Source organism: Balaenoptera musculus, chromosome 9 (genome assembly GCF_009873245.2).
Source record: "Balaenoptera musculus isolate JJ_BM4_2016_0621 chromosome 9, mBalMus1.pri.v3, whole genome shotgun sequence".
Classification (NCBI taxonomy): domain Eukaryota; kingdom Metazoa; phylum Chordata; class Mammalia; order Artiodactyla; family Balaenopteridae; genus Balaenoptera; species Balaenoptera musculus.
In genome coordinates, this window is record NC_045793.1 from 34,741,198 (window position 1) to 34,885,376 (window position 144,179).

General features: G+C 36.3%; 1 long non-coding RNA gene and 1 other non-coding gene across 2 annotated transcripts; both read left to right on the forward strand.

Moving 5' to 3' along the window:
* The first annotated feature begins 15,653 nt into the window (after positions 1-15,653).
* LOC118900963 lies at positions 15,654-103,828 on the forward strand. The gene is made up of 3 exons (XR_005021259.1): positions 15,654-15,815; positions 34,595-34,728; positions 103,262-103,828. It is a non-coding gene; the product is annotated as an uncharacterized LOC118900963 (long non-coding RNA).
* Positions 103,829-125,009: 21,181 nt separating this feature from the next.
* Positions 125,010-125,112, forward strand: LOC118901426. The gene has a single exon (XR_005021394.1). It is a non-coding gene; the product is annotated as a U6 spliceosomal RNA (small nuclear RNA).
* Positions 125,113-144,179: the final 19,067 nt, after the last annotated feature.

Consider the following 144,179-nt stretch of genomic DNA (forward strand, 5'->3'; position numbering starts at 1 on the left):
ACATTGCTACTTTCACCAATATTCCTCAAGTTAAGTGAGTAGAATGGGCTATTCAGAGAAAACTTAAAAAGGCATTAAAAAAAAATGTACCACTTTAGAATCTGGATTTTAAAGCACACTCATTTATTATAAAATAATATATTCATTTACATAAATTAGAAAACATTAAAGTATTAATAAATGTGAATAAATGTAAAAGTATGAAAATATATATATGCCATGCAAACAACAACCATAATAGAGCTGGAGTGGCTACACCACCAGACAAAATAGACTCTAAGACAAAACAAAAAAAAAATGTTACTAGAGATAAAGAAAGGTATTTTATAATAATAAAAATCTCAATCCATCAGGAAGTTCTAACAATTATACACATATATGTACCTTACAACAACATTCCAAAATTCATGAAGCAAAGATGGACAGAACTGAGAGGAAAAATAGACAATTCAATAATAATAGTTGGAGACTTCAATATTCCACTTTTAATTACAGATTAGAGCAAATAAGTAGAAGACCAAGAATATAGAAGACATGAAGAACATTATCAACCAAACAGACCTAACTGACTTCTACTGAACATTCTACTCACACACAGTAAAATATACACTCGTCTCAAGCACACATGGGACATTCTCCAGAATGGACAATATGTTAGGTCATACACAAGCGTTAATACATTTAAAAGGATTAAAATAATAAAAAGCATGTTCTCAGAACATAATGGAATTAAATTAGAAATCAGTAACACATGGAAAGTTGAGAATTTCACAAATATGTGGAAATTAAACAACATGTTCCTAAGCCATTGGTGGATCAAAGAAGAAATCAAAAGGAAAATTAGACAACACTTTGAGATGAATGAAACTAAAACACATCACATAAGAATTTATGGGCTGCAGCTAAAGCCATGCTTAGATGGAAATTTAAAACTGGAAAAATCTATATTTATTTATTTTTAATTTAATTTAATTTTTTTTCACATCATTATTGGAGTATAAATGCTTTACAATGTTGTGTTAGTTTCTGCTGTACAACAAAGTGAATCAGTTATATGTATACATATATCCCCATATCCCCTCCCCCTTGAGCCTCCCTCCCACCCTCCCTATCCCATCCCTCTAGGTCGTCACAAAGCATCGAGTTGATCTCCTTGTGCTATGCGACTGCTTCCCACTAGCCATCCATTTTACATTTGGTAGTGTATATATGTCAATGCTACTCTCTCACTGCATTCCAGCTTCCCCTTCCCGCCCTGTGCCCTCAAGTCCGTTATCTACGTATTTAATCCTACCCTGCCACTAGGTTCTTCAGTACTGCTTCTTTTTAATATAGATTTATTTATTTATTTATTTATTTTATTTATTTGGCTGCATTGGGTCTTCGTTGCTGCCCGTGGGCTTTCTCTAGTTGTGGCAAGCAGCGGCTACTCTTCGTTGCAGTCTGTGGGCTTCTCATTGCGGTGTCTTCTCATGCCGGAGCACAGGCTCTAGGCACGCGGGTTTCAGTAGTTGTTGCACGTGAGCTCAGTAGTTGTGTTGCACAGGCTTAGTTACTCTGTGGCATGTGGGATCTTCCTGGACCAGGGCTAAAACCCGTGTCCCCTGCATTGGCAGGTGGACTCTTAACCACTGTGCCACCAGGGAAGTCCCAGTACCGCTTTTTAAAATTTCATATATATGCGTTAACATACGGTATTTGTTTTTCTCTTTCTGACTTACTTCACTCTGTATGACAGATTCTAGGTCCATCCATCTCACTACAAATAACTCATTTTCGTTCCTTTTTATGGCTGAGTAATATTCCATTGTATATATGTGCCACATCTTCTTTATCCATTCATCTGTTGATGGACATTTAGGTTGCTTCCATGTCCTGGCTATTGTAAATAGTGCTGCAATGAACATTGTGGTACATGTATCTTTTTGAATTATGGTTTTCTCAGGGTATATGCCCAGTAGTGGGATTGCTGGGTCATATGGTAGTTCTATTTTTAGTTTTTTAAAGAATCTCCATGCTGTTCTCCATAGTGGCTGTATCAATTTACATTCCCACCAACAGTGCAAGAGGGTTCCTTTTCTCCACACCCTCTCCAGCATTTTTGTTTGTAGATTTTTTTGATGATGGCCATTCTGAGTGTTGTGAGGTGATACCTCATTGTAGTTTTTTGTTGTTGTTGTTGTTATTGATTGATTGATTGATTGATTGCTGTGTTGGGTCTTCGCCTCTGTGCGAGGGCTTTCTCCAGTTGTGGCAAGCGGGGGCCACTCCTCATCGCGGTGCGTGGGCCTCCCACCATCACGGCCTCTCTTGTTGTGGAGCACAGGCTCCAGATGCACAGGCTCAGTAATTGTGGCTCACGGTCCTAGTTGCTCCGCGGCATGTGGGATCTTCCCAGACCAGGGCTCGAAGCCATGTCTCCTGCATTGGCAGGCAGACTCTCAACCACTGCGCCACCAGGGAAGCCCCTCATTGTAGTTTTGATTTACATTTCTCTAATGATTAATGATGTTGAGCATCTTTTCATGTATTTGTTGGCCATCTGTATGTCTTCTTTGGAGAAATGTCTATTTAGGTCTTGCGCCCAGTTTTGGATAGGGTTTTTTGTTTTAGTGATATTGAGCTGCATGAGCTGCTTGTATATTTTGGAGATTAATCCTTTGTCAGTTGCTTCATTTGCAAATATTTTCTCCCACTCTGAGGGGTGTCTTTTCATCTTGTTTATGGTTTCCTTTGCTGTGCAAAAGCTTTTAAGCTTCATTAGGTCCCATTTGTTTATTTTTATTTTTATTTCCATTTCTCTAGGAGGTGGGTCCAAAAGGATCTTGCTGTGATTTATGTCATAGAATGTGCTGCCTATGTTTCTTCTAAGAGATTTATAGTGTCTGGCCTTACATTTAGGTCTTTAATCTATTTTGAGTTTATTTTTGTGTATCATGTTAAGGTGTGTTCTAATTTCATTCTTTTACATGTATCTATCCATTTTTCCCAGCACCACTTATTGAAGAGGCTGTCTTTTCTCCATTGTATATTCTTGCCTCCTTTGTCAAAGATAAGGTGACCATATGTATATGGGTTTATCTCTGGGCTTTCTATCCTGTTCCATTGATCTATGTTTCTGTTTTTGTGCCAGTACCATACTGTCTTGATTACTATAGCTTTGTAATATAGTCTGAAGTCTGGGAGCTTCATTCCTCCAGCTCCGTTTTTATTTCTTAAGATTGCTTGGGCTATTCGGGGTCTTTTGTGTTTCCATACATATTGTAAAATTTCTTGTTCTAGTTCTGTAAAAAATGCCATTGGTAATTTCATAGGGATTGCACTGAACCTGTAGATTGCTTTGGGTAGTATAGTCATTTTCACAATATTGATTCTTCCAATCCAGGAGCATGGTATATCTCTCCATCTGTTTACATTATCTTTGATTTCTTTCATCAATGTTTTATAGTTTTCTGAGTACAGGTCTTTTGCCTCCTTAGGTAGGTTTATTCCTAGGTATTTTATTCTTTTTGTTGTGATGGTAGATGGGATTGTTTCCTTAACTTCTCTTTCCAGTCTTTCATTGTTAGTGTATAGGAATGCAAGAGATTTCTGTGCATTAATCTTGTATCCTGCAAACTTACCAAATTCATTGATTAGTTCTCATAGTTTTCTAGTGGCATCTTCAGGATTTTCTATGTATAGCATCATGTCATTGGCAAACAGTGACCGTTTTACTTCTTCTTTTCCAATTTGTATTCCTTTTATTTCTTTTTCTTCTCTGATTACTGTGTCTAGGACTTCCAATACTATGATGAATAATAGTGGCTAGAGTGGATATCCTTGTTTTGTTCCTGATCTTAGAGGAAATGGTTTCAGTTTTTCACCATTGAGAATGATGTTTGCTGTGGGTTTGTCGTACATGGCTTTTATTATGTCGAGGTAGGTTCCCTTTATGCCCACTTTCTGGAGAGTTTTTACATAAATGGGTGTTGAATTTTGTCAAAAGCTTTTTCTGCATCTATTGAGATGATCATATGGTTTTTATTCTTTAATTTGTTAATATGGTGTATCACATTGATTGTTTTGCATATATTGAAGAATCCTTGCATACCTGTGATAAATCCCACTTGATCATGGTGTATGATCCTTTTAATGTGTTGTTGGATTTTGTTTGCTTATATTTTGTTTAGGATTTTTGCATCTATGTTCTTCAGTGATATTGGTCTATAATTTTCTTTTTTTGTGATATCTTTGTCTGGATTTGGTATCAGGGTGATGGTGACCTAGTAGAATGAGTTTGGGAGTGTTCCTCCCTACACAATTTTTTGGAAGAGTTTGAGAAGGATAGGTTTTAGGTCTTCTCTAAATGTTTGATAGAATTCGCCTGTGAAGTCATCTGGTCCTGGACTTTTGTTTGTTGGAAGATTTTTAATTACAGTTTCAATTTCATTACCTGTGATTGGTCTGGTTATATTTTCTAATTCTTCCTGGTTCAATCTTGGAAAGTTGTACTGTTCCAAGAATTTGCCCATTTCTTCCAGGTTGTCCATTTTATTTTCATAAAGTTGTTTGTAGTAGTCTCTTATGATCTTTTGTATTTCTGCAGTGTCAGTTGTAATCTCTCCTTTTTCATTTCTAATTTTATTGATTTGAGTCCTCTCCCTTTTTTTCCTGATGAGTCTGGCTAAAGGTTTATCAATTTCATTTATCTTCTCAAAGAACCAACATTTAGTTTTATTGATCTTTGCTATTGTTTTCTTCATTCCTATTTCATTTACCTCTGCTCTGATCTTTATGACTTCTTTCCTTCTACTAACTTTGGTTTTCTTTGTTCTTTTTTTCTAGTTGCTTTAGGTGTAAGGTTAGATTGTTTGAGATTTTTCTTGTTTCTTGAGGTGAGCTTGAATTGCTATGAACTTCCCTCTTAGAACTGCTTTTGCTGTGTCCCATAGGTTTTGGATCACTGTGCTTTCATTGTCATTTGTTTCTAGGTATTTTTTAATTTCTTCTTTGATTTCTTCAGTGATCTGTTGGTTATTTAGCAGCACACTGTTTAGCCTCCATATATTTGTGTTTTTTACTGTTTTTTTCCTGTAATTGATTTCTAATCTCATAATGTTGTGGCTGGAAAAGATGCTTGATACGATTTCAATTTTTTTGAATTTTCCAAGGCTTGATTTGTGACCCAAGATGTGATCTATTCTGGAGACCGTTCCATATGCACTTGAGAAGAACATGTATTCTTCCACTTTCAGGTGGAATGCCCTAAAAATATCAATCAAGTCTATATGGTCTATTGTGTCATTTAAAGCTTGTGTTTCCTTATTTATTTTCTGTCTGGATGATCTGTCTATTGGCGTAAGTGGGGTGTTAAAGTCTCCCACCATTATTGTGTTGCTATTGATTTCTCCTTTTATGGCTGTTAGCATTTGCCTTATGTATTGAGGTGCTCCTATGTTGGATCATAAATATTTATAATTGTTATGTTTTTTTCTTGGATTCATCCTTTGATCATTATGTAGTGTCCTTCCTTATCTCTTGTAACAGTCTTTATTTTAAAGTCTATTTTATCTGATATGAGTATTGCTACTCCAGCTTTCTTGTGATTTCCATTTGCCTGGAATATATTTTTTCATCCCCTCACTTTCAGTCTGTATGTGTCCCTATGTCTGAAGTGGGTCTCTTGTAGACAGCATATATAAGGGTCTTGTTTTTGTATCCATTCAGCCAGTCTGTGTCTTTTGGTTGGAGCATTTAATCCATTTACATTCAAGGTGATTTTTGACATGTTATGTTCCTATTACAATTTTCTTAATTGATTTGGGTTTATTTTTGTGTGTCTTTTTCTTCTCTTCTGTTTCCCGCTTAGAGAAGTTCCTTTAGCATTTGTTGTGAAGCCAGTTTGGTGGTGCTGGATTCTTGTAGTTTTTGCTTGTCAGTAAAGCTTTTGATTTCTCTGTCAAATCTGAAAGATCCTTGCCAGGGAGAGTAATATTGATTGTAGATTTTTCCCTTTCATCACTTTAAATATGTCCTGCCACTCCCTTCTGGCTTGCAGAGTTTCTGCTGAAAGATCAGCTGTTAACATTATGGGGATTCCCTTGTATGTTATTTGGTTTTTTTCTCTTGCTGCTTTTAATGTTTTTTTCCTTGTATTTAAGTATTGATAGTTTGATTAATATGTGTCTCAGCATGTTTGTCTTTGGGTTTATCCTGTATGGGACTCTCTGTGCTTCCTAGACTTGATAGACTATTTCCTTTCCCATGTTAGGGAAGTTTTTGACCATCATCTCTTCAAATATTTTCTCAGACCCTTTCTTTTTCTCTTCTTCTTCTGGGACCCCTATAATTTGAATGTTGGTGCATTTAATATTGTCCCAGAGGTCTCTGAGACTGTCCTCAGTTCTTCTCATTCTTTTTTCTTTAATCTGCTCCTGGCAGTTATTTACACCATTCTATCTTCCAGCTCACTTATCCATTCTTCTGCCTCAGTTATTCTACTATTGATTCCTTCTAGAGTGTTTTTAATTTCAGTTATTGTGTTGTTCATCACTGTTTGTTTGCTCTTTACTTCTTCTAGATCCTTGTTAAACATTTCTTGTATTTTCTCCATTCTGTTTCCCAGATTTTAGATCCTCTTTACCCTCATTACTCTGAGTTCTTTTTCAGGTAGATTGCCTATTTCATCTTCATTTATTTGGTCTTGTAGGTTTTTACCTTGCTCCTTCATCTGTGACATATTTTTTTTGTCATTTCTTTTTTTTTTTTTTTTTTTGGTGAGTGGGGCTGTATTCCTGTCTTACTGGTTGTTTGGCCTAAGGCATCCAGCACTGGAGTTTACAGGCAGTTGGGTAGAGCCAGGTCTTGGTGCTGAGATGAGGACCTCTGGGAGTCTTCACTCTGATTAATATTCCCTGGGGTCTGAGGTTCTCTGTTAGTCCAGTGGTTTGGGCTCGGTGGTCCCACCACAGGAGCTTGGACCCGACCTTCAGCCTGGGAACCAAGATCCTGCAAGCTGCATGGCGTGGCAAAAAAAAAAAAAAAAGAAGAAAAAACAGAGCAGTACAATAACAATGTATGAAGAATAAAATAAAATTAGAAATATAAAAAGTACATTAGGAAAAATAAAAATATATTTGAAACAACTGCAACAAGGTAAAACAAAACCACAACAGAAGAAAGAAAAAAATAAAAGGGGGAACAAGGCAAAAGGAAAAGAACAATAACAAAGTATAAAGAATATAATAAAATGAGAAAAATAAAACATTTATTAGAAAAAATAAAAATATAAATGAATCAACAACAACAAGGTAAAACAGAACCCCAACCTAAGAGAAAAAAAAGCAAAAAGGCTTGGCTATGGGTGGCGGAGATTAGGTGGGGGTGGAACTTAGGCAGGGGCGGGGTTTAGGGTGGGGTGGGACCTAGGTGGGGTGGGTGGGGTGACTTTTGAGCTTGGAGTAGGGCATAGGCTCAGGACCCATGCAGCCAGAAAAGGCCTTGAAGGCGGGGCCTAGGTGGGCGACATTCAGTTGTGGCACAGGGCCTCTGCTTAGGACCTGTGCATAAGGGGAGAGGCAGCACATTCAAAGGGGGGGCCTCTGGAGTATGGAGTTCCAGAGTTTGGAGATGAGGCCCTGGGTGAGGGTGTGTGGGTGGGGTTTAGGCCCAGCACCGTTGGAAGTTGTCTCAGAGGGGTCTTCAAGTGTAGAGGTAAGGCCTTGGGTCGGTGTGTAGGGGCGGGGCTTGGGCTCTGCAGGGCAAGAGGGAGGCTCCGAGGGCAGAGGATTAGGCCTGGGAGCCCAATAGTCTCCCAAGTGCCTAAGTGGACAGGGAAAGCACTGGCCGCATTCCCGTCAGTTCCTCCGTGCACCCCCCCAAGGTCTCCCCCAGGGTCTCCCTTTCACTGCTGGACCCCTAACTGTGGATGGGTCCCACTGGGTGTAGGGACTCCTCCCCTCCCCCAGCTGCCCCCCTGGAATGCCAGTCCCATAGGTCCAGCCTTTACTTTTGCTCCCCCTTCCCTCCCTCCTACTCCCTCAGGACCTGTGCGGCTGGAGGGGGCCTTGGTGGGCAGAGGATCAGACCAGGGATCTCAGCAGGCTCCTGGGGGCCCAGGTGGGCAGGGGAAACCTGACCACACTCCCTTTTGATCCTCTGCCTTCCCTATGGTTCCCCAATTTCCCCCTTTGGTTGTGGGATCCCTTCCCCTCCCCCAGCCGCCCCCCAGGGGCACCAGCCCTGTCCCGCCTCCACTTCTCCTCCCCCTTCACTCCCCCCATGCCCCACGTCCTACCTGGTTGCTGGGGGTTCCACCCGTCCCCTTAGGTGTCTGTGGTCCCCCACCGGTGCCTGGTAGGTGCCCTAGTTGTGCGGAGACGTGAATTCCATGTCCTCCCAGTCCACCATCTTGACTCCACCCCCAAAAATCTATATTTAAAAAGAAAGATCCCAAATAAAAGATTTTACCCTCTACTTTAAAAATCCAGAAAGATAACAAACTGAACTCAAGTAAAAAGGAGGAAGGAAATAATAAATGTTAGAGCAGAAATAAATGAATTATAGAATAGAAAAACAATAGAGAAAATCAATGATACCAGGAGTTGGTTCTTTAAAAATATTAACAAAATTGACAAATCATCAGCTAGGCTGACCAAAAAAAAAAGAAATAAAAATAGAAAGAAAACTCAAATTAATAAAATCAGAAGTGAAAGAGGTATGAGCCATCACTACTAACATTACAGAAATAAAAAATTTTATTAAGGGAATACAATAAACAAGTGTAGTCCTAAAAATTAGGCAAATTAGATAAAATTGACAAATTTCTAAAAAGACACACACTGCCAAAACTGACTCAGGAAGATACAGAAAAATCTGAATTACTTAAAACAAGTAACTGGGATTGGATTAGTAATTTTTAAAGTTCTCACAAAGAAAAGCCAGGTCCAGAAGGCTTTCCTTTAGATTTCTACCAAATATTTAAAAAATACTAATCATTCACAAACTTCTAAAATAAGGAAATAGAAGAGACTACCCAAATCATTCTATGAAAACCATATTATTCTCATACCAAAACAATGCAAAGACATCACAAGAAAATGCAACTATTGACCAATATATCTTATGAATATAGATATAACAAATCTCAACAACACACTAGCAAATTGAATCCAACAATATGTGAAAAAGATTGTATACCATGATTATGTGGAATTTACCCAAGGAATGCATAGTTGGTTTAATATCTGGATATCAATTTATGTAATGCACTATATTGATAGAACAAAAGGGAAAAGCACAAGATCATCTCAATAAATGCAGAATAAAGCATTTCACAAAATCCAACACTCTTTCGTGATAAAAACACTCAACACAAAAATAGAAGGGACCTTCCTCAACGTGTTAAAGGCCATCTACAAAAAACCCACAGTTAATGGGAAAACTTAATACCATCTACTTTTGCCACTTCTATTCAACATTGTACTGATCACTCTAACCAGGACAATTGGGCAAGAAAAATAATTTAAAAAGAGCATGAAGATTGGAAAGGAAGAAGTCACACTATTTCTATTTGCAGATGATGACATGACCTCGTATATAAAAAATTCTAAAAATATCAACACAAATTTTTTTTAGTAATGGTAAGCTGAACAAGTTTGTGCAATGTAAGATCAATATATAAAATCAATTGTATTTATAGAAACTAGCAATGAACAATCCAAAAGTGAAATTAAGAAAACTATTTCATTTATAATAGTATCAGAGAATACAATACTTAGGAATAAATTTAACAAAATAATGTAACACACTAAAACATGCAAAATATCGTTGAAAGAAATTAAAACTCTAAATAATAGAAATATATCCCATGTTCATGGAACCAAAGATTTAAAATGGTTAAGCTGGCAAATAACTTCCCAAATAGATCTACAAATTCAACATAATCCCCATCAAAATTTTAGGTGGCTTTTCTTAGCCACCTAAGATTAATTTCTTGAGAAGCTAATCTTAAAATTCATATTGAAATGCAAGGGACCTAGGAAAACCAAAAGAATCTTGAAAAAGAAGAGTAAAATTAGAGGACTGACATTTCCCAATTTCACAACTTACTGCAAATCTACAATAATCAAGACAACACGGAACCTGCCCAAAGACTAACATATAGATCAATGGAATAGAATTGAGAGTCCAGAAATTGACATCTATAATAGTCAATTGATATTTGATAAGGACAGCAAGACACTAAAATGGAGAGAGTATAGTATTTTCAATAAATAGTGCTGGTACAACTGGATATCCACCTGCAAAAGAATGAAGTTGAACCTCTTCTTCACAGCATACACCAAACTTTTTAAGCTGGATCATAGACCTAAGTGTAAAATCTAAAAGGATAAAACTCTTGGGAGAAAACATAGGAGTAAATCTTTGTGGGCTTAGGTTGACAATGGTTTCTCAGATATGATATATAAAGCAAAAAAAAAAAAAAAAGAAAATTGGATCTCATCAAATTTTTAAAACTTCTCTGCTACCAATGATACCATCAAGAGAATGAGAAGAAAACACACAGGATGAGAGAATATACTTGAAAAGAGACTTGTATCCAGAATGTATAAAAAACTGTTACAACTAAATAATTAAAAAAAGACAACCCAATTTAAAAATGGGCAAAGGACCTGAACAGTCATTTTTCCGAAGAAGACAATAGAAGATGACCAATAATCCCATGAAAATATGCTTAACAATCATTAGTTCATTAAGGAAATGCAAATCAAAACCACAATGAGATACACTTCACACCCACTAGGATGACTAAAAAAATAAAAAGAAAGAAAGAACACAAGCAATGGCAAGGATATGGAGAAATTGGAACCCTCACATATCTCACATATTGCTGATGGGACTTATCGCTGACGGGAATGTATAATGGTGCAGCCGCTTTGGAAAAACATTTGGCGGTACTTAAAAATGTTAAACATAGAGTTATTATATGACCCAGTAATTTTGCTCCTAGAAATAAACTGAAGAAAAATGAAAACATATCTCTATACAAAAGGTTATACATGAATGTTCATAGAAGCATTATTCATAATAGCAAAAAGGTAGAAAACCCCAAATGTCCATCAATGGATGAAGGAACAAATGAAATGTGGTATAGTCATCCAAAGGAACATTATTCAGTAATAGAAGGGAATGAGGTACTGATACATGCTACAACATGGATCGGTCTTGAGAATGTTATGCTAAGTGAAAGAAGCCAGATACAAAAGGCCACATATTGTTTGATTTAATTTATATGAAATGTCCAAAATAGTCAGTTACAGATATAGAGACAGAAAGTAATTTATTGGTTTCCTATTGCTGTGGGAGGGTTAGAGAGAATAGGGAATAATTGCTAGTGGGTATAGGATTCTTTTTGAGGTGACAAAATGTTCTTAAATTAGATACTGGTGATGGTTGCACAATTCTGTGAATATACTAACAATCACTGAATTGTACACTTTAAGTGGGTAAATTTTATGGTATGTGAATTACAGGTCAATAAATCTATTAAAAACAATATATGAGGAGAATTTTCTGATATTATTAATAATATAGGAGCATTCCATATTTCATTTAATTAATTGTACATTTTTGTTGTCTTTATTTCTCAGTTTTGTAAGTAACACTTAAATGAATAATAATCATACAAATATCTAGTAATTTATTGTTTCATTTCATGATGTAAATTTACTGGATGAAGGTATAAAAACATTTTGTATGCTTTTGATTAATTCTGCCAAGTTGTACTCCAGAAAGCTTTTGCTATTTTCACCAAGAGTGTTTGAGAACACCTGATCCTAATAGAAGCAATCTGTGTCTGGGTGTTATAGTCTGTGTATTAATCTCTAATTTCTTCAATACATGTAAAACACTATTTTTAAGATCATGTAAGAACGTTATTTTTAAAATTTTAATAAATGCAGCAATATACATGTTAGAAATATCAGACAGGAACTTCTATCACTGCCTGCACAAGAGGCATAAGATTTAAGGGCTTAGAATGGCCTCATTCCTGTAAACTTTCATGCCTTCCATCACTATATAAGAGATATAATACATATTGTTTTTTAATATACATATGAAATCACACTAAAATATTATTCTGAATTTTGCTGTTTTCAACTTCAGAATATATATCAAAGATTTTTTTATCAGCACAGATAGTTCAAATTCATTTTTTAAATGGCTATATTATACTCCTTTGTATGGCTAAATTAAAATTTATTTAAACAATTCCCTACAAATGTGTTTTATATTAATTATTTCCCTTGAACTTTACTTTTATTTACCTCATATTTTTTATTCCCTTATAATTTTGCCATTACTAATAATAAGTAATGATCAACTTTATATACACATGTATTGGTGTAATTATACAAGTATATTCATTAAGAAAATTTCTAGGCATAGAATCTCTGAGATAAATATAATACATAATTTTAAAATAAATATTTTTCTAGTTAATCTTCAAAAATGTTGCACCAATTCTCAGTCCCACTCAGTGTGTGCTAATGCTTATTTCTCCACCCACTTAACAGTTGCTTTTGTAAAACACTTATATTTTATCTATATGTTGATGCTTTATATTCATAAATATTGTCCCTATAATGCACTTTATAGCCTTTATTAGACTTCATTTTAAAATCTTGTATAGTTTTACTTGATTTTTCTTGACAAAATGTTAGAGTCATACACAAAGAAAATTGATATTTTAATTTATATAAGCTTAGTTAATTAATTAATTTGAGGAAGATTATACTTTTTATAATTGTGTGTCTTTCTACCCAGGAATATAATTTATTTTCCTGTTTATTCCAATCTTTAAAAGTTTCTGTCACATTTCATATATCTTTCCAATTTATTTTAGTGTTGAGTATAGTAATTAATGATTGCTTTTTAAATAGATTAAATAAAAAATATTTTTAACATTGCTTTTAAATAGATCACTTTAGAATAAAATAGGATTAGGTCTTTGTTTTTCCAGTTTCAGATTTGTGACTTGCACATTCCTTTTCCTCTATTGTATCACCTGCTTTTTTGATTACAATAAACACATTTTATTGTGAGTTTGTGTATTACTTTTAGAGCCAACTTGTGGATGACAATTCTACTGTTGCATTTATGAATTTATAAATTTTGCTTTTGTACTTTTTAACCCAATTCTTTTGTTTTTCTTTACTTTGATTTTATTTTGTCTAACCTCTGGAAAAAGTGTTCAGTTTACTTATTTTATTTTTCTTGCTAAATAATTAAAGCTTTTAAAGTGATGAATTTATCTCTATACATAGTGTTGGTTACATATGTTTTAGTTTACAATGTTTTCATTTCCTTTTTTTCCTGAATATTATATAATAGAAGTTTTAAGTTTTTTCTTTGTACAATGAGTTATTTAGAAGTTTTTCCCCCTTTTCATGTCAAAGTACTTAGTTTTTAATTTATGGCAATGTGGTCTAATAAAGGGTGTTTTTTGGAACATATTAAACCAAACTTTATATCCTAATATATTATCCACTTAACTCTACGGACACATAAACATCACATTTATTAAAATTAAACTATGATTTTTACATTATTTACCTTTACTTTCAAGTAAGGCTTTTTACAACTTTAATTTCTATTTTGTAATCAGGGTTTTGATGCTCACTACCCCAACCTTTTATATTATACCTACCATAGTCTTCATTTATTTACTTTGGCTCATCTTGTTGACTGCCGTTGATCATTGAATAACTGCTTTCAAGATTCAGGAGAGGTCTGTAGGTGGCATACCTCTGAGTTATTATGAGCTCCATTTAATGACTATACACAATTTGGTTAGGTTTACAGTTCTTAGTTCATAAAAATGTTTCCATCAAAATTTTGTACACATTATTTCTTTATGTGTTGTTACTGAATGTTACAGAGCAAAAGATTATTTTATTGTCTTCTTGTGTAAACCAGAATTTATTCCTTTTGGGGTATTTGGAAGATGGTTTTTGTTTGAGCTTGGATGTTTGCGTAATGTTTATTCATCTTTAATGAATCTTTAATAAATTCAAACATGTCATCAGGAAATTTTACCTGAAACTCTGGAGGAGACCTTGTGTTCTATACAGCCAGGTCTATAGTATTCTGAATTAAATTTGCTTTTTTGTTGTTTGCCCTCTCTTATCCCATTTGTAGTAATCTTATCCCTCTCTTTAATTATGATTTCTCTTTATGTAAAACTTAATATCTACATATTTAATATCTCCTGACATTTGTGTCTACTACATTGTTTTATTGTTTTCATGTCTTAATCTTTTCTGTTCTCAGGAGGGTTTCTTAAGTCTGTCTGTCACATCCCTATTCAGTTTTCTACAGTGTTTCTTCTAATCTTTACTTCATTTGATGAAAATTTAAATTTTATTTTTTTACCTTGCAATCCTAATTTCCTCTACAGGTCTTTTTTTCAGCCTGTTCTTACGTCTCCTTGCTTCTCATCTCAACCTCTGTGGTCAAGCTTTTTGCATGTTTAGGCTCTGTCTTGGAAAACAGAATTCACTCTACCTAGCTTAAGTCAAAATGGATGTATTATAGGGTATCTGGCTTACAGAATTGCCTGCATATCTGAAGAAACAAATCTCAGGTTGAGATTTCAGGAGTGACTCTGTAACCACACTGAAGAACCTGGTCACCATGGTAGATGAAACTTCCTGTTTGATCAGAGAGCCATTTTCCAACGTGGAACATGGCTGCTGCTGCTCCAGAACTGCGCTGCCACTAAAACAAACCAGAAACCACTGTGATCAGTCACTAAGGCACCACCATGAGGAAACTGTCCTGATACCAGCTCCAAACCAATGCTATCCATGTTGCAGTCTGTACACCAAAACAGACGCCATACATCCTGCTTTGACAGCCGCAAATCTTGTGACCAGGCCCTGGGACTCTGCTAACGGTGCGGCAGAAAATAAAGCACATGCCTCTGACCATACTTGTCAGTAAAAATAGAAAAATATTCTGTTTCACTTCTACCTTCCAAATCTCTTTAGAGTACATCTGAGTGGTGGAATCTTATTCATATCCAGCAACTTAGCTGTTGTGACTCTGTGAGAAAAAAAAAAAATGTGATTTTTAGTTTTCTAGTATCTGCAGTATCAGAAAAAACCTTGAGAGGCGTTTAGGTGGATGTTGAATACTGAGCCACCATATCTACCTCAATTTACTGCTTTGGATACTCAAATTTCATCAAGTCCCTCTTTCCAATCTTAACCTTTCAGATGACGGCAAGAGAAAAGCAAAATACATCCTGCACTACTGTAGCTTTCAATGTACAAATGAAAATGCTTTCACCTTCTCTCTACAAAAGAAGGCCTAAAATCCCATTAGTCACCGCATCCACAAACTGGTGATATTCATTTCCCACCTTGATATTCTTTAACTTATGGACAAAATTGCAAAGTAAACTAACACTAGTATGCCCTATATAAAATGATACGAGAAAATGATGAGGAAAATAAAATTGTTCAGGGAAAATGCTATAGATACAAGGGCATAAAGAAGATAATATGAGTAGTTGTTTTAGTCTTTGTTTCTAAAATTGATCACCATGTCTTAATTATTATTTATAACTTTCCTCTTTCCAAAACCCTTTCCCAGGTCTCTTTCTCCTTGGGCAACATAACGAGCTGGGATTTTTAACTGGTGGAGCGACCCAAACCTTCACACCTAAGGTGTACAAGCCTTTACTGATCCTACATGCTGTTCCGTTAAGTTTTAAAATTGGACTTGGCAGAACCAGAATGAGTGCTAGAGGATTTCCTGAGTTGAAGGTATGCTTCTCCCTGCCCCACATGGTAACAGCAACCCCATTTCCCCTTAGTAATCAGAATTAATCACCCCAGAAAACACAACAGTCCCCTTTCTATTGGCCCAGTGGCATGCGTAGCTCCATATTAAAAGGTGGCAATCTCAACTTTCAATTCAAAAAACCATTGATGTGTTCCTGGTGGAAGGATTCATCTCTTGGGTACCAAGTCCGCTAAACCATCAGAAGCAAAGCCACAGAAATGAGGAACAAAAATATTGTTAGTAGGTCATTAAATGTACCAGAGCAGAAGTGCCATTAGTAGCAATACTTCTACCCCTTAGTGCCCAGACAAGTGTGTTCCAACCATAAGAGAAAAAGGAATGCACATCACTTGCTGGCTGAAAGCATATGTCATCCTGTAGGGAAACATTCTATTCTAACAAGTTATATTGACTTGTTTTCAATGGTCTGTTCTATCTTTACAAAGCACCCATTGTTTCTGAGCACATGCTAAGAATAGTGAATCCCTTGGGAGTCAGCCCACTTTCTCTCCTATTTCTTCTATATAATGAATGTCATGGCCAGTCAGGAGTTGTGTTTTGTGGTAAAACCATGATTTAAAAAGTAAACTATTCAGTAAATCCAAAAATACTGCTTTACAAAGTAGACAGTAAAGCCAAATCCATATCCAAAATCAGCCAGTACACTCACTAGTCAGTACACCCACTTCCTCTTCCATATTGGAGGAATCCAATATAATCAACCTGTTCCAGTTCCTGGCTGCACCACCCTGGCAATGGTTTTGTAGGTTGCTGAGTGCCAATGGCCAGCAACAGAGACTCCTGTTTTCCCTTAATGATGATTATGATTTAAGTAACTTTTCGCCACTATGTGTCCTCCTTCTAAGGCTAACAAGATCATTGTCACCTTCAAATGTAACTACTTCAGGGAGCTAATCACATATTGTAATTTTCTGAGTGTTTCGTGTACCAGTGACTGCATCCATCACAGTACAGTGTGGAAAATGGAATAGCATTCCAGGTAGTTAAAGCCAAAGGGATTTATTATAGGATCTTAAGTTGTTCATAGAACTGTCGGACAGCCTGAAGAAAATGGACACACCTGCCTCTCAACAGCCACAAAGATATCATCCAGACACTAGGGTGTCTATTAATGCTGTTGCCAAAACCCAGATATCTCCATTATGGACTTGCCTGTAGTAGAATTGAGGCAACTGCCACATTTTTGCCTTTAAATCTTACCCAGAGCCATTAAACTTTTGAAGCCTAAATCATAACCAGAATTTAAGCTGCAAAAGAGTCTGGGAGTTGTTTTCAGCTTTCTAGGCACAGTAGAGGGGTTTAGAAAGCCGTCATCCTATTTACAGCCCCCTCCTGCATAAAGTTCCTCCTCCTTTCCTTTGGTTGGATTGGTTTACTGATTTATTGACTGATCAATCGATTCATTCATTCATTCATTCCTCAGCACTTGACATTTCATTAATTTTATTAAAATTTATTTTACAAAAATTTCTTTGATGGCAAGGCCTCTGTTTCAGTTTAATATCACCAGAGCATGTCACATCCATAGTAGGAGATCAACTAATACTTGGTTTCATTGAATTTTTGATAGTTCAAAGCAGACTCTGTCAAACATTTACTTCTACTTTCTCTAGATAAAAAAAAATAAAAGTAGACACTTCATAGGGATGATTTCTTTCATATTGCAGAATCTCTTGGCAATCTTCACTTGGGTTTTTCTCATTCACTTATTCTTGAAAGAAGAGGGATAAATCCAGCTGGAAGTCTGCCCATAAACACAGCCTCTCTTTTTGGGTCCCCTGTATTATTTTCTTGGTTTTTCCCAGATTTCTGCTTTTAGCTGTTCAGATGAAGGGCTGGTAAATGCAAATTTACATTAGCAGTGTAGAACCTTGCTTCCTGAGAGAAGCAAAGAACAATTCAAATACAGAACTTTCCAGCAAAGGAAGTAGCTCTTGTGTAGTTTCTTCTCTATTTGGTGAAGCTAGTGCACCAGGATAAAGTTCTTTGGTGTTTCTGCCCAACCTCCTGGCCAAGTGTATCATGAAGCTGCTCCCGTGCCTCCTCCTGGCCGGGCTGCCTCCTTGTCATGCAAGATCCATGCCTCGGGTTGACAGATAAAATACAGAATGCTCAGTTAAATTTTAATGTAAGATAAACAACAAGTATGTACCAAAGTACATGGGAAAATGCAATTGCAGTAAAAATTTTTTCATTGTTCATCTGAAATACAAATGTTCCTGGGCATCCAGTATTTTTTTGTTTGCCACATGTGGCAAACCTAGCCATACTATATCCAGTGAAATTCTCTGTGCATCATTGAGAAGCCAATATAGCTGGTGGCATTCTTGACTTTCTAGGAGACCATATAAAATCATATCTGAGGGCATCATCTCGAGTCAGATTGCCAGAGTGTACATCTTGGTTCTTTCACTTATTATTTTACTTTGGATAAGATACTTGAGCTTTCTATGCTTTAGTTTACTTTCTTATGAAATTAGTCTAATAAGTGTACCTACTTCCAGGGTCATTAAGAGTACTAATTGTGATAATTCATATTAAGCATTTAGAAAAGTATCTGGCAAATAATAAACTCTCTATAATTATTAAGTATTGTTATTATCTCTGCTAGGAAAACAAGGACATGCCAGGCCTCCCTCAAACAACTGAATGGAAATGCTTTTCCTCTAAAACAGTAAAAAGGATCCCAAATTTAAACTCCCCATCTGTCCCATAGATTCTCCTTGCCTCCAATGTTCATGCTTCCAATTTAAAAAGGTGACAGGGGTCTGCCAGCCCATCCACTGATTGCTTCCTAAGAGTCTGAACCATTTTCTCCAGAGAGGAATTTTGAACCAGACTTCGGTGCCTTGTCATTTCATCTGCACTAAATCTAGCAGAAATACGCTGCTATTTCTGACAATGGAAATGATAACCCTTCTCTGGTCCTTTAACTGATGCAGATTAGTGTCTATTTTTATATTCCTTTGGTCATTTCAGGAGATATGTAACAGGATGGAAATTAAACCCATGGACTCAAGTTGTCAGCTATCTCAGTATTCCAAAGCATAAGCAGAACCTTCATTTTGTTTTAATCACTTGACTGTATTGATACTTAACAACTAGTATGATTCTTAAAATTCAGAGAGGCAAAGATGGAGAAAAGATCTTTCAACATAAGCTTCACTGACTGGCTCACTCCTGTGTTGTTTATAAATTTTGGCTCAAACCTCCTCACCAGTTCTCTATATGTTAATATATGAAATTCCCTCTTTCTGCAGTTAATGTAATACAGATCTATTCCTTATGCAATGATTCTAGCATAGGCTTCTTTCCAGTCCTCTGGAGTTATTTATATGCAATTTTCAAACAGAGATGATCTTTCCTATATGCACTAATAATATTTACATTTTTAAATGGAACACAGACTTAAAGTTGAGGTAAAAGGTTATGAGGTCAAAGAAACATAGAGATTAGATCTTTAACCAAGGCAGATAGTTACATATTGAAAATAGCAATATCATATTTTTGCAAATTTCTTGCTCTCATTGGAGACATAGATGCCTAATTGAAGGAGGATTTCTTTTTTAAAAGAACAACTATGTTTATTAATACCTGTTAAGTAGCCCAGATGAAGGTCAGTGGCTATTAGAATAAAAATATATCTGAACAATTCCAAACAATGAAGTCTAAAACACTGAGTGAAAAGAGATGGAAATAATGGAATAATATTTCAAACAATCAGTGCTAGTAAAGCAAATGTAAAATCATAACTAATGGAACTGGTTTTTCAAGGGGTGAAGTTGCTATTTACAGGAAATCTAAATATTGAAAGATTATTTTAATAGTGCTGTATACAGCTCTTGATGAATTAAAAATTTTTTAAAAATCATGGGATGAATACAGAACCAAAGCAAGGTATGAAAGTAAAAAGCAGACTAACTGAAAAATGTTCTCACTTTTCCCTGGTTCTCTGGACTCATCCCTCCAGAGAATGAGTTTCATGAAAGAGCAGTCTATAGACCTCCCATTAGCTTGCAGGGGTCTTTCTGCCTTTTTACATTAGAATAAGGTTCTTGGTGGAATGGCTGACACTTTGTGCTCTCAACTGTATGAAGTTAGATCTTTTGTAGAGATGATGAATAGCTCCTTCAGTGTCTAACAGAAAGTTTCCTATAGTTTATCTCAAGTGGTGGAGGTTTATACTATCGATGTGGAGCATTTTGACACATAATGTTCCTTTCTTTTACACATTGACTCTCGTTGCAGAGTCTCATGCCTTGTAATCGGAAAATAAAATATTATTTATAATTTACCCTCAGAAAATGTGACAGCTACCACATTCAACCTATAAATTTAAGGAATGTTGGTCTACCAATATATGTGCTAGATCTGAGGCCAGCAAACTGTTTCTTTAAATGGCCAGACAATAAATATTTTAGGGTTTTGGGGCCTTATGGTCTCTGTTGCAACTACTCATTTCTGCCCTTTTAAGGAGAATGCAGCCATAGAAAAGCTGAAGACAACATATAAACAAATGGCATGGCTGTGTTCCTATAAAACTACATTTACAAAAACAGGTAACAAGCCTGTGGACCTTAGTTTGCCATTCTCAGTACTAGTTAACTCCATTTTTATGTAATGAAGTAATAGCTTGCTCTTTCATCTTTTGCTTTAAAACGTTAAGGGTGCATTATTTTGTTTCTTACATCTCTAAAGTAAGCATACGATACATAACTCCGATACTTTTTTATGCATGTGTGTTGCTTATATGTATAAACTACAAATTATATTTAAACTTTTATAGATTATTTTTTTCAGGATCAAAAGAAATATTTCATAAAACATGCTTTCTAGCATCATAACTATTTCAAGGAACTCACCTCTGTATCTTTTATTTTTATTGAATTTACATGAATAAACAACACAAAGGGAAAGGCAAAAATTCTTTTCTTAACCTTAAAAGGAATGGCCCAGGATAAATATAGTAGCGCATCTCAAACAAGCCCTAATATGAAAAAGAAAACAAAAGTTATGAGTTAGAACTACTTTGATCAGATATCATCCAATAAAACCTAACAACATACCAGTTAAAGCATTCAGAGACTGGTAGAAGAGTAATAAAGAATATATAACTTTTCAAAATGAGGTTAGTCCAATCCCATGCATCTGACATATGAATAAACTCCGTTTGAAACCCTCAGTAGAAGTGCTGTATGTTAAAGAACAAAAGAGGCAGCTTCAGGCTGTTTTTCTTAATTTTTCTAATTCATTGTTTTAATGGAATAGAAGAATTTGGTGGGACTGAAAGAACAAAAAAAAAAAAAAAGAAGCCCTCTCTGATGAGCTCTGCATTTGCAAATAGTACCTGCCACCTGACTAAAGTACAGTAGTTTGCATGATGGTGATATTGTCAGTGATGCATTTTAAATCAGTGTAGCTCTAAAAGACGGCAGGATCTTTTCTTCATTTCACATTACTGTATTTACCATTTTTCCTGGCCTTTTCCTAGGTAATAAATAATAAAGGAACTTATCTTAGAAAAAAGTGACCATGAAGGAAGAATTTCTGAACCACAGTTTTATTAATAATAATAATTATTATATTATTAATTCTAACAAACTTTGACAAGAAATTGTAGTTCTCCTGTGAAGATTAAGAATCATCCTGCTCCCATGGAATCAGTGTTTTTTCTGATGAGCCAGAAACCACAGTGGGGATTTCGATACTCAATTTTAGCCCCAGGTTAAGTCAGAGAGTGCAGTGTCTCAAAATTAGAATAAAATAAAAGAACTCATTAAAGACATATTATAACCAGGAGCATTAAGTCTTAGTTAGATAAGACTTTGAAAGAAAGTGATAATAAATAACTCTTCCACTGTATTAAGAAATACATTATGATTTCTGCCTTAGATACCATCATGTAAGTAAACCTGGTGACTATCTATGTGGAGAAATTAGTAATCATTCTATTTATTTATTTATTGTTACCAAAAGTGGGAAGTTTCTTTCCTTATTAGAAATTCTGTCTTTTATATTCCTGGTAACTGCAACAGCATGTGCCATGTAGATATTAGAGACTCATGCTTGTTGAGATATTAGTTGATACATGTAGAAAATTTATTTAGCTGCAAAAATAACAGGAAGCCAACTGCTTAACAATAAGAAACAATTGAAAAGAATACTAAAAATGTATTACCTCTCTGTATCACGGAAGGTTCTTAGTTGTAGGTGATAAAAATCAACTCTAGATGATTTAAGAGAAAAAACATCTCGAAGCCAAACCTTGCAAACCTTGTCCCATGAAAACACCATTGTCATTGCCGGTGGGCATAGACAGTCCAGTTTTCACCACTGGCACCACCAAAGCTGAACCTGGGATACTGAGGCCAGCAATGCTGCCCAGCTGCCCCTGGAAAGTGAACAAACATATCCACTGCTGGCTCCACTACCCTCACTCAAAGTGCTTTCTTCATGGTCCATGCTCTTTCATGTCACTGGCTCCTGGTAAGATCTAGTGCAGAGTCTAGCTTGCAGTCTGACCTGCAAGGGAAAATGGGAAAGTGAGTATGTAGCAACTTTAGTTGTCTAATGTAGGGCTGGCTCTACCTAATAAGAAGGAGGACGTCCTAGCATAGAAAAAGATTAAAATTTTTGATAGTCAAAAAGAAAGACAATTGTCTACTGCTCCCATAGAATCAGAAGTCCAGTGGATGAGGAATTCTAGGTTGATAATTTTTTAACTCCGTGCTGTCAGTAAGAACCTAGATTCTTCCCATCTCTTCCCTCTGCAGTCCTCAGTAAGTTGGCCTTTAGTCTTTGCTTTTTTTTTTCTTTTTTCCTTAATTGTCTTTCTTCATCTACCTATAAGTTTCCTAAGGCAGCTGCAGAATTTCTAAATCAGTCTATATTCCAGGCCCAGGGAATATAGCCAGGGAGAAAACTGTCTGGGCTTAAAGGCATAAAGTTTTCTAGATTGGTAGCCTGTAGCATCAAGAGAGACATTTGATATATTTGAAAGATTTTCACTTAAAAGTGCTAGCCCTGGGAGTGAGTGAGCAAGACATAAAGTCTCCAAGGATAAAATTGTTCTTCTTTTATTACTGCTTGAACCCCGGGGGAACAATAACAAGAAGCCTGCAGAAGCCCCTAGGACTACTTATTGATATGAAGAAATTCTTGAAAAGGGTTCCGACCAAAAGGAAGATGGAGAAAAGGATCAATAATTTCATTATCTATTATTGCTACCTCTACAATTATCCTATAGGGCTCCAACATGTACCCCACAGAAACTATCCAAACCCACTACTAACATAGCAATATTATAAGTTTAACCTTTTGAGTCTTAAAAAATATTCTATTAAAGCATCAAGAAACTGTCTCAGTTAAAACTCTTTCAGTTGTAAGTGAAAGAAAACTTAATTCAACTGGCTTAAGCAAAAGGAGAACTTATTGGATCACACTATGGAAATGTCTATGGGAGATGTTTACCACAGCTTGAGGCAGGGGCTTAAATGATACCACCAGGGCTGTGTGTATCTATTTCTACTGCTGTCTTGCCTCCAGTCTCAGAAGAGCACCTCTCTGATGGTTACACATGGCATAGCAGCTCCAGATTTTATGTCCTCACAAGTTCAAGGCCAGTAAAAGAAAAAAATCAAACTGCTTTGTTTCCAGATATTCCAACAATATCTCATTGGCTGTGATTAGTTCATATACCCATCCCTGAACCTCCCACTGACCTGACCTGGGTAATGTATCTACCCTGACATGTCACAAAGTCATCCTTGGAGACTGGAGTGTGGTCAACCCAACTAAAGAAGCCCAGAAACTAAGAGAGGTTGAGAGGATATTCTCTCAGACGGAATTAGGCCGAGGTTAAAAAAAAAACCAAAAAGCAGGTGAATGAATGCTGGGAATAAAAATAAACAGATGTCCCCTAACACTTTATCTAAAATTATCTGAACTCTAAAACTCAAAGATTAGAAAGAAGGTAGATATCTAGGGAAGAAAACAGACAAGAAGGAAGAAGTGGATGGCGGATGGAGATGGTTAAGAGCATCAAAGACAAAGAACCTAACTTACAAATTAAATGCTCATAGTAAGCATTAAAAGGAGAGAAGCCTGTGGACTTTTCTGCAGGATTCTAAACCTACAGAAATAAGAAATTGTTTTAAAGCTAGGTGTGAAGCTATTTTTCTTTAAATCTGAAGGTTGAAATAGTTTCTGAAATTTGGGGCGTGTATTATTTACATTTGTTAACATTCAGTATTCTTTATATATTAAGAGCTTACTATGTGCTAGTTCCTATCCTAAATATCTGCGTGCATCTAGTAATGATTAGGAGGACAGGCCCTGAGATGAAACTATTTTTATTTTAGTAATCACTTGACAGTTTACTAGCTTATGACTTTGTGCAGATAACTTTAAACTCTCTATGGTTATTTCCTTATCTATAAAATGGAGACAGAAAGGATATGTCATTCGTAGGGTTGTTGAGAGGATTAAATAATTTAAAGTGTTTAGAACTTTACTCAACACATAGTAACTGCTGAATAAATAATTATAAGCATTAAGGGTTGTTATTATCAAGTACTAATTTCTTTAAGTCTCAAAACCTATGAGATGGGTACTATTATTATGCACAAGGAAACTAGAGGAAAAGAGATTAAATAATCTTTCAAGCTGCATAGGCAGCAAATTAAGTTGAGTTGACTTGAGTTGGGATCAGAATCCAGGTCTCTCTACTATATAACCTGCATTGTAAACCACAAATTAAATGGCTTTTAGGATATATCTTCTGCCAGAATTCAGGACTCCCTGCACACAGAGAGGAGACAGAGGGGAAAACACAGCTGGGCTCTCTACCTTTTACTTTCAGTATATTTCATGATTCATGGTCTTCAGAAGCAGTATAGGCCACTGTACATTAAGTAATATAGATTGTACTCTGGGGAATAATTAGTCTTATGTAGGCAAGAAACAATCCACATTCTCATTTTGAATTCATATTTGGCCATAGCCTGAAAATAATAGTAACTCCAAGTTCCACTCGAAAATGTAATAGATCAATCAACCAGGTAGCCTGCATACCATTAAAGACTTAATTTGCTGGGACCAGAAGTCCACCTTTTTCAGTTAAAATAAGACTAATGCTTAGCATATCAATATTTAAGCTGAATCTATTTTTATTAATTAGGATTTGAAGGTTGTCAGAAACCCACTGCAAATCGTCAATTACCTAGTACCTAGGATGTCCCTTATAAGAGTATCACATTATACAGACATAAAAAATTCAGAAATAAGGTGGAATGTGCAGGAAAATCTTCATTTAAAATTGAAAGAATGAAAATTAACCCTTATTCTTTAAGAGGACTTATATTTAACTTTATGCCTTTCTAGGTTTTAAAACTATTAAATACTGTACATTTCAGTTCTTTTTTGTTCTACCTAATCCAATTGAATCTACTTTAAATAGCCATAATTGGTGATTTTCTAGATCAAAGTCTTCCTCAGATCAATGAGCAGAGCTTGTCTATATTGATTACTAGCCATGCCTATGAAAATATCATTTGTTACCTCGGGAATGATAGTGGAATGAAGAGGCTAACACCAAATTGGAAGGAGATCAATGAGTTTCATGTAGATAAAAATAAGCATGTTACCTGAGAAGAGAACATCAATTTTTTATGGACCCTGGACCAAACAGCAAAGGAAAAAAGTGTCTAGTAGGTCAGTCCTCTGAATGCTCAGAATGTCTTCTTATTCATAGTGGAGCTTCTGACCTAACAGAATTTCATCAAAGAGAAAAGGAAAAGGAATGAAAAGGGTTGAGAATTCTTAATTTCTATTGATTGCTATACAAACATCTCTACATTTTGTTTCTTAAAGTCTAAGCCTCACATTCTCTACATATTTATGAAAAACAATCAAAATATTTGATTTTCCTGTAGAACTTAGTTTCATATAATTGTTCCATATCCTGAAAACTATGGCTTCTGCTGCATTAAAATAATATGGTCAAATAAGAGAATTATTAATTTGAAAAAAAAACTGGAACTAAGGAATCATCTGAACAAAATAGTAGCTTAAAAACAAAACTAAGATATTTGACAAAATTTTATTTTTCCTTGAATATGCTTATTGTCATCAGTAGGTTAAATTACCTCCAAATATATACTGTTAATACATCCCTACTATCCTAAATTCCTTGAATATGCTTATTGTCATCAGTAGGTTAAATTACCTCCAAATATATACTGTTAATACATCCCTACTATCCTAAATGCCCAGAAAGTTTTGGCCAAGTCAGAGTTGATGTGAGGGGCATAGCCAAGGTCTACTGTAGGAGTTACAATTACCTACAATAATCAGAAGTAGCAGATTTGGTTGAGAGCCAGGCAACCAGAGGTGGAAACTGCAATTTTAGTTTGTATGGCTAGGCTGAGGCTACTCACAAAAGGAAAATAACAAGCAGAACTTATGTAAGAGAGAGAAAATAGAAAATCAGGGATAGAACAAAGAGAACAGGGATGTCGGTCTGACTGAGAAGGATACCTAAGGGAAAAAAAGGGAATAAAGGTAAAGGATCAATCTTAGAGCAAAGGCCAAGACAGTTCCCAATGGGCTAACTAAGCTAACAGAGGCTTTTTGCCTAATGTCATCTTTAGCAAGATGATTGAGGAATTCCTTTAGCAGCCACTTAACTATCCTCTCAGATCTGTCCATTCTGATCGTACAGAGGTCTGTGATGTGTATTCTTCAGTCCAAAAGTTTTATGCCCCTATATCTAGAGGTCATTCCACTTCCTCTACAAACAAGGAACTTTCCCGGGGGCTAAATTCTCAAACTCTGTAATTGTCCATGGGGGTATAGCTCCAGAAAGTGGGAAGTTTATAGCATGTAAGAATCCACCACAGTAATCCCAAAATTGGAGTTACTGGCTTCCAGCATAGAATAAGATTGACTGGGATGCATATATGCAGTGTTTAATTTCTAGGATAGATTGTATTCCATGACTGATTAGTGTGGAAATCTATGGGATGTAAGTATTTAGGCAGAGACCACTCATATTTTTTGCTGTCATGGCCCCCAGTCTTCTTAAAAGCTTCTGTTCAAAGAGAAGTTGCCTAAGGCTCTTAAGACCAGGCATTGGGGAAAGCCAACAGACACAAAGGATTGGAACAGTTCAAACCACACGTCAAAATTAATGCAGAAAAATTCAACTCCAATGTAGGCTTGATGTTGAAGAGTCTTAACATAAGATTAGTTGATGGGGCATGGCAATGTGATTTCTAAGCAGTGGCGAGATGTCTCAACATTGGGTGAGTGAACCAATCACAGAAGATTATGTGAAGCATTTCAAAAATGTGATCAAGACCCAGAAATTAAAGAAACTAGTAATGGCCTGAGGGCCAGCTGAAGAACCTACAGCCCTAGCAGGCAACTGGAATAGAGTCAAAACCAGAGACCAGGTGAAAATGACCAGCCACCATTGGTCCTGAACCGGAAGGGAGTATATAGCCCACAGTTCCACTTAGATGTTCTGGACACATGTTCAGATCCCTCTCACTAGTAGGAAGGAGCTATGAGGTTCAGAGTGGGTACCTGGGAGAGAAAGGGCAAAGTTGGAGCTTTCAGGTAGCAAGTCTTTGTTGCTGAAAGCTAAGGCAGAGCCGTGTCAGGTGGGAGTGGAAGCTGGTGACTTGGAGGTTTCATAGCACTTATCAGAGACCCTGATGAACTATTTACTTTGCAGACCAGGAGCAGGACCAAAGCCTCTCAGCCAAGTAATCAATGAAAGACTAGAGGTACACCGCGATACTTACAGACTGCTCAGCAGTGCATGTGTTGGATGGGTTTGTCCAGGATTTATACTTTCTTTGTTCGTGTCTGTGTTTCTTAAAATACCTTCAGTGAACACTTACTATTATAATAAGAAGATCTGACTTCAAATTGTACATGTTTTGAAACAATCTTTATTACACTAACTGGATAAAGAATGAATACGTCAGTTAACTGATTATTTCCTCACCGTGGAAAGAGCACACTTCCTGCCTTTTCTTCACTTTCTCCAAACATATAGACCATTTTGACTAGAAAAACATTCTGGAGTAGACTCTTATAAACAGTTTGTGCATGATGACAGACCTAACTGATCAACTGCTAGTTTAAATTTATTCACTGAAGTAACAATATGAATAAGATAAGTGTATAAATGTTATTGTTCACCATGGTGCTAAAGTAATATTCACAGCAGGAAGAATTATTAGAAAATTATTTGTGTAGAATTTAATTTATATTTTGGGTGAAAGGAGAAAAAACAATAAGTAGCTGTGTAACTTTCTGTAACTTAATTGCAGATATCTGTATATAATAATATGTGTGCAGTGCTATTAAATTATAACATTAAGAAAAAACAAAACACTTGTAGAAATTCAAACAGATTACCTTTAGCAGCAAGAGTTATAACAGATGATGAAACTCATGATGTAAATACTATTCTGATTAATTATGTTTCCAAATTTTTCATGCTATTAGCCAGTTTGAATCTTTAGTCACTTAGATGTTGCTTTGGTAAGCCTTAAGAAATTATATCAGTGATAAAACATGCTGTCACCTATGTGAAAACTCTAAAATTATTCTGAGTGATTAAGTAAGATTTGAAGCCTGAACAGTGCTGGTTATCTACTCCTGATACTTTAGTCACTTTCTGACTTTCTGACTCATATTTTCAAAGTGCTATTTCTCCCTGTGTGTAAACTATTGACCAAAAGCCTATTGGCCAATGCTCATTGCACCCCCTGATCATCTCATCATTGTCTTATAACTTCAAGCTATTTCTTAACTGTTAAATATTCAGAGAAGTGGGTGTTTTTTTTCCCGGTTACTTCACTCCAATTTCATCTCCACAATTCAGTTATATTTAATTTAATTTTTCTCTTACAGTTTTATTGAGATATAATTGACATACAGCACTGTATAAGTTTAAGTACAGCATAATGATTTAACTTACACACATTATGAAATTATTGCCAAACTAAGTTTACTGAACATCCATCATCTCATATAGATACAAAATTAAAGAAATAGAAACATTTTTTTTTCTCTGTGGTGAGAGCTCAGGAGAGTTAATAACTTTCATATACAAAATAGAGCAATTTTAATTTTATTTATCATGTTGTACATTACATCTCTGGTAATTATTAATCTTATAACTGGGAGTATGTACTTTGACAGCTTTCATCCAATTCCCCTCCCTCCACCTCCCTACCTCTGGGAACCACAAATCTCATCTCTTTTTCTATGAATTTGTCTGTTTGTTTGTTTCTTTTTGAAGTATAATTGATCTACAACACCATGTTAGTTCCTGTTCCATAACACAGTGATTTGATATTTCTATACATTTCAAAACGATCACCACTATAAGTCTAGTTACTATATGTCACCATACAAAGATATTACATAGTTATTGACTATATTTTCTGCACTGTACATTTCATATCCGTGACTCATCTATTTTACAACTGGAAGTTTGTACCTCTTAATCTTCCTCACCTATTTCTTTCCTTCCCCCCTACTCCCTGGCAACCACCTGTTTGTTCTCTGTACCTATAACTCTGTTTCTGTTTTGTTGTGTTTGTTCATTTGTTTGTTTGTTTTTTAGATTACACATGTAAGTAAAATCATACAGCATTTGTCTTTGTCTGACTTATTTCACTTAGCATAATACCCTCTACGTCCATCCATGTTGTCAAAAAGGCAAGAGTCCATCCTTTTTATGGCTGAGTAATATTCCATTGTATATATATACCACTTCTTTATCCATTCACCTATTGATGGGCACTTAATGTAGCTGCAACCATTTAATCCTTTTAAAAGAATTTAACTAGACCATGGAGAGGGGAAAGGCACTAAAATTGTTGATGGGAATATTTATTGGAAAAAATCTTAATTGGGAAGGCATTAGGGCAATTTCTATCAAATGTTCAAATGTTTTTACCTTCCAACACAGGATTTCTACCTCCAAAAATTTATGCTACAGGTATACACACTTACCTGCAAAATAACATATGTAAAAGATTGTTGTCAATTATTTTTAGTTGTAGTATCATCTGTAACAGCAAGATATTGGAAACAACCTATAAAGTGAAATTATTTCCAAAATACAATGCTGAGTAAAAGAGTGAAGTATAGACTAACATGCACAGACTGTGATAATTAGTATTTACAAGGACAGAAAATAATATATATACATACTGGTTCATATACACATAAAATATCTCTGGAATAATACACAAACATTGATAACATTGGCTGCTTTCAGGACAGGGAATTGGATGGGGCAGATGGGATGAGTGGGAGACTTTTCACCATATACCTTCAAATACCTTTTGAGTATTAAATACAAGAATGTGTTGCCTATTTGATAAATAGATATATATTTAAACAAAATTTGAAGTAACTCATCTTGGCAGTAATTAGGTAGCTAAAATAATACTTGGATAATTGAATGATTTGGAGGAAGAATGCACTGTGCATGCCTGAATATAAGAAGAGATTCCCATCTCCCCCGTTTTCTTTTTAAAGGAGAAAATTAGTTGATTTACATGTAAGCACTTATAAAATATCTCACACTGTAGGTGCTTTCCCAGTTACCTTATTTTGAACATCAACATTCTCTTTGCCAAGTCGCTTCATTTTTTTAAAGATCAATGCTATCGTTGCATGACCTTAGAGGTTAACTGATGGGATTTTTATAAACAAAGAAACAGAAATTTAACAAAGTTTTATTTCTCAATAGGTATTGGATCTGGTTTAAAAATGATGTACTTTAAGGTTTGGAGATCAAAACAACAGTGAAAAATATGTCTGAATGTTAAGCTCAGGGGTTCTTTATCTTTTGCAATATACTTTCCAGGGACAATTCACACAAGAATGAAAAAAGTGCTGTACAATCATAGGTGAATCTAAAAATAATATTCTCTGGAAAAAATTTGTTTAAAAACTTTAAAACTTTCCTAGTGATGACTAAGAGACTGAGGTCAAAGATATAGTGAAGGATTTTTAAAAACAATCATGGAATTAGAGTGGAATAAAGCAATATTAATAATTACTTTATTATTTTACATAATATAAGTTTTTAATATGCATAAATAAGGTAATTATTTTAATTTTATAAGTAGACATTTGACTACCTCACTTGCATCCCTAAGTATTTGTATGTTCAAATTGACTGAAAACAATCTTTAATTGGATCGTCTCTTGGAAAAGTGGGGAATTGCCTTATTTCATGATCACCTTATATTTGGTAATGTAAGATATCTTGAACTTTCCCAAATAAATTTATTTACAACAGTTTCCAAATCTGAAAGTGAGATTCCTTTTGCTTTGTGCTTTTCTAACCATATACCTTTTAATGTACTGTTTCAGATTCAGACAACTTTTATTCCATAGCACTATAAAGTAACTTGTAACTACATAGATGGCATAAAAACAGGTAAAATTGCCTTTGAATCACATTATGTAAGACGCATGACAAACCAAGGAGTAGATAAAATCCAAAAATAAAATCATTTTAATAAAAGGTTAGGTCTCTTTGAGATTTTATTTCCTGCAGTGTCAGGAAGACTACAGAATAAAAGCCTTTCTGTTTCATTAGTAAAAACCACTGTATTATCACGGAGTTTGCAAATTATCCACAGCTACTTCAAATAAATACTTCTTCACAGTGCAGCACTCTTAAAATATTTTGGGTAGTCTGAACAAGTCAAATGAACTCATGCACCCATGGGAAAAAAATGCATGAAAGTTGAAAACACAAACACTACTGTGGCTTATGGAATTTGTAGTTTAATGTAAACAGGGTGGCTGAAATGCTAATCTTTTATTTATTTAAAACAACGAGGAAGGTCATGAAAATAATTCACCATACTGATTCTGGCATGTAAGGGAAAAGTGAAAACGCTGTCAGCAAAGAAAGGAATGTTAATACAAAATTAGTTTGCTGGATTCAGCTCATGTTGTTTACTGTAGTTTTGACGGTGAGATCGCTCTTTTTCATGAAGGCTAAAAAGTGGTTTGTACGCTTTGTTTTATGAGTGATGCCTATATAGAGGGTAAGGATTTAATATAATTTTTAAGCCTAAAATTGGTACTCATGGTGAACTAAAACCATAAATTTTAATGAATACGTTTTTAAAGGACACATTTTCCTGTATATTGTAAGATCGTCGTTTACATGTAAATAAAAATTAAATTAAGCCATTCATTAATTTGATTAGGAATTTTCAACAAAATTTCCCTATTATTTTGGTGGAATTCCTGTACTTAAGGCTTTTTAATGAAGGTCACATGAGCAAATCTTGTTTTGTCAGGTGGATGGTCTACGATATACAGAGCCTTGATAGAAACCAGCTGCAATGACCTGACATTGGTTCAGGCTGAAAACTCAGACAGTGCAAACAAATACTATATCTTAGCTCAAAATACTCGCCACATCTGCCAACAATTAGTTCTATATCAAACCTAGAAGGGGGCAACGAAAAACAGGATCAGATTTCAGAGAAAGCAAATAAACAAAGGGCCCTGCATCATTAGTCATCAAATGGTTGCAGAGGTACTCAATTTCTAGACTAAAGCTCAGGCTGTCAATCCTATGGATCAGCAGATAGTGTTAGTTAAGAGAGTTGCAGGGACGTTGCAAGTTGATAGACTAATCAGGCCATTGACTTATGGGTGCCACCCAACAACTGTTTATTATTCTAGATAGCAGAGACCATCCAGAGAGGTTAGAGCACTAACCTTCAGCAATGGAAGACTTAAAAAGCATTCAGATGTCATCTACTGACATTTCTGGTCAAGATTTATGACACAGTTCTAGGTGGCAATAGATAAGAAAAAAGACCGATTTTTCCTGCTGTCCTACTTTCTCCCAGAAATTCACTTTTCTAACTCTCCTTTTAGCCTTCCTTCAACTTTTCTAAGACAATGGGTCTATTCAGGATGATTTTAAAATTTTGACTCTAAAATGTGACTTACTGGATGGGTTATTCCTGGTATCATGATTCATTTTGGTGGCTTTTTTTGTTCACTTTCCAACCCAAGAATTGTCAGTTTCCCCTATCTCATACATGGCTTCTTGGTCTCCCAGTCTGCTGAGGTGGTCTTAATAGTTATAAAGTGATTGGAGTAGGAACCATAGAAACACTCTATGCCCCTGTCAAGTTGGCTGTCACTGTTGGCTCTCCATGACTTAGCACATTGATGGGCAGATACTACTCCAGATACTGAATTTTAGGCTTGCCTTCCAACCAGAGTCAGTAACTTTCTCCCCTTCTCCCCTCATGGTAGATACCCATCTTAGAGAGCTGAACTGCTGGATGGAATAGACCTACCCAGGGTAATGGGCTTTTCCCACAGAGTTTCTCCCATCACTCTGTTCCTTCCAGTAAACTTTTCTCTTCCTTTTTCCCTGCCTTATAGTTCATCACTTTTTCTGGAGTGTTAATCAACAAATTCACTGTTAAGTCTTATCTCTCTTATTTCTTTTTTTGTTTAGCTATGTATCAGAGATATCGGAAAATGAAGGACAAGATAGAGGAGATAGATATATAGATATGTATCTCTATATATCTCTATATATGTATGGAGAGAAAGAGAGTCATATGTTGGATTACATTATCTGCAGAATGTAGGTAATTGAATTGGGTGGGGAAAAAGGTTTATTAAACAAATAATTCTTTTAGATCCAATCAACGTTTATTCAAGAACATTATTTTAAATATTCATTAGTAATAAAGCAGAAAAGTTTGGCTATAGAGTCTCTTCAATATAAAAAGAAGATGGACTTTTCTACTCCTATATTCCACTTGAAAGAATAATTTAATTAAAAGGTAAAGCCAGCAGGAACTTTATAATCTGCATGCAATGCAGGATATTATATAATGACCTTCATTTAAAACCCAAATCATTAAAACTAGTAAGTCTAACTGGTGACAAGGGAGATTTCAACATCTGGCCCAACAGCTTAAAAATATGAATAAAAATCATAGCTTAAATGAATCAGTCCATTGAGAACTTATCGCAAAGTAAAATGAGAGAAGAAAGTTACCTAGGCAATGAATCCTTCTGCTGCACTATTTTATCTTTTGACATGTGCTTGTTTTTTCTTCTCTCTTTTTTTCCCCAGAATTTTCTCCTCTGCATGAAATAAACCCAAATCTATTTCCTAGGAAAAAATTATTTTAGACAATTTGGATGCACCAGAGAAAATAATCTTTAGAGGTGGCTAAATAACTTCTTATCCACCCCAACCTCATTTGTCACATAATCTCCAGGGAAGTGAGCATTTGAAATAAAGTGGGGGAGCTGCAGCCCCATAGAAGAGCAGAGAGAATTGACTGATAACAATTTCTGGACATTTTTCAGCAGTAAAACACTAGCTAGAAGCTATGAGTTTCTTTTGTGTAACGTATCTTTGTTTCGGCATTGACTTCATATGATGTGACTCTTTAACACATATAGGATTAGATCAACATTTAAATGAAAGCAAAAATATCTTTTAGTTGTTGAAATTGTTTCTAAGCTTTGGAGCAAAGCAGCATAACTAAGTGAAATTTTTATTACAATTATATAGGTGATACTTCACATTCACCAAATTCTGTTTCCATACTTTTTCTTTCAGACTTTTTGTATCTGTTCTTTGTCTGTTTACTTTCTCATGTGAGTTATTACCCCAATTTCCCTTTGTCTCCTCCAGTCCTGAGTTCCCAGGTGGCAAACGATACCAACTTTTCTTCCTCATGATGATTTCCAGAAGTGAAAAAACGAAATCCAGAACACACTGTCTTCTTAGGAAACATGATGCCAGAGTTACTAGAAGAAAGATGAAAAGTAAGTCAAAGTGATTATTTGATGTCGTGTAAAAAAAAAAATTGTCTTGAGTTTATTACAACCTTTAACAATTGACTATGGCCTCACTCAGAAGCTGAATGTGCACTAAAACAATAGAACAAAGAATAAAATATATCCTCAACCTCTGAATGTATTTATTTATAAGCAACAACCAGTTTGATTAGTTATTTTAGCATAAACTTACTAGCCGCTCTTGTTAACCAATAATTTAGTCATATAATTAGTCAAACTAATTGCTCAAACAGAATTGACTAAACAAATCAATTTATAGATATACTGGATATGTGGCATTAATGTAGTAAAGGCTAGTAAGTAACCTTAGAAAGGAAAACGAGACAATAGGGTAGAGGGAATTGTCTTTATCAAATCATTGTTCTATCTTTTCACTATTGAAAATAGGTTTAATTGTAATAGAAAAAATACTTACTGAGTTAGGAGTCTAAAGACTGAGTTGTAGTCCTTGGTCATCCTCCTTGTTTGGTCATGTTAGAAAAAGGATGTGTGTACTTTCTGGTCCTCATTTTTTTGTTGTTGTAAAAACATTATGCTAGCTAGATCATCTTATTCTCACTATCTATGGTTGGATGTGATGCTAGGTCTGGAATACGTGTCCCAAAGGACAATACAAATATGAAGCTAGACAGGTCTTTAAGTCACTAAATTTCAATGAATATGTATTACTAATTAATGGTATTGTTATTAACATTTCATAATGCAGCTAAAAAGGGAATAAGCTTGTAACTAAGTGAAATATGAAATGATTACCAAAGACATTTGATACTACATAGTACACTAATGGAATTTCTCTTGTTAAAACTAATCCTCATAAATTGTTTTTAATAATTGCCTGGATTTTCAATGACCCTGTTTTACAACAAAATAATTAAAGTTTAAATTAGCTTTATAACAATAACCTTAGGAGACACATAGCACAACAATCTATGTGTCTTTGCTTTACTCGGCATTAATTTTAAAATTTTGTTATTTTAACATTTAGTTTCATAGTATATTAAAGCATGTACAGATGAAACTTGGTATGTTACTTAAGAAACAGTGTGAAATCCCGTGATCCGGGGACAACTTCCCCAGGAGAACACACAGCGCGCCTCAGGCTGCTGTAAAGTCACGACGCCTCTGACGCCACAGGCTCGCCCCGCCTCCTCCGTACCGTTCCCTCCCCCGGCCTGAGTGAGCCAGAGCCCCCGAAGCAGCTGCTCCTTTAACCCCGTCCTGTCTGGGCGGGGAACGGACGTCCTCAGGCGACGTACATGCAGAGGCGGGTCCAAATCCAAAGCTGAACGCTGGGAGCTGTACGAACAAAGAAGAGAAAGGGAAATCTCCCCCAGCAGCCTCAGAAGCAGCGGATTAAAGCTCCACAAACAACTTGATGTGCCTGCATCTGTTGAATACCTGAATAGACAACGAATCATCCCAAATTCAAAAGGTGGACTTTAGGAGCAGGATATATTAATTTCCCCTTTTCCTTTTTTTGTGAGTGTATATGTGTATGCTTCTGGGTGAGATTTTGTCTGTATAGCTTTGCTTTCACCATCAGTCCTAGGGTTAGGTCCGTCCATTTTTTTTTTTTTTTTACTTAAAAAAATTTTTTTTCCTAATATATGCTTTCTTAATAATTTTTTCCGTATTTTCTATTTTTAGAAATTAAAAAAATTTTTAATAAGTTTTTTCATATTTTTTATTTTAAAAAATTAAAAATTTTTTTCTTAATAAATTTTTTTCTTAAAAATTTTTTATTTTTTACTATAAAAAATTAATAAATCTATTTTTAAAAATTAAAAAAAATTTTTTTCTGAACACATTTACTCTTAATAATTTTTTTTCTTATTTTTTATTATAATAGCTTTATTTTATTTTATTTTATCCTCTTTTTTTCTTTCTATTTTTTTTTTTCCCTTATATTCTGAGCTGTGTGGATGAAAGGCTCTTGGTGCTCCAGCCAGGCATCAGGGCTGTGCCTCTGAGGTGGGAGAGCCAACTTCAGGACACTGGTCCACAAGAGACCTACCAGCTCCACGTAATACCAAACGGCAAAAATCTCTCAGAGATCTCCATCTCAACATCAAGACCCAGCTTCACTCAACGACCAGCAAGCTACAGGGCTGGACACCCTATGCCAAACAACTAGCAAGACAGGAACACAGCCCCATCCATTAGCAGGGAGGCTGCCTAAAATCATAAGGCCACAGACACCCAAAAACACACCACCAGACGTGGACGTGCCCACCAGAAAGACAAGATTCAACCTCATCCACCAGAACACAGGCAATAGTTCCCTCCACCAGGAAGCCTACACAACCCACTGAACCAACTTTACCCACTGGGGACAGATACCAAAAACAACGGGAACTACGAACCTGCAGCCTGTGAAAAGGAGACCCCAAACACAGTAAGATAAGCAAAATGAGACGACAGAAAAACACACAGCAGATGAAGGAGCAGGGTCAAAACACACCAGACCTAACAAATGAAGAGGAAATAGGTAGTCTACCTGAAAAAGAATTCAGAATAATGATAGTAAGGATGATCCAAAATCTTGGAAATAGAATAGACAAAATGCAAGAAACATTTAACAAGGACGTAGAAGAACTAAAGAGGAACCAAGCAACGATGAAAAACACAATAAATGAAATTAAAAATACTCTAGATGGGATCAATAGCAGAATAACTGAGGCAGAAGAAAGGATAAGTGACCTGGAAGATAAAATGGTGGAAATAACTACTGCAGAGCAGGATAAAGAAAAAAGAATGAAAAGAACTGAGGACAGCCTCAGAGACCTCTGGGACAACATTAAACGCACCAACATTCGAATTATAGGGGTCCCAGAAGAAGAAGAGAAAAAGAAAGGGACTGAGAAAATATTTGAAGAGATTATAGTTGAAAACTTCCCTAATATGGGAAAGGAAATAGTTAATCAAGTCCAGGAAGCACAGAGAGTCCCATACAGGATAAACCCAAGGAGAAACACGCCAAGACACATGTTAATCAAACTGTCAAAAATTAAATATAAAGAAAACATATTAAAAGCAGCAAGGGAAAAACAACAAATAACACACAAGGGAATCCCCATAAGGTTAACAGCTGATCTTTCAGCAGAAACTCTGCAAGCCAGAAGGGAGTGGCAGGATATACTTAAAGTGATGAAGGAGAAAAACCTACAACCAAGATTACTCTACCCAGCAAGGATCTCATTCAGATGTGATGGAGAAATTAAAACCTTTACAGACAAGCAAAAGCTGAGAGAGTTCAGCACCACCAAACCAGCTTTACAACAAATACTAAAGGAACTTCTCTAGGCAAGAAACACAAGAGAAGGAAAACACCTACAATAACAAACCCAAAACATTTAAGAAAATGGGAATAGGAACATACATATCGATAATTACCTTGAATGTAAATGGATTAAATGCTCCCACCAAAAGACACAGACTGGCTGAATGGATACAAAAACAAGACCCATATATATGCTGTCTACAAGAGACCCACTTCAGACCTAGAGACACATACAGACTGAAAGTGAGGGGATGGAAAAAGATATTCCATGCAAATGGAAATCAAAAGAAAGCTGGAGTAGCAATTCTCATATCAGACAAAATAGACTTTAAAATAAAGACTATTACAAGAGACAAAGAAGGACACTATATAATGATCAGGGGATCGATCCAAGAGGAAAGTATAACAATTGTAAATATTTATGCACCCAACATAGGAGCACCTCAATACATAAGGCAAATACTAACAGCCATAAAAGGGGAAATCGACAGCAACACAATCATAGTAGGGGACTTTAACACCCCACTTTCACCAATGGACAGATCATCCAAAATGAAAATAAATAAGGAAACACAAGCTTTAAATGATACATTAAACAAGATGGACTTAATTGATATTTATAGGACATTCCACCCAAAAACAACAGAATACACATTTTTCTCAAGTGCTCATGGAACATTCTCCAGGATAGATCATATCTTGGGTCACAAATCAAGCCTTGGTAAATTTAAGAAAATTGAAATCGTATCAAGTATCTTTTCCGACCACAATGCTATGAGACTAGATATCAATTACAGGAAAAGATCTGTAAAAAATAAAACACATGGAGGCTACACAATACACTACTTAATAACGAAGTGATCACTGAAGAAATCAAAGGGGAAATCAAAAAATACCTAGAAACAAATGACAATGGAGACACGACGACCCAAAACCTATGGGACGCAGCAAAAGCAGTGCTAAGAGGGAAGTTTATAGCAATACAAGCCTACATCAAGAAACAGGAAACATCTCGAATAAACAACCTGACCTTGCACCTAAAGCAATTAGAGAAAGAAGAGCAAAAAAACCCCAAAGCTAGCAGAAGGAAAGAAATCATAAAGATCAGATCAGAAATAAATGAAAAAGAAATGAAGGAAACAATGGCAAAAATCAATGAAACTAAAAGCTGGTTCTTTGAGAAGATAAACAAAATTGATAAACCATTAGCCAGACTCATCAAGAGAAAAAGGGAGAAGACTCAAATTAATAGAATTAGAAATGAAAAAGGAGAAGTAACCACTGACACTGCAGAAATACAAACGATCATGAGAGATTACTACAAGCAACTCTATGCCAATAAAATGGACAACCTGGAAGAAATGGACAGATTCTTAGAAATGCACAACCTGCCGAGACTGAACCAGGAAGAAATAGAAAATATGAACAGACCAATCACAAGCACTGAAATTGAAACTGTGATTAAAAACCTTCCAACAAACAAAAGCCCAGGACCAGATGGCTTCACAGGCGAATTCTATCAAACATTTAGAGAAGAACTAACACCTATCCTTCTCAAACTCTTCCAAAATATTGCAGAGGGAGGAAAACTCCCCAACTCATTCTACGAGGCCACCATCACCCTAATACCAAAACCAGACAAAGATGTCACAAAGAAAGAAAACTACAGGCCAATATCACTGATGAACATAGATGCAAAAATCCTCAACAAAATACTAGCAAACAGAATCCAACAGCACATTAAAAGGATCATACACCATGATCAAGTGGGGTTTATTCCAGGAATGCAAGGATTCTTCAATATATGCAAATCAATCAACGTGATACATCATATTAACAAATTGAAGGAGAAAAACCATATGATCATCTCAATAGATGCAGAGAAAGCTTTCGACAAAATTCAACACCCATTTATGTTAAAAGCCCTGCAGAAAGTAGGCATAGAGGGAACTTTAACATAATAAAAGCCAACATAATAAAACCTCAACATAATAAAAGCCATATATGACAAACCCACAGCCAACATTGTCCTCAATGGTGAAAAACTGAAACCATTTCCACTAAGATCAGGAACAAGACAAGGTGGCCCACTCTCACCACTATTATTCAACATAGTTTTGGAAGTGTTAGCCACAGCAATCAGAGAAGAAAAAGAAATAAAAGGAATCCAAATTGGAAAAGAAGAAGTAAAGCTGTCACTGTTTGCAGATGACATGATACTATACATAGAGAATCCTAAAACTGCCACCAGAAAACTACTAGAGCTAATCAATGAATTTGGTAAAGTAGCAGGATACAAAATTAATGCACAGAAATCTCTTGCATTCCTATATACTAATGATGAAAAATCTGAAAGTGAAATTAAGAAAACACTCCCGTTTACCATTGCAACAAAAAGAATAAAATATCTAAGAATAAACCTACCTAAGGAGACAAAAGACCTGTATGCAGAAAATTATAGGACACTGATGAAAGAAATTAAAGATGATACAAATAGATGGAGAGATATACCATGTTCTTGGATTGGAAGAATCAACATTGTGAAAATGACTGTACTACCCAAAGCAATCTACAGATTCAATGCAATCCCTATCAAACTACCACTGGCATTTTTCACAGAACTAGAACAAAAAATTTCACAATTTGTATGGAAACACAAAAGACCCTGAATAGCCAAAGCAATCTTGAGAACGAAAAATGGAGCTGGGGGAATCAGGCTCCCTGACTTCAGGCTATATTACAAAGCTACAGTAATCAAGACAGTTTGGTACTGGCACAAAAACAGAAATATTGATCAATGGAACAGGATAGAAAGCCCAGAGATAAACCCACGCACATATGGTCACCTTATCTTTGATAAAGGAGGCAAGCATATACAGTGGAGAAAAGACAGCCTCTTCAATAAGTGGTGCTGGGAAAATTGGACAGGTACATGTAAAAGTATGAAATTAGAACACTCCCTGACACCATGCACAAAAATAAACTCAAAATGGATTAAAGACCTAAGTGTAAGACCAGACACTATCAAACTCTTAGAGGAAAACATAGGCAGAACACTCTATGACATACATCACAGCAAGATTCTTTTTGACCCAGCTCCCAGAGAAATGGAAATAAGAACACAAATAAACAAATGGGACCTAATGAAACTTAAAAGCTTTTGCACAGCAAAGGAAACCATAAACAAGACCAAAAGACAACCATCAGAATGGGAGAAAATATTTGCCAATGAAGCAACTGACAAAGGATTAATCTCCAAGATTTACAAGCAGCTCATGCAGCTCAATAACAAAAAAACGAACAACCCAATCCAAAAATGGGCAGAAGACCTAAATAGACATTTCTCCAAAGAAGATATACAGATGGCCTACAGACACATGAAAGAATGCTCAACATCATTAATCTTTAGAGAAATGCAAATCAAAACTACAATGAGATATCATCTCACACCGGTCAGAATGGCCATCATCAAAAAATCTAGAAACAATAAATGCTGGAGAGGGTGTGGAGGAAAGGGAACTCTCTTGCATTGTTGGTGGGAATGTAAATTGATACAGCCACTATGGAGAACAGTATGGAGGTTCCTTAAAAAACTACAAATAGAACTACCATACGATCCAGCAATCCCACTACTGGGCATATACCCTGAGAAAACCATAGTTCAAAAAGAGTCATGTACCAAAATGTTCATTGCAGCTCTATTTACAATAGCCAGGACATGGAAGCAACCTAAATGTCCATCGACAGATGAATGGATAAAGAAGATGTGGCACTTATATACAATGGAATATTACTCAGCCATAAAAAGAAATGAAATGGAGGTATTTGTAATGAGGTGGATGGAGTTAGAGTCTGTCATACAGAGTGAAGTAAGTCAGAAAGAGAAAAACAAATACAGTATGCTAACACATATATACGGAATCTAAGGGAAAAAAAAGCCATGAAGAACCTAGTGGCAAGACGGGAATAAAGACACAGACCTACTAGAGAATGGACTTGAGGATATGGGGAGGGGGTGGGGTGAGATGTGACAGGGTGAGAGTGTCATGGACATATATACACTACCAAATGTAAAATAGATAGCTAGTGGGAAGCAGCCGCATAGCACAGGGAGATCAGCTCGGTGCTTTGTGACCACCTAGAGGGGTGGGATGGGGAGGGTGGGAGGGAGGGAGATGCAAGAGGGAAGAGATATGGGAACATATTGTATATGTATAACTGATTAACTTTGTTATAAAGCAGAAGCTAACACACCATTGTAAGGCAATTATACTTCAATAAAGATGTTAAAAAAAAAAAAAACAGTGTGAAATATGTCATTCAGTAGGTAAATTTAAGTTACTTTTTGGCAACTAATTTCCTGGACATTGTTTAATTCGGCAAAATAACAGATAATGAATTTAATTCGATGTAGTGATGAATAAACACTAAAATATCTCAAACGTTTTTAAAGAGTACTATAGTGCATACTATCCTGATAGTTAACTATGTAAAGACTGGCAAAGATTTACCTGACACCCTGTACTGATTTATTGAATCATTCACTAATTCAACAAACATTTAGTGAAGAAAATTTCCAGTTTTTATCATTTACTAATTTAACCCAATAATTTCACTGAACCTCATTTTTCTCTAATTAATAATCCCTAACTCATATGGTTGCTGCGTGGATTGAGAGGAATAACACAGTAAAGTCAGGACAAAATAAAGTTTTGTTGAACTAAATTATCATTTTCTCCATCCTATCATACAAAGGTATTGTCTTAGGGCTTTAAGATTCACATGTGAAACACCATTCCTGCCCTTAAGAAGTCTCAAAATGAGTGCATGGGTCTATTTATTTTGGGTGTGAGAGAGAAACAGGGCAGTATAGTGATGTCAATGAATTGATAATTACTTTGGGAACCCACATTAATTGTGGAGATGAAGAATTCTCCAGACTGAGGTACATTTTGGCCTAGACTTTAAAGAAAAAATGAGATTTTCATATCAGGGGGCAGAGAGAGGAATATTACCAGGAAGAAGGAACAGCATGTGAAAGGCACAAATTTGGAAAAGTGTCTGAAATAACCAGGAAGAGGTGAGAAATTCAGTTTGGCACAGTGTGTTGTAGCAGAATGATACAAGATGGCACATAAAATGGGTGTGTACCTGTTATAAAGATCTTTGCATGGTGATCTAAAGAATTTGGAATTTATCCTATAGGTTAGCCCAAAACTAAAGGAGATGTTTTTGGCAGGATCAGTTTTGCCTTGAGAGATGTTACTTAGGCAGTAGAGTGGAGGATGAAAGGTCAGGAGTGAGAATCTTATCACTAAAGTATGAAAAAGGAAGTTGATGTACAGACATGGAGACATCAGAATAAAGGAAGTAGTTTAGAATCCATGGGGATGTCTGGGATAATCTTGGAAAAATAAGTAGAACAGGATTAGAAAAGGAGCAAAGACAGAATCCTATGAATGAACAGTATTTCAGGAGTTCAAGGAGGTGACAGATGACACAAGATAGATTGTTCAGGAAGAAAAATTTAGAGAGAGTCAAGGTGGGTGGGATCAAACATCTCCATCCTCTGAGGCAGGCACAGGGAAGGTAAGTGGCCCCATGAAGGAAAACAATTTCTTTGCTAATGACTGTATTTATTTACTGATTATTAAATCACTGATCTGATTTAGTCATTGTCACACCAAGAGTTAGGCACAGGGGTTTCAATTGCCTAAGGAGAAATTAGAAGCTAAGAAATCTTCAAAGGTTTGCCCAAGATCCCACAGCTATGTGAGGTGCAATAGGAAAGTGTAGCAGCAGGAGGATAGTAAGTTGAGTGAGTTCTTCCATGGACTTTATTTTCTCTGTAAAGACTGGAATGTGGAAAAAGAGAATTCAAGAATAAGGTATACTTTGGAAATAAGCTATCTAGAATGTGAAAGAGACTTTTCCAGAGAAAGTAAAACACTGCTGGACCCTGTGGAGATGGGAAGCTGTAACCTCAACAGTAGTACCAGTTTTCATAACTGTGGTTTTCTGCAGCAATGTTTGCCTTCTGAGAGCAGAAGAGAGAATACACTCATGAAGGTTGTATTTCATCAGTTTTGCTCTGTTGGGGGATTTTCATGGACTCTTTAGGTCAAGGTCATAACATGAAATGCTTATAGGAGTTTGCTAAGCAACTAAAATTCGAGGCACTTGGCCATTGTCTCCCTGGGGAGGATGGAGCTCTGAAGAACTGAAAATTTAAAGGAGTTTCAGGTACGTGGACCCTGCAAATTATTGCCATGAGGAAGCCTGGGTCACAAAATATCAGATCTTCAAATTTTTCAAAATAGAATGGAAATGCAGATTTTAACATAAAGTCTAATTTTAAAATATTGGCTCTTTAAAAGAAAAACTATATTTCATAAATAACCTACAGCCCTAGTTTGTGACTTGTACTTGAAATGACTCTCCTTGTGAACTTGCAGAGGCTAATTGTATATAAAATCCACAATTGTTTTTATAGTTCCGTATGCTCCATTCATATGTTAGTCCTAACAGAATAAAGTTTCACCCAAGATTTGGACACCATTCAGAAAATATTTAAAGAACTTCATTTGATGACTTGGCTGTAACCAAACCTGAATCCAGAGACCATTTGGGAGTTGGGATGTCATCACAGTTTCTGTTTCCTGTATTCTGGTAAATCACATTGAAACGGAAAGACATAACTAGTCAAGGTTTTCCCATGCTCTGCACAGTGACAGTCTTCTGGGACGCCTAGGGAAAAACATATTTTAAAACAATTGAAATTTTAGCTTGACATTTCTCAAAACTTTTTCTTATATGGGTAATAAAAAGCTGAATATATTATACAAGATAACACTGAGAAGACTAATAAAATGTTTTTCTCATCTTCTACATGCCATCCATGTGCTATATGCTAGAAACACAGAGGTTCAAATCACTATCATCTTTCCCTGGGACTTAAAATAGTAGAAAAAGCACAGATCAGAACTGAACATTCTCCAAGTCTTGTCACTTGCATACAAATGTACAGATGACATAGCACTACTTAGAGTAAATCTGGAGCAGAAATAACTCTGGCTTCTGACTGATTTCAGTTTCACTTGTTCCTGGTTTAGAGATAATAATAATAGATTAGTATTAAATGGAAATAAGTCAAGGTCATGGTTTTTTGGTCATAAGTGAAATTCATCAGCCTCAGCCTTTTTTCCTATATCTCCTCTGACTTCTGCTGAAACTTTTCCTATTCAGATGACTTATGTGGAGAATTTGAGTAGTATTTCTGTAGTAGACTTCAATACGATATTCAGTCCTTAGTAAGAAAATTACACTACCTGTCAAATTTGATGTTCAAATGCTACCATGCCTTTATGGGACAGCTTTCCTCTCCTTTGATATTATATGTTTCCAGTAGAGCAGACAGATTTGTTTCAAGTTGAGATGAGACATTCATTATTAACTCAAAAGGGTTTCATTGGCTGATTAGTTTGCTCTCCGGTCAAGTTCTGAACACTCACATTTCTTTTAACTATTTTTGATCCACTAATAATTTCTTTTCTAATAGCTTCAATTTTTCTATCTTCCTATAACTGGAAAGTGTTTTTTAATTTCCTTATTTGACATAGAGAAAATGACACTTCCGGATCTTCATCTTCCCTTTATCTACGTGGGGATAACAATTATAGACAGAGGAGTTCTGTTTTTTTCTAAGATGCATAGGTTTTTGACCAAAGACACCATTTGTGATCACAATAAAACATGACTAGAGATTCCTTTCCCATAACCTGGTGAAAGACAGTGACATAGATCAGGGGTGGGAAGGGGTGTTCTTAAAGTTATTGGATGGCACAATGCCATGCTGTCAGGAAGGGTTGCTCAGGCATCCTCGCTGTGTCTGGTGGCAGTGTGGTGATAACTCATGTATGGCAGACAGAGCTATGACCATCTAAATTGACCAACGTTTGAGCTATGGTAAAGGCAAGGCCCCAGGACAGAGTGTCCAGAAGAACCTCAACTGATGTGAACAGATGTGAGGCATGACTAGTACAGTGAGCTATGAATTCTGTTTGGCAGGATTCCCTTTACTAACCCTTGGTGGCTGTGTGAGCTTGGGAATGTTATTTACATTCTGTGACCCAGTTTTCTAATTTGCTTAATGATAACAATATTTCTCACACAAAGTCCGTATAAGGGTAGTGGTGAGAAACAAAATGTCATTTAAATTCACAAATATTTACAGATGCTGCTATCTTCCAAGGGGTTACATTCTTTTTTCCCTTAAAAAAGTTTTCTCTTTTGCCATTTGGTTGTAAAAAATTGAGCCTGAGGACATGTGTGGGAAGACCAGGATTCTATAGAGTAGGGAGAAGAATGCTAAACTGCTCTGCATGAAAAAGTAAAAATTGTGAAATTTCTGGGAAGAAGAGATGGACCTGGGAGAACCTAAAGTATGAAGAACCCAGCAACTGGGGTGTAGGAGGGGTGTGGAACCTGTGATTAATGAGAATGAACGAGAGTGAAAAATATGTGCTCGGATTCAGACTCTGACTCCAGACTGCCTCCTTTTTACTTTTTATTAGCTCTGTGAACTTTGGGCAAGTTTATTAGCTTTTCTGTACCTCAGTTTCCTCATCTGTAAAATGCAGGTTATAATAAAACCTACTTCGTTGAATTGCTATGAGAACTAAATAAATTGATATGTGAAAAGTTGAGACCCATGCCTGGCACATAGTGTTAGATGTGATGCGTAATATGTTTTCCCAAAGTCCAAATTATTAAATTTAGAATGATACCATGGTGACTAGGAGTGGGGAAGGGGATGGTGGTGAGGTAAGATGCAAGGGCTGGTTTCAGCAAGACAGTTCAGGGAAGAGTTGACCACTGCTGGCCTGGGTAAACACAAAGCCCTGTGTTATTCCTAATCTTTTGTCAGATAATGGTTGCATCAAACCGCACAGACACATATCTCAACGACAAGAAATAATCGTCAGAGACAATGCAGTCTGAATCTAGACCTGCAGTGCCCCATGGAAACATAATATGAACCACAAATATAATTTTAATGTTTTGAGAGCCACATTTTAAAAAGTAAAAAGAAACAAATGACATTTAATAAATATTTTACTTAACACCATACCTGAAATTAATGATTTCAATATGTGATCAATATAAAAATTATTACTGATATAATTACATTCTTTTTTTATATGCCAGGTCTTCCAAATCTGGTGTGTGTTTTACATTTACAGCACATTCTCAATTCAGGCTGCGCATATTTCAAGTGTTTAGTAGCCACAAGTGGCTATTGGCTGTTGTACTGGACAGCACAGAGCTCATTTAAGGAAGAGAAATATACCCAGATGTCTTTTTTTTTTTTAAGTATTTTAACTTTATTTATTTATTTTAAATAATTTACTTATTTTGGGCTGTGTTGGGTCTTCATTGCTGCGCGCGGGCTTTCTCTAGTTGCGGCGAGTGGGGGCTACTCTTCATTGCGGTGTGCGGGCTTCTCATTGCAGTGGCTTCTCTTGTTGCAGAGCGCGGGCTCTAGGTGCACGGGCTTCAGTAGTTGTGGCACATGGACTCAGTAGTTGTGGCGCATGGGCTTAGTTGATCCGCGGCATGTGGGATCTTCCTGGACCAAGGATTGAACCCGTGTCCCCTGCATTGGCAGGCGGATTCTTAACCACCACCAGGGAAGTCCCCCGATGTCTGTAAGTACATAAAAGATCTACTACCGCTAAATTCTCTCCAGTCAACAGAGCTTTCAACCCCTTCATGCTTGTCATCTGGGTACAAGAAGATACAACAGACATTTTAAGACTACTTTTCTCATACTTAGAACAGATAAATTCTGAGGTAAGCTCCCCTCTCCACTTTATTTTTTTTCCAGTTACATTTATATACAACTGAGTTGAATTTATTTGAAGCATCAAGTCATGCACATGTTAGTACAAGATCTGATTACATTTAAATATGCCTGCACTAATCCAGAGTTGAGACATAACAGTACTTGAGTAAAATCTTTGTAAATCTGCTTCCCTAAACTTGGGATACTGTGAGAAACAATTAGAAAAATGCAACATTATCCTTAGAAATTGTACATGTTGAAGGAGTGGATATTAAACAAAAGTCTGTCAATGACCATAAGTACAAACTAAATACTAAAAAAATTTTTAACCAAGTAAGAAAAATATTCTTGCAAAAATATCTAGATTTGCCAAAGATTGTTTCTTGTTAAAGCAAGATACTTTATGACATGCCCAATTATTTGTTATATGATTTCTGTGCAAATCTTTATAATTGGACAAAGCCCCAATCCTAAAATGTGCCTCTCTAAATTTATCCAGACTCAGTCAGAAGAGTCCATTTGAATTTGTTGTTTTACATAAACAACATTAGAATCTATATCTAAATATCAATAGGTCTCAGTTCACATGTATGATGATATGTGTGTGTGTGTGTGTGTGTGTATGCAAACTAATTATAAAAAACTTTAAAAATATTTAACCGTGTTCCTATTAGGCAGAAATTATGTTTCAAGAGAACATTGAAGTACAAACATAGGTTATACTATAGAAGATTTGACAGCACCCCAAGCAGCTAGTCAATAAAAATGAGAAATAAGAATCTGTAAGCAGCCACATTATCTCAGAACTACAAGAGTCCTTTCAGGAGAGTCGATCTAAACCCAAAGGTTAGGTAACTGGATTAAAGTCTCACAATTATTATCAGAATCAAGAATAAATCTAGATTTCTTACCTAGTTTCTCTAGAGATTTTCCAAGTACATTATTACTGCTCAAAGAGGAGTGACTAATTTTGAGCAAAGGAACTGACCATCTGGACAGTTAAGGAGAAACAGTTGTAAACAGTCTCTGTTCAAAACAAATGCAACTCTTTGGACATTGTTTCTGTTTATTTCTCTTCTTATGGAAATAAGATAATGTATATAAAGTACTTAGCAAAATGCCTGGTCCATAGTTCACACTTGATAAACTATTATTTTTATCATTGTTAGCCTTGCACTGGACTTTTCTACATCAGAGATGTATGAATGATAATACTCATATGCACGGATCTTCAGTCTTGAAGGACAACAGCATATCTATTTGTGAAATAATCTAAAGCCCTGTAATGGGTGTCATTAAATCTTGTCTACCTGAGGCAGTATAAATCATTCGGGTAAATGAACCAATTAAAAACCAATTACCGACACCGTCTGACAGTGGAAGATTGAGGAATGGAGGGAAAGGCTGAGATGGCCTCCCTGAAGCTGGTAGGAAGGCTCTACCCCTGAGGTTCCAGGGAATGGATTTGACAAGATGGTTAGATTGTGGCTGTTCTTCTCAGAAACATTGACTCCTGCATTTCTTAAAAATAAATGCTTGCTGGCTAGCTACAAAAATGAGCTGCATTGAGTAAATGATCATGTACATGTTGGCTCTCCATTTGATATTTTATTCATTTGGTTTGAAATTTACTTGGAGCAAATAATTTTCCTCTTAAAATTGCCTGGATTTGGGTCTCTGATTTAAGATCTTCAAATCAGTACAAGCCGTAAAATTATGACTTCATTTTCAAGGTGAGAAAATTTGGTTAAGTCAGATGGGCAGTCTTAATGGAAGCTGAAATCGCCATTTCAGTGGCAAATTTATTTGATACAGCTGAGAGGAAATTGAACAGACATTTTGGGGTGTTTTTTTTACAATAGGCCAATACTTCATTGTTTCACATGGATTTTTAATTTTTCATATGTTGGCTATTTGCAATGGCACAAAACACATTCATATACTAGCCATAAATAAATGTAGAAATCATCTTTGTTGTCATATGTAAGAAAACCAGGTCAATGTTTTCCCTTCATATATATAAAAAAGAAAACTTTAGTCTGCTTTATTATTGATATGTAGTTCTAAGGTCCTATGCTTTTATCTGTACTTTCTCCATTTCCAGTCATTGTAACATAATGACAACAGGAAAACACTGCCTGGGTTTTTCTCCTACATTGTTTTTTCTGCACTCTACACAACTGGATCCTTAATGTGCGTGTATTGCCTCTCAACACTGCATTTTATTAGCATCCTAATAATGACAACCATTCCTCTAAGGCAGTGGCTCTCAATCTCTAACCCACATTAGAATCATCTGGGGTGCTACTTTAAGGATGTTCCTTTCACTCACCAGAGATTCTGATGTCCTGGGTCCAGGGTGGGGCCCAGGAATATGCACTTTAGCAATCACTCTAAGTGGATATGATGATTTCCTATAGAAAAATGTGGTTCTTAAATGAGTCCATCCTGGCTTTCTTCCCATTAAATTAATAAATCTACTTGGTGTTTGTTACTCTCTCTGACCACACAGTTTAGACTATCATTCTTGTCTAAATTGACCACACCGATCATCCACTGACCATTATCCTGATTTAGTGGAATTGGTCTGGTTGTTGAAAACATGTGTTCACCAGAGCTCTCGGTTGCAGGTATAAGAAACCCATTTGAATAAGCTTAAATGCAGCAAGAAATTTATTGGAAATTTACCAGGATATCTTATATAACCAAGTTCAAGAAAGTGCAGGACTAATCTCCAGGATGGCTGGTCCATCATCGCCTTTGCTTTCCTCTTTATGTTGGCTTTATCTTCTTTTGGTGCAAACTGACATTGCAGAGTTTGGGAACATGGTAATGAACCACTCAGGGTTATACTTCTCATACATATAGAAAGTACTGGCTAACATTACCTATGGTCCAAAGTAAAAAATCCAGAGAAGGGCTCTGACTGGTCTAGCCTGAGTCAGGTGTTCCTTTCTGCTTTGAGGTATAAGGCCAGTAACACCATGTCGTCTCCCATTCAAAACACAAGCTTGGACTCAGGGCTGGGTCAAGTGTTTCCCAGAAAACTAATGGTTCTTCACTCAGAGAAGAAATGGATTCTGAGTAGCAATAGATGATCACTGTATTTTTTGCTACATAGGTATTATGAAAGAGTCCATTATCTAATTGGCCCCTACCCTTATTGCCTGGATGAGAAGGACTAACATCCAGAGAATGTGGCCCAAGAAAGAGCCATCTTTCTCCATGTTTTCCTACTTCAAAATTCCCTTTTCTGCTCTCCATTTCTAACTCACTCACACGTGCACACACTCATATACACACACTTATGCACTAATAAATTCAATGATGAATTAAAAAATTTTCAGCATTCTAAATCCTTATCTCTTTTCTGTCTACCATATTTCACTTATATTTTCATTAAAGGTATTGATTAATTTAATTAAGCATTCTCTGTCAAAACTAACTACAAATTTTGACAGAGAATGCTTCTCATCTTCTGTTTCAAAAATATCTTGAGAGTGATAATTTTTATAAGCTTCCATCTTTATATTCTTATTGAGATGTAACTGATACATAACATGGTGTAAGTTTAAGGTGTACAACGTCATATATATTGTAAAATGATTGCCACGATAAGGTTACTTAACACATCCATCACCTTACATAGTTACCATTATTTGGTGAGAACTTTCAAGATCTATGCTGTTAGCAACTTTCAAGTATACAATAGATTATTGTTAACTATAAGTCACCATGATGTGAATTACATCCCCAGAACTTACTCATCTTATAACTGGAAGTTTGTACACTTTGACCACCTTCACCCATTTTTCCCACCCCACCCCTGCCCCTGGCAATCACCAATCTACTTTCTGTTTCTATGAATTTGGTTTTTTCTTTCTTTCTTTTCTTTTTTTTTAGATTCCACATATAAGGGAGATCATACATTGCATAGTTTTGTCTCTTTTGTCATAGATTAGTTGACCATATGTGCCTGAGTTTATTTCCAGGCTTTCAGTTCCGTTCCATTGTTCTATGTGTCTTTTTCAATGCCAGTACCATACTGTTTTGATTACTATTTGTAGTATAGTTTGAAATCAGGAAGTGTGATGACTCCATCTTTGTTCTTCTTTTTCAAGATCACTTTGGCTGTTCAGGATCTTTTGTGATCCCATGTGAATTTTAGGATTTTTTTTTCTTTTTTTGTACAAAATGTCATTGGAGTCTTGATAAGGATTACATTGAATCTATAGATGGCTTGGGGCAGTATGGACATTTCAACAATATATTCTTCCAATTCATGAACATAAGATATCTTTCCATTCAACTGTGTCTTCTGTCTTCAATTTCTTTCATCAGTGTCTTAGAGTTTACAGTGTAGAGATCTTTCATCTCCGTGGTGAAATTTATTTCTAATTATTTTATTGTTTTTGCTTTTACTATAAATGAGATTATTTTCTTCTTTCTCTTTCACATAGTTCGTTATTAGTGTATATAAATACAACAGAATTTTGTATGTTGATTTTGTATCCTGCCACTTTACTGAATTCCTTTATCAGTTAGAACAGTTATTTGGTGGAGTCTTTAGGGTTTTCTATATATAAAGTCATATCATCTGGATATGCAGATATTTTTACTTCTTCCTTTCTGATTTGGAAGCTTTTTTTTTCCTTTTTCTTTCCTGATTGCTCTGGCCAGGACTTCCAGTACTGTGTTGAAAAAGAGTGCTGAAAGTAGGCATCCTTCAAGCTTTCAACATTGAGTGTGATGTTAGACTGAGAAGGACTGAGTTAGAAGAATGGGTTGCATTGCAAAGTGCTGGATAAATGCCATTTTATGGCAGAAATCTCTTGAAAGATGATCAGATAGAAACTTACAGATAAGAGGAAAAGGAAGAAACTAGAGACTTGTGTTCTGCTTCTGCATCTCCTGTGAAATCCTTCTTGAATAATACATATTTTAAAGTGTGATTTCCATGTTTTGGGAATTTCACAGTTAATTCAATTAAATATATTAAATCCAAGACAGTGCTCATATGTTTGACTCTGTATCCATCACAGAGTTTTCTTTTTTAAGGATCCCATAATCCTACTTAAGATTCTCTGAATTGCTATTCTCTATTTTACAATACATTCCACATTTTCCCTCTCAACATTTTTATTAGCATTTTCATTGTCTTCATTAGTTCCCCTTTATTTGTCTTCATTCTTTTTTAAAGACATTTTTAAAATGGGCTCAATATATCAGCCTTCTTAGTGTAATAATTCTTTGCTTCCTCTCATTTATTAGTTGTCTTGTTTTCTCTTCTGTTTCTGTCTTTCCCCGATATATCTGTTACACACTTTTTCATTTTTTCTTCTCATAATGTATCAAGTCAGTATTTTTTATTTGCTTATTTCTGTTTGATTTGTTTTGCTCTTCCATTTATATATATCTATCCTTTTGTTGGAAGAGGGTGAATGAAAATATATGGTAAAACTTACTATGATACTCTAATTTGGCTTTTTTTTTTTCTATTTTTTCACAATGTTTAATTCCTCCTACTATAAAAGTGGTTCTTTGATTCCTTTTACTTTTTGGCTTTTTCATAGACCCCAAGTTGCCTCAGGATGCCAATTAACACTATCTATAACAACAGAAAATGGACTCATTGGTATATTGAGAAAGATTGAGTTTTAATTAAAGATAGTGTTGCTGTTTTTTGTTTGTTTGTTTGTTTTTAAGTGAGTCTCTTCCCTTGCCCCCACCCCATACACAACTTCATTCTTGTTAGGGCCTTAATTTAATCTTAGAAGACTTATTTTAGAAGATAAGACAAACATATTTTCTAGTATGGACAGTAATCCTAATAAATGACAAAATACTGTGAAAAGGAGTTTTATATTAGATCTTCTTTGGATCATTTTAATTTAGCTCATGTATTCTAGGTTTGCAAATCTTTACATTAAAGGAAATTTGTTCTTGTGAATGAAATCACGAGTTCTTAGGAAAATCTAGATAACACTAGGGGGCAGCATGATATCTAGAAAGAGAACAGAGTTTAGCTTCAAGGAGCCTGAGTTCTAATCTCAAATTATCAACAAAGAGAATAACTCTCTGAGTTATTTTTTTTTCTACATCTATAAAATTAGAAGTATTGACCATGTAATCCAAAGGGGACCTTCAAACTCACAGCATCTATGTTTAATTTGCCATTTTTATAGTTTATGCCAGGATAAAAATTAAAGCCAAGTCCAAATTCACATAAGTTGAGTTTACATTAAACCAACATGTTCCTTCCATCACCGCAGTTTTCATCCTTTATAATTCGTGTGTTGGGGTGAGCTCCATACAGCAAAACCCTTCCCTTAAAAAGTCATATTTTACTTTATGGACAGTGAGCTGACTGTGAACCAAGGAAGATTCAGAGAAATGGCCCAATTCCAACTGCAATGCTAGGTAGCTGTACAAAATAACCTAGAAAAGGCTGTGCCTCAGCAATGCCTCAGTTGTGAACTGTGCTGAGAGAGCAGTTTTGCACTCTTCATTCTCCAAGGGGCTTGCAAGCTGTTGGCAAGGCACACAGGGCACTGTCAAAAAGAGAAACCCATGGGAGACCCTATCACTGTTAGCACAGTCAACAGAAGCAGCTGATGGTGTTGACAGAAAGCGATAAAAGCCACTGTTGGGAACCATTGACTGGAACTTCTTTGGGGAACTCCCTTTAATCGGGAATTTTAGATTGAGTGTTGTACCAGAGAGGACCTCTCAAAGTCTCTGGTCTGCTCCACCATTCAAATATCTCCCTTTCATGTGGACAGTACTTTGCTGAGAACAGCAACTCTATTTGATTTCTAACACAGAGGTGGTGACTATATTCTCTACCATATGAACTCATGCCACTGATTACAGGTGATTGAACTAGGGATTGACTGTTAACTCAATGAGAGCCAGTCTATAAGGATGGCCAGGGTCTTATGAAGAGGCTTGAAATGTAGTCATTTTCAAGAAGAGATATTATTAATTGGCCAAACCAATCAAAGTCAAACCAATCAAAGGGAGAAGAAGCTAAAGTTAAGGATAAATTCTAAATTAGAATATTCTGTTAAGTCAAAACAAATCATGAGAGAGTAAAAATGTGAAGTATTTGGTTGGTAGGTGCAGAAGAAAAGATAGAGATCACCTGAGAAACTACATTATGAAAGAATCATTCCCACCATTGAGGAGACAATGAGGTAATATTGTTACTAGTTCAACATTGGATTGTTCTACTACCTGAAGTGTGTTCTGATTTCAGAGACAACTAACTACATGATTTTTCCTACAATACATTCTTATGAAGACTGATCACATGGATAAGATTCCTATTTCTGTACTACTTATTCTCATGTACTTCCTTGAAATAAATTTCCTATTAATTGAGGTAACAATACTGTAATATGCAGCATGACTATAAGCTGATCTCTTCAGGTGCAAAAGCTGGTTATAAAAAGCCATGTGAGGTAGCCAGAATTCAATCAGATAGCATTTTAAATGTAGATGGAATTATATGATGCTGAGAATTTGAAATTGTGCAGAATTCTGTCAAGTTCAAAAGTCTTTAAGCTTTTAGACAGGTGTAAGGAGCAAAATAAATGCAGAATCCAATCAAGTATTTAACCTGGTGTTCCAGTAATCAATTATTTTCTTTCAGCTCCAAATCCATCTCTTTCCCATGCTATGTGATAATGAAACTGGGTCCTGTTAATATATTTAATTTGCCAACTGGCAAAATGTTAGGCATCATCAGTAGAGGGCACTGGAGAGATTCTGCAAGCATGTAACAGCGGAAGATACCTTCCTTTGGGGCTCTGGTCTTGCATTATTATTATTCAATGAGAGAGCACAGGAGCCTCCTGCAGAAGCAATCCAGCTGTGCCCTTTGATTATGATCTCCTGTCAGTGGTCACTTCTGAGCAGCTCTGTCCTGACCACGCCCTACAGCAACTGCAGGGCACTTCTACAGACTATCCCCCATTCCCATCCTCAGGGAAGTTTCTTTTCCACCAGTAGTCTTCATGTTCACTGTATTGAAAAAGTTCTGAATCTCAACCTTGAGGTCAGGGCTCTCCCACTCTTTCATGTGTCTGTTTGGTTTTGGTTTGTTTTTGTTTCAGTTTTATTGTCCACATACCCTCAGATTAGAGGTAGTAGCTGCTTTCTTGTATCTGTTGCTTCTGAGTCTTCTTTTACCCCTTTTATCTACCTTCTACTTGTTAACAATTCTTTTTATTAAATTCAAATAACCACTATGGTTACTGTCTCCTGGTTGGACCCTGAATGATGTATTTGCATAAGTTTTGCAGACTTCTATTAGTACTGATTCAAAGGTTTGGACTACATGATCATCTCCTTTGAGTAATGAAATTATTGACACAACAAATATAAATAGGGTTCAGAGGATGGCCAACAAGAATCTAGTCAGCCTCCCATTTAAAGGCTTAGATAGTTGTCTTCACTAGTGAGAGTGCATCTTTTAACTCTGGGAAGGTTTTAAATTAAATATAGAAAAGCATCTTAGGTTGGATTCCAGGAAAACAGAGCCTGAGATGGAGATTTGTGTATAGGAACACTTTTAGGGAATGCTTTCAGGATCAAAGCCTGTGGGGGAGTAAAGAAAGTAGCATTAGGAAAAAAGAGGAGTTGATGTGCGATGTACCCCAAAGAAGGTCTCTTAGGATCTCACAGATCTCAGGCAATTCAAACTCTTCCACCTTCACGGTGTTTAGGACAAGAGGATGTTAGCACCCCTACACCAACCAGTCATGTGGTATGAGCTGACTCCAAGAGGGCAAGTTACTTAGGGTGTTGTGTGGCAAATCTCTTTAGCTAAGGGCTATTTCCAGAGAGTGACTCAGCTGAAAACCTTCCCATCAGCTGCCCATACTCTCACCAGCTGGGGAAATGGGTGCCACAGTCCTAAAGGGGGTTTCTGAGCAGCTGTATTAGCTATGAACAGCTGCTTAACCAACCTCCCTGTTTTAGTGGCTTAAAACAATGACAACATATATTATGCTTGCAAATTTGCTATTTGGGCAAAGCTCAGTGAAGATAACTCTTTTCCACTCAACATCAACTGCTAAAGCTTGAAGGCTAGGAGCTGAGATTATCTGAAGACTTGCTCATTCACATGTATGGTGGTTGATGCTGGCTGTCAGGTAAGACCTGAACTTGGGCTGTCAGCCTCTCTGTGTGGCCTGGGCTTCCTCACAACATGGTGGCAGTATCACTTTTTCTGCATTCTATTTTTTGCAGTAGACAAAAACTTGCCCAGGTTTAGGAGGTAGAGAAATAGACTCTGACACTTGATGGGGAGTGAGGTGTGACCATCTTTCTGTGACCATTCTGGGACAGTATAATCTGCCACAGCAGCACATCCCAGAATCTACTATAAAAAGAAATGAAAACCATAGTATAAATATTTTGTTAGAAAAGAATGTATGCATGATTGACATTTTATTTACTCTGACATTTAAGAGAATCTTGGCATTTAAAGTAAAGCCTTATAACTCCAATTTAAAGTGTATAATTGAGCAATATATTTAGAAATGATTTCAAGTTGAAATCATAGTGTTTCTTTACAGAGCAAGAACTTTCAAGAAAATGTAAAGCACACTACATTTTTATGTTTAATTCTTAAATTGATAAAATCATATTTAGTATTTGGCAAGATCTGATTTATTAATTAGGTTAAAATATGTAAAAGTAAAAAAGAATGAATAAATTTATAAATGCCATTTGAAATATGTCAAAATATGTATATGTGTGTGTGTAGATATACATACATGTAAATAAGACCAAACATTATTCAAAGTTATCTTCAAAAAGTTTATTAAAATCTGCAATATCACAAATACAATATTAAAATTTGCAACTTGAACTTAACTATTAGGGGAAAACAGGAGATTTGAATGTGCAACTTTATTAAGTTGAATAACAGCCCTAGTTCCCAAAATGAAATTCTGCAACAGTCTTTTGTGCCTACAAAACCCACCTCTGGATGCCATTTTTTTCCTCCACTAAAAATTCTCATCAATGTAATCAAGAGGGTCAACTAACATAGAGACATTAATTATAAATCTCAAATCTTTAATATAAGTTTTTGACCTTGGAGAATAGGTTTGTAGAAATTTACAATATCAGCACAGATCAACTCAGCTATATGTATAATGCAGCAGACTTAAGATGATGGTACACAAGCTACTCCTTTGCTCCCCAAGATTGTCTTCCAAAGGTACTCATTTTCAGGAGCCTACAATGTGAAGTAGGCAAAAGCTTTGTTTGTTTGTTTTGCTTTGTTTATAGAGACTAAGATAGAGCTGGGGTTGAATTTGGCTCTGACCAATGTACTTTCACCTTCTCTTTACAGCATGTTTTGGAAATAATTGGTTGGTCTAACAGATAAAGAAATCCAATTTTAGGGCTCAAGGTATCCTTAGCAATTTTATTGTCAGTAATCTACTGACAATAAAATTAACTGGAAGTGAAATATTTTTTTTCCTGAACTTAAAGACTCACAGTGTCAGCTCTATAGATGAGAACTCATGCAAAATTCTTTCTTTTGGAAACTTTTGATTTTAAATTGTGTCTTTCAGTTATAGTTTCTAGACATACTATAATTAAACTTTCAATGACTGTCTTTTATTCTGTAAATATTTCTTTTGTGTCACATGAATTTTACAGCAAAATAGTATTATGTTAAAAAAATTGACTTGTGATGTAATTAAAGATTGTAGTTTTCCCTCCAGAAGAGATATGAAACATGTCAAGGTTGTGGGTCCAGCTTCTAGAACTCTCTTTTTACATTGCCCAGATGACAGATTCTAGATTTGAGATTATGTGATTTAAAAATGGAAAGGTTGATTCAATCCCAGATCTGCATGCTGGCATATTTGAGGTGTTTCTCAGCAAGCAGTGCAATAAAATATCTGGAAACTGACTGTTGTAGTCCTAAACTGATTACACCCTAACTATTTATTACTGTTCACCATTGTCATTTATCAGAATAACCTATCTACTCATACCCCTAAAATACTACATATTGATGAAGTCTCAGTGGTATATTTCTGATAAAGAATAGCAAGTTAATGCTATCATAGTTAGGCTGCATTATATTAAGTTTATATTTGATTTAGCAAGTTCTTTCAACGTCTTGTCTAGTTTCTATTATGTAAAGAAAATAATGGTTTTGTTGTAGCATAGCTGTTATTTTAAAACTTGCTTAAAAGTTGAAAGACATTAGATACCTGTTACAGTTGGGGTCTTCAGGAAGCAGCCTCTGAGACAAGGATCACAGACTTTGGTTTTAGATATATCTGTGGTTGAAAATGAAGCCGTGTAGAGTTTATAGCAAGCCCCAGGAGAATAATAATAAATTAGACCCCTTGACTTCTAGACCAAAATATTCAGCAGAAAATTTTACACCACTCAAAAAATAGCAGCTGGGAGTTCCTTGGTGGCCTAGTGGTTAGGATTCTGGGATTTCACTGCCGGGGCCTGGGTTCAATCCCTGGTCGGGGAACTGAGATCCCACAAGCTGTGAGGCATGGCCAAAAAAAAAAAAAAAAAAAATAGCAGCTGGATGCTCCTGGGCTCTAATAGTAAATGAGCCGCTGATCATGGGACATGAATTGACCATGTAGCCAGAGCTGACCATCATGAGCTGGGCTCTGTTAGGCTTTCCAAAACATAAGGTTCAGGGGGCCCAGCAACTTATTGTAAGACAGAAGTGGTACATGTGGCAGCTGGCAAGAGCAGGGCCAAAGGGTAGACTATCATGTCATCCACCACTGTTGTACTTGGGCCTCTTGTTCATATGTGTTGCTCACAGCTATGGCTGCAAGGGTCCCATAGAACCAGCTGATGGAGAGAATAAATTTCATTCTTAATTTATGTTTGGACTGCTGCTTCACTCAAGGCTGACCTTGAAATACAGAGGTGAGGGGAACTTCTCCCAGTGGGCAGAACTTTGGGGATGATGTGCCTGATCATCTACCTTGTATGGGAAATGATGTGGCGTAGATGAGAATACATATAGACTCATAGGCTGTGGTGACTTGTATTGGCTGGTTGGTCAGGGACCCAGAAAGAGAAAGAGTAGAAGATTAGGAACAAGGGAATCTGGGAAAAAGGCATATAGATAAACCTGTGAGACAGAAAATGAGAGAGTGTAAATTAGGTGTGAAGATCTTCCCAGTAAAGCTCATAAGAGTTATGTATACTTTGTGTCTCCATTTCCTCATCTCACATGTTCTAAACCTACTTCACTCAACCTTTCAACCTCACCACTTTACTATCAAGGTCACTAATGGTCTCTGTCTTGCCAAATCCAAGGTCTATTCTTCACCTTTATTTACCTTATCTCAACAGCATTTGACATTAACTGTCACCTTCTTTGTTCTTGAATTAAGGTTTTTCACATGTCTTCTAGGATACCTAACTCCCTTGGTTTTCCTTTTATTACACTGAATACTAGTTTTCAGTCACTTTTTCAGGCTTCTCATCTTCTTAATGCCCTTTAAATGTTGAGGTGCTCCAATGCTAAGACCTTCGCCCTCTTCTCTTATCTTATGTTTGTTTTTTCATAAGCTGATATTACATAGTCCTATGGCTTTAGATGCCATTTATAGCCGTCACTCCTCCTTGAGCTCCAAATTGGTATTATCTGCCTGCATGACATCTGCACTTGAATGAATAATGGCTAAATTAAAATGTCTAAACTGGAACTGTGGATTTCCCTCTGGAAACCTGCTTCTCCATGGGGTCATCCTTGGATCCTCTCCATCATACATCGCATCTGGCCCATCAACATCAGATCTCACATTTACACTCAAGATACAGCATAAACTCAACCCCTTCCCACAATCTTAGGCAACCTCCCCAGGCTAAGCCTATTAAACTACACTGAAAGCTAATGTATTGACACCCCACAGTTCTATTCTTGCTGTGCTATAGTCAGTTCTCAACAGAGCCATCCCGGTGACCTTTTTTAAAAACAGAAATGAAGTCATGTCACAGCTCAAAGCCCACCACTGGTTTCCATTCTGTTCTGAATAAAATCCAAACTACTTGCCATAGACAAACATGGTCTACCTGATTTAACCCCTGCCTATGTCTCTGACCCTTTCTCCTAGTCCAGTCTTCTCTTCCTCCTGTCTTTATGTGGCTCTTTCCCTTATTTGATTCAAATCTCTGGTCAAATGCCACCGTCTTGAAGAGTTTTTGCCTGAGTTGCTTATTCAAAATGCGCATCTATCCTCCCCTTAGCTCTCACTATTTTTCTTCAAAGCACTTACCATTATCTGACATGCTATAATCTTTTCATTTGTTTATTTTCTCCCTTTTCCTATAGAACATAAACTCATGAGGGCAGACATTAAATGTTTGGTTCACTGCTTATATTCATACCTAGAACTGTGCCTGAAATACTAAGCAGCATAGTAAACATTTATTGAATTAAAAATCAATTTTGTAATTCATTGTCTCACCAACCTTGGAAGGTATACAAGATATACAATATTTAAGCCATTTTGCAGATGAGGCAGGAAGGTTAAGTAACTTGGTGAAAATCACATACTTATATTATTCACTGTTTGTATATAATGGCTTAAATGGAAAATTTCTTTTAGACTTTAGCACCAGGAGAAAAATGTCTGCTTGGAAAATATAATGAACGTGATTTTTTTTTTTTTCAAGTTTATGTTTCCTTCTTGAGCTTTGCTTTAGAAACTTATAGCCAGGTTTCCACTTAAATCACTGCGTTTTTTTGGTTGTTGTTGATCCTTATGCTTTATTTATTTTATTTCACATTTTCAAACTTTCCTCATTTAAAAAGTCTTATCTCTTCTGCTTATGGTCAAAATGTGCTTTATTTTAAGGTTTAAAATTCAAGTGAATAAATTTGGAAAAGTAAGCCAGCTTCAAATCAGAATAACTAAGAAAGAATAAATTGTAAGGTATGAATTTGTTGTAGTTTTAGGTAAAAGTGTTAGCAAGGTAAAGTGAGATGATTTCCAACAGTCTTTCAGAGGCTTTACAGATTTATCAGAGAAGGAAGAGCTCAGGAAAAAAAGACCAAATAATAAATGAGGGTTACATATTATTAATAATTCTGCTAAAAAGGCTGATATATTGAGCTCATTTTAAACATCTCTCTTTAACAAGAAAAATGAAGAAGGTAACGTGGGCAGTTAGCTACTGACATGACCACTGCATATCTAGGTAATGATCAAAAGCGTGTGGGTGGTATGACCAGCCCAACCTCTCAAAAGGGGATGCGCTTTCTGACATGAGGCATGGAGTCTGGGCATTATTAACTATTTAAAGTTCACAGGGAATGCAGGTAAATTATTAATTCGTTTTAAGATTTTGATATTTATCTTCTGCTTAGTTGTTTGACCTTACAACACACTAATGTGCTTTAAGTTTACTGCAAAATAGTTTAAGCAATTAAATATGAAGTAATATTTATAACTGTCAGTTTTTTAAAGGGAAGTAAAGCATATAGAATCAGCAACCAACAGGAATATACTTTCAGAATTTTTTGGCCTTGGAAAGAAACTTTTCTATTTAAAAAATAGTGTCCCTGACATCCTTAGGAGCAAAATGGATCCAAAGGCACATTTAATTATCATACTACCTGATAATATGATTTGTAATGTTACATCACATCATGCCATATTTCTTATTATACCATATTGTATTGTATTATATACTTGTTTTTTATTTTGTACTTATATTCCAAGAAAAGAATATAAGTTCTATGGAGTTGGGGATTGTATCCCTTTTTTTATGGCTATATGTCTGGAATATAATAGATCCTTAATAAATATTTATTGAAGAATGGGTCATCTGACCTGATTGAATTTGAAGGCACAAGGGTCTGGTTACAAGTAGAGTATAGAACAATAGTAGTCTTTGTCAACCAGTGGCATCAGTTCCTTAAGAAGAAATGTCTTGCTGGAATAAAGTGTTGGTTAAAGGCATACCTTTGGCAGATCACACGGTACCTGTCACATCATAGAATGATGAGCATGAAGAATACAAAAATTTTGGATGGCCTGACTGTGTTTAACTGTACTTGGGAGTTAAAGGAAGAACACGACAGGCTCAGGGCTGTACCATCTCAGCTCAAGGCAGCGTCAGAGGAAAAGAACATTTCATCTCTTATAACCCAAACTTACATACAGAATCTGATTCTACAAGTTGGAGAACCTACAATACCGAGTGAATTACAGCTACATTTTTATGTGAAATTTAGGGTTTCAGTTTGAAAAATGAGGCTCTGAGAATTAGAATAGTGACATTTGGAAGGATTCAGATGACTCTGAGTGACCCAGCTCCAAACTGTATTGAACAAAAGCAGTTCCACCTTCCAGTCTGAAGAGGCTTGTTTACCTTGTTTGGAGAACCTAGAATAACTTTATCAAGGATATTGCTAGTTATCGTTATGCTCTACCACTACCATGCCCCACGACCTCCAATCTCACGGCCAGAGTCAGATTTCACCATGCCCAAAGAAGCCAATTACCAAGTAAAACCAAGGATAGAAAACTTACATGTCAAAAGAATTCAAATATGAGATTAAAAGAATCAGAAACCTGGAGAATATATATGTGGATTCTTCAGTGATAGACAGACCATGGAGAAAACAACAAATTTTTAGATAGGGCAAAATTTATTAACATGGGGCATTTACCTAAGATGCTGGATTCAGTGTGCTAGCCTGAGCAGTTAGCATTTTCTTAGTTGGTTAACTAAAAGCAGGATTCAACTGTGTTCTACAGTGAATGAAATGAACACTCCTTGATAATTATGTACAAGAAGGAAGCCAAATACATAGAGAGATAGGGGAGTATCATGTGCAGTCCATTCACTCACCCTCTAACTGTCCTCACCTCCTTCATTTCAATGGGAGTTATGAAATCCTGGTGTTTTGCTGTCCGAGACAATGAAGGCAGAGTTACTATGATAGACACAATGTGGGAACAAGAGTGAGAATTGTGAGGATCTTTGCTACGGGCTAATGGATCATGGGGTCTCTAAGATGAAATAGGTGAAAAGTATACTAAGGCACTGCTTGATCTCTTCAGCGAATATAACTTTAGTGTGAAAAACCTTGCCCTAAGTTCCATGAAAGAGTTATATCCCCTGTGCAATTCCCAGGACTGAATTACTGGGAAAGTGGTTATTGCTGGGGGAAGATCCCACAGTGATATTTTATATCATCTTCCTTCAGTTGCAACTATTTGCCAAAGTGACTGAGCACTGGGGAAGGGTAAATACCCAGACCTTTTAGGATTATGGGTCATTGGCTCTTAACCAGCACTAATCCTTCGAGACAGAAAACATCACTATTCAGCGTGAGAGTTTAAGGGGTCAAAGGAAGAATGGAATTTTGCTCTGTGTTTGTCTTGTAATTGTCTCAGTGGATCTGTCACACCCTGCGGTTACTATTGCAACCCTGAGTGTTAGATTGAAAAAGGTACAATTAGAAATTAGCAGAAGCCCTACTCTGACTCCTTGACCCATAGAGTCAGAATCATCATCATAGGAAGCAGAAGTTGCTTCCTGGTGCTGAGATAGTAAACCAAAAACAATACCATTCTTGGGTAAGTCAGAGATATTAGTATTGTCCTCAAAGACTTGGAAAACACAGGGGTGGTAATTCCTACCATCATATTTAATTCTTCTGGATGAATCATAGAGAATGATAGTGGATAATTGTAAGCTTAATCAGATGGTAATTCCAAATGCAGCTGCTGTTTCAGATATGGGTTCTTTAGTGGAGAAAATCATTATTGCCCTTTGCCACTGGTGTGCATTAGTAATTTTGAAAGATAATGCATTTTTTCTTTTTTTTTTTTTTGAACTTTATTTTATTTATTTATCTTTTATACAGCAGGTTCTTATTATCTATTTTATACATATTAGTGTATACATGTCAATCCCAATCTCCCAATTCATCCCACTCCCCCCAACATTCCCCCCTTGGTGTCCATACATTTGTTCTCTACATCTGTGTCTCTATTTCTGCCTTGCAAACGAGTTCATCTGTACCATTTTTCTAGATTCAACATATATGCATTAATATATGATATTTGATTTTCTCTTTCTGACTTACTTCACTCTGTATGACAGTCTCTAGGTCCGTCCATATCTCTACAAATGACCCAATTTCGTTCCTTTTTATGGTTGAGTAATATTCCATTGTATATATGTATCACACTTTCTATTGATGAGCACAGACCATCAGAAACAGTTTGCATTTACCTGATGGAGACTGAAGTACACTTTTCCTGTCTTACTGTAGGGTTGGGCTAGCTCTTCAGCTCTTTCATAAGTTAGTACACAGACTCCATGACCTTCTCACCTTACCACAAGGGGTTATGATGTTCCGTTACCTTGATGACACCATGGAAGTTCTATAGGCTCAAGGAAAACACCACCAGGCAGAAACCTTGATCTACAGAAAGGAATAAGAGTACCAAAAATAAGTGAGTGTATATGAAATATTTTTCTTATTACATACATTCTTTCTTTAAAAGGATATTAACTCTCTAAAGTAAAATACCGGTAATGTATGGTGGGTTTATAAGATATGGAGATGTAAATACATGACAACAGTAGCGAAAATGGCAGGGGGTATTGTAAGTTTCTTAGATGTGAATTAGTACAAAAGTAGTTCAAGTAAGACTGTAATAAATTAAGTATGTACATTATTATCTCCAGAGGCTAAAACAAAGACTTATTTCTAAAAATCTAAAAAGGAGATAAATGGAACATACTAAAACATACTCAACTAATACCAAAGGAAATAGGAAAAGAGAAACAAAAAAGATGGAGAAAGCAGTTAACAAAGAACAAGATGGAAGAAATAATTGTCACATATAAAAGGAGAAATAGATAAATCCCAAATCATAGTTGGAGAATTTAACACTCCATTCTCAGCAATTTATAAGACATGCAGGAAAAAAAATTTCATTAAGTGTATAGAATATTTGAACAAATGTATTAACAAACTTCACCAATGACATTTAGAGAACACTACACACACAACTTCAAAATAAATATTTTTTTCTGCAAGTGTATGCAGAGTAATCACCAAGATATACCGTGTGGTGGCCATGAAACAAGTCTCAATAAATTTCAAAGAACTGAAATTAGAAACAAACGAAGGCAGAAGAAGCAGTGCCACTATTTAGCCTCTGTCACTCTTGTCACCCTGATAAAATCAGTGGGTTCATTTCAATTATTCCTTTTCTCATCAGCATCTCTCTCACTGTAAAAAATTAATGAACAGAAACCTCAGATAGAATTGGAAGACCAGAACAGGGAGCTCTCATGCCCTGAAATGATAGCAGAGCCCAACAGGAAGAAGAAAGACACCTCTTCTTTCCTGACAAGGACTCAGCCAATGAAAAACCATGGACTCTTTGTTTACTATGGCCCTCCCGACTTCCTTTTCCCCTCTATAAAAGAGTTCTTCTTCCCTTTCCATGCTGGGACTTGCACATGGTTCACCATGGTTGCAGACCCCGAATTGCAATTCTCTGCTGATCCCAAATAAAGCCATCTTTGCTGGAGAAATATCTGGCAGGCTGATTGTTTCAGGGCAACATCACCTAAAAAGAACCATCACCTATGCATTTCTCAGATACATGTTCTCTGACCACAATGGAACTAAGTTAGAAATCAGTAACAAAATGCCTGAAAATCCCTGAATATTTGGAAATTAAGCTGCACACATGTAATATTGAATTGATTTTAAAAAATCACTTAGGAAACTAGAATATAATTTATATAAATGAAAATATAGAACACAACGTACTAAAATTTGTGATATGCTAAAACAATGCTAAGAGGGAACATTGTAACTTTAAATACATACATTAAAAAAAATAAAGGTTTTGAAATCAATTATCTAATTTCCCAGCTCAAAAAGCCTGGAAAAGAAGAGAAAATTACACAAATAATAATTTTAAAAAACTGTAGAAGGAAGGAAATAATAAGAGAAGAAATCAATGAAACAGAAAACAAAAAAAATAGAGTAACTTGATAAAACTGAAAATTGGTTCTTAGAAAAAATTTATTTTAATTTGACAAAGCTGTAAAAAGGGGAACATTGAAGAGTTACAGACAATAAAAGGATAATAAAGAGAAATTGTGAACAACTTTATGCCTATACTCCATTTATATGAATGTCAAGAATGTGAAAAACATGGTAATGCAAGTCAGAATATTCATTGCCTCTGGGTGGGGGGATTAACTGGGAAAAAGCTTCAGAGAAATTTTGAAGGTACTAGAAAGGGTCTACTTCTTTATCTGAGTGGTGGTTACACGGTATTTACATAAAAATTCATATTAACTGTATACATAATATTAGAGTGCTTTAGGCAATTTGTGTGTGTATTACCTCAAACAACAACAGTGACATATATTCGTGGGGCCTGTCTGCATGAGTACTTAAAACAATAGTTAAATCTTATACCAAGTGTCTCTACTGAGTTCCTATACTTTTCCTGACTATGTAGTTATTTACATATCGTCTCAGTGAGACTCTATCCTTCTCCCCCACACCCCAAAAAAGTTAAAACTTACAACCCTACCACAACAGAGATCTTGCTTAATTAGATATGACAATGTCTTTGTAAGAAATGAGAACTATGTATCATATGTTAAAATTATGCCTATAATGTTCTCCCAGGAAAATGGCTTGAAGGTCTTGTCTGTGACACATATTCACAGGTAGTCAAGAATGTTACTTTTTGACAGCTAGGTCAAAAAAGTACATTCCCAAACTTGGGACTCTCTAAGAAAGGATTGGTAATAGGTTTTACAGATTATAGATTTTATAGACAGAACCTGGTAAATGTAATTTTGATGATTCATGATTCCTAATCTCAACAGATAAGCTTATAAAGACAAAAAATATTTCTGATACATAACAGTAAATTACAATCCTAGAGATTTTACAAATCCTCCACATGGATAGTTTTTCACTCATAAGCTTTAGAATCCTCTGGGTCTGTTTTCAAATCTAGATATTAAGGAGTTTTGTATCAATTAATTAATATCTCTCAACTTCCACGAATAAAACTGATCAAATAGAATACCAAATTAACAATATTAATTTTTTTTAAATGTGTGTGGTCAAATTCATTCCTTAGGGACAGAGATCTGCCTACAGTGAGAGATCTTGGAAAGAAGGCTGACCCTTGATTCTGAGGCAGTAGGCACAGAAACACACAATATGTCTAAGAGTCAGAAATAAAACACACACTTTGTACCTTTAGGTAGCAAAAAATAAAAGGATTGCCCTACCTAGTTCTAGTCCCCAAGTTGAAACCTTAAGCATTTCCTGTAAATTACTGCTTCTATAATAAAAACATTATCACTGACTTCTGCAATGCTGTTTTTAGGGGAAATATGGCTCCTTTTGCAACATGAACAAACTAAGGTAAACTTGCTAACCTTGCTTTTTTTGTTTCCTTTAAATACCTCTTGTGTTTTTCATTTGGCAAATTGGACCTTCTCACATCTGTACAAATCCATTTCTTTTCTTATTTACTTTATATTGTTTCTGAATATTCCTTTCACAAAAGTGAAGTATTCAAATCATTATTAGTGTCTTGGTTGCCTTCAGAACACTAGAGGGAGAGAGAACTTTGAAGGCAGTTGTGACTCATGTACAACAGAGAAAAGGGGTTAATGTAGATATATTCACAGAATAGCTGTGAATATCATATCTGATATATTTCAATGCCTATAGTAAACACAGTCTCAGTAAAAATTATTTCAAAAAGCAAAAAGGCAGGTTTCACAATCATGATTCTATTTTAATCAATAACTTTGTGCTGCACGATGACCATAAGTTAGCCATTATAATATATTCAATTAAATGACAATATAGTTTGACTTAATTCTTTGTCAGTGGATCTACAGTTGAACCATATATTCTCATTACTGTACTTTTTTGAAACCACATGATTTTAGAGACGAATGCCTGCTGGAGTAGGTTTTGACAAAACCCCTCAACGTCTGCTACAAGTAATGTCATTTAGGAGTTGGATAATATTTAAAGACTCCTGGGAAATAATGTACCCTATAACAAACAAAATCAGAACATGCAGAGATTTATGGAACCCCAAAACCACACATTTAAATCTCGTAACCAAAGGAGAAAAAGTTTTAACTATTAAACAATTTTACTGAAAGATTTGAAACAGTGCAATCGTCCTAATTGGCATGGTCTGATAGAAATAGAAATGTGCCCATTAAAAAATAATAATGCTAATTGGTGGCTCAGGAAAACACATAGTTCTTCAATAATCTCACTTGTATTACATTATTTTATTTGGGAGAAAATGCATTTAAAATTTTCCAACATTTTATAAACTATAGCAAGGTGTAGAACAGAAAAGGAAGACATGCCCCGCCAAAGAAAGTAACTGAAACCAAGAGTAGCTGGCTGGGCAGAGGAGTAAAAGACTTTCTAATTAGCCCTCCGATGCATCCACAATCATCCTTTTTTATAGTTCAGGCGGCAGGATCTAGCCTACACTACTGTCAGGGTTTATGTGTAATCTTCCGTTGTCATTGAACATAAATCTCAGTGAAAATCATGGTGATAGTCAAGAAATGAGCCCTTTCTTCAATTTTGAGCAACATACTGAAAAAACATCATAAGAGTTTGAAAAGGAGAGAGTTTTTTTCTCTCTGCTAGATGGAGAGTGGGTTTTTTTTTCTTTTTTCTTACCAAACTGACAATGATATAAAATTTTTTTAACTTAAAAGATTTCACTTTCATTTTCAGCCAGCTTACTTGATCCGGGGGTTAAGAATAGCTTCCTCTAATGGTGTCAATCTGGAAAAAGAGAAAGACTTTCTCAGAGGAAGTAGCTAGTCAGTTGCTGTCTGGGCAAAGTGTAATGTAAAGAGAGTGGGATCATCCAGAACCCTCCTACTCTGTCTCCTGCTCCTTCCACCACATCCAGCTGCTTTTTCCTCAAACTATGGCTTGAGACTGAGAAAAAAATAAATGGACCTGGTGGAAGCACGTGACAAAAGCTCTACGGAAAAGTACCTTTACTACAACACTGACTCTGTAGCTCACAGCTAATTAATCCCACAATAGAATGTGAGTTGGCTAGTTGTATTTTGAATGTCCTCATGTGGCCTCTCTTGACGGGACTTGCCACCAAGGGTTTTAAGCTTTCACCCTATTTAATATTCATGTCTAAAGAAGCAAAGTGCCTTGGGATATTAAGAATTTTTTAAAAATTGGTCCTTTAGGTTTAGATTATAATGGAAAATTCAACAGCTATAGCTGCTGGAGACAAAAGGTGAACAATTCACATTCTGAAAGTAAACTATCAACTATATGCTGAATAGGAAAAGTCATAATTATTGAACAGTGAAGTGACAGGCTTTGCAATTGAGTGGTTTAGTAAATTGTACCCACCAGAAGTTAATATCCCACATGACATGATTCCTGAGAGCAAAGTTCCTTACAGCAGTAACAATATTTCAAGGAAAGATTTACCTTAGATGAAGGGAGTGAAATCAGATATCAAAAATATATTGTTAAAATTTATGATACTCTTTTTAATGAAGCACCAATCCCTATGTATAACCCATTGTCCATTAGTCATTTAGGTCTTTGACATATATTGTGACTTGAACCATATTAAATCCGTGGGGAGCAGATTTGAAGTTTGCTAGGAATTTTCCTCACTGAAATTCCACATTGCCGCCAATATTGTTCTAGTCTCATGGTGTGTGCCTGCAGCATGGAACAGGTACAACTGAAGACAGATGTACAGCAGCAACTCTTGAGTTACTATTCTTGATGTGCCCCAGGGCTGTTCCTGGCCAGGGGGCCCATTTTGGAAAAACCCCCAAGTGGTGCTGAGGGGCACCTTTGGTTAAGAACTGCCATAATGAGGTTAGAATGAGAAGGTGGATGCTTCCCTACTCTTTAGGGAAAATATATCTGGAAAACATTTTCATTTTACTTCTCTGTAGCATTTTTTGTCTTTTTTCTTAACCATACTCTTATGTTTTTATCTCCAACTTTCTTCCCCTTAGTAATATATGCTATCCACTCCCATGGATTCTGTATGATGTGCCAGATTATCACATTTGATTCATATAATAGTTCAAATATTCTTCCTTTCTCAACTTTACTTATGAGAGAAATGAGAGAGAGAAGGGTAAAAACAGGTAAGATTTAAGGCATACCAATAGTGAATGGTGTTTGTTGAGGTTGTTTTTTTGTTTTTTTTTTTTAATTCCATGATTTTTCTACTATAGTACATTGCCTGGATTTTCTGTTGCCTCTAATTAATTAGGATTCATTCTGGCTCTTAAAAGGAATACCAGCTACCAGCAAAGTTTACTTAGTGAGGGAATCATCATCTCACGCTGACTCAATCCTGGGCATAAAGACAGCTGCCTATACATTATGAACTCCAAACATATCTTTTCTTTACCTTGTTATATTGGAAATTTTACAAACTTTCCCCTAAATTCAGATAGATGGTAATAATGGATAAAATGACTCATATTCCTTTGGATTTAAAAAGTGTATTTCCAAGACTCCACCATTAAAATAAAAATTCCTCTGGGAAGTATAATATATAAATTCCATATTAGGTATTAAAACTTACAGCTGGACTAATATTCCTCGTAATTTTTCATCACTTTGGCAAATTGAAGACAAAATATTCAGTGTACAGGGAAATCTGTACTTTAAAATTTTAATAAGCAAGTGGGTATAAGAAATGTCCAGAAACTGGAATAGTCCCAACTCTTGCACAGGGTTGGAGAAACACAGAGCATCCTAGCCAGCATGTTGGCCCTGGACATCTGAGAGAAGAAGGGGCTGGGTGTACCAAATATGGGAGAGGAGAATGGGTGGGCGAAAGGGTACGAATACAAACGCTGATGACTTCATTTAATTTAAACAGACCAGTATGGCACATAAGCTCAGGCCAAGTAGGTATCTGATGCAAAGAACCTTAGACCTGGAAGAAGCATAGCATCCTTTTTCTAATTTGAACTCTGTAGATAAGGAAACTGAATCTCAGTGATACTAAGTGAAGCACAAGGTAATATCTTTCATACATGGTAAATGTTTTAGTGTACATTTTTTGTTCAGCTCTTTGCATAGTACCCATAACCTACTAGTTTTTGCTAAATATATAGTGAATGATTGCTCAGCTGTCAGTCATTTATACTTTTATTTGAATGAGTTTTTTAGTATTTTAATTTTTACAGACTCCTTCCTTGATAAGTAGTATGCCTGAATATGATTTAGAACCATTTTGCTGTGGTTAAAAAATTCCAGATCTCAACAGATTTTGAAGAGTGGAAGCTCTTATTTTGGACAATGGATAGATGATTGACACTATATATACGATATAACATCCAGGCAATTTATTTTCTCTGTGTTGGTATCAAACACATGGGGAACCTGAATTCACATCAGTATATAGATATTTAGCATAATAATTGGCATCACTGAGAAGAGATCCTCCAAAGGGCTACATGGAATTATTTCTAGTTGCTCTTGGTAGACAGTTTGGTGAGTATGCTTTTATTGCTGGATTAAGTTGCCCATGTCAGATGATAGAAAGAAAGGGCTTTCTAATACCCTAGTGGTCTTCCATGAAGAATAATTACTGCTAATATTGTTTTTGTTCTTTTTATAAATATTGTAATGTGTATCCTATGAAAATTAACTAGGATTTTAAATGACTCAATCTTCACAGTAAACTCTAGTCATTCAACTGACAAAAATGTGTTCTTATTTGAACTATGAACATAAAACTCAAGAGTTTTGCCTCCTCTTTAGCCTTGAAAAACTGTGAAATAAGTAATTTTGACAGTCCTTATGATTAAAGAAAACAGTGAAGTCATTCACCTTATCGAGATATCTTTTCACATTTTCCTCATGAAGAAATTGTGACTTCTAAAACTCTAGAACAATCTTTCTTATTTCATTAAAACCATGTACAAATATAATGCCTACTTAAGTTACTTTTTAAAACTTCTTTTTACAAACTTTTCTCTTCCATTCAGCACCCTAAGCGTGAGTATGAAAATGCTTTGAATCAAGGTGCTGGTGCTCGTAGTGTGGTCCGTGTCCTTCTTTTAGATTATGGCATATCACATATCTGATCTCTTTCATGTGTAGATCCCAGTTGGGAGACAGTTCTCGAGGGGTTTCTCATGTTTCCCCATGATTTGTGAGCAGAGTAACTGACAGCCTTTGTTCTGGTGTACCTTTTCAAGGATGTCTGTATAATGAACAACGCTGGAAGAATAAGAGATAGTGTCTGTCAGAGCAAAAGGCAGATTTGTTTACTGTCCAGTATAATAAAGATAATGCCACCCTCTGGGAAAAGCTCAGGCATGTTTGCTTCCTTGCAGACTGTTATAAAAGGTTGTGAGCCCCTAAGCTCAGGGTTCCTCAGCTGTAACACAAGCCCTCTGTGTGTGCAGCATTCACTTGATGCCTCCACTTCACCCATGTGAGACGCGGGAGGCAAGGGAGGTTGATACACACATGATGGTGCTCGTGCTGCTCGCTGTGCCATGAGTTATGACGTCTTTTTTCTGTGTGATTCAAGTATTGTGTTTTCTGCCAGCATCCATGAAAATGTGTCAGCCTAACTCGCTAATTTGCAAGTAGGGTAAAATCTTAAACCCTTCCCAGTTCTTGACAACACTTACATTTTTCCATTCTATAGAAATAGTAAGAAATATAGTAAGTCAATTCTATACTTACTAAAAATTTACATTTTATAAATATATGTTCAGTGGTTTTTTTAAAAGTCAGTTATACAAGCATTTGGAGGTACAAACATTGAGCACCTTCTCAGATTTTCCTGACTATTCCTTCCTTCTCTTGGTTAGCATCTTACCTAGGCTGGGTTGCCCTTCCACACCATAGGATGTGGCATCTAGCTTTCCAAGCATCTGCCGAAAAGCTAGATGATGAAACATTCAAGTTAGATTGAGTTAGCTCCCCTTGCAATGGAAAAGTTTGGGCCATATTGCTTCAAATATTTCTTCCACCTTGTTCTCTCTGTCTTCTACTTCAAAGTATTCCAATCAGGCTAAAGTTACTGGATTTGATGTTGTGTCACAGTTTTTGAAGATATGTTCTCTTCTTTTTTTTTTTCATTGTTTTTCTGTTTGCGTTTCAGTTTGGATAATTTTCGTGGATCTACCTTAAAGCTCACTGATTGTTTTCCCATCTGTGTTTAGTCCCTGTTCTTCCAGCCAATAGTTGGGCTGTACTTGATGTTTCTTGTAACTATGGGCATCAGAGTCTTCAAATTCCTCCTGCCACTTTGTCACCTTATTTTTGTCTCCCTGCTTGGCTTTGGTGCTTCCTTTTGTGCTGATCCTCAGAAAAAGTCTGCCTCTCAGAGTTCTCCTATTTGTACTCGACTGTTACTGTTACTGAAGTCTAATTAGCTTGGTGGTAGGATGTGGGGCAAGGGGAGTATTTTTGAATCTTCTAATATAAGCCTCAGTCTTTGGACTGCACGGGGGTGTCTGTGTCTCAGGGGTGTGCCTTGTCCCCGCCCCCCACCTGCTAACCCTCTCCTCAGCTGCAGCAGTTACCTTCCAGTGCTCTCAGTCTATAACCTTCAAACCCTCTCCCTTGTAGATAGCCAAGCAATGCTGTACCTGCATTTTTGATTGTGTTCTAATATCATTTCTCCAATCAAGCTCTCTTTTGTTATAAAACATCTTAGTGTTTTTTCTTCCAAACTTGAAAATCCTTTCAAAGATGGGTGCTTCAGTGCTGTTGTTGTTCAGGACAGTGTCACATGAAAGATACCAAAGTTTCATCTTGTTAGCCTCAAAATAATAAAATACATATTTTAAATAGGTGTCTAATTGCATCCCACATCTTTTTTAAGTTGAAGCAATTCTTTGCTATTGATAAGTTAATTATTATTGGGGCAATTTAGCCTCATCTTCATAGTCAAGTTCATTGTTGGGAGCCAAGAGAGAGCATCTGATCTGATATAACCCTAGATTTTCAGTTGTTTTGAATTTCTTATTTTTATATACTTTAATAATGGCATAGCATATATTGTTTTTATGAACTCATATGTTCACTGTTGGACATTTAATTTAGACAAATCATACCTTTTATAGGGTAAGTAAAGACTGACATAAGTACATTTATATAAACAGCATTATTGGTACTGTTAAAATTATATTGTGCCTTGGATTCTCTATGAATATGCTTTCAGGACAATTGTGACTGAAGTTAAACTAATTTGGGAGAGACAATGATTTTTTGTGTGTGTGTGTGTGTGTGTGTGTGTACATGCATGTGTGTAAATAAAACAAATGAATAAAACCGCTGGTTTATTAAGTTACAAACTCAGTTATCAGAAACCAGATGCTCAGATTGGTCCAGCTTCTAGCTCCTTTTTTTTTTTTTTAATATTTATTTATTTTTTAATTAATTTGGCCACACGGGGTCTTAGTTGTGGCATGCGGGATCTTCACTGCCACGTGCAGGATCTTCATTTTGGCTGCGGCGTGCGGGATCTTTTTTTTTAGTTGCGGCATGCAGGCTCTTAGTTGTGGCATGCGGGATCTAGTTTCCCGACCAGGGATTGTACCTGGGCCCCCTGCATTGGGAGCACGGAGTCTTAACTGATGGACCACCTGGGTAGTCCCAGCTTCCAGATCCTTTGATGAGGACGATATTGAGAAGTTGGTGGAATCAGCCTGGTGGAATTTGCCTCTATTCTGATGATCCCTTAACTTTGAAATGACTACAATACTTATATCATTAGTTTCTATCATGATAGATCATTTCATTCATACATGATATTTTAGAATGTTTTAATTATTTTACTAAAATTCTTAAGACAGGCCTACATGATTAGGATTCTGTAACTTTTGCTTTTGTGAAAATGTGATTTTAAAAACAAATGCAAAAACAATTCCTCCTGCCAAATCATTGATAACTTACTCTCTAGAAGGGTTAATCATATGAAGCTTACCCCACAGAAATGTGTGTGCAATTTGTGGAAACATAGGTCCATAGGATCATTTAGGGGTTTACTGCCAGAAGTCAAGGAAGATTCAATCCCCAGGTTAGGAGCAGACCTAAAGTTTTCCAAATTTCCTGGACATTGATAAGATTTGTCAAATAATCAAATCCAGTCTTAGTAAAGAAAGGCTTTATTCAAATGATTATTGCAAAAGTAGGGAAAGGGACTACTGCAATAGGGGGGACACGGCGACCATAGCATTCGGCGAAAATAATTTTCTTCTCTATCAAGAGGGATAAACAGGACTGGAAAAAACTGGGTGTGTGGAAGTGGGATGAAAGAGAGGCATGGTCTGAGAGTAGATCAGAGAATCTTCTTCCATGAGGCTAGTCTGTTCTCATGAGGAGTTGTATGCTGGATCGGGATGAGGGTGGGTCAAAATTCAGGTCTCTGAGAGAAGGAGCAAAACTTAACCAAATTTCGGTTAACCAGCATTTTGTCCTGACTGATCTGTTGGAACAAGCAGTTCAGCTAATTACTTACGAGGCAAAAAAATTGGAATGTGGAGGGTCTGTGCCTGTCTTTGTTATAGGTAAATGAGGTGGGGACAGAGGTGTATCAGGAGTCTTATCTAAGTCATATGGGGAAGGGTGTCCTCAGAGCACAAAAGAGAGAGGGGATTTCTTAACCTTCACTATTTTCTTGGAGCACAGGGCTTAAAAAAATTTCAGCATTGTGAGATTAGAAATTGTTTTCTTTATTAGCTCTAAGACTGACTCTGCAGCACTTGTGCTTGTATCTATCTCCTGGGCCTCTTGGGCCTTTACAACCTGGAGGGTTGTGTACAGGGCCCTGGATTGCATCTGGGCTGAAGGGAATAGAACTGGAACTGCAAGACAGGTGAAAGGTGCGCTCTGTTTACTGGCCTGACCCCTGGGTGGTAAACAGCACGGAACTTCTTTCAAACTTTTCTTCCTGGGGAAGGGCTGCAGTGAATGCCAGGAATAGCTTTCTCTTCAAGACTGTCTTCTGACCCTTTGAGGTTTGAGATGTTTGGACATAGGGAGTGAACGTTTTCTTCCACTTTGTTGCGGATAGAATATTCAGTTTGAATAGTCTTCTATTTTTTTAACTGACTTTTAAATCCTTCTACAATTCTAATTAAGCTCATTTTCATCTCAGGAGCTTGGCTAGCTCTAAGGCAAGAAATAAAGGATGCTGGCTCGCCAGGCCAGCCTTCCTAAGCTCTCACATCTCTACTTGAATTGATTTGCATTATAATGCACATGGGCAGGAAGATAGGTAAATTGAATGTGTGATTAACTGAGCAAAGAATAAAGCCCATATAGAGTTAACATTATTGCTAGGCTACTTGCAGGTCATTTCTGAAGGATGGAAACAGGCACTCTCTAAGAATGAATGTATGAAATATGATGATTATCTTATTGAATATAAAACATTTATTACATCATCCAGTTTCTTTTTATTTAACATGAAATGTGTTAAACAATTTCTAAGATGAGAGCTAATCATGCTATGTGGAGGTAGTCCAGTGCTGGCAAAGTGGGAAACCCACTGGATCTGGAAATGATCCTTTTAGTACTAAGGAGATGCAGTACAATAATACAACCCTACCTGGGATGCTAGGATTTTCACATAGTTCTGCAAAAACTGAATTAATGGCATTTTTAATATATATTTGGCAAAAATATATGTCCTATCTTTAACTGGGTTTGGGGGAGTATTAATGCAGCCAGAAATATCTATCGTTGAGAAAAATGGATCCTAGATGACTTAAGAAGTAGCTTTGTGAGGACATGTTTTAAAACATCACCCTGTACATAAGCAAAATGTTTTGTTTGGCATATGACAGGCTGCATGACCTAATGGCACCCAGAGTAAACATCCTTTTGACATTCGTTGTGAATTCGGGTTCCCTCATCCTTGACGTTTTGTACAATGCTTTGATAATTTAAATATCACCTTTAGACTTTCACAGTACAATCGTTCAGATAAAGTTTGTATTGATCATAACAATACATATATAAACACTTATATTTCATCGTCTCTTTCTATGTAAGGGTGTCCAGGGCAGATTTTGCGTAGTCAAGTTAATAATATTTGTGAATCTGCATGATACTTCTGGTTTATTCTCAGTCTTGCTTCCTTCCACTTTATTAAAACCAATCATAATAAGAAAATGTTTATTTCATAGGGAAAATAATCCTATTTGTAATTATTAGCATACCACATAGAGTGAGATTAAGCAGTGTTTTATAATTGAATTATGTACAATAAAAATGTGCTGGGAATAATGCTTTGTGTGTTAAGAATGAAATCATATCTCTAAAAAATGTATTTTTTAATAAATAAAAGTTCTATCAAGTCATTTCTAAAAAGCAATGTTGCTGCTGTTACACATGCTGAAGACACATGAGTATAAGTAAATTATGGCAGAAAATGTTTTTCCTTGTCAATGAATTGCTAGACTTCTGGAAGAAATGATCTTTTTAAATGAAAAGACATAAGAATGGTCAATTCTAATACCTAATTCAGCATTCAGCTATGACTTAAGGGACATATAATTAATATATGAAATTTAAAACATTAAGGTTGATATTACTACTTCTTTGTTGTCAAAGTAATTTTTAATTACTTGCTAGAGATCTCAGAATATTACTTTCAACACGTAAGTGAAAACGTACATGATATATCATTTGCCTACTTTAAAATGTGGGATTTAAAATTTTGTTTTAATTAATTTATTTTTAATTAATTTATTTTTGGCTGTGTTGGGTCTTTGTTGCTGCGTGTGCTTTCTCTAGTTGAGGCGAGTGGGGGCTACTCTTCATTGTGGTGTGCGGGCTTCTCGTTGCGGTGGCTTCTCTTGTTGCAGAGCACGGGCTCTAGGGTGCGGGGGCTTCAGTCGTTGTGGCACACGGGCCCAGTAGTTGTGGCACGTGGGCTCTAGAGTGCAGGCTCAGTAGTTGTGGCACATGGGTTTAGTTGCTCTGCGGCATGTGGGATCTTCCCGGACCAGGGATCGAACACGTGTCCCCTGCATTGGCAGGCAGATTCTTAACCACTGTGCCACCGGGGAAGTCCCTGGGATTTTAATTGAATTGCAATTTCTCAGTTTTAAACACGTGATCCTAGCTTTCAAAGGTAGAAATAAAATTTCAGCCAATCAGCATACATAAATGGTCGAGGTGGTATGATACAATAACACAACTCGTAGGTTCCATGAGATTCCCATGTCTGTTAATTTCATAGATGCCCAATGTCAGTTAATAAGATTTTAGGGACATCCCTGGTGGTCCAGTGGTTAAGACTCCACCCTCCCAATGCAGGGGGCCCTGGTTCGATCCCTGATCAGGGAACTAGATCCCACTTGCTGCAACTAAGAGCCCACATACCACAACTAAAGATCCCGTGCGCAGCAAGGAAGATCCTGCACTCATGAGACAGCAAGGATCCCGCGTGCTGCTACTAAGACCCGGCGCAGCCAAATATATAAATACTTTAAAAAAAATAAGATTTTAAAGAACAAGAAATGGTACAAAATGAATTCAATCATGTGGTAATTCCAAAAAAAATTTAAAATTCTACAAACTTACCTGATCTGGTTACTAAACCAGATTTTGTGTGTTTGTTTGTTTTGCTCAATTTAAAATCTCCAAGTCCTCCCGCTTTTGACTTGGAAAAACAGTATTAACTTTGGTCATTTGTTTTAATTGCAAAACTGGTGAGTGTATTTACCTTGTCAAAGAGAATTACCCAAAATTTGAGTTTCCTTAATTCATGCTAGAGAATTATCTAACAAGGTTGCCTGAGTCTGAGGATCACCTGATTTTCTCTGGGAATGTAACTTTGTTTTACTTAGAATTCATGCTTGACTAGAGCCCAGGCATTTGACAACTCTGAAAAGTTGGAAGTTAACTTTTAAAAACTAAGGTGTGATAACATTCTTGTCTGTCCAGTAGAAAATTTAACTCTAAAAATTACATATTCATTGAGCCATAGGATTAATCAATCTTGTAATTTTCTAATCTTATTTCACCATTCTTGTTTCAAGGGCTGTACACAAGCCCAGTTCCTCTCATCTTTTTTGAACTAGCTTTGCCATCCTGCTGGTTCCCTCATTATTAAGTTAAATAAAACATTGAGAGGTGCTCACTATTTATTGGTGAGAAGTAGGTTTCTTTTAATATTTTGAGAATTATGATTTAATAACCTAATGGCTTTTAGAAATAAAATAAGTAGAAATATAAGCAGAAAAAGAAGCAGGGGGAGAAGAGGGGGAGAAGGAATTAGGTACTTATCTCTGAGATTATTCTGGACGGTGCACTCATTCCAGTTGTTGTGATAAAATATTATAAATGTCTAAAATCTTTTAATCAATAAACTGAAATTGTGCTGTCCAAGAATAACTGCTTTCTTTCTCTAAGGTATATTCCAGAATTGGAGCACATAATTAGAGAGTAGACTTGTGTTAAATCAAGTAATATCTGATATAAAACTTTGTGGGAAAGAGGCTTTTTATTCCTTATTCAATCCAACTCTTACTATATTGGACAGGTTCTGTTGAACCCTTTCCTGTCAAAAATTTTAGTGAGTTTTACTGTGTATGTATGTTTGTACATGCATATATATTTTGTGATTACATTTAAGATGTTGATTGCCCACAGAAAGGCTTTATGGATAAGAAGAAAAGTTTTCAAATGATGTTTAAAATTGCATTGCTCATCAAATCAAAAGAAAAAAGACACCAAATGTTGGAGCTTAAAGACAGGAATGCTTTGATATTAAACCTAGAGAACTTTGGTTAAATTCTTTCTGCACTAGGTATGAATGACACCATAACTCCCTGAAATTAGTATTGAAAAAAAAAGACACACACACACAGGCAATCACGCATATATATATTTCCTCATTGAGTATCTCTTATATAAAAAAGGTCTGCATATAAAAGACAGTCCAGAGACATCTTTGAAGGTTCTCTTTCAAAGCAGCTTCGCTTTCTTATGTGTCTGGGGATTTCTGTTATTAATTGAAGTTAATTTTCTAGGATATCAGTTTGCCATGCACGTGGGAAAGATTGATAGCCTCTTCGATTCTCAAGAGCGTTGAAAATGACACTGTTCCATCACCGGGTGCCTTCACTTTTATCATCACAAATCAAATTATAAACATCGGGGCAACCTTGCTGGAATCTGGCTTCGGGAGATTTCCATAAGATTAATTAGGCGGCCAAAGCAAAGATGGTAAAATAGAGAGGGGGAGGGGTGGAGGGAGGAGGGAGAGTGGAACCATTCATTCCTCACAGAATGGAAAGTCAATTCAACAATGGGTAATTAGCGTGGGCCACAGATTCTCAAAGGCACTGAGGACACTGGACTCTTTCTCGCACTCTGATGTTTAGTGCCGTATTGTGGACCCCTCATTTAATTAGTGCACTTTGATACCCACAGGAGTTTGAGGCTCCAGGGCATGCTAAACACAGACTGACACCAGCAAGCTTCTGCCTCCTTCCACTCTAATTAGAGACACAATGAGCTGCAAAGACAATGTTTTACTCCAAGATTTCTTCTGCAGATACCTCTGGCAGGAAACAATCGTTTATTTTGTGTCTATATTGGTATTCAGATTAAATTGTTAGCATGCAAGAGATGAGCTAAGGGCACATATCTATTAAAAATGCTTAGCAGGGTTCAAAAATTATGGAAGCAATTTGTGCGAAAAAATGTATTTTCCCTTTTGGAAACTATTTTCCGCTGGTCTAATTAAAATAAACTTTACAGCAAAATGCAGGTTGCATTCTAAAGTAAATATCAGTACTTTCTTAAAATAGCCATAAGTTCTATGCCTTAAACAAATGGTTCTAAAATTATCTAAAAGGGAGAGGGAGGAAAAAGAGGGGAAACCCCTCTCCTCCTCTGACTTCAACTGCATTGAAATAAGTAGCCAGCACCGGGGAAAATGACAGAGGTCATTTTTACAGGAAGATTGCTAATCTGTCTAGAGCTCTTTAAAGAAAGCCCTGAAACATTTCTCAGTGCCAAGTTAAAAAAAATTTTATAATGTTAGTTTTGATGGACAGTTCCATGCTGATTGGAAGAATATAAATATCCCAAGGGAGACTGCATATTGAAAATTAATCTCAGCATACACAAAATACTAGTATGTGTTTCTTTAACTATACACAGTAAATTCAGTGCCCCTAAAACTTAAACATAGGACAAATATTTCTCTGTGGTATTTATGTCTCTATATTTCTATAACACAAAACCAGCTTGCAAAATAAAATGTTGCAAAGCATGGTCAACCAAAATGAATCAGTGCTATTACCTCCTTACGTACCTACATGTCCACCCAGCTACTTACCTGTCTACCAATCTGTATGTAACTTTTGAGAAAATGAAGCCAAAAAGCCTCAAATGAAAAAAACCAAAAATCCATTTTGAGATTGTCTCCACAAAACGAATACGTCTTAACTAACTTTCGATGCCCTTTGACACCAAAAATCTCCCCCTGCCCCGCATGCCCTGTATTATTCACTATGAAATCAGAAAGGAAAGACATTGTTTTTGTAGGAAAGTGGCTTGTTCTGTTGCTCAGAGTTGCCCTGATACTTTCCACAGACATTTTTTCGAGCCCCATTCTGAATTTGCGTCTATGTAAGGATCGGTAAGGATTATTAAATAGGTTTCATCTACAGTGCCAAACCCGGTAGATTGTGAGGATCTCCTGGGAGGACAATTTTAAGAAAGATTGTGTATTAGTGGGAAAGAATGCCATGGTTATTTACCAATGCCTTTCACTGGTTTGCTTTGGGGTGAAGTGAGAGTCAGAGAACACAGGAGTGGTGAGATCGGCTCCATGATTTTGTCAGCTCTGCGCTGGACTGAAGAGTCAAAGGTTTAGACCTAATGTACCCACTGTGCCAGTTACCCAGAGCTCTTTTACAGTGCATAGAATTCGTGCCCAAATCTAGAAATCTAGTGGAGCCTGTCCTACCTATGTGCCTCTCCGGATAAACTCATGGCATTTTAGATTCCATTTCTTAAAACTACGATCTCCTTTGGGCATTCTGGCAGATTACGGTCTGTCATTAATTTACACTAACCTTGCCTGTGAATAGTGGACATGTCCCACATCTGACTTGAAACTCAAAGTGAGACATCTAGGCCAACAAACTTTGATAATGGTCTCAATGCGTTATTGATGAACTTTTCCATCTGAAAATGTCCTTTTATGTTTGAGAAGTTCAAAAGTTCTAAGTTAGTCACTAAGAAGCCATTGTCCTGCTCAACGTCCTCTCATGTTTTTTGTTGGTATTCAGAAAATGACAAGAGTATGCTGCCCAAGTGTGGGAAAAAGACTATACCTACAAAAGCAATATTAAAAATTCACAATTAAGCCTAAATTAAAGAAAACTTTCTTGTCTGTTTTAACCAAGTAGATATTTTCCAAGCACTCAATGACTATGCTCCTATTAAGCATTTTATATTTTAGAAAGCAATGTACCTATACTTTTTGGGAGAGAATTAGCAGTAACATGTACTATATAACTGTTAGTACTAATACTTTAGTTAGCACCACTTGAAAGCAGAATCCTGTCTCCCAAAGGAAACCTATTCCCCATCTAAGTCACTGAAGTAACCGCTGAATAATTAGCTAGCAATACCTTACATATTAATGTTTCAAATCATCCATCACTCGAAATCCTGTATTCAGCCTCAGCACACTTTCCTAAAAAAAGATTCATGCTTCCAGCTAAAAAAGCAGGGGATTCTTTTCAGATATAACAGAACACAGTGTGCTCAAGGAGAGACAATCAGTCCCAGTTTGAATAGTTTACAAATGGTTAATATGCTTTCATTTTTTCTGTATGTCTTATTGAAAATCATCTCATCTATTATTGACATGCACTAGATTATAGGTGCTTATGGGAAACAATTTATTTTTTAAAGCAACAGACTAAGGAGGAATTCCTTGAACCTGTAACATCCATAGAAAAGTTGAACTTCATTGGTCAAAAAGGTGGGTAGTATTCTCAAACCACCTATTTGCAGAGTAGAATTACATTACATAGAGTTGTATTTAGACATCCCTGAAGATAGACGAATGTTAAATGCCATGTAGCATTTGGTTAAATGTGACAGCATGGGGCACCACGCTATGACATTATTTTAGATTACAGGCTATGCCAAAAGCCATTTAACAGCACTATCAGGAAGAAGTGAAGGGACCCCAGTGAAAGGTTTCTCTGCTCATCATACCTGCCTTTTAAAGTCTCCCTTGTTTCCATCAGCCTATTTTCTTCCTGTTCTTCTCTATCTTCCCTTTTCATTTAGAAATTCATTCCATTCCCTCCTGTATTCTGTGATGCTCCTTGCTTCAGGGGCCCTTTATAGTAATTTATTCCAAATGCTTATTATCCTTTGTGTAAAAGAGTTTTGCCTTCTTTTTTCCTTGTTCCCAACTTTCTAATTTTCAGATCATATCTACTCACTTCTCTGGTCTTGAAACATAAAGAGTTTGCTTGGATCAATTTTATCAATCCACCTTATAATTTTTAAAACTTCAGTTGGGTTACGTGAAGTCTTTCCTTTTCCACTGAGAATTTGCTCAACTTTCCCCGTCTTTTCACATAACTTAATCGTTGAGATCTGGTATCATTCATATAATTGCTCCACACTGTTCCCCTGAAGAGCAATTAAACCTTGCAAAGGTTTGGTGACCAGCACTGTTTAAATTATATAAGGCAAGGACTAGAAAAGTTCTATCAATAGCAATACTATAATGCCTTCAATTGATAAAAGACCTGACTGCCTCAATTTATATTTACTATTACTAAAAAATATTATATCACATACTTCAGTAAACATTTATTATCTATCATTTGACAATTAGAGGAGTTGTGTGTGTGTGTGTGTGTGTGTGTGTGTTTTAATAATCCAGTTAACCCAAAAAAAGACAAATTTTTTTTTTTTTTTTTGTAAAACACATCAATGCCCAGATTTCTATTAGGGTCATGCCCACACAGTTTGGAGGGCTGGTTTAATAAAATCACATTAACTCATCTCCCAGAAGGCTTATTCAAGCTTCCCCTGCCCCATTAGACAGTATTGGTACATTTTAAGTAAACAGATATTTCTTTTTCCACAAAACTTCCCGCCTATACCAATGAGTCTCTTTATTTCCAAATGGTAAAAAAGAGGGATATTAATGCACAAGGAAGACAAGTAAGCAAGAAATATGCCCTCAAAGCTACAATTTAGATAAGGCACTTCTAAGGGCTTTTTTAAAAATCATTTACTACGAGTCGTCCCTCAGTATCTGCGGAGGATTGGTTCCAGGACCACCGCCCCACCCATACGAAAAGCCATGAATGTTCAAGTCCCTTATGTAACACGGTGTAGTATTACATTCTGCCCTCCCATTCAGCGGGTTCCGCATCTGCGGATTCAGCCAATCACGGATCTACCGACCCCAGGGTCGACTGCATTCAGCGATATCCATAGAGTGGTTCGCTGCCTATGGAAGTCTAAATTGTTGCGTATTTTTACAGGTTAATTATTCATTCATTGAATTGATGTTTATTGAGTACTTACTGTATACCATGCACTATTCTAAATACCAGGAATGTAAAATAAACAACACAACATACACACAGAAAAATCAAATAAGGTAGAAAGCAAATGGCAGGACTTCCCTGGTGGTCCAGTGGCTAAGACTCCGCGCTCCCAACGCAGGGAGCCCGGGTTGCATCCCTGGTCAGGGAACTAGATCCCACATGCCGAGAGGAAGATCCTGCACGTGGCAGGGAAGATCCAGAGCAGCCAAATAAAAAAAATAAATAAATATTAGAAACAAAAAAGAAAGAAAGAAAAAGCAAATGGCAAATGCTAGAAGAGAAGTAAATGGCAATGGGGTACCTGAATGACTGGTAGTAGTTGAACACAGGCACTCTTTGGGGAGCTAATGTTCCAGCGGAGCCCTTGACAAGGCTGATCAAAACGTTGCTTGACATAACCGAGGCTGGATTGACTTAGGACAGCGAGACCGTTTATTTGTGAGAACTTCCAGCACTATAACTTGTTTGCTCTGCGTCAGTCCCAGATCCCCACCCCTCCTCCATGAGCCTGACAACAAACATTTCCTGCCTGCTCTTTTCCTGTTATTGCAATTATTTAAAGCAGTTTGTTAAGTTTCAAGACACTTCCCCACTCCTCCACCATCCTGCGCTTACCCCCCACCCTCACCCCACACTATCACCCCAGCCCCGCCCACAAAGCAGTTTTTAACAAGTCCCTCCTTCCCTCCCCAGCCACTGGCCTCAGCATATCAGAGCTTTGTTCCTCCATTCCTTCCCTGAAACGATTCTGGCTAACACTAGGCGTTTCCGCCTGCTGCAATAGTCCCTCCTAATAAAGTCATTCCTTACTGAAAATAGAAAAGTAAACAAATAAAATCATTTACTACTTACACATTTAATTGAATACCAGTTTTGACTTATAATAAATATTGAAATGAAGTCTTAAAGGTACTAGATGATGGAAGCTTTAAAAACATCTTTGTTAATGGTGGATTCTTTCTCAAAAAGAAGAATAGTGCTTATTTTTAAAAGCCTTGCTATGACCTTTACTTAGTATGAATTAGGTGACTTGGGAAAAACTAGTTCTCTGATAACTGCACTTACTTGGAAATTGTTCAAATGAAGTTAAATTATAAAATGATTATTTTTAAAGGCAATGAAAAAAGCCTTTTAGAGGCTTTTCTACACCCAGATGTCTACAAATTGCTTGTATGTAATATCCAGTTTTAAAGCTCTGAATGAATATGGATGGAGGGCAGTGTGCAAACTGCCCAGATCTCATATTATCTTAATGACTCAGAGCAGCAATTCTCAACCACCTCACTGTCCTGTACTTTCTGAAACACCACTTTGATGTTCACCATTCTCCATATAGAGACAAGGGACCCTACACAAGAAATTTCAGCATAGACATTCTTTTGACTAATACCCACCACTGAAATGACTGTATTTTTAACTTAAGAACAAAATGATGGGTAGTTTTGGTGATGGGGTCAAAGAAACACCGTTATTTTTCTTAGACCAGTGGTTCTCAACTCATGCTGCATATTAATATCACCTGGGAAGCTTTAAAACATGCCAATCTCCAAGTCTCACTCCAGGCCAATTAAGTCAGTCCGTGCGTGGGCTTTGGAATTGATGTTTTTAAGCCAGAGTGATACTAACGGGCAATCAGAGTTGAGATGCATTTATTTAAACCAATAGTTCTCACCTGGGTCAGGGTGCACATTGTAATCACTAAACAGTATCTTCCAGAACGCCCGGGATGTGGGGCGGGAGTGTCGGGGACAGTATTTTCAACAGTCCCTGCAGATTGTATTGCCATTCTTGTTTATCCAAAGTAGAATCTGAATGATCTATCTATGTGTATTTTTATAGAACTCACCACATGATTCTGATGTGCCCTTCACTCACATTTGAGAATCACATACTTGGGTTATTTGTCCAAGCACATATGTATTAATAGAGTCAAAGCAGCAAATTAAGTGGTTCTAAGAGCTGCAGTTGTATCTGGCAGACTAATCCTGAACTCAGCATTTCTGAAATGTGCCAGGGGATACCCCAAAATTCTTATTCATAACTGGGAGATGTGCTACACTAACATGTTTCTCAAGGTGTTTTCTTTAGAACAAAATCTTGTGGAGGGATAATGGTTATGTCTTTCCCGAAAAAAATACATGTTTGGAGGGGCGGGGGCAGTTCTTTGATCTAATAAGATTGGGAGATGTGGTTTCAAGCAGTACTAAATAGATTTCTTTAAAGCATAATTTATGAGAGCCTTGAATATACTGCTATACACTGGGAATTTTCTAGAGCGGTACTCCTCAAACTTAATGTACATACAAACCTATCTGGTGGCACAGTAGAAAGAATACTTGTTAGGAATCTTGCCACTGCTAATAATTAGTCAAAACAGAAAAGAAAGGGTCATGAAAGAAACTAGTATTTCTTGATTGACTACCATTAAATAATTTAATGTGGTTAACACATCTATGAGATAGGTGATGTTTTCCTATTTTACAGGTGAGGAAAGTAAGGTTGAAAGAGATGAAATAAGTTGCCCCAAATCATAGAATTATTAAACTCAAGCTATGATTCTGAATCCAGGTTCATCTTATTTCCAAACCTGTGCTCCTTTCACCAAATCTTCTTTTATCCCTTCCCCTTCTTTTTTTAAATAAGGTATACTTTTCATATGGTAAAATGAATAAATCCTAAGTGTATAGCTTGGAAATTTTTAATATATGTTTATACTCAAGTAACCATCACTCAGAGCAAATTAGTATATTTCCATTCCCCAGAAAATTTCTTCATACTCCTTCCCAGATAATGATCCCCCCTCCCAGAGGAAGCTCTATCCTGATTTCTATCACCATTGGTTAGTTTTTGCCTATTCTTGGACTTCATACAAATGGAAATGTACTTTTATGTACTCATTTATGTCTGTCTTCTTTCACTAAATGCAATTGTTTTGAGATTCATCCATATCGTTGTGTGTATATGTGGTTTGTTAATTCTTTCTCCTATTGGTAGACATTTACACTGTTGCCAGTTTTTTGCCTATGCTGAATAGAGTCTCTATGAATATTCTTGTACAATTTTTTTAAGATATAAACACTCATTCCTTTGGGAGGTCTACATAGCAATGGAGTTGCTATATCATAGAGTAGGCATGTATCAAACTTTATTAAATCCTCTCAAGCAGCAAAAGTAGTGGTGCCATTTTACAAAGTCTTTGTACCATCAGCAATGAATCGCAGCTCCAATTATTCTACTTTTTGCCTCCTTTTATTTCTTGACTGTCCATTTCTTCCTAGATATGCAAAATCAAGAGAAAGGAAAGTGTAACCCTTCTAAAAGACTATCTTGGAATAGTGTACAAAATTAATGGAAAAAAAATTCCCTTGATAACTGGATTGCGGGCCCACCCTACCCAATTTTAATAGGGTGATCTTTCAAACAGTGAAATGACCATCATAGAACCCAGAATAAGGGCCGAACACGGCTATTGATAAGGAAAAGACAAAAAGGAATATGAACAGACAAGATGCCTTAGAAGGAAAAGGAGGAATAAGCAGGGGAAAGCAGGACGCATCAAAGACAAATGCAAATGTGGATAGAACAATAAAGGCAGGTTGCAAGGTGACTGGGATCCAGAATAGGTGAATGCCTGAAAGCCTCGATTGGCAGGGCAGACACTGAACAAAGAAAGAGTGGCAGCCAGGGGGCAGTCAGGAATTGCCTACTCTGAATGGGTTCTGTTTAAAAATCATCATGAAATCATACTTTTATATAAGTTTTTCCTAAGAAGAATCACATTTCCCTCCCTCACTTACTAAGAGACTAATGTGATTTTAGCCCTCACTTTTGTTCATCAATCACCCTCTTTCATTCATCAACCTGGTTTGGTGCAGGTGCATAATTTACTCGGTCCTTTTCCCCTATGTGTGCTGAACTCAGATGCAGCCTCATTTTGGTTTTGCCTCCTGCAGTGTTACCTCAGTGCTGTGGCGTCTCTTTATGTAACATGCTTCTGTTTCTAGGCCAAACATTCAACAACTTCCCTCAGTCAATTCCAAGAGCTCAGCGGTATCATCTAAATTTGGAGCTCTAAACCAGTCTCCCCAGGCTAAAATTAATCACAAATCCCCAAAAAAGCATTTTAAAGACACTCACAGCTTGAGCCTAAAAGTAGCTCTTTGAATGACTAAAAAATAAATAATACTCAGCTGTACTTATTGATTCCTATTCTTGTCTATTGGCTCAATTTGGTCATGGATATTGGTATGGTAAGGCCATTCAAGATGGCTGTTCTCTTGCTCTCTGTCCATCCCCTGCTCAACCAGGACCTGCTTCACGCACATGACTATCCAATTCTCTTAATTACAGGGCTTAATCAGAACTGCTTTCCTGCTTGCCCCCGCCCAGTCGCTGGTTTCCCCGGTAACTTATGAGCCAACCTGAAGTCAATTCCCCCTATAAATGGTAGGCTTCTTCTCCTTCAGGTGGCAAGATTTTTCCTGTGTCCTGCCTGCTGTCTGCCAAACACCGTCGCTCCAGGACTTCTGACTTGTAAGATTCCCTATCCAACAAGTCCTTGATGTCCCTGTCACTGCTTCTGGGCTCTTCCTTTGGTCTTGCTGCTGGGCAATTACAAGCCTGCAGGCCTGAGGGGTGCAGCCCAACAATGTTATTTTACACTTGTGGAAAGTTTGCTGTATATGGTGATATTGAATTTAGACCCAGCTTGCTATGCTCAGCTCTCCCATTTGCCCAAGGAATTCTTAAAAACCCATTTATGAGACTAGAGCCTAATGGGCAACAACTGTACTAAACTTTTTCTAGCCACCACCAGGTTAGAAGTGATTATTCACATAAGAGTACGTAGAAAGAAGATAGGCCTTGCCGTCTGAATATCCTTCTTAGAGTACTTAGCATTTGGAGATGCATGACCAAAAAATACAAATGATTGGCCAATAGCAGGGTAATTTATTTAATCTGTTCATCTCTCTTATGTTTTATGCATTGCTGAGTAGCAAACTTAAGATGGACATGTGAAATACATGAAGCATTATAAACCAATGGCCCAGAGCATATATCATTGTTTAGTTCTGGGTTGCTATCCATATCAGGTAATTAACATTTTTTCAAAGGACAGATTTTTGAAAAGCATGTTTTAAATCAGAAGCCTATCTTGCTCAAAGCTGCTAAATTTTTGACTTATTTTCATTAAAAGTTATACAGGGTTTCTGTCTCTTTAGATATTACATAATTGTTTAAAATTAACCCAATCAGAACAGAATGCAGGTGATAGGTTTTACTGGTTCTGTGGAGATTAAAATAAGAATTTTACCAACTGTTTTTTTTTTCTTTCGTCAAATATCAACCAAGGGTAAATAAAACAGGAAATAACGTAGGAAAGCTATATGTGGCATATAAATGTATGACAAAGGATATCAACAAAATTTTGGAAAAGTCATCTAAATTTTTTATAGTTCTAAAAAATATCCAACTATTCTAAAAGGAAAAATAAAAACAATATAAAGACAGTAATGGAGAAAGCAGCACCTGCTTTTTGACATAAGAACAATCCCCATAGTTTCATAAAATATACACTGGAGTCGCAGTCCTCACATTCTATGTATTTTAGTTTTATATTTAAAAACTCACTTATATAAGAACTAAGAAAAGATCAATTATCACCCACTGCATAATACCTTTAAAATTCTACAATACATCTTTACCTTTTCACTTTTGCATTGTACGTCCACTTGTTACAATTTATGACTACCGATTAATATATGATGCAAGAAATGCACATACTGTCAAAATCGCTGACTTTATAACTTTTTTCTCTACAATTTTCTATTTGAAATAAGTGAATCAAAGACCTTTTTTCTTTTTTATCCTATTGTTTTTTCTCTAAAAGCCACTCGGCTCTTAATGAAAAGAAATAGTAAGTAGTAGTTGTAAAATAATCTGTCAATCAATCAGGCACTTACACTTTGGGCAGACCACTCATGGAGCTTTAGAAAAGATTTTTTAAAAACACAAAGGAAAATCACAATTAAATGTGGATTGGAAAATTCCATTTTATATTGATTTTATTACTAGAATTTGGAAAGAAGCCTTGTGACTATATTAAGCTAATGTTGTAATGGGTGAAATGAAAGAGACAATTTAGAACATTGGCCAGTTGATCATGGAAAAATTGTTCCCCTGAGCCCTTCATTCAAGTACCTGGGAGAAGGAGAGCATCCCCTTCTACTTAATTGGTCCCTGTAAATCTCTTGGTTAGTTTTTGGTGTTTTACTATATTGTCTATAATGGGGAAGATGAGATGAGGGAGTCAAATCCCCAGGAATGAAATAGAAGGTGCTATGCTACCTGCCTTCTTTCGTGAAGCTAATTGCAAATAATAAAGACTTGGGTAAAGATTTTAGATCATCTGGTATGTACCATAAAATATTTCAAAATTCTATCCTGCTTTTCCTTTTTAAGATAAAGTTTGTGGATATAAGTAAACTTTCAGGTTTTTCAAGAAATTTCTTAGGGAGGCTACTCTACCTTCTAACAGCATGGTCTCTAAAATTGTGTGCATCAAATAACATCCTCAAACATTGCATTTTTATCTAACCACCAGAAATATTTGCCCAAATAATTTGTGTTTGCAAATTTAGAGCCTGGGTTAAGACCATTTGCAAAAATTTGCCGTGGAAATGTCAAGTACACAGAGCCTTTATATAGCATCATAAATATTAAAAGGTAGAAAACCTAGATCATTAAGTTCCAGAGAAGTAATACACCATATCTACCCATTTGACACTCAGAAGAACAAGAAGCTTCAAATCTTTGGGGGAGGGAGTCCTTAGAGCTTCAACTTTAAAATTCCCCACCTTAAGCACAATTTATAACACACTGTCACACATTCTTGGGTTCAAAGATAAATCAAGTGCATTTTTTTCTTTTTAAAAATGGATATTTTGTTTTCCATTGGCCTGTTTCCATGTTTAATTGGACACAGCCTGAAAGGGAGGCTGATCTCCAGGGGTCCCTCGTTTTGGCCTGTGAGGAATGGGTGTGATAAGTGTTTACAGTACAGTTCTGACTCCAGCAAGTCCAAATGGCCATTGCTTCCTATTACCTATTTTAAAAATATACAGTTGAGAGGTAAAACATGGATAGTCTGAGGTGCTGGAAAAGGAGAAAACTGGGTTTCATGACATTTTTGCAGCAAACAGGATTCAGAACATAATGGTTAACAGCGACTAACCCATAAGATTCTAGATGAGACTCAAATTCTAGATTCTATATGAGAAGGAGCAGTTTTGTTGAACAATTTCAGAAAGAAAAATCCCATAGGCCCCTTTTTTACTTAAGGGTAAATTTTAAAAATAATGAGATAGTATTCCTAATAGCATGCCTTAGAGTTAACAAAATGTTTTCCCACAAACTATCTAATTTGATCTTTATAACATAGTGGATGGTTTGCTTTATTATTCTTATTTGCACATTGAGAACACTGGAAGCCAAAGAACTAAAGTATTTCACAAAATACTATGCCATTAATAAGTTTCATGTTCATTATTCTAACACATGAGATTTAATTCCAAAGTTTAGGACGGACTAAGTACCTAAAACTATTTTAATTTATTTTATTTATGAAAACTGTCTCCAAGTATATTGGAAACTATTGGAATCTCACAAGCTTGTGTAAAAGGGAAGTTTATATTTTTAGACTTTAATGTTTCTGACCAAATAAACAGTGATACAGCTTTTTAGATTTTGACTTTATTTTTCTAATCACTTTTACTTATGCAATGTTTTATATTTTGATGTGACCACAAGGTGGGGGGAGTTCACTGTGTGAACTTAAATTTCTCCATCAGTTATTTTCTATGGGTTCTTAACAATGGAATGGGGCTATTATTCTTCAACTTGAGAATTTAAAACTTGTTGGTGTGGTATTATTTGGGCCACGTTATGACCTGGGCATAAAATATGCCATTCCTGGTGTACTAGGTTGCGTGACATTATCTGAATGCAATTCAAGACTAAGAAATAGATGGAGGGATAATTGTTCAAAGATGGCTTTGCACTTAATTCCTTCTGGGACTATTAGGGTCAAACTCTCTGATCTACTGATCTGACTCTCTGATTCTGATCACTGGCCTGACCGTAAGCTTGGCTGCAATGTCCTATCACATCTTAATTTAAAAAATAAAAATAAAAAGATTTGGGAATTTAAGGAGGGAATGAGTCCAGGATTCCACCTTTCATCCTATACCTCTGTATTAGTTTTCTAGGGCTGTCATAATGAAGCACCACAGACTGGGTAGCTTGAACAACAAATTTATTTTCTCATAATACTGGAGGCTAGAAATCTGAGATAAGGTGCCAGCAAGGTTGGGGTTTTTTTGAGGCTTTTTCCCTTTGCTTGCAGATTAATGTCTTCTCCCCATGTGTGTTGGTGTTCTAATCCCCTCTTCTTATAAGTACACCAGTCCTATGGATTAGGGCCCACCCTCTGAAGACCCCATCTCTAAATCCAGTCATGTTGTGAGATACTGGGGGTTAGGACTTCAGCATATGAATTTTGAGAGGACATGATTAGCCCATAACAACCTCTCACTTCTTCACCATCACTTCCTGTGAAGGAAGAGTTGCTTACCTGGTTGCTTAGCTCTGACACTGATGAAACCACTTTGTTAGGTGTCATCAGAGGGTGGTAGGAGGCCATGCTTGTGGGTGTGGTTCTTCAACATCTTCTCTACTTTCTCTCTTGTACTCACACCAACAAAGTGGCATGACCCTAAAGTGCTTCTTTTTCTGATGCCTTCTGCGTGGTAGGAGAAGAAAAGGACAAAGAAAGAAAATAAGATTATAATGTTCCACGTTGCCAACAAAAATCACAAAATCTAAGCTTTTTTTTTTTTTAATTTTATTTATTTATTTATTTATTTATTTATGGCTGTGTTGGGTCTTCGTTTCTGTGCGAGGGCTTTCTCTAGTTGCGGCAAGTGGGGCCACTCCTCATGGGGGCCTCTCATTATCGCGGCCTCTGGTGTTGCGGAGCACGGGCTCCAGACGCGCAGGCTCAGTAATTGTGGCTCACGGGCCCAGTTGCTCCGCAGCATGTGGGATCTTCCCAGACCAGGGCTCGAACCCGTGTCCCCTGCATTGGCAGGCAGATTCTCAACCACTGCGCCACGAGGGAAGCCCCACAAAATCTAAGCTTTTGTTAAAAATATGTCCAAAAAAAAAAAAAAAAAAAAAAAAAAGAATAAACCTCTCGGCTCCACGTACCCCCTCTAGCTTCTGTGATGGCTCTCCCTGTCACGTCCCAGACACAATCGGAAGTCTCCAGTTTTTTTACCTCTCTTCGTTCTTCCTCGTACTGCATCTGGTTCCCTCTTCCGTCAGTTCAATGACACTGTTCTCTTGAAGGTCACCACAGAGTTCCCTAAAACCACATCTGACCCACAATCTTCTTATCTTCCTCATTGAACTTCACACTGCAGTCTTTTCCTTCTCCAATCCATTCTCAAATCCACTTTGTAGCTCCATATAGTTTTGAGATTTCTGTAACTTCCTGGTGGGTTTTTTAAAATTATTATGTGTTGATATTTTATGTTGTCTTTTTCCTTAAATTCTACTTTGCCAGATGTCAAAATGACTAAACCAGTTTATTTCGCTATTGTTTGGCTGGCATATATTTCCCCAAGACTTTAATATAAATTGTTCTCTATGGTTTTGTTTAACATTCCTTTGAAGATAATCCTTCTTTTTTCTCTAGGTGATTTTTTATGTGCCATTAGCTTCTGCCATTTCACTATGATGAATTATAATTTGTATTTTTTTCAATTTACTCTCCTTGGAATTTGTTGGGCTATCTGCTTCCCTAAGTTGGTATCAATATAAATATATATACACATATTTGTATATATATATTTGAGTATATATATATATAACATATATATGCCAATATATAAACCTATATATTTCTCACTTCATCCTTCGTGTCTCTCAACCACTCTTTAATGTCTTCTACTTCTGTCTCTCTCTGCCACATTCTGGGTAATTTCTTCATCTGTATCTTCCATTTGCTAATTTTCTTTTTATCCATCTATTCCTAAAATGCTGTTATTCCTGCCCATTAATTTTTTCATTCAAATAATTGTATTTTTTCCTCTTTAGAAGTTCTATTCATTTCTTTGCCAGATAATTTTCTTTTTTCTGGATTTCAGCCATGTGTCTAATACCTTTTATATATGCTTGTACTTTGTTTTCTGGTTACTCCTATTTCTGAAGGCTTGGAATTTTATTTAGCTGCCTCTTTGTTTCTGTTCTAATTTGCTCATGGTATCTTATTTCCTTGTTTGTTTCATAGATTTTTACTGTAAGCTTATTTTTTTTTAATTGAAGTATAGTTGATTTACAATATTGTGTTTTAGGTGTACAGCAAAGTGATTCATATACACATATATATTTAAGATTATTTTCCATTACAGGTTATTACAAGATATTGAATATTATTCCCTGTGTTACACAGTAAATCCTTATTGCTTATCTATTTTACATATGGTAGTTTGTATCTGTTAATCCCATACTCCTAATTTATCCCCTAAGTTTGTTTTCTGTCTGTGAGTCTGTTTCTGTTTTGTATATAGATTCATTTGTATTATTTTTTAGATTCCACATATAAGTAATAACATACAGTATTTGTCTTTCTCTGTCTGACTTACTTCACTTAGTATGATATTCTCCAGGTCCATTCACGTTGTTGCAAATGGCAATATTTCATTCTTTTTTATGGCTAAGTAATGATATATATATACACACCACATCTTCTTAAACCAATTATCTATTGATGGGTATTTGGGTTGTTTCCATGTCTTGGCTATTGTAGATAGAGCTGCTATGAACATTGGGGCGCACGTACTGATATCTTTTCGAATTAGAGTTTTTGTCTTTTCTGGATATATGCCCAGGAGTGGGATTTCTGGAGCTCTATGTTTACCTTTTTAAGGAACCTTCATACTGTTCTCCATAGCGGCTATACCAATTTACATTCCAACCAAAAGTGTAGGAGGGTTCCCTTTCCTCCACACCCTCTCCAGCATTTATTATTTGTAGACTTTTTGATGATAGCCATTCTGACTGGTGTGAGGTGATACCTTATTGTAGTTTCGATTTGCATTTCTCTAATAATTAGTGATGTTGAACACTTTTTAATGTGCCTGTTGGCCCTCTGTATGTCTTCTTTGGAGAAATGTCTGTTTAAGTCTTCTGCCCATTTTTTGATTGGGTTGTTTGTTTTCTGACATTGAGCTATATGAGCTGCTTGTATATTTTGGAAATTAAATCATTGTCGGTCGCATCATTTGCAAATATTTTCTCCCATTCTGTAGGTTGTCTCTTTGTTGATGGTTTCCTTTGTGCAAAAGTTTTTAAGTTTGATTAGGTCCCATTTGTTTGTTTTTGCTTTTATTTCTTTTGCCTTGGGAGATCTAAGAAAATATTGCTACAATTTATGTCTGAAAATGTTTTGCCTATGTTTTCTCCTAGGAGTCTTATGGTGTCATGTCTTATATTTAGGTCTTTAAACCATATTGAGGTTATTTTTGTATGTGGTGTGAGAGAGTGTTCTAATTTTATTGATTTACGTGAGGCTGTCCAGCTTTCCTAGCACCACTTGCTGAAGAGACTGTCTTTTCTCCATTTTATACTCTTGTCTCCTTTGTCATAGATTAATTGACCGAAGGTGTATGGGTTTATTTCTGAGCTCTCTATTCTGTTCCAGATGTCTGTTTTTGTGCCAATACCATGCTGTTTGATTACTGTAGCTTTGTAGTATTGTCTAAAGTCTGGGAAGGTTATACCTACAGATTTGCTCTTTTTCCTCAGGATTGCTTTGGCAATTTTCGGTCTTTTGTGGTTCCATATAAATCTTAGGATTACTGGTTCTAGTTCCATAAAAAAAGTCATGGATATTTTTACAGGGCTCACATTAAAGACTTTAGCTTACTTTTCTTTTCTTTTCTTTTTTTTTATTCAAACAGAAAGTCACAAAAATTATAATCATCCTCATCAGTTCACTCAGTCCCATGTAATTAATTTTTTTTTCATCTTGATCTTTTGTTAGCACTTTTATGAATTCATCAGTTTTCCATTAGAGTTCTGAAAATGCTTATTCATTCAGTTCAGCAGTACAGTCAGTTACCAGAAACCTGTACTTGTCAGAGTCTTTTCCATGTAGCTTACTTTTCTTGTAACTTTTATCTGTGGTGATTCAATAAGAATGGAGATAGAAATCGATTTTTCCAGAAAAAATTGAACTTGCTCTTGATAGCCATCTGAGGGCACCATCAGTCCAGGACCACTTTTTTTTTTTTTAATTTTTCTTTTTTATTTATTATTTATTTATTATTATTATTATTATTTTTTATTTTTGGCTGTGTTGGGTCTTTGCTTCTGTGCGAGGGCCCTCTCCAGTTGCGGCGAGCGGGGGCCACTCCCCATCGCGGTGCGCGGGCCTCTCACCATCGCGGCCTCTCCTGTTGCGGAGCAGAGGCTCCAGACGCTCAGGCTCAGCAGTCGTGGCCCACGGGCCCAGCTGCTCTGCTGCACGTGGGATCTTCCCAGACCAGGGCTCGAACCCACGTCCCCCGCACTGGCAGGCAGAATCCCAACCACTGCGCCACCAGGGAAGCCCCCAGGACCACTTTTTAACTCTGGAATACCTATTAGTTATTTATTGGAGGCTCTTGATTATCCTTCATGTCTTGCAATATTTTTTCCTCTCTCTTCTCTAAAAATATCTTTTCTTCTTTTTCTCTGGGTGTTATTCTGAGTTAACCCCTCAGAAACCTTTTGTTTCACCTATTTTTTTTCCTCTGAGTTCAATCTGGAGTTTATTCTAGGTATAGACTTTTGTATTTTCATAACTCTTTTTCATGTAAAATTTAAGGTTTGTTCTTTTTGTATCCTTATGCTAATTATTTTTGTATGGACATCATGAGATTTTTAGCATCCTCAACTTATTTTAAAAAAACACTTTTTCCATACTATTCTAGTCATTATTTTAATCTCAGTGAATTGACTTCTGGTAGTATACTTTTGGGTATCTTTTTAATGTGTACTCTCTTCCTTTCTTCCTCTTCTCTCTCTTTCATCTTTTCTTCCTCCTCCCTCCCCCCTCCCTCCCCCTTCTCCCTCCCTTCCCTCCTCCTTCTCCTCCTTCTCTCTTGCTCACTCTTGCTCTCACTCTCACTTTCTTGCTCTTGCTTTCACTCTCACAATTTCTCTCCTCACCCCTATCTAATGGTTTTTCATTTCCTGTGATACCAAATCCTGAAATGCCTTCTGCACCAAGGTTCTGTTGGGGTTCTTGCATTCCAGTCCCCAATTTTTTCCAGTTTTCTTGTGATACTGTGTATATTTTCAGCTGCCTCTCTAAGCTTGAAGTTGTATATAAAGCACAGTTCCAGTCTCTGTATCATCAACATCTTGGAATCCACAATATCCTCTGTTTTCAAGAAATCTTCCTACCAAATGTGAAGCATTTTAATCCCAGTTCCCTGCATAAGCTGAATCCCAGCTACCTTTGCTTTCTCTGGAATTTGACTTCAGTGGGTTAATTGCTTCTGCCTACTCTGCTTTGTTTGTGTGGTCAGTTGGGAAGAGTATCTTATTTCTGTGCAAGGTTGAATCTTTATTTTTTTTTTTAACTTTATATATCATCTTTATCTGGCTGGAACCATGTGGTTACCCAAAAGCATGAACTTACAGAATCATCTTGTCTGGAAGTCCAAACTGTTTCCTATATTGCTATTTCTTATTTTTCTAAAACATAATTTTGACCATTTTACTCTTTCCTAAAATAATTTATTGAACTCTCAGAAGTATTAACCTAGTAGAATACTGAAGTCTCTGGTTCAGAAATTTTAAACTAAGTGAAATTTTTTATTTTTTAAAAAAGTATTGAGACTTCCCTGGTGGCGCAGTGGTTAACAATCTGCCTGCCAATGCAGGGGACATGGGTTTGAGCCCTGGTCCAGGAAGATCCCACATGCCGTGGAGCAGCTAAGCCCGTGTGCCACAACTATTGAGCCTGCACTCTAGAGCCCACGAGCCACAACTACTGAGCCTGCGAGCCACAACTACTGAAGCCCGTGCACCTAGAGCCCACACTCCCCAAGAGAAGCCACCGCAATGAGAAGCCCATGTGCCACAATGAAGAGTAGCCCCACTTGCTGCAGCTAGAGAAAGCCCACGTGCAGCAACAAAGACCCAACACAGCCAAAAATAAATAAATAAATAAATTTAAAAAAAAATTATTTGACTCCTTGGTTAATGACAAATTTTCATGGTGAAATCTCAGAATTATAGCTCTTTAGATGCACTCTTCTTACCTTCTTTTAAAGGGCACATGTCCAATTTAACCAGCAGTAACCCATTTAAGATGTTCCCATGAGAAGTAGCCTGAAAAAAATATTTTCTTGACTAGATTTTCATATGGAAAGAGAGCATAGGTAGTAATTTATGAATCAAACTTGAAAACAATATCTAACCTCAAGTAAATTTGATTTGAATGCAGAAAGTTGATGCCTCCATTATATACAAATTTACCAGTTTGAAATGTCTTTAATTATAACATTAGCTGGTCTTTGCAGGATATCTTAATACGTTTAAAGAAGTTGAGTTATATCAGTTTCCCATTGCTGCTGTGTCAATTTATCACACACTTAGTGGCTTAAAGAAAACAAATTTATTATATAGTTGGGGAAGTCAGAAGTCTGAAATGGGTATCACTGGGCTAAAATATAGATGTCAGCAGGGTGCATTCCTTCTGGAGGCTATAAGGAAGATCCATTATCGTCCCTTTTCCAGATTCCAGAGGTCACCACATTCCTTAGCTTCTGGCCCCTTTCTCCATCTTCAAAGCCAGCAGCATAGCATCATCAAGTCTTTCTCTGACTCTGGTCCCTTTTCTGACTTCTTCATGTTTTCAGAACCTCAGTATTTCCAAAGGCTCCACTCAGATAATCCAGGACAATCTCCCTTTTTAGAGGTCAGTTGATTAAAAACCTTAATTCCATTCATAATCTTAATTCATCTTTGCCTTGTAACCTAAAATAGTCACAGGTTCTATAGATTAGGATGTAGGCATTTTTGAGGGAAAATTATTCTACCTATCACAGGAATATTTAAGAAATGTACAAACTCTATTCCAGGAAAAGTTTACAGTTAACACTGGTCAGTTTGTTTTCTCTGTTTTTATCTTATTTTAATATTTTATTTTATGCCATAAAAAGTGCTTCTGATCTTAAAGATCCTGATACCTACAACTTGGAAGTGTGAGGTATTACTCATGGCATTTGCAGATTAGACACTGTTCAATTCTACTTCATCTGCTATGCTCTATCTGGTAAGGTTGGAATTTACTCAATCATAAAATATTAGGTTTACATAGTATTAGAATATCAGTTTCTCAAAGTATTTTCTCATACATGAGTGTAATTAATATGAATATTTTCACTTTTCTGAATGTTAATCTTAAATAAAAATTAATATTTCAATATTTTCTATTTCACTTTCTGCATTCTTATATTCTTATATTTTTTAACTTGAAGTTAAACATTTTCTTTTTAATATTAAGCATGCCATCAGTCTTAAAAACAGCCTCAACTATTTTTAAAAAAATCTTATTTTCTGAAGTCTTAAGGCCTACATTTCTCATAAAAAATTTTTTGTATAGGTGTTAAAAAATGATTAAAGAAGGCAATTTAGGTGATACAAACAAACTTTATATATGAAGCAGATAGTCACCTTTTGGGAGACTGCAAAACGGGGCAGAAGGAAAGAAGTTTTTATAGCATAGGTAATAAAGAATGAGGAAGAGATAAATAGAAAATATCTGATTGGCTGGGGTCACATAGTTAACATTGTTTGGGGTGAGAAGGCCCAGAGTTGGCTTCGCATTTGGGGATTGGCTGACTGAATATACTGCATTTCTGATCAAGTGGAGCATTTACAGGGACATGAAAGTTATCTTTCAGTTGGTTGATGTGGCACCCTGAGCAAAAGCAGCTCCATCTTGGGCTTAGAAATTTTTTCCAACAATATTTATTTTTCTATTACAATGGACTTTTTGTTTAAAGCTAACAAGTCATTGGAATCATCAATGAAACACAATGATCCAAAAAAGTCTATCATTATTTAGATGATAATTTTCTGAATTTTTCTTATTTTCTTCAAACTAAATGTCTTACTTTCTTCAAACTAAATGTCTTATTTTCATGGAAAAGTTATAAAATATAGCAACAGTACTAAGCAAACTATTTCAGAATGTTGTCACATACATACATTTTACACAGAAAATAATTCAAAAATTTTAAAGTATCTACAACCACATAATAAGAAATGTATAATCTCATTAACTATTCCTCTGAAAACAACCTAAAATACTGGATATTTTGAGAAGTTGTCTTGGCTGTTTTAGTGAGCTGGCATGGAAAATAACTTTGTTAAATGCTATATTTAATGTGCCAATCTTGCAGCATTATGTTTGTTGTTCAGAAAAAGATAACAGCGCCCACTATCACCACTTTTATTCAGGAGATAGGAGTATTTGAAAAAGCTAAGAATTAAGCAGTCTTTCACAAACCTAATAAAGACACAAAATCCAAACACAAAAAATGAGAATGCTTTGAGGGATACACACCAGATGTGGTTTCTAAGCAAAATAATTTAAAATATGGAAAGAAAGGTAGTTTTCAGGAAATGTTAATTAATTATACTGAACCAAGCTGAATTAGAAAATCAGACAAGACCAACAGATTCTTAGACAGTGTTTTATATGTTATCTTTTCTGTTAAAAGTATTTTTCCCCATTCTTTGACTCTCAAACTTGAATTATTTTGTAATCATTTACTTCTCAGTTGGCTGGAAACATTCTCCCACCCCCGTCTGAGGAAGGATATTTTTTTCTAAGCTTCTGTATGCTCATTTGATATGATGCTCCATTTTTCTTCTGCTTGTATATTGCAGATGTTAATCACTGTGAGTTTCTGTTTGCTTGCTTTCTTCCTAGATATCTACAGAAGATTTTTTTTTTTAATCTTTTAAACTTTTCACTTGGTATCCCAGCATTATCTTTTAAATTTTTTCATGTTTTTAAATTTTATTAGTAAAATGTTTTAACCTAGAGGAAAGTCGCAAGAATACAATAAACAACCCTATACCTTTCACCTAAATTCATCAATTGATATATTGCCATATTTGCATGTTCTTTCTCTCAGTTGTTTATTTTTTGCTGAACCATTTGAAAGTTACAGACATCATGACCTTTCACTCCTAAATATGTCAGAATATATCTACTAAGATCAAGGACTTCTCACATACCCATAATACAATTATCAAATGCAGACAATTTAACATTGATACAAAAATATTATCTAATATTTGTTTCAAATGCTAATTTTAAAAAATGTCCTTTATAACTTTTCTAATTCAATATCCAATCCGGGTTCACGCCATGCATTTAACTATCCTGTTTAATAAAGGTTTTTCTCGTTCCCAGTGAACTCTCTTGATTCAGAGAGTCTGTTTTGTTGGTTTACTGATATCGAAGATCCCTATTATATAAATATTGAATCATCTAGATCTGTTCTCTGTAGCTCTAATATTTCTCTCCTTCCCCTTCCCTGTTTCCCGCTCCTTTTTTTGGTTACTTTAAGGGCCCACCAGAGAGGTGATGGTGGGCAAGAGTGGTCTTCAGAACTGCAAGGGAGCTCACTGACTCCTGCAGACCCACCAGCCCAACTGCCTGGAAACTGCCATTGTCCAAGATAATCTCCCACTTCGGGCCCCCAATTTCAGTCTCCCAACAACGCGGGATTCCGCCTCCATCCGATCCAGTGATTGCATCCAGTTCTTGGAGCAGCATGGCGTCCACAGCCGTTTCTGCGGTGCCGTTATCAACATAGCACCAGATTATCCACCCAGTCTGAGAATTTAACGCTGCAACTTCGTTTTTCTCTGTGGCTAAAACCAACTTTTTGGATCCAGGGAAAATTCCAAGACGGCAAACCTGAGCTTCCCTAAATACCGCTGTCTCCAAACTTCCCCCCTTGGTCTCTATAGACAGCAGCTGCACGGATACGCAGGGAAGCCCAGAGTCAGAAACCAAAAGCCTACGGGCACAGCCGTGCTGGGAGCCTAGGCCCCGCCCGCTGCCGGCCCAGCATGCACCGCGGCGCAGGCTCGGACTCCGCGGAACCTGAGAGTTGGCACCACACGCAACATTTTTGGTGAGTTGCTCTTAATACTTATTTTCTTGGTTTTCACTTCTTTGTCCATACGAAATTGCTATCTTGGGGTTTTCTTTATCTCATTACTTTGATTTTCTGCTCTATCCCACATGAGGCTCAGTCCTTCCATTATTTAATTGAGCAAATGGTGGTCGGGGGTTTTACAACCTAGCCTTCACAGAACTCGGGTTCTTTGTTTTTTATAACTACATGCTATAGTTTTATAGATGCGGTACTTATCCTCTTGAGATAAAGCATAAGAGTATTTAGTTAATCTCCTATTTTTTTAGAGTAACTTATTTACTTATTTTTTTCCTGAGAGAAGTTTACTCTTGTCTTAAAAGAAATGTCCTCTTTTCTGGCTGCATTTTCTCTACATGTGTTGAGTAATGTTTCTTTGCTTACTTGGTACAAAACCTCACTGTGCTGGCCTTCTGCCTATAATGACCATCTGGTCCAGAGAGAAAACTCATGCTGACTTTCTGCTTGTGTATCCTGATGGAAAGCTTACCCTTATACTATTGTGTTAAAGACTCTTTAATGAAGTTGCCCCGATACACACACGAGTGTCTATGTCTGTGTATATATGTCCTTTTTGAGAAAATATTTACTGTGAGAGAAAAAGGTGTTACATACCTATATTCTTGTAGACATTTTACCTCAAAGACCTTCTCGAGAAATCACTGTGCATATCTACATTGCCTTAGAGTAGTTCATACTTGTTGTGGCCTGATAATTTAATTTCTAGACTTTTGTCTTAAGAAGTTAGTTATATATCCAGGTTTCAATATAAATATTCTTATTATAGTTACATTTGTAATTGTAAAAATAGAAGAAACCTGTCATTAAGTGAAGAGTTACATAGTCAAGTTGTTTTTTTGTTTGTTTTTTACATTGGGATACTCACAAGGTCAAATGAAAACAGCAAGATACAAGAATGTGTATAAAATATAATCCCACTTTGGTTTTATATATTTATGTATGAGGGGGAAAATGTGTTTGGAAGGAAATATATCAAAATGTTAACAGGTTATTTTAAATGCCTGCTTTCCATTTTCCCTGATATTCAGAATTATCTACAAAACCAAGCATTACTTTTATAATCGAAAAGAAATAATAAGTATTATTTTAAATTAAATCTCATTATCCAAAATTGAATTCATCTTCCTTACCAAATGCTCTTCATTTACTGACATCTCTATCACTACGAATGGAATCATTTTTCTGGTTTCCCAGACTTACAGCTATGGATAGTGATTTCTTCCACTCCAGTATATTCCACTTACAGGGCAACACCTCAGCTGTCAATACTATGGCAAAGGCATATATATATATATACTGTTCTTGTGGGAGTTGGGAGTAGGGTGGAGATGTTAGCTGGAAACAATACTGTAATCTTTTATAGGAGCTCTGATTGGCCAGGCCTGTATCTCTCTCTTTTTCCGTGGAGCAATGGTGTAGCTTAACTTGAACCTCATGCATGGAAAATGGGGGAGAGTTGGCACCTCAAAGGAAATTTGTGGTGCTGTTAGCAGAAGGGGAACGTATGTTGGAAAGTAAAAAAAAAAAGCCCACTGTGATGCTTCTACTTATTGTTTGGGGATGTACATGCCAAATACTATCAAAAGCATATCCTTTGTTTGGTCTTATTTTGATCTGTGACCTGGCTTACAGTTGTTTTAGACTGTGTGTTTCCTTAAGGCAAGGATTATGCCATTCATATTTTTATCCCTGGTACTACCTATGTAGTACCTGAATGACACTGAATTGCTTTCATTTGTTAATCATGCCCCCTTTCATGTGATATTTACTTTATTGTCTTCTTAAGCAGTTATTTAAACATTGTATGTTCCAAAGCCTCTACATGTGTTTCCTCATCTTAAGAATTACAGTGCTCAAAGTTTGAACGCTAATGCTTATAGTTTTCATACTGTATAATCCAAATACATTTACTACACCAAAAAAGAAAAAAGAGATCATAAATATGTTTAAGCCTCTTTCATTCAAAAGCTATCCCTCTTTATCAATGAGTAGCAAGTAATAGAGAACCTAATGGGAATACAGTTCCCTTAAGAATTTAATAATCTTTCAGTCTATTTTCTTCTGGTCAATTCCATGTGCTAGTAACTACATCTAAAAATTTTGTCTTGGAAAATATTTCTCAAATTTAATATGCTTATGAATCACTTGGGAATCTTGTTAAAATGCAGATTCCGGTTAAATAGAACTGGGTGGAGCTTGAGATTCTGTAATTCTAATAAAATCCCAGATGATGCCAATGTCGCGGTGGTAGCAAAGAATCTAGGGTTACTTTTACATTTAGCCATTCCAAGAATGGATAACTCAGTGGCTCAAGGACATTATCTAGGAACCAGTTTCTTTCCATCTTTCCACTGTTCGATCTTCAGTTTGTTAGCTTGTAGTCTTAAGCTTGTGTCCTTTATTTTCTGAAGATATTTGCTTTAGATTCAGATGTCACATGCATACAACAGTATTCAGAGGCAAAAAAGGTCTTTTCTTTTTACATATAACTTTTTAGGAGAAGGATTCATTTTCAGGAAGTCCCTAACGTAATTCTCTTAAGTCTCATTAATTAAAATTTCATTACTTGTCCTGGTAAGGAAAACACAATTCCATGACTGGCTTAGAATATTCTAATGTTTTAATATTTTACTTTGAATCTCTGGTGACTGGGTGATGGGCAGTCCTGTTTGCTCTGATGCACAGAGACACCATTTTTCAGTGCAAGAATGGAAAGAAATGGATAGATATTTTACTACAGTCCCACTCAAGGTGCAGAGAGAACATCCTAGTTTATTTGTCTAGTTTTCCACTGCACGTGGAAGGAGAGATGACTTGAGAAACAGATCTACACTGGTAGAGTTGGTAGTGGCTAACAAGTTACTTGGCTTGTCAGGGACTTGGAAAGAAAACGATTTTTAATGGAAAATTGAAAAACTGAAAAAGATTTGGGGGTTGGATATGTGTGATGGCAATTCTGGAAAGGTACAGAGTGTGGCACTATTTGTATTTCGTGTAATGCTCGGCAGAGGTAATCCATTACTGAAGAGGTTCTCAATAGATAACTAGGTAAGATGACCTACTCAGTAGATAACAGTCATCTTTCTTTAGATACTCAGTGCTTGCTCAGTGTATCATGTATACAATGACTATACCATCAGGGATAGAGGCATGGGTTTTCTGCCAAGGCTGATTTGACTACTGCCACTGCTGAGTGTCTAACTTGTTCTGGTTAGGAATTTGTCTTCAGTGTCTGCAGTGCTTCCACAAGCAGCATCATTCATGAATTTGTAGAATGACTTATCAGCTATCATTTTCTTCCATATATATCTTGTCTGACTAGGGCCACATTTCTTGACAGTGGGCCCACAACGTCAGAACTCACTAGTTTTTACCACATGCCTCATCCAGAAGTAGCTGGCTTGACAAAACATTGAAATGGCCTTCTAAAGCCTCAGCTATAGTGCAAACAAGGAGAAAACACCTTGTGAGAGGGGGGTGATATTCCTATGGGATAAGATGTATTTCTTAAATCAGTAGTCAATGCCAGTGTAGGCTCCCTAGATGGAATGTATAGATCTGAGAGTTAAGGCATGGAAATGCAAGTGGCCCCTCTTGCAATTACTCTTAATTAATACACTAGAAGAATTTTTGCTTCCTGCCCCCAAGAGTATGATTCAATGAGATTGAAGGTCATAGTGCCTAAGAGAAGCATACTTCACGAGGAAACATCATCATGTTTCCAATAAATTGGAAGCTCAGACTATTCTCTGGATATTTTGAATTTCTCATGCTGATGAACCATCAGGTAGAGAAGGTGAAGGTCACAATACTACCCCGGGTGAATTATCACAGTTAACAAGAGGAAATAAGGTTGCTGTTCCAGAACAGAGGAACAGGGACTGATGTTTAGAACTCAGGATAATCACTGGGTTACGTCTTGATACTTACTTCCTTACCTAACAGTCCTTGGAAAATTGTGCTAACCCAAGGAAGACATGACCACTAATGGCTAAGGATATGTAGGAATCAAGATATGGAATACTCCACCAGATCCAAACCCAGTCTAGCTAAAGGGGCTGGCAGAAGGTAAGGAGAGCACAGAATCATAGCAGAGTTGCTTTGATTATCAGCACAGGCCTCGTGACCTGCTACAGAAGTGAAGAGTGTAGCAGGTACTGTTTCTTTCCCCCCCTCCATTTTTGCACTGCTGCATTATCTGAAGAATATCAGTTATGGCTAACATTTTAGATTTTCAGTTAACAATTGGCCAGTTTACAATCTTAAGATGCCTTTGGGATCCTGACTGATTTATCTCCCTTAGAGAATCTCATCTGCTCCTATGAGTTTATTTTTCACATGCATACAGGGGACTCTCTGGCTTTAACTCTGCTATGAGCTCCAAACATTGATGTCCGTTGCCTATTGGTTATCTTTAAAGTTTTTCTTCCCCAGCCCCCATAGTTGTTGGCATTCTTACTGAATCAATCAACTAAGCCTGGTAAACATCCGGGACAATTTCCTCCTCTTCTCTTTTTAATGTCCAAGGCAATTATCCCGTTGATTCTGTATTCTAAATATTTCTTCTCAAAATATTTCATTCTCAAAATCACAAAGGCCACAGCCTAGTTTAGGCCCTTATTTTATCTTGCTTGGGTTATCAAAATTATAACCCAAATAAAATTGGGGCCTTAGCCCCCACATGGAATCATATTTGAAGAAACAAAAGTCAAAAGGAAAACTAGAATCAGAATTCTAATTTATAATCTGTCTCTTAGAAAATACCCAAAGGGAGGAAGTACATTACTAATAGTGATTGTACTTTAAGCCTCCCCACCCCATCTCTGCCTCTTTGCTCCACCCTCCATGTGGACGACAGCTGTTCCTCCCACTGTACCCCTTCACAGAGCTCAGCTCTACTATATCTTTCTCCTGCTTGTGATTTCTCCTCTTTCCAATATAAATCTTTTAAACACTCTCACTTCTTTTATTGAGACAGTCCTTTTCCCATTTATCCTGATTGTCTTTCACTAGGCCTTGGTGCTATGTAAGAAAACATAGACTCTTCCTTAGAAATTAGAGAAAGAGGAGAAATCAGGGAAGTAGTGCAGAGCAACAAAGCGTTAGTTTGTTAAGACTCGTACATTTTCCTCTAGAGAATTGATGAAGAGCCACACACCTATTCCTTCTGTTTGGAAGCTCCTTTCGTCCCCCACCTATCAGCATCCTGTCATTCCCCACACACATCTTGCCTGCTCCCTTCTGTTAGGTCAGATGGCACTACTTTTGGTATCTATGGAGGAACTGCTTAAATCTACTTTGTTGTGTTCTTCCAAATTCCTGTTAGTACACTGGTCAGCTAATATGCCAGTGTTTTGATTTAAAAGGTCTCTGCCTGGGAGAAGATGATGACTCATTCACTGAGTTATTTTTTTCCTCCGGGTTCAGTTAGCCATGCAGTGTGCCTCTTCCACAGCGAGTATAAATATGGGCCACCTCTATGGGCCTTCTGATGTCTGGGCAGGGCCAGGGTTAGACTTGTGGTCATTGCCATCCTGCTGGTGACCTACCCTGCCACACTTGAAGAAAATAGCTAGGCTTATTTTCCAAACTTGGTTTAGTTTAGTTTGGGGGGTTTTCCTGGCAGAGAATGGAAAATCTGATGCAGTGGACTGAATGTTTGTGTCCTGTGTTGAAATCTTAAGCCCCAGTGGTGGTATTAGGAGGTGGGGCCTTTGGGAGATAATTAGGTCGTGAGAGTGGAGCACTCATGAATGGGTTGAGTGCCCTTATAAAAGGAATTCAGAGAGCTCTCTTACTCTCTTTCTACCGTGTGAGGAGACAAGGAGCAGTTAGCAATCTGCAGTTTGGAAGAGGGTTCTCAGCAGAACCGACCATGCTGGCTGGCACTCTGATCCTAGACTTCTGGCCTCCAGGACTGTGAGAAATAAATTTCTGTTGCTTATGAGCCCACTCAATTGATAGTACTTTGTTATAGCAGCTGGAAAGGACTAAGACACCTGACTACTTATACCTCCTACAAACTCTGCTGCTGAGGGGCTTATTTCAGGAGGCTGAAGCGTATCTGCAGCTCTTCATGGGTTTCATTTCCATTCTTGAGGGCAGCTGTGGTTGTCTTTTTTTTTCCTCCATAATTCTGATTAATGAACTTTACCAGTAGCGAAAAAACTAGGGATCACTCAATTTTAAGATGAAAGACAAGGCTGTTCAGGTTTTTACTACAAATCCGCATAGAATGGCCTGCTCCAGACTACTCTAATTCCCTGGTGTGTGGGCCACAATGGTTGTCTTTCAAAACTGATTTTTTTTAAAAGGTGAAACATTTTTCTTGTTGGTTGGTGCATAGTTAGGAATTTAACACGGGAGTTACAGACATTCTCTACCCTGACTTTTAATTAGCACAGGACAGTCTGCCATCATAATGGAGATTCTAGAGGACTTGAGTCCGAATAGTCTCCACTGCTGGGTCTCTTGGATGCTTACTTCAGGTGCCAACATTCCTCTGCCTCTGATGCCTACCGTTCCTACAGAATTTCAGCCGTACGTTCTAGTCATTAAGTATATTGTTTTTCCTCTGACCTCTGGCATGGCGATCCTTCTGAATTCCTGATCCCATGTTTATGCTAACAGTTAATCCATGCCAGTCGTTCTGCAGCCTGCCTGGCTCCCACGGTGGATACCCAGTCTCCAGGGGATCCTGGATTCCTGCCCTCCTGCTGAGGGTAACTACTTTCTTCATAAATTTGATGTTGATTAAGGAAAGGATTTTTAGCTTATAATTTGTATATGAAGGAAAGCAGAAAATTTGGGCAGTGGCTGGAATAGGGAGGTAGGACTAAGGGAAATGTCTTAAGATTGGTGAAAATTAAGCCACATGCTGCTGATAGGAGGGTTTAATTGCATCAATGAGAAGTTTAATTACAATAACGAGACGTCCCAGGAGTGGAGGGGGAACATTAGAGGAGCAAAGTCCAAGCGAAGATGAGAGGGAATGCCATCCAGGGGACATATAAGTAGAAGGATTTCCTTTAGAATGGAGTAAAACCCCGTGTAATTAGAGAATGTCAGGCAAGGAGCTTATATTCACTGTCACTACTTCTGCCACTCACTCAGCCCTTTTCAGTCATCCCCATCACAGTATTAAATGACTTTTATCAAAGTCACCGATTTTCTTCATCTTGCCAAACTAATGATAATTTTTTTTGTCCTTATTTTTATTGGCCTCTCGCCAGTATACTATTTGACTTCTCCTTTACTCTTAATACATTTTCTATTCAAGGTGGATTTATCTCAATTTCCTTTCCTTGTTTCTCTTTCTATACCAGCGTCTAAACGTTAGAATTGCCCAGGGTTCTTCACCTTCTTTCTTTTTCTGTAATCTTGGCTTCAGATAACATCACTGTGCAGATGGTGTTCAAATTTATATCTCTCTCCAGTCCTTTCCCTCTGGTTGTGATCGCCTCATATGAATGTCCAAAAGGCATATTGATTTATCATGGCCAACACGAAACTCTTGATTCCCTACTTCATGTAGGGAATCATGTAGGAGACTTCATGTCTCCTCCCCCATCAAACACATGCTCCTTCCCTGAGCACCAGCAGCTTGTATTGGCTGAATGGCCTCCTGACAGTGTGCTCTGTTTCCGCAACCCTTGCCCTCCACTCCAGCCACCGCCAGCACCAAAAGCTTATCCACAGAGCAGCCAGATTTATCTTTCTAAAATGTAAAATAGGTGTCATTTCTCACTTAAACCCTTTAATGATTCTCTTTATAGCCAGAAGGAAATCCAGACTCTTTTCTGTGGCCTCTGAGATAGTACTATCTGGCTGTTGCCTACGTTTTTGACCTTATTTTCTACTGTTGTCTCTTATTCAGTACATTCTGGCCACACAATCTGTCTTGTGTTCCTCAGATATTCAGTAGCCCAGGGTTGTCCTGTCTCAGCCCTGTGTGCTTCTGCTCGTCTGTGTGGGATGTTTTACTGTTATCTCCTCCTCATTCAGCATTCTGTTCAGAAAGCATGTCTTCAGAGAGGTCTTCTCCAACTACTTCAGCTAGAGGAGACTCCATATTTTTGTTTTGTTTACTTAATAGTACTTGAAATTATTTTTTATTTTTACAAACTGTTATATTTATCAGTCCTATTGAAATGTAGGCTCCTTGAGAATAGAGTCTGTGTGTCTCTAACGTACCTCAGTGTTTGTTGACTGCTGTAAGCTCCTGAGGACATTTTTTTTACTTCTTTTCATTTTAGTGAACACATATTTCTGGGTCTCAGCCTGAAACACCAATTCCTGAGCCATACACTGCCCCCCCCCGCCTCAAATCGCAGTTCCAATCTCTGCATTGCTTCTACCATGTTCCTTTGTTTTTCTGGTAAAATTTCAGGAATAATCAGGGCTACTGTTTGCATTTCTTCATACCATTTAAATATTTATTTTCATCTTTTCTGTTCTCAGTAGTCTTTACATGGATGGAAACTGTTCATCCCCAAATTTCTTCCTTCCCAAATCTCAATTACTAACTTAAACTTCTCAAAATAAAACCTAGCAGTTCTTAACACGTTTGCTTCTCCCCTCCTTCCTGTAGAACTACCTAGTATTTCTACTCATTTCCAAAGTAAACCTTTTTTGTTGTCTTTATCACATGCACTATGGCAGATCTGTCTCCTCATTATTCTCATTAACATAATCAAAGGCTTAAGAACTAGGTAGGAAGGAGGCTTGGAGGGACCCAGAGGCAGCAGAAAGAAAGGCAGGTGCACTAACATACATTTCTTCTGTGGAACCCTCCTCCTACACTGATGGCACAATTGTCTCCATAAAATGTAAATTACAACTTTCCAGTTTCTAGCTTAGTCAGGTCCAAAGTCTCTAACTGTAGAGTACGAGTACAGTGAAGTTAGGGCCTATCCTATATATAGGTCTCTCTATTTCACTTCTGTGTAACTGACTGACTAGTATAGGTCCTGTCTCATGACAGACACTCAAAAAATATTGAATGAACAAATGAATGACAGCCTTTTACAGGGTTCCTTTACATACTGTTAGCCCAAACATATTTGTTCCTGTTTTCCATTCGATCCTCATATTGCAATGCTGGATCATTTGAAGTTCCAAAATCACGCTGTGCTGTTTCCTGCCCTCATTTTGTTTCTCAAATTGTTCTCTCTGAACCAAATGGCTCTCTAGCCCCAACTTCATCCCATTTTCTGCTTTCATCCAGTTCATTCTTTACAATTTCCACAAGGATAAGATCTATAACTTTCATATCCATTTCTTCTCTCCCATTCATTGTGGATAAGAGCTAATAGGTGCTAAGTAGAATGCTTGTTTAATTAAATGGAACTGAATAATTTTGCCTTCTATTACAAAGATTTTTTACATACGGTATTTTATGAGCTGTCCCAATTGTCTTTCTACTTTGGTAATGTAAATATTACTATTCTCATTTTGCAGGTAAGTTTGTTGAGGCTCAGAGAATTTTATGTGGTTTTCTGGATGCAACATTTGTGACAGAGGTAGTACTAAAATTCATGTCTTCTGATGTATACTTCCTAGTTCATGTAGACACCATTGTTTATATTTTCATGGTTCTGTGGGATCCAGCTTGATTCAGCAGCCTTCTAGAGCCCTAGTGGCAGAACATGCCAATTTTGTTTTTGTTTTTGTTTTTGTTTTGTTTTGTTATTTTGTCTTTTTCCAAACTGGGAACTGGCAGAAGGTCCATTTCTATAGAGATTCTGAGGAAATATTTTCTCCCTTTGAGCTTCAGAAGTTCCTCTAGAGACATGGGGTAGAATGAGGGTTGTTTTTTTTATAAGACTCTTTTTAAATAATAAAAATACAGTATTACATTTGCAATTTTATCCCACTTCACAGTATTAAGCACAATTTCTAAAAAACTTAAAACATGCCATTTTTATTAATGGTCCATTTAAAACCACCAAACATTTTGATGTCAATTACTAAAACAAGGTTTAACGCTGTCAAAAAGCATTAGTGCTAAAAACAGTCATCCTCTCTGTATTTTCATCTGCAAAGCATTACAGTTTATAAAACAATTTTAACTCTGGATACGTAAGGCCCTATATGAAGGTTTCCATATGTTAAGAATTTTATTTGTGTGTTTGATTTTAAATTGCTTTGAAAAACAGACAGTTGAGTTTTATAGAAAGGAATCTTTCTTTTAGGAAATAAATGTCTCTAAAGTGCAGGGCACCAACAGTAAAAACATTCTGACCGCAAATCAGAAACACATTGGGAAGTATTTGTTGAGTACACCTTCTGAAACTAGTATTTTGTTTCTATTTGCTGGAAAATTGAAAAATCTGTTGTATCTTGGCATGGCTTAGCCAAGCCCCTGGCCCAGTCCCAGATTCCTTGTGCCGTATATGGCATTATTGTACACACAGCTAGACTGCCTTGACCACTGTTTTCATCACATATATTTTAACTGTAAAGTGTACCTGCTAACAGTACCATTATTCAGCTGTAGTTGTTCCCCACATCATATTAGCTTGCATATTCTTTTTTTTTTTCCTTAAAAATTGTGTCTAATACAAAAAAAAGTGAAAGAGAAGATGACAGTCTTTCAGCTGCTGAGTGGCATCTGGCCAGAAGCCACCAGGCTGACAACTGGAGTTCAGAGTGTGTTTTTGCAAGGCTAATTTAAGGTGAACTTAGATGGATTCAAGATTTATAAGCCCTAAAATGTCCTGACTGGAGCAAAGTTCAAGTAAAGTAATTCGCTGCTTGCCACGCAGATGGGGCTGAGCCCACACTGCCCTGTGATTTAGTCTATAGTCTAGGAGAATTTTTTTAAAAAACAGGCAGAAGGGCTGTTTCTGTGTTTCACTTCAGAGGTCTTCTAATAACTGAGAGGATTATACTCTTTTGACCAGCTAAGGTTACGTGGTTTTGAGCTAGTGCTTTTATAGCTATCAATAATTCTAACTTTAAGGATTGCCTCTCATGTACATCTCCTTTAACACATTAATGACTGTGAGAAACTCACACTCCTAATGATTTCATACAAAATTCAGAATAAAGAGCAGACATTTTTAAGGGATTGTAAATACCCCTGGTGCTACACAGAGTGGAGGGACTGGGGCTCAGAAACAATCTAGAAAATCATTTAATTAAACATATTTAGCCTGTCTGAAATAATTTTTAACTGCCCTAAATATAAGAATTGTTAATTTGGAATAATTGTCACCCAAAATAAGAAGCAGTCTTCGATGTTAGTTTGCTGTACACTAGCCTATTGTAGGCCAGTATTATCATGTCAGAAGGAAGTTCAAATGTACGCTAGTGGCAAGAAAGAAAGAAAAGAAACCTTTCCCCATATGAAACACTAAGGATTGTTTAATTGAAATGAAAAGGGACAAACAGGAAATTGCTGTTATTTTTAACACGGGAAAAAGCATTAATCATATTGTGAAGAAATGCCCTTCATCAAAGGAGTCTCATTTTCTTTCTTAATCCTGCTTTTCATTATCAGTACAGAGAGTTAAAATATTCTACAGTGCAGTCACTCTATCTAATAGATACTTAAAAGGTAAACAATCAGAAGGTTAAAGTGCAGCATAGATTGGTTAAAAATAAATGAAATTGTCACATAAAAAACACTTGTATTATTATTTCATGAATTTCCTTTTTAAAGGGGTTCAGAAAGAGACACCTACGAATGGTACAGGGAATTGCAAATTACCTTGTTTAAGTATAATAGAATGACATTTCCAAAGTAATAAGTTACATCTGGTAAACAATAGTTGATGTTTACAATGGCTCTGAGGAAAGGAGCTTTTGGGATTTTAAGTAACATTGCTTTTTATAACTATAAGTAACAAGATAATTAAATAGTTGTTGCTTATTTCACTTTTAAATATTATTCATAAGCTTCACTAGGATATTTTTTCCTGGCAGTAGCAGAGGTAAATATGGATTTTTGCACTACAGATGAAAAAATAATTGTGCAGAACCTTGTCAACTGCCAGACGCCAAGACAGGGTTACTCATTCCCTCAGCACACTTAACTTAAACAGTCTTGATTTTTCCCCCTAAACACACCTTTTATTTTCTACAAATGTGCATGGGTTGTGGGCTAAAGCCTGGCAAGTTCTTTGTCTGCTTCTTTTATTTTAAGGTCTATTTTTCCACCTGCATTGGAATGGGGGCAGCAAGACATAAAACAGTCTAGCCAGGCTGTGGGTACAAACCCGCCGTGGGAGAGAAGTCTGATCTATGTTTTCTTCTGTAAAATGAAAGAGGCTCTCATGACAGAGAATCATATCTTTTACCATGGAACTTATTTCCTAACAAATGCAGCACCTACTTTGAAAACAATTTGTGCTGATCTCAGGAGCTGAGAGTACCCAGATGCTCTATTAAGTTACCTACTGGTTTCATCCTTATGTAAATTTGTTTGTTATGTTTAGACTCATTTGATTAATTTTCAAAATCTCTAGCTTAACTCACAGCAGAAGTCTTCCATTGACTTAGCCTTTTGCTCTGAGGGTTCCTAATCCCAGAAGCTAGAGTGGACTGGGGGTCTCAAAAGAGGATGCTTAACTGGTAGATAGAACCTATTGAGTGATAATGGGGGACTGCAGTCCTTAGGAGTTGCCCGCACAGGAGAGGATTAATGTGGGCTTTCCTCTAATATTCCTATGTATTCTAAAGGATACTTTTTTTTTTTTTTTTTTTTTAAAGCTAAGAAGCATTGCTTTGCTGCTGGAAAATGCCAGGTGTTTCATTAACTCATACCTGACCAGTTTAAAGTGGGCATTCTTTTCTAGCAAGAAGTACACATAGTGAGGCTGATTCTAAAGATCTTAACCTTTTCTCTCTTTCCAATCAGTTAGGGATTAGAGCCTGAGCATCTTCAAGGCCACGCCTTTAGTGTCACCTCTGGCCCATGAGAAATATATTTTAAGATTGGATCCTCCATTGATGGAATAATCTTAAATGTTGATTATCTTAAAATCTTAAATTTTGATTTAAATCAAATTGGAAAGAAGTAAATCTCCATTTGTGGTTTCTACTGAATTAATGATGTTCCATTTCTCTGACACATCTTGTTCTTTTATTATGGACTGCCATTTTTTTCTGTATTCTTTAAAAATGTGTAGACATTGAATTTTAAAATGTGTATATTTATCATTGATTTTCAAGATATTTAGTTAATAATATGGAAACATTTAAATATATCTTCCCCTGAAGATATAGCGACCCTCCTGTGTTTGGGGGAATTTCATGTTGAAATTTCTCCTCTATATACTTTCTTCACTCTCCGCAACAATTGCAGAACAATTGGTTCTCCAATTTTGGCTACAATGGCAGTTATTATAAAAACAATCATGGAAGAAAAATTTCTTGCTTTTCTGCCCAGACATATTTCCTCCTATCTTCAAAGAGAGTCCTGAATCTTAACTATCAACTTACGCTTTCTCTGAGAATATGCTTAGATGGACATGGTGATCCAAAAGATTTCATTGTTTTTGTCAACTCAATATAAGATGCAAGGCTATGAAGTCATTTATTCATTCAGCTCTGCATAGCTGAATGTGACATAGGGCTGGTTCTTATACACTTTTGCACACAGACATACCCTAAACCTAGCAAAGCAAGTAACAGTGTCTTCAGCCAGGTTTCTTACACTAGAAAAACCAGAACAAAACCAAGGCTAGCGAAACAAAAGTAAACTTGTCTTGTTAGGTGCTCTTGCTAATTTTATTTTTTTCTTCTCTGAAGCTGGGTCAGGGAGGGCAAAGATTCTGAATTTGTTGCTTTTAGTTCTTTAGAACATGAACTTTGCTTTTACTAATTTACAGTTTCCAGCAGGTTTGTTTATATTCTGTAGAACCAGAGGGAGTTCTAGAGCCCAGTCAGAACTATTCATACTCCAGTTTACCTTCTTCGTAGATACTTTCTTGGAGTATCATTTGAAGATGTGGGAACTGCTTGATAATTAGACTGGTAACTCTGGCTCAGTTTTAGATATGACTATAAGAGGGGCATATGAAGTCTGAGACTATTCCTTATTATTATGCATTAGTCTGTTGAAAACAACGAAAAGTATGTTTAAAAAAAAGTCTTGTTATCTTATGAAGGGTCTCTGAATTTCTCTTGCTACAACTTAGCACTGTTTTTTTTTTTTTCCTGTTAAAGAAATGACAGGAGGGACATTTATAAGGAGCTCTCAGGAAGTTCACTCTCCTCATCTGAAATTAGTCCATGTTTTAGGTGATGCTTGCATTCATCTAAAATCTTTGTACAGGTTATCAATCTTGTATGGAATTCTTCCACTTTCAGCTATCATCTGACCTTGTTTGCATTTTTCTGGCCCTAAGTAAGTCTGAGAACACACTGGAAGTCAAGTGCTGCTCAGATTGGTATACTGTTGCATAGTTACCCATCTCTAAAAACAATCCATACAAATTTAAAACAGAAATGAAGCCTCTTGCTGCCATGAAGCTAAAAGTCTATTCAGAATCCCTAGGTGGCATGGAAAGCATTTAGACTCATTTCATTCACATGTCAGGTAAAGACTTTCATTTAGCAGTGAGATGAATGCTGAATAATAGATCTTTTGAATAATGTAATTAAGAATTCATTAAGGAGGACTTAAAAAAAAACCTGACAGAAAGCAGTGTGTGTGTACTCCCTACACTGAACTCCCAAAATGTATCACAGGGTTGATGACTGAAAAAAAAAAAAAAATCAGCTGAGAACCAATTAGAAAAATACTGACATTTCATTTACAAAATACTGACATTAAAATTCAGTGAGGAACAAATATGTGTTTGAATTTATTAGAAATTATGTTAAATCAGGATTAAAGATCATTTTTATTATTTTAAAATGTGCTCATGACAAAGGACTTAACCAACACTTTGTTTTCCTGAAAAGATGTGTTAGTGTTCACCATGTGAACCTTACAATATTGAAGAAATTCACTTTGTTCTTGGATAGCTGATCAAATGAGAAATGGCAAACTTCCTTTTTTATTCTTTGCTTTATGTGAATTGAAATGACGAAAGTTTTAAAACAGACCCAAATGTGGCAACAGCAGGTCAGAGATTTGCCTGTAACAAAAGAACTAATATTGCTGTTTGTATTGCTGTTATCTGCACAAGAGGAAGGAGGTGAAGAATTTCACTGTTTCTCATTGATCAGCACCTACTAGTATTCATAATCCCTGTGTCCTCACAGCACCTCTTGTATCATGCTGCTTGCACACAACAGAGAGGAACTACCTGCTGGAGGAGAGGCAGATGTTTGTGGATATTAGAGTTCAGTGACTGAGGACATAGAATCTTCTACAGAGGCAGTGACAGAATTTTTACCATTTTTCTTGAGCAATGTGAACATTTTATTGAAACCTCAGAAATACGTTCTCATAGCATATGCAATCATCTGTTTTTGTCCTGGGAAAAGGACCATATTCAGTAAATTGCTCTTGTGTTCTTTGCCTTGGCATGTTACAAGCCCTGTCTATCTGTGGCATACAACTTATTATTTTTTCATCAGTTTTTTTCCTCCCAACTATATGAAGGGAAAAGGTCAAGAAATTGATGGAATAGAATGTATTTATTTGCTTTTGTTGTCAAACAAATTGAGTTATATTGGATTAATTAGAGATCAAATTGCATTAATATATAACCTAAAATTTATTTTTTAACTTGTTGAGACTAGATTGAAAACATATAATGAATCAACTTGAAAGGATTGCTTCTGAGTCTTACGCAACTATGTAGAACTGACTTGTACACTGAGCTTGATTTCCCATTCTCTTCAGATTTCTGACCCAGGGGAGCTAGACTCTTTAATGCATAGTTATATGAAGGTAATGACCCGCCCTGAAAATTTAAAAATGAAAAAAGCCACACCTCTCCAGATGGAATTATTCATCCACATGGTACATTGGAAGCTTTTAGTGCTGACTGCATTCTTTAGCTTTCATTTTTATTTTGAAGATCATTTCTTCCTTTAAAGATTTCTTCTATTTAATTGGAAACAGTAAGACCTAATGGAATGAACAAAGGATAAAGAATTGCAAACGTTAAGGTCTAATCCTTGCTCTGTCAGTGACTGCTGCTTTGTGTTTCAGCTACATTACGTTGCCCCTCTGTCTCCATTTTGTCTTATGTAAGATGTAGAATTTCTACTTTCAGACTGGGAGTATGTTAGCGAGCACAGGAAGGGAAGATGAAAAATGTTGCCTTCTTTGACAATAGTGTTATTTATAAGAGAAATAGACGTTTATATCCTTGAACTGTGTATGTATTAGAGAGACCCAAGACTTCATAAACACACTTGTTAGCATCCACTAACCAGTACAACTTAATACATTCTGAACTCAGGACATAACTGATAAAGAAATTCAGTGTAGGAAGTGACCAGAGTTGAGCTGGGTTGATGCAATAAATTTTCCAGGAGGAAAGGTATATTTTAGCTAGGTTTTTAAAAAATTAATCCCCGTGTTTTGAAGCTGAAAAGACCTTTGGATTTCCTTTTAAAGAATGGTCTCCGTGGAAGGTACACCCTAATATGACCCCCAGTGACCCGTACCCGTGTATAATTCTCTCCCCTTGAGTGCAGGTGGAACCTGTAACTTGCTCCTAAACAATAGAATGTGGCAACGATGATGGAGTGTCACTCTTGTGACTATGTTTTGTTAAATAAGACTTTGCCTTTGTAGACGAGAGCTGGAGAGATTCTCCTTTTGGCTGTGAAGAAGCAAACAGCCATACTGTGAACTGTCTGTGCAGAGAGCTACATGGCAGGAAGGCTTCTGGGACCTGAGAGCCTCCCTCAGTCATAATACTGCAAGGACATATATTCTCCAAAAGCCTTGAATGAACTTGAAAGCAGAATACTTCTCTAGTTGAGGTTCCAGATGAGGAAACAGCTAAACCATGCCAGTACTCATGACCCATGGAAACTGTGTGATAATAAATGTGTGTGTTTCAAGCTGTTAAGTTTGTGGTAATCTGTTACTTAGAAAAAGAAAATTAACACAGTTGAATCTGTTCTGATCCCAGAATGCTATCAGTAAAATATTGTAATTTTACCTTGCACTCCAATATATGTACATTCATTTATAAATTGTATATACTACTGCTACTATAAAACCATATATTGTCACTGAAGCTTAGTTTCTTTCTTATTTTATTATACAGAAGTAAAAATACATAGTAGTTCTAACATTCTTGTATACTCTATAGATTACCTATACCACATGTAGGGGTTCTGCACATGCATTAGAGACCCATCGCTTTAATCTGGGGTTTCTAAGGTTGTAGATTGGTACTAGTGCAAAATAAATTTAGTTTTACTTCAAAAAATTCCTTGCATAGGGCTTAATTTACAAAACACACAAACAGATCATACAAATGAATAACAAAAATAAAAACAAAAATAAACTCAAAATGGTTTAAAGACCTAAATATAAGACATGACACCATAAGACTCCTAGAAGAAAACATAGGCAAAACATTTTCAGACATAAATTGTAGCAGTACTTTTTTAGATCAGTCTCCCAAGGCAAAAGAAATAAAAGCAAAAACAAGCAAATGGGACCTAATCAAACTTAAAACTTTTGCACATCAAAGGAAACCATCAACAAAACGAAAAGACAGCCTACAGAATGGGAGAAAATATTTGCAAACGATGAGACTGACAAGGGGTTAATTTCCAAAACATACAAATAGCTCATATAGCTCAATATCAAAAAGCAAACAACCCAATCAAAAAATGGGCAGAAGATCTAAAAAGATGTGTCTCCAAAGAAGACATACAGATGGTCGAGAGGCATATGAAAAGATGCTCAACATCACTAATTTTTAGAGAAATGCAAATCAAAACTGCAGTGAGGCACCACCTCACACCAGTCAGAATGGCCATCGTTAAAAAGTCTGCAAATAACAAATGCTGGAGAGAGGGTGTGGAGAAAAGGGAACCCTCTTACGCTGTTAGTGGGAATGTAAATTGGTGCAGCCACTATGGAACACAGCATGGAGTTTCCTTAAAAAACTAAAAACGGAGTTGCTATATGACCCAGCAGTCTCACTCCTGGGCATACATATGGAAAAGATGAAAACTCTAATTTGAAAAGATACATGCACCCCAGTATTCATAGCAGCACTATTTACAATAGCCAAGACAAGGAAGCAACCTAAGTGTCTATCCACAGATGAATGTATAAAGATGTGGTGTGTATATATATATATATATATATATATAATGAAATATTATTCAGCCATAAAAAAGAATGAAATATTGCCAGTTGCAGCAACATGGATGGACTTAGAGAATATTATACTGAGTGAAGTAAGTCAGAAAGAGAAAGACAAATATTGATACTGTATGATATCACTTATATGTGGAATCTAAAATGTGATACAAATGAACTTATTTGCAAAGCAGAAACAGACTCATAGACATAGGAAACAAATTTATGGTTACCAAAGGGGAAATTAGGAGTTTGGAGTTAGCAGATACAAACTACTATATATAAAATAAACAAGACCCTACTGTATAGCACAGGGAACTATATTCAGTAGTCTGTAATAAACCATAATGGAACAGAATATGGAAAAGAGAATATGTGTGTGTGTGTGTGTATATATATATATATTTTAATATATATATTTTTATATATATATATAATCACTTTGCTCTGTACTGGAAACTAACACAACATTGTAAATCAACTATACTTCAATAAAAAAATTTGAAAAATTCCTTGCATATTAAAACTTACATATTGTTAATATTTGTGCAAAGTACCAGATGTCCATCTGCTGCTGACCTTGACCAGACCCAACTAAATGCTCGATGGTGTGGATGAGGAAAGAAGGGGGCACTGAGGAAGGGGGCAGAACTGAAGACAACATCACCCTGGCTCTGGGTGTATAATTTTGTTTAACCTTCAAGTCAGCCCCAGGGAATCTGAAGTTTGTTTGTTCAAATGATAGCAACCTATGCTTGGTAGATTCTATCTATGTGAGGGATACATAGGATTTTCTTTTTATCTATCTATCTATCTATCTATCTATCTATCTATCTATCTATCTATCTATCTATCTATCTTGGTGTATTCTATACATTTTATTCCTTCATACTCTGCCCTCTTTTTTTATTCAGAATTTTGAAAAGGAAGTCAAATTGGCCACAGAGTCAGGAAGGGAGGGACCCTATATATGTTTTGGAAAATGACTGGTAGAGGCCTCCCTTTACTAAAATTTGGGGGACAGTCACATCAATTATTCTCTACTATGCCAAATACCAAGACTTGACAGATTTCATCTATTACCAACCTTTGAGGGGATTGAAGTTGAGAAAGCCCTGGAAATAAAAAGATGTTTGTCATTCATTCAGTAATTACCGTGTATCAAATGCTATGATGGAAAATTGACCTAAATTATGTCTTTCAATCCTTACAATAGCTGTCTCAGGATGACTAGAAGAAGCATAGTGGTTAAGAGCACTGATCATGAATCAAGGTGCTGGGTTCATATGCACACTCTGTCACTTGGTGTGACCTTACTTCAGGCTCTTAAATCATTCATTCATTCATTTAACAAATCCATGTTGCCACATTCTATGAGCCACTCATTCTTCTAGGCACTGGGAATTCAGTAGTGAACAAAGTAGGCTAAATCCCTCACGGAACTTAGGTTCCTGTGGGGGACCCAGATGATGATAAAATAGATAGTAAATGAACAAGTATATAAAATGGTAGGTGGTGGCACGTGCTCTTGAGAAAAGTAAATCAGAATAATTTGGATGGAGGAAAACAGGAAGAGGGTGCTGCTTCTGCAGAATGGTCAGGAAGAGCCTTTTGGGAAGGAAGATGTCCTTTGAGCAGGGATTGAAAAGAACAGGAAGAAGCATGTATATATCTGGGGGGAGACGTTTCAGAGAGAGTGAAGAAAAAGTACCAAGGGCTTATGGGGCGAGCTTGCTTGGCATGTTCCAAGGAGAGAAGGGAAGGCAGTGTGGCTAGAAAAGGATGAGCCAGGCAGGGACTGGTAAAAGATAAGCCCAGAGAAACCAGGGTGGAAACAGGGAGACCAGTTAGGAGGCTATGGCAGTAATTCTGTTGAATGGATGGTAGCTTTGACTATATTGTGATAAGAGGTGGCAGGATTCTGGGTGTATTTTGAAGATGCAGCTATTTGGATTTGCTGATGGATTGGAGTGGCATGTTAGAAAAAGTGAAGAATGACTAAGGTTTCGGCAAGTGGAAGACTAGAGTTGCCATTTACTGAGTTGGAGGAAACTGGAACTGGGGCACAGATGAAGAATGCATAAATAATTCTGTTTTGACCATGAAAAACTTTGACCATGAAAAATTTGAAAAAATTTTCAAATTCAAAGGGAGGTACTGAGTGAGCAGTTGAATACACAGAGTTCAGAGTAGTGGTTGGGCTGTTGTCAGTGTTTGGTAGCATTAAAGACATAGTATTAGGATGATGGTCATCAGGGGGATGCTGAGTCTCCCCCATCTTCTCCCCAGTCTCACTTACATGCTAGTATCTTGACTGTTTTGAGTCTGTATTAGTATTTTCAATTTTAATAAAAGTTCAGGAGATTTGTTAATAGAAAAAAAATCTGTTTAAGCATTATCCCCAGAAATATAGCAAGTAATATATCACTCATTCTTCATCCTACATCTGTCAGGAGGGTTGATTTAACTTATAGACCAAGAGAATAAATATTAGCAATAAAATAGATGTATTCATGTGTAATAATTTTTGGCATATTCCTGATCTTCAGTCCTACCCTCTTATATGATGCATTATTTCCTTTACTTATATTTTCAATATTCCCTTTGCTTATTTTCTTCTTACTTTTGCCGGAGCTTCCTTATTTACATTGTATAATACTTACTTTGCATTTTCTCTTCAACTTTCTTTAGAGTGCTAAGCAATCCCCACTTAAGCTCTCAAATGTTCTCATGCTCGTAACACTTCCTTCTCTGTCTTCTGTTCAGTGTCGACCCTCAGCAACTGGTGACATTTAACTTGGAGAAGGGCAGGACAAAATTGTGACTTAAATGTTCTCAATTCACTCCACAAGCCTTTGTGGAATAAGGCTCTTAGTATAATGTAAGTTTAAGATAGCGCTTGCTTCAGCGGCACATATACTGAAATTGGAACCATAGAGAGATTAGCATGGCCCCTGAGCAAGGTGACACACAAATCTGTGAAGTGTTCCATTTTTAAAAATAATAATAAGTTAGGATAGAGATCATTAACTCACTATCTTTTTGAAGACTCAAGTCTAGTTGATAAATACAATGTTCCCAGATTTAAAAAAATCAGAGGAAAACTACAGAACAATATAGAAATAATGGTAAAATTGTAGGGTACAAGCTGTACATACAAATGTTGAGGTGCAGTTGAGTAGCTGAGTACTGCAGTGGGATATTGTTTATCTCACAAAGGTTTACATTATCTTAATACATTTCCCATTACCTTAAATTATGGGAAGGCATTGTCAACTGAAAAAAAAAAAAGCACAGCCTGAAAGTTGAGAATAATGTTTTATTCAGGGACCTTATTAAGGACTATAGCCTGGAATGGCAGCCTCTCAGATAGCTCTGAGGGACTGTTCCAAAATGGTAAGGGAGGAACCAAGATATGTAGGAGTTTGTGCTGAAAAAAAAAAAAAAGACCCCCCAAAAAACAAAACCCCCAAAAAACAAAAAAACCCCAAAAACACAAAATGTAGTCAAACATCAAAAGATTACTGCTAATCACAAAAAACATCTCAAGTTAATGATTTTAGTGCTTTTCTATGTATGGGAAGATACAAGTCTGGGCTTATTGAAATCATTTTTTGATGTGCATCTTAACTACCTAGGGCCAGTATCCTGTTTTTCTCCACCCTGATTCCCCTCAGGGTGCACTGCTGGGGGTGGCTGCAGGGGCTGAGGGCTTGATGGCAGCAGCGTTCTTTGTTTACTGAAGTGGCAGGGGACTTATTTTGTCTACAGCATAACGTTGTGTTATGAAAAACATTAAACAACAGGTGAGGCAGGGTTGCTGACCATTCAAACTTAAATTGGGTGTCATTTGTGAAATACAAGTTAAACCATCATGAGATACCACTATGCACCTATTAGATTGCCTGTTTTTAAAAAGTGCTGTTGAAGATGTGACACAACCGAAATTCTTATACATTACTGGTGCAAATGCAAAATTGTACAGCTACTATAGAAAGCAGTTTGGCAGAGTTTGTAGTGGCTTTATTCATAATAGCCCCAAAGTGTAAAAATCAAAATGTCCTTCAACGAGACAAACTGATGCATTCATACAGTGAAATACCATAAAATAAAAAGAGAACAACTACTGGTACATGCAGTGAATGGATGAATCTCAATGCATTATGCTTAGTGAAAGAAGCCAAATTCGGAAGACTACTTCGTATTATGTAATCGTTCTGTTTTGACATTCTTTGAAGGTAGAACTAGGCACCAAATCAGAATTGCCAGGGGCTTTAGGCGTTGTGAGAGATGGACCACAAATAAGCATGAGGAAATTTCAGGGTGATGACACAGTTTGTATTTTGATTTTGGTGGTTATATGACTATATGTGTTTGTCAAAAGTCATAGAACTATACACTAAAAAAAGACAAATCCTACTGTATGTTAAATTATACCTCAATAAGCTTGGTTTTAAAAAATAGAGGAAGAAAAGATAAGAAAGTCTGTTTTCTGAAAATGATAATCCAGTGTTTTGGAGTTGAGTTTGAGTTTGAATAGTCTATCAGGTGAGAATAATACCTCATGTATACTATAATTAATTGTTTAATTGTTTTATTTTTATCATAAAAAAGTTCTTTCATTGACCAAGTATGTAGTTTTAGGAGGAATTCACCCACAGTAGGGAGGGAAGACAAGGACACCTACCTACATATACAATAAAAATAAATAAAAGGACATAAGATTGAGCAGTGCTAAAAGCTGTAACACATACTGGGTATCTCCCTCATGTAAAGTGTTTCTTGATTGTTTTACAACAATCCTTTAAGATGGATGCCATTATTATCATCTCTAGTTTACTGATGTGAGAATAGCTTCAGAGAATTTAAGTATTTTGTCTAGAACATGGATCAGCCAGGATTCAAACACAGATTTTTTTTGATTCCACAGTTTATGTTCTTTCTCTGATACCATCCTGTCTTCTAGATCATTCCCACAAATGTTTTCACAAAGATAGAATAGACTAAGTCTGAATTATTTTATATTTTAGCTAGAGTTATTAAATACTGAGTTCCCTTTCTCAGAAATTGAGGCTGCTCCGTAAATTATTGAGCACTTCTCCAGCCACTGAAGGCATGCACAATTTGGTTCTGGATCAATCCCCCACTGCTTACCCTTTACACCTATGCTCAGAATGATAATTTTGGGGGTGGGGGTCTTTGTCAGTCCTTCCAGATCTCTTCCAAGGTGTTCATATGTAGAAAGCAGAGAAAAATTAAGTTATTATGCAATCCAGGGTAACTAATTATTTAGATATACCTCTTACATACTGAGTCCTTTGAAGACCATATGCCCTGTAAGTAACTATAAATTCTTTAAAGATAAGAGCTATCATTATAGTTTCTGAGATATATCATAACATCAATTCCAAAACCCTTCACCTAGGTGATGTTCAGTAAACATATTTTGAGGGAGTAAAGGAATGAATGAAAATGGCAATAAAGAATAGAGTAAGAATCTTTGGAGTTGGATAGAGACTTGTATCCAAGTTCTAGCTATTCCATTTACTGTTTGGTTGACTTTGGGTTAATTATTTAACCTTACCGAGACTCACTTTTCTCTGCTATAAAATGAAGATAATAATAGCACCTATCAATTATTAGTTGTGAGAATTAAATGAGAAAAAGTATGGAATGTGCTTAGCACAGTTGCAAACATAGTAAGTGTTCAAGGTACAATGTTTATTAATGATATTTGTAAAATTCTCTTATTCCATATTGCTTCATTAATAATATGAATTATAAATTAATAATATTTAGATACTTCCCCAAATTTCATTTATTCTTTTACTTTTCATAATTCCTGCCACTCATGCATAATTTAGAGAGTGAGACTCTATGAGTAGAATGATTTAGTCCAGGTTTTAGTTGTTTTCCTTGAATCCAAGGGGAGGTGGTTGTGAGGGGAAGGATGAGTTGGGGTGGCAGCTCTGGGCTTTTCATGCATCTCCATGTCCACATCTACTGTCATCATTTTTCTGGAGTGGGAGTCATTCAAAAAAAGGTTATTTTGATATAAAATCATATTGGAACCCTATAAAATAAGTAACAAGAAACTTATTCTCATTTATTCATATGGTTAATGATTGGCGGCTCCAGGTATGGCTCGAGCATAAGCTGAGTCAACCTCTGGATTTACGACTGTTAAATTAACGTTGGAGGAGTGGGTCTATAAGGAACCAGTTTTCAAGAGAGCCTGAAGAGCCTCTCAGTACAGAACTTGTTCTGAAGGAAGGGAAAACTAGCTAGTGAGCTTTAGCTAGACACAAGGCCTTTGTGTCCAAAAGGAGAGGCTTTCTCTGAATAAGCATGGTAAACATCCTTTGGATTTGCCTTTAAGTTTAATCAGTAAGTCTGAGTCCTGAGGAAACTGGAATGGAGGTAGAGTGGATGAAATTAACAATGGAAAGAATTATTTCATGCAGAGTGAAAACACCACCAAACTTCATTGCATTGACGACTTGAGACCATTCGATTTTATTTTGTGTCCTCAAAATTTTTAGGAAATCAGCAGTTACCCGTTAGCCTTTAGCTGACCATACCTTCTGAGGTGCACTGGTTTTGATGTTTCTTTTAGCCGATGAACGTTTTCCCTGTTGTCTAAGTGATATCTGTTTCCATAGAACGAAGAGTAATTTAGCCCATACAAATTGTGACTTTGGCCGTTTTGCACTTCAACCAACTCTGCTAAGTGTTCACAGCCAGGGCAGCAACCAAGCCAGTAAAATAATGACAGTGCTTCAAAGTTGTGTTAAGAAATTGTAGTGATCCTATGTAGTTAGGTGTCCATTCAGTCTGAACAGAAAAGGCAAGGAGACAAAATATTGGTGAAAAAAGCCTAAAGCAAGTAATTAGTAGGAGGGGAAAGCAATGGCACATTTAGATTATTACACTTCACTTTGTATTGGTATCAGCTTCTGAATATTTCAGCAGCATTCATTTACATACCCACTGAGGATTGCTGAGCAGAAATTACCCTTTGTTCTCAGGCATAGAATTCAGTGGTGTTACAAGTTATGTCTAGACTTTGGCCCCTTCAAATAGAAAGAGCTTTGTGATGATATGTTAAATGATATGTAATCTTCACTTTTGTTAAGTAAAACCACAGGATTTTCCTACAGAATCATTTGTACGTGTCCACATCATAAGAACTGAAAATCTGTCTGTTGTGAAGATGCTCTTTGGTGAGAGTATTGTACAAGTAGTTCTGAAATGTAATGTGTGGTACCTGCATTTCAATTTCCTGTCACACCCATCCCTCCCAAGCCCTTTTCTGGTTCTACCACTCAAGCTCAGTAGAAGGTAAGTGTACTTTCCAGCATCACACAGTTAGTAGTTGAGGGACAGCACCCCAGGTCTGTGTGAGCCTACTACGCTGTTTCACTCCTCAGGCCTGGCTGGGCAGTGGCTTACTGCGGGCTGCCCCCTGAAGTCCAGGTGTCTGAGGCAAGTTGTTCTTAGGTGACTAAATGAGTATTAAATGCAAACTTTGTCATCTGCTGCTAAGAACTCTCTAGACCTTGCACACAGTTATTTGGACAGAAAAAAATTAGAAAGCAAGTATTAAACATCATACACAGATACTAAATAAAATTGAGTTGATAAGGTATGGAAAAGACAGAATAGAGAGGGAAAATATTTCCCCAAAGAACTTTCTAAATCACTAGAGTGTCTTTTTCAATCCATATTCTTCTCTCTTTCCACCCTTGCTCTGCAGTCTCCTCAAAGACCCTCTGCCAGGCAATTTCAGATGTATTATAAACATGCTCTTGTGAACAAGAGCGATAATTCTCCTCCATGCGGGACCCTGCTGCTGCTGACAATCAGCCCCAGGTAGCCTTTCACTTACCAATCGCTGTTGGCTCCAAAATAAGTTTTGAAAAAAGTGAATCGGAGCTTAGGATCCAAATGATAAGTAAAATGAAGGAATGCTTGTGTTTTCACAGCTTGTGTTTCTGAGGTGGTCAAAAGTCACTGAGCTGACCCACCCACGAGGGCCCTCATCATTGCATTCATCTATTAACAACCATTTCTGTTTGAGTTCAGGCTGCTGACCTTTTCTTTAGAGTCATGTTTGAAGATTAGCCTTGTAGTCAGGCTAATAGCAATTCCTCCAAAATAAACCACAACCTATATTTTCCTGTTATTCTGTTTTAAAGTTTTGGCTAGTTTATTAAACTTTTGACGTCTAGAAGCAGAGCATACCTTAGATATCACATTGGAAGCACCTATCAGAACACTATAGTGACATTATTATTTTTTAGAGATGATGTGAGTGGGAAAGAAGATTTTCACCTGCAAGAAGGGTGTTTTGGTCATTGACGTACTTAGCTGGTCACTAGTATTCCAGGATGATACAGACTTTAGTGTGACACCAGAATAAGTTTGAAAAAATTTAAAGCCTTCTAGTGTCAGGCCAGGATAGCTAGAATTTACTTAAGAAATTTTGGATGCCTCTCGCAACGGACTAGACTCTGGGCTGTGCTGGACTCTCCCTATCTTTCAGAAATTTTCATTCTTTTTGGTAGAAAATATGAGGCCCTGGAGAACTGCATGTGATACAGATTAGTGGGGACAACCAATGAGTTGGACATGTAACAGAACTCACAGAAGAAAGAAGCTGTTTTGGCTTGGGTAGTTAAGGAAGATTCAAGGAGGGGTGGCATAAAATAGAACTTAGATTTCACTGAGCGGAGATTTTCATTTTAAAATAATTAGCGAACAGTTCTATTTTTACTTGCCCAGTATGTTCAAAGATAGATACTGGATGCTGTGCACAAAGTTAAATATTGAAGTTTAGGAAATGCTGCTCTGAAAACAGAGAATTACAGAAGAATACCTAAATGTGCTTGTGGAGTCAGTTCAGTGAAAGTTTCAAAGTAAAATGTTGTTTGTGCTGATTCTTGAAAGGTTGGTAGCCTTCAGCAAGTGGGCAAGAATGCAAAACCATTTTAAGCCACCTTGACATCAAATATAATAAAGTTCATGAACTAAACATATGCCTAGGAGAAACTTAGATGTTAGATAATCCATTCACTGAGGGAAAAATGTTAAAACCATCTCTTTCTTTCATAGGATTTCTTTGAAGGAGATTTCATAAGTGCCCACTCACCTATTCCCATATTCCTCTGGAATACAAGCATACATACTCTTTGTTGGAACATTCACATTGGTTACAAATCTAAAGTTGAATATCCATTTCCCTTTTGATTGATTACTTGTGCTAGTAGGTAGTAAAGGTGGGGAATAAAGAATCACCTCCAGAGAAACTTTTATTTTGGTTTGAAATACAATCTGAGCTTTTCTGTAGGAGACTGAATAGGCTAGAAATCACATCCTTCTAGAGGCCACTGTTAACATGAGTCTGTGTATGCAGAGCTCCTGCTGACTGACAGCAGTCGGAGAGTAACTATGTAGAGGGGAAAAGTCAGTTTGTATTAAAGTTTAACTGGATATAATACGTGAAGTAAGCCCACAAAACTTTCACACACATTTTCAAAGATCAAAACAAACCATAACTAGCTGGATTTGAATGTAAGGAGCATTTGGAATATGTGTTTTTGTACTAACCAATAACCCCCATGTCTATGTGCTTATATAAATATGTCCATATAAAGAACCACGATACTTATCCTTGTTATTATATATTAAGGTGAGACAAACAGCTTTTTGCTGTTGACTGTCAGAGTGTTTTATTAAAAGCTTGTACTCTACTAAAGAAAACAAGGTCAGTGCTGGGGTAAATTTCTGGCAGATTATTTAAACTTCTGAGAGGGTGAATGCCATTTAGAAATAATGTGGTTTTTATTAAATAAATCTGTCTAATAATGTTAAGGTGCTATTTCAATTTTAAGGACAGACAAAGCCAATCTTAGGTACTAAGAGATGAGGGCAGAAGGTTGGGGTCAGGGCGAGGAAGGAGTTGAGTACTGGTTAGGACTGACACTGAGCACAGGAAAAAATGAAAAATAAAATTCCTGTTTCGTATTGAAGGGTGTTTTATTTATGTTTAAATTCCCTTTTGCTTTACTGAATTTTCAACAAAGTGAGGTATGATATTTGAGTATACTTGTACTGTGGAATTAAAACAATAGGTTTTCTTTAGACATATAAAAATAGGACCTTTTGTTTTCAATAACTCAGTGAAGATTAATAATAAAAGTTATAAAAGGTAAAGACAAGGGATATTGTTATTACGATTCAGTATGTCATGAAATGCAGACTTCGAAATGTTTAAAGTGAGTTTATATGTGTGTTTTCTTAAATTATCATAAGCTAGTGAACAAATTGCTGTCTTTTTAATCACTCAAAAATTCACAAGCCTAGAGAATCCCACTAAGGCCTAGAATTTTTGTGTGTTTACCTTATTTGATAAAATTATTTATCCCAAGAGAAAACATTTAAAATCTTGTTAGTTATTATCCTCATAGCACCTTTTTATATTCATTAGCTCTAAATTAATAAAAGTTTCATAATTTAGCTTTAAACACAGAATTAATAGTAGTACTGTTATACAAAAAATGTTTTGGGTGTGTTTTATTGAAACCAAAATGCTAACAAATCTTGAGAGCCTTGTAAACTGAAACTACATGAGATTGATATTTACATCTCTCAATGTATTGAAGTCTTAACAGGAGAACTATGATTATAGCTTTTGGATATTTGTCATCAATATGGTTTTGGTGGCCAGCGGGAATGTGTTTTGCTTTTTTGACGTGACTTAGACACAAAAGCCCAGGGACACCTAGTGAGACAAAAATCTCAATAACTGAAGGAAAATAATAAACAGTAAGAACCTTTACTCCTGTCAACCGTAGCAGATTCAAAACGTGTTACGGGATGATGATATAACACCGGGGATTTAGACATTGAAAAGCAACATGTTGTCCTTAGAATATTTTCTGTTAGCAAATTGGTCTTAGAGGAAGGAAGAAAAGAAGGAAGGAATGAAAAAAGAAAAAGGAAGAAAAATGAATTGATTGAGGTAGAATTTCTTACATTGAAGACTTAACTTCTAAAAGTCTTGGGAAACACCTTGGGGTATTCTGAAGAAGGCAGCAGTGTGATTTGACCTTGGACAGGTGGGAGATTCATTGGTACTTCCCCATATAACTGCAACTTGATTTTCGTTGCCTTAGGTATTACCATTTTTTTTTTAAATTAATTTATTTATTTATGGCTGTGTTGGGTCTTCGTTTCTGTGTGAGGGCTTCCTCCAGTTGCGGCGAGCGGGGGCCACTCTTCATCGCGGTGCGCGGGCCTCTCACTATCGCGGCCTCTCTTGTTGCGGAGCACAGGCTCCAGACGCGCAGGCTCAGTAGTTGTGGCTCACGGGCCCAGTTGCTCTGCGGCATGTGGGATCCTCCCAGACCAGGGCTCGAACCCGTGTCCCCTGCATTGGCAGGCAGATTCTCAACCACTGCGCCACCAGGGAAGCTCGGTATTACCATTTTATTTCTATAGTTTTCTCACCATTCCTCTGGTACGTCACTTCTGAGCCAAAAAAGAGAAATACTATTTTTTTTTTCTTCTTTTAAATCCTGACATGATTTTTTTTTTCTTTTTGTGATATAGCATCCCTCCACCCTCACCTGGCACGGTTGGTACACCACTTTACAGGTAGCTCACATCTCTTTGGGTCTTTGCAACATGCCAGACATGTTATAGCAATAATGTTTTCCATTAGAATATTTAGAATATTTTTTAAAGTTACATTATTTATTAGTTAATTCTTATTTGTACTTTTAGGAGAGAATGAAAGAAATCAAAAGATTTTAGCTATATTATTTAATCCTTTCTTAATCTTCTACTTCATTTCTTTCATTTTATTAGTATTATTTCCTTAAACAAACAAACAAAAAATGAAAAAAATCTTTTACTTATGTGTTTTTGTTCTTCAAAAATGGAAGCACTGTTCTCAGGTAGTTTGGATTTCCCTTTCTAAATGATCCCTGTTTCTTCTTCACTCTTCCTCCACTTTACATGCAGTCAACAAGAATTCTCCCATTTTATCAGTAGTCTCATATCAGCCTTGTTCTTTTCATTTTCACGGTTACTGCCTTAGAAGAGGCCATCATTAATTCTCCTGTGGTTTCTTGAAGTGTTTCCAGAGGGTCTTTATAAGTAAAAACTCCTCAGAAATAACTAGTCAATGAATTAAGTTTCAAAATTTGCTATTGAATTGTTCATTGCATCACTGTGTATCCTGTATTCCAGTGATTTCTAAACATAAAAAAATTGATAGTAAGGATTTTTTCATTGTGATTTGGTGTATCTATTAATATGGATTTTAATGTGTACATCTATATCAATATATGTATTAGCTCTGAAAAATCTTTCATGAAATAATATTTATCCTGACTGCCTGAGATGAGCACTAATACTTTTTTCCTATTTTATTCCTCTCCATTCACTTCCAGTACAGAGTCAGTCTTCATTATTGGTAGATTCTGTATCTGCAGATTTGCCTAAACCCTAAAGTTTGTTTGTTAAGACCAAGCTCAATACTCATAGTCCTTTCACAGTCCTTTGTAGCTATGTGTATGTGCAGCATGGTGAAAAGTTTGAGTTACCAGATAGGCACATACCAGCTGAGGTCACACATGGTGAAATGCACTGCTTTCTTGTTTTAACTCTCATACTGTAAAAGCTTTTCACACTTTTGTGCTTTTCGGTGGTGATTTTGCTGTTTTAAATGCCCCCAGCATAGTGCTGAAGCTCTGTCTAGTGCTTCTAAGCACAAGAGGGCTGTGGTGTGCCTTACTGAGAAAATATGTGTGTTAGATAAACTTTGTTCAGGCATGAGTTATAGTGCTGTTGGCCACGAGTTCAATGTTAATGAATCAACAATATGTATTAAATAAGGTGTCTTTTAAACAGAAACAAACATAAAATAAGGTTATGTATTGATAGGTTTACAAAAATGTGGCCAGACAGGTACTTAATGCTGAATTTCTCCAGTGGCAATGAATCAGTATTTACTAATTCAGTGTTTGCAGGTACTGTATAGAATATAACTACTGTAAATAACAAAAATTGACTATTGCATTTTAAATTTTGGTCAGGATCCAGTGACATTATTTCATGGGCTGACCTACAATTTGCAAAACACTGCCTCCCATGAATCATTTTTCTCAAAGTTTGCTGCTAGGAAAACCTTTGTTTTTCAGGAGCAAATCGTAGGTATGTTTTCTTTTCTCTGAGAGATTTGTAACTTGCTGCTTTGTATTTTTTACCTTGCCTGCCAGGAAACTTAATGCAGGCTTTATGCTCAATTACAGCAGCAGTATTAATCCTTGATGTTGGAATGCTTGCTTTCCTGTTTTTAGCCCTGGTTTCCTCCTTTTATTTCTACTATATTATTTTTGTTTGATTTATTCTTTTTGTGAAAGAGTCTTGAAACCTCTTGGGGAAAAGACGGAAATGAATAAAAGAATTAATGAATAGGTAAATAATTGAAACAGGTAATCCTGGAAGAAAGATCTGGAGATAAGAGGCTATCTTTTTAGTAGAGACTTTAAAATATAATATTATTGTCAAATGCTTTGATGGTATGTGTTCTCCTTATTAAGTTGATTTTTTAAATGTGTTGTGTGTTAAAAACATTCTTTGTGAAGATGAAGTAGAAGGGTTTTCTGAAGTGTCAGAATAATTAAGTAAAGCTTAACAACTTAACGATAACAGTGTAAGAAAATTACAAAATGTGTATTAACATGCTCCCTTCTAAGATCACCTATCTCTTCATTATTGTATGAGTAGTCACCAATACAGATGATATAAAAAATTCTTGCTGTTCTTTAGCAATAGCAAAGTAGGTATAGTATGGATAATTAAATCATCAGTAGTGAACATCTAGTCATAACCAATAATTTTAATATTTCTACCTTACTCACTAGAGTTATTCACATCTTCCTTTCCACATCTCTATGTCCATCTATGAAGATAATCCTAGATAGTCAAGAGTTGCTGTACCAAGTTGCAAACTAAGTGAAAGTTTATGTACTCTCCTAACTTAACCAAACTCAGTATATTTTATGGATTGCTTCAGTGAAAAAACATTAATGGATAATAAATTCATTAATCCTAAATTTCTAAGATAACATTTTGCCACAGTGTGTCAAAAAAGTTACCACAGTTTGTGAAAAAAGTGAAAAAGGACACACTGTATGAATATATTCTCCTAACATTTATTAATATCACAATTGAGGAAACCTCTATTGTTAAAAATAATTGGCAATGTACACTAAAGGATATTATGTCTCAGATTCACAATTTAAAAGAGCCTCTTAAAATAAGCTTCCTATAGTGTATCTCTAGTTTTTTTTAAAAGAGTAGAATTAGATGTTTATCTATTTTCATTTACTAAAGAATTTGAAAGTGTTAAAACTCAAGGTCTATTTTCAAGCAATATACCAATATTTTCCAAAATATAATCTTCTCTAAAAGTGATTCATATAAATAATATGAATATTTACTCATTTATGTTAATCTGACCATGAGAGCATCAAACCTTAATGATGGTTATATTCTTGTAGTTGACAGTTCCACAAAGGCCATGTTACATTATTTTACATTGGAAAAATCAAATTTTAACATTGTTGGGAAGAGATAAAAAGCTCTCATATATCTGAATCATTATAGACTTGTTAAAGGATATTAATCAGTCCACATTTGTATCACTAGTATATCACTAATACATTTGAAATATATGAGAGGCAGAGCAATGTAGGGATTAAGCCCAGTGGATTCTAGAGCCAGCAGCCTGGGTCCAAGTCCTAGTTCTACCAGTTGCTCTCCCTGTGACCTTGGACAGATAACCTCTCTGTGCCTTTGTTTTCCTCATTTGCAAAATAGGGATCATTATATGATATCTGTCTTACAAGAGTAAATGAGTTATTATTTATGAGGTAGTCAGAATTGAACCAGGCACATAGGAGTCACCATCTAAGTGTTTGTTTAAGTAAATAAATAACTAGGTAAGAAGATTTATAACTCTTTTCATAAGAGATGGTTATTCCAATGTTAAAAAATGTATGGCATTTTAAAACTGAATGAAACTCAAGATCATGTAGAAACAGTCGTTTTGATTTTTTAACAGCATTACCACTCCCACACCTTTTTAATTTTTTTCAAATGAAATCATGGGAACCTCAAAATAGAAAACAAATTGATGTTATTGAATGGGGCAGAAGGCCTGGATCTTTGCCCATGCTACATTTGCTTACATCTCTCAGAGGCTTCTGAATTATGCCATAGACTCCAGAGTTTCTAAGGATGAAAGTTTAAAAATTCCCGATTTTGATTAAAGTCTTCTTGTACAGATGAGGTAACTGATGCTCAGAGTTGGTAATGGTTCACTTTCAAGGTAGCACAGCTTATTAGTCTCCAGCAAATGCTAAAAACCAAGGATTCTTGTCCACGGCACACTCACTTACTCCCATGGCTCTCTCAAAGCCCCACATGGTTGAGCCCTTACTGGGCAAGATGAAAATACATTTTAGTCTTTATTTTCCAGGTGATCCCAATGTCTCACTTTAGACATGTCTTCTAACAATATTCCTACAGTTAAATGCCTTTCCATCGCAATCTATCATTATGGCCTGTATGAAAAGAAAAGTAATTTTTAACTTTCATATTTTCTTGTCAGTTGAGTAAGGCGCTCCATGTGCAAACTAATTAAGACTGAGTCAACACAGTGTTAAAAATATATTTGACTGTGAATTTCACCAGTGATAAGAGAATGATCCTAGCATCTACAAAAGGAATGGGCATTCAAATTATAGCTTATTATCTACATAACATTTCATGCTGTGCAGAATACCTGCACAAACACACTAATGGGACTCAAAAACGTTTGAACAGATGGTTCAAAAGATTGTGGGAATTAATATGGGTAGCAAAAACAAGAGCCAGAATTTGAGTTGGACTCAAATCTAGTTGGGCTGAATTTTCATACCCTTGTAAAAGACTTAACACAATTGATGTGTGGGAGTCTTATTGTTGATTGCTAATTGCTAATTATATAAAAATCAACTTGTACAAGTGATTGGAGCTAAGGTAAAATACAAGTTATATAGTGCAAGCCAATATTACAGGCTTAGAGAAGAACCTAAAATTTTTAATACTGAGAAAGTGTTTTTGAGTGCAAACATACAGTTAAATTTTCTTTATCCTTGATATGTACAAACATTATTTTATAATTGATTTCCCTTCTTTGGCCCTTGATGAACATACAACTTAACATATCATAAAGCAATTTACTGCCTCAGGGCCAAAAAAAAAATGGTAGCCATTAATGGCTATTTCACACATTTGAATATTGAATGAAATATTAATAATGTGATTAATTTTTGCTTATGAGAATTTCAGACTTTGGAGGAAAACAAAACAATACTAATTGGATCATTGAATCCCTAATTACATCATATTGGAATAAACCTTAATCTTGGATTATGAATAAGGTTAAGGATTGTAGCATCATCCCTATAAGCTACTAGCTTCTGTGTGGTCATAAAAATTTGGCTGAATACCACTTTTTAAGTAGAGCAAAATGACATAGAAAAAATGTGTACCATCAGCTGCTCTTCCTTTAATAGGATTTTCTGATGTGCAAATCACTACAGTAGAATGATGCAGTGGGGCATAAGGACAATGAATCAGGTAATAAATTGAGTGTAACACTAATTATATTCACTATGAACTGAAATATATACATTTGATGGCCATGATGGCACACCAGTATTCAAAGCCCAAGGTGAGAAATGCATTTCAACTTCTCTCTTTATAAAAACTCAGCAGTCTGCTACTGTCTGTATCTGGTATCAAATTCTATATATCTACCTGTGTTTTTAACGTGGAAACCCAATTCCTAAAGGAAAGGTCATTATCATTATTAAGTTTTATAAGAAAATCAGTACGTACCAGTATCTATTTAATAACGGAGACATCATGAATGTCAGACTTAACACGCTTTGCAGAGTGCTAATAACTCCTAAAGTGTATCCTTGTCTCAAGTTGAAGTCAGTATTGGAAATTTTATATTACCTGCTCTGCCTGAAAGCATTAAAAAGTACTTTTGTAATAGTTAAGCTAAAGAAGAAAATAGTGACTTTTTACAACTTTGCCTAATTTTTGGTTCAATTTCAAAGCTCATTATAGATAAGTCATATGAAATTGGCATTGGCTTGAATTAAGCAAGAGGATCATTTTAACCACATATATTTTATGTTGCCTTCAGGATGAAGTAAAATAAAGCATTTATGTGTGCCTCTGTTTGGAAGTTTGTAAGGTATATGTGTTTTAGATACATTATTAACTACATCAGAATGCTTTTTTTTTCATATTTCTTTTAGTTTTGGAATTGCATGGACATAAAATATGCATTTATTCAGAAACTAAACAAAAAAATTTAGTAATTTCTGCATTACAATGATCCTAATTCAAGTCCAGTGATAGATTGAAAGAGATTGTTTCTTTTTCTATTATATATTTAAATTAAAAATAGGAAGATGTAGTTTCTACTAATGAGTTTTGTAGGGCTGTTTTAATATGATGTCCCTTAGGAGGTTTCCTCACTCGGTATGAAGGCTCCTAAGAGGTGCTTGTGCACCTGATTAATTCATAAATGGCGCTGAGGGCTGCACATTTGCCCAATCCTAGTTAAATCGTAGTAGGCGGCTATTCCTCTGTAGGATGCATTGCAAATTGTGATGCTCTTATTATACACCTAATTACAGCATTCTACACCAGTCTGATTCTTTCCGTAAATTCTTATAAATGTGGTGTCCATTTTAGAAGTTAGAGATTGAGGTTCATTAAAATGACTTCAATCCATATGATTGCAGTAGAACAATGCCTTGAGACTTGCTGGAAAATTGCGCTGAAATTCTATAAAGAATATATATGTAAAATATGGCGAAATTAAAATACAGTGATTTACAAAAATTAATTTTGTATTGTAAATAATTAAGCAGATACTATGGGGATACAAGAGGAAAAAAATGAAAAACATCTGAAAGGATAGATGTAGTTGTTTTGGGGTGAGTAACCAATTTAAAAATTTTGTGCTTTGAAGCATAGTTCTTTTTTTTTTTTTTTTTTTGAAGAATAATTTTTTTTTTTTTTTTTATTCACACACACACACACTGTATTTTATTTTTACAAGACATAAATAGACTGACACCAAGCATTGTACATGGATGACCACAACAAAAGCAACAATCATTGCAATTACCAAACATGAAACACACTCATACTATGTCATAATATTGACATTCATAGTTCTTAACCCTTCTGTGCCTCAGTGCCTCGTGGGGGGTAGTAATCCAACCTATCTTATCGAGTGTGAGAATTGATTGAGTTAATATATGTAAAGTGCTTAGAACAGTGCCTGACACATAGTAAGTTCTGTGTAAGCCCTTATACAGATCCTTTTCTCTCAAGCTCTACCCAATCTAATTCTCACCTGAGATGTACTGTTTTCTACTATAATGCTTTAGCCAAAACTAATATTCTGATATTTCCACTGCTGTTCCTCCTATCCTTCGACATTGCTTCTTTTTGATGTTATTCTGGCTGAGAGGAGAGGAGGTTTCTCTTTACAATTAGAGAGACAAGATGGATTAGAGTTTCATCAAACACAAATTTGTACAGGTAATACATTTTTTTCCCTAGATTTATAGCTGAAAAAAATGGCCCAGTGTATAAATACCATGTAACTCAAATTATTTGTCTTCAAATATGCCTTTTATAATTTCTCCCTATTTTACGAAGCAACAGTATTTTATTAAGATACAGCCATTTCTTGCTATATCTAAGGTAAATATTCAGGTATCTTCTGAATCCCGTCATTGTTTCTGGGGATACACAAGTTCTATCTTCATAAGTTAGGAACCATTCTACTGAACTGAATTCATCATTTAAATCACGTTTATTGTTATTATTTATCTGCTATTCTGATGTAGATACCAGGTCCAGAAACTATCTGAACATTTATCTAAACCTGGAGGATACTCCTTCAATATGGTCCTTTCCTTTTATTGAGGAGCTGTGAGATGTCAATTATATTATATTAAAGAAAGGAAAGGAGTGTGCATATTATTAATGTTTTAAATGAAACATAAAGAAAAATGAAGCTCAAAGAAGTTAATAGGCTTATCTCAAATTTGACAACTAGTTAATGGTGTGGGTAGAACACATGGCTTGTGATTCATGGATATTTTTCCTTCCATTCTGCATTTTATCATAAAACACAAGAAACAGGAAAAAAAGAGTTATGAAAAGGCAAAAATATAAATGTGAAAACATATTGTGAATGTAAGTTTAACACTTTTTTCTTTTAATTTACCAATCACATAGTCACTCAGAATGTGAAACTCTTTTATGACCTTTCCATCTGACACAGCTGAATTGTTTCAGATCAGCTAAGAAAAACTTAGACATATTGTGCTGACTTATACGGTCTAATGGGTTTAACAGAAAATGTTTCTCCCCTAGATAAATATGTTCTAAGTTTTAATAATACAGGACCTTTCACTTATAAAATTATCCAGTTTATAAAACATAATTATCAACATTTAAAAATGCTTTGGATGTGTGCCATTTGACCATCTTTTTTTTTTTTTTTCACATTGTAGACCAAAGCATAGAGAAACTTGATCACTTAGTAAACCTGTCTGACCCCAGTAAAAATAAGGCAAAGAATTAAATGGTTACATATGTTGGTAGGATAAAATCTCCATTAAGGTTGAATTAACAGGATGATGCTCTGATCTCTTATTGGACAAAGAAGTGCATTATATTTAGAATAAATAGCATACCTGAGATCCTGATCCTTTAACACAGGTGGTTCACTGTGTATATAGTAGCAGTGGTGGTCATATTTGTGTGGAGAGAGATTGAAGATGAATTTAATTATACTTTATAAAAGGGAAAGAGAAGTTGCTTCTGTTGTTATAGTTAACTATAATAGAATAGTATCTTGCTCAATATTAGCTTGTTATCCAGCACTAGCCTGAGAAGTGGACTGATATTCAGATTTAGCATAAATAGAATAAATAGAATTGTAAGAAGTTTAATTTATCAAATGAATCTGCACAAATACAATTATAAAATAAAAGTTACTTTCAAAAAGTTTAAGTTGGTAAAATATACTGGGCATTAGTCAAACATCACACAGTAACGTTACTATAATCCTAATAAATATTACTTCTGAATTTTATCCCTAGCTGTCATATTGTCTTTATAAAGACTTCAGAATATGCTCTCTTGAGATTTTAACTGCATCCATGTGTTAGCCCATACCACCTCGAGATCAAAACATTACAGGATTTTTTTCTTTTTTTTAAGTGGGTGGTGGGTAGAAGGGAGGGGTGATTGGGATTCAAATGAATCACCAAATCCTGCGTTAAAACAAAAGTCTATCAGGCTTCCCTGGTGGTGCAGTGGTTAAGAATCCGCCTGCCAATGCAGGGGACATGGGTTCGAGCCCTGGTCCGGGAAGATCCCACATGCCACGGAGCACCTAAGCCCATGCGCCACAACTGCTGAGCCTGCGTGAGCCACAACTCCTGAAGCCCGCGTACCACAACTACTGAAGCCCGTGCGCATAGAGCCCGTACTCTGCAACAAGAGAAGCCACCGCAAGAGAAGCCCGCACACCGCAATGAAGAATAGCCGCCGCTCGCCGCAACTAGAGAAAGCCTGCGCACAGCAACAAAGATCCAAAATAAATAAATAAATTTAAAAAAAAAAGTCTATCAAGCTATGTAAAAGTCATCCTTAAATCTGGAATAAAGATATACTAAAAACAAACTTTCTTGGGGATTTCTTGAGGCTTATTGGATCTGGAATTTCTTTCCAAAATTAAAGTAGATTTTCTATTATTATTTGAATATATGAGTTAAATACAGTGTATTATCAGTTAACTTTACCTGTTCCTTTTTACTTTTTTAAATTTCTTTTTTACTCTTTTTAGATTGGCCTTAGCTAGCCATTCAAAATCCCTTGGATTCTATACGGTACACGGAAGATCACATTAAAGGTTCTAGACCTCTCATGAGGTGGGGAAGGGCCACAGAAGTAGCTGACCATTCGCCAGTGAACCTGAAGGGGTTTCTGATTAGTATTTAATGAAAAGGGAATTCATGACACTGGTGACTGGAGGGCATGGATGCAGTAGGATTGGGTACCAAAAATGAATGCCTCTATGCAAACTGTACAAGTTAGAGCAAGTTGGAGGATAGTGATGGACAAGTTAACTCCTCCCAACCTCCCTCGTGGACCACTCATGGAGAGATGGCATGAAACATGGGAAAGGGCAATATAATCTTGAAATGGCAAATTTCAACTGAAAGTGGCTGAGTGTACCTTAAAATGACAGGATTATGTAAAAATGGAGGGCCATGAGCTAAGTTAAGTTATAGAGAAATAAAAAATAATTTTGCACATCTGAAGTTGTGGTTATAAAATCATACCCCATCTCTGGTATAAAAATTTAAAGAAATTATTAAAGAATGCTTTAACTCTCAAAATGTCTTGGCTTAGGTTTTAGATTTAACGTGGAAGAAGAACATTACCATGTCTGAAACTGTCTTTTGTTCAAGAAAATTAAAGCAAATTATTTTTCGTTTATTGTCCAGCTTCAGGATTTTAATCCAAGCAAAAGTTATGAGTAAGTCAAAAGACAAAGATTCAGATAAAGCCTTGCAATCCGAAATCACACAAATTAATTACAAGGGTCTGACTGAAACTTGGACCTAGCAGAGTGTCTGGCAACAGTAAGCTGGGAATAAATGTTATGATTCTCTATATTACTTTTATTACATTCCACTCCTAACCAGTTTAGGAGAGAAGCAGGGCATTCAGGGGGAGCCTTCTTGGTCTTACCCATAACTACCTCCATGACAGTGTTGTAGGAGTTGGAAGCAGGCTTTGAGAGAAACTTGAACTTGCCAAATTATTTCTTATACTGGAATTTTTGATTCCCTTGATTGCTGATCTGAAAGCCACAGCACAGTGCCTATACAG